Consider the following 114106-nt stretch of genomic DNA (forward strand, 5'->3'; position numbering starts at 1 on the left):
CCCACCCCTTGTTTTTGTCATGTTCTGGTTTTCTGCTTAGTTTTTGCACTTGGGATTCCCTTTGGCAGACCCTATTTGTTACCAACTCAAAATTCACCCTTCCTTTTCTTTTTACCTAACAGAATCCTAGAAATTTGTTGGTCTCAGGGAAGGTGGGCCCTTGTCCTAGTCCAGAGGTGGGCACATAACCCAGTTCTGGCTAATGATTTGTAAGAGGAAGTTGGTATAGGATATCTGGAAAGATTTTCCCTTCTTGATAAGAGAAAGGTATGCAAGCAAAAACTCTCAGCCTCTTGTCCCCCTAGCTTTCTTTTCCAGAGATTGGCTAAGGACATGGACATGTGGTAGAGCAGTGGGAGGCCCCTCCTGGAACCCAGACTTCCTACACCCTCTGCACCAATGCTAGAAACACCCCCAGACGTTTTACTATAGAAAAATAACTCCCTCCTTATTTATGCCACTGTTGGCTGAGCATTACTTGAAGCTAAAAGTGTTTATGTTGGAAATACTTACAGTTACCTGACTAAATCCTGCTCATTAAAGAGCTCTGTCTGCTGACCTTGTGCACCTAGAGCTTCTTTAATTATAGCATAATGGCTAAAAGCACCAGCTCTGAGGCCAGACTGCCCAGGTCCATCACCCAACTCAACTGCCTACTAGTTGGTAACCTTAGACAAGTTATTTATCCTCTCTGTCTATTAAATGGGAGTAAGAAATTATTAACTTTATCTAATGTTCATAGGGGGTAAATTAGTTAATGTATATTAATGCCCTTTGTAGTTCACTCCCGATAATCATTCCATTAATGTTTGCTGTTTTTAATACAAGCTTTATCATACTCCGTCACAATAGCCTTATAATCCTCTTCCCTGATAGGTTGTAAAGTTAATGAAGTCAGGGGTACATCTGTCTAGTTTATTATATTCTCAGGGATACTTTGCCTAGAGAAACTGCCCAATAATTATTTACTGAATAAATAAACATAGTTCATACAGTGTGAACAGTGTACAGAAAGTAAACCAAGTCAAACATCAACCCAATTGGGAAGTCTTTTTCACATGAAGTCAGTGAAAGGAGTTATAAATTGGCAGCTTTGTGAGATCTAGAGGGCTACTGCGGGAAAAATTCCCATCATTGCTTCAAAAGACAATACACCCATGTGCTTATAAGACCCCCAATGAACAAACGTGATTCCATTAAGAAAAACCACAAGATCAGCCAAAAGATATTCAACAGCCCGTGTTGGGCCAGGTGTCCGTAAGCAATTGTGTTGACCTTGTCCACATTTGGCTTTCTAAAGATGGAGGCTGTAATCAAAGACAGGATGTAGGAACTAACAGTAGTTTAAAGGACATCAACTCCAGATAACTGTTCCTCCAGTATCTTTCTTGATTTATTTTGTTTTATCCTGCTTTTCCTTGCCACTCACACCAGTAGCAGAGGAACACCCACTGTCTGGGCTTTCAACTCATCCTTATCCCCCACTTTAGTTGGATTGTCCTGACAAAGTTATCCTTTACAGTGTGTGTGTGTGCGTGTGTGTGTGTGTGTGTGTAAATAGAGGAGAAAGATCTAGCACAGGAATGGTTGCAATACAAGTATTTTCTGGCTAGTATGCAATTTTTCTTAAAATTTTTTAATATTTTATTTATTTTTGAGAGAGAGACAGAGTATGAGCCGGGGAGGGGCAGAGAGCGAGGAAGACACAGAATCTGAAACAGGCTCCAGGCTCTGAGCTGTCAGCACAGAGCCTGATGTGGGGCTTGAAACATGTGAACCATGAGATCATGACCTGAGCCAAAATTGGACCTTTAACAGACTGAGCCACCCAGGCACCCTATTAGTATGCAGTTTTATTCCCTCATGTCTCTTGACAGGCAAGACAGGGGAAAATACTTCCTGGGCCTTCAGAAAGCTACTACCGTCTATCCTCATGATAATTTACTTTCTTACCTCTTTCTTTTCCCTTCACCTTGGGCAATTATGGCATCTTTCTTTTCAAAAGCTCAGTAATTGGAACACTGGTTTATGAATCTGGTAACCCTTTCTTCCCTAAAGGTTATCCCCCACCCCCATCACACAGAGAGCTACGGGAAAGAGAAAAGAAAGGGAGGTGTATGTATTTTGTGAGATCTAGAAGGATGAAAATTGAATTTACTTAACGATCCCACTTGTTGCTTTTTAGGAAGAACTTGGAAAGGGGCACAAGAATTTGTTTGGGTAACAAAAGGGCTGAAGATGCATGAGACATTTTCTTCGGAAAAACATGTATACTTTTGGGCTGCCTGCGTGGCTCAGTTTGTTAAGCATCCAACTCTTGTTTTCGGCTCAGGTCATGATCTCACGGTTCATGAATAAGTGCCCTGCATCAGGCTCTGTGCTGACAGCGTGGAGCCTGCTTGGGATTCTCTCTCTCTCTCTCTCTCTCTCTCTGCCCCTCCCCTAATCTCTCCCCCCACCCCATCAAAATAAATAAATAAACTTTAAAAAATTAAAAAGATATGTATACTTTTTGTTTTTTAAGTAAGCTCTAGGTCCAATCTGGGGCTTGAACTCATGACCCCGAGATCAAGAGCTGCATGCTTTACTAACTGAGGCAGCCAGGCATCCCCTTTTAAAAATATTTTTAAAAGTTTGGTAGTCTCTGAATTGATCAGATTTTAAACCACCATCACCAGACGGTATCAGCTCTAGAGATCACTCCATAACAAAGAGAAATAACAAAAATAATAATATTAGCAACAGCTCATATATATCAAGGACTATGCTAAGCAGTTTTTATATATTACTTCACTCATTCCCAAATACATGGCATAGGTCCTATTGTTATCTCATTTCCCAAAAAGGGAACTAGAGCATAGAGAAGTTAAAAATTACTTGCCTGAAGTCATAGCTAGTAGTAGAGGAGCTAAGACCCCAAACTAGGTCTGACTCGAAAGCCCACACTCTCAACCAATATAGGAACTTCTATAACATGCATGACCTGTATAGGACAGTCATCTGAACCCGCTGTCAAAACTGCATCCAGTTTTCCCAGGGCTTCTTCCTTCTGAGTGTTCATGCTTTGAGAAGTCTGGTTTCATCAACGAGGTAACCACAAAGAGTGGAGACAGGAGGTGCGAAGTACAGCTGGCATGTGTGCTTTTTTGCTCTAGAAGTATTTTTAAAGACAATATTATTAGGAAGGTATTTTTCATTTGCAGCAACAGTCTCCATACCTTTCTGGGACCCTCCATAAACCCAGAGAACATCTGTGGAGGGAGTCCCTGCAGTCAGCCTGGGGGAACATCACCCTCATCAGCCTCTCACTGGCTATATGATCTTGTGCAGGTTCTTTACCACTTAGTGCCTTTTTCTTATCTGTAAAGTGAGCATATCAATAGCATGTGCCTCAAGTCATGGGCCCAGATGCAGAACCTCCAGCCATAGAGGATTGTTCCCAGGCCTTGACACCTGATGGAATTTTCACTGATGGGTTTAGAAATTTTGAAAGGTTGACCTCTTTCTTCTTTCCATCTTCTCCCTTTTGGAATGGGAATGTCTATAACCGCCTGCCCCACTGTTGTATTTTGGAAGTAGATAACTTGTTTTCTAATTTTATTGGTTCCAGGATGGAAAGGAAGTTTGTCCTAGGATGGATCATACAGTTTCATGGAGATGATTTATCAATGATGAGATTTGGGACTTCTTCTGACTTGATATTTAGATGAGATTTTGGGTTTGAGCTGATGCCTTAATGGGTTGAAATTTTGGGGAATTTGGGGGGGGGGTGACTTTATTGTGCCTGCCATCTATGGCAAAAAAATCCCCCCAAAACAAAAAACCTCTTTGCAGATGTGATGAGGTTAAGAACTTTGAGATGTTAAGATTATCCTGGGTTATCCAGAGGTGTCCAAAATGCAATCACACGTATCCTTATAAAAGGGTGACAATTTTCACACACAGAGAAGGTGATGTGGAGACAGACACAGAGATTGGAGAGATGTGGCCCCAAGCTAAAGAATGCTAGCAGTCTCTAGAAGCTGGAAGAGGCAGGAATAGATTCTCCCCAGAGCATGCGGAGGGAGCACAGCCCTACGAACACCTTTGCTCTAGCCCAGGGATATTGATTGCAGACTTCTGGCATACAGAACTTTGAGAAGATGAATATCTGGTTTTAAACCACCAAGTTTATTGAATATTTATTAGAGAAGCATCCCACTTCCAAGTACCAAAATCTGTATTAGCTTCTTGTGGCTGCTGCTGTTACTGGAAACATTAAATGATTACATACATGTAAAGCCCTTAGAACAGTGTTTTAAAACAGTTCTTTGTTTTTATTAGGATTGTCATTATTATGGACATTGGAATGTTTTCAGGAAACAGAACTTTGCAGTGGTCCTTCAACAGGGGTCCATGGATGAATCCCCAGAATTTGTGTGCAAAACTCATGGTGTATGTGCATATGTGTAGTTTTATATCATTTTGCCGGGACCACAGATTGGGTGGCTTAAACAACAGAAAGTCGTGGTCTCCAGCTCTGGAGGCTAAAAACTTGAGATCAAGGTATCAATCAGTAGGGTTGATTTCTTTGAGGGCCGTGAGGGAGAAATCTATTCTAAGCCTCCTTTGATGGCCATCTTCTCTATGTCCCTTCACAAGATCTTCTATGTTTGTCTGTTTCCGTGTCCAAATTTTCTCTTTCCATAAGGATACTGGTCTTATTGGATTAGGACCTACCCTGATGACTTCATTTTCACTTGATTACCTCTGTAAAGACTTTCCTCCCAACAAGGCCACATTCTGAGTTACTGTGACTTTGGACTGCAAAATATTTTGGGGGGAGGACACAATTCAACCCATAACGGTGTGAATGTTTCCATAGCTTTCATCAGATCTCAAAAGTACCCAGTACACATGCTCATAGGTGCATAGTCACACTTGCTCACAGACATTAAAAATCCTCTCACAGTATAAAAGCCTAGAATGGTTTTGGGGAGGGACTAGTGAATGGTTTGGGGGAAGGACTTCCAAGCCCTAGGATTCTCATCTCAATAGGTAGATGCCAGCTTTACTTAAGCAACCTCAAACCATACTTGGAAGTAGGCGTTTTATTTGAAGGCAGTCCATGTAGTAGAAGAAGCACAGGCTGTAGACTGAACCAATCCACCTTGACACCTAGGCTCTGTATTGCATCACTCAACCTCTGAGACTGTTTCTTGGTCTGAAAAATACCACCTGCCTTAAGGCTATGATATGAAGTACCAAACTCAGTGTCTGGATCCTAGCAGGCACACAAATACCTATTCTCATGAGTGGGGTACAGCTAACTAATGGGAGCCAGCTCAACAGCACACAGAATGACGGAGTATTCTTTGACACATGCTCTGCCCTTAATCTGATATAGACACTGCTTGCCTCTTGTAGGTGACCTTGGCAGGGTAGGCTGACAGAAAATGGCTTTTAAGAAAAATGGCCCATTGGTTTTCCAATCAACCAGAATGGCAGGTAATCCTGTAGTCGGTTGCATGGACACTGCCTCAACTTGACAGAAGACTCAAGCTCCCACCTAGGGCAAGCTCAGTTGCACATTGTATGGAACATGCAGCGTGTTAGTTAGGGTAAAGTGTAAGTTGCTATAACAAAGAAACCTGAAAGGACACCCGTTTAACTAGATACATTTATTTGTCTTTCCTGTCCTAGCTAAGAGATGGTAGGCTGCCTGGCCATTCTTAATATGTAGCTTTTACTTGTGGGTCTAGAGGTAGTTGCAGCTCTCATCATCTCTCAGCCAACAGGAAGGGGGAGCATACGCTCAAGGTTTTTAAGGCAAGATCCTGAAGGTGCACATCGTTTGCTCACACCTCGTTGGCAGAATTTAGTGACAAGGGCTCATTGAGCTCTAAGGAAGATAAGGATATGTCATCTTTAACTGGATTGCTATGTGCCCAGCTAAACCCAATTACTATGGAAGAAAAAGAGTACAAATAGTGGAGGATACAGCTAGCAGATGGCCACATCTGGCTCATGGGATCATTTTCTTGTTCTAGGTCCATCAGTGGCCCTATCCTTAGGATAAGTGACTTTCTCAATCATGCTCCTCTTCAAGAAACACCCTTGTCTTGCAACACACATACATACATGGACACCTGTGTGACTCAGAAAGGATCTATGGGCCTCAGATCCATGAACAGTGGAGTAGCAGATTCAAGTTCTTATGACTGCATGGTATTTCACAATTGACTAGCTCTCTCCATTCTATTATCTTATTTGATCTTCACCTCAGTTTTGAGAGTTGGGCAAGATTTATTATCTCCATTTTACAACTGTAGAAACTTTTTCCAGCACTATGGAAACCTGCCCAGCTCAAGTGCAGAGTACCCACAAGAACTGGGGATTAACAGCCTCAGGAACAGTCTTCAGCCAGGAAGCGATGAGAGTCTGTGACAAATTGCCTCCTACCTTCCTTGTCCCTTGGTGGGAGATTTCTGCCATTGTTCCACATGGTGCCTCAGAGGGTCCCCAGTGGGCCTAAACTACAATTTCCCACAGTGGTAACTCACTCACTCATTAGTGCTCTCCTTACTGACTCTTTTCCCACCCCTGTCTTACTTTCCTTGCTCCCTCATCTAGGACACCCTCCCAAATTATCCACCTACATCAAAGGCCTTGTCTCAGGGTCTGGCCTTTTACAGTCTTTTCCCAAAACTTCCCAAACTGAAGTAGAGATATAGCTTTCTCTTTCCCTGTAGACGATAGTCTATGAAAATGGGAACTTAGAACTCTGGATGGCATGACTTCTATGACATGACAATCTGAAAACATGTGGCAGATGGACCAATGGGGTCCAAGACTCAGAGCGAGGATCCTGATACTGTGGGCAGCTTGGGATCCAGCCCACCTTGAAGTCCATTCCATTTGTACCTTGACCTCGCCATTACTTGGTACCTTGCGCTTCAGGTAATTTTGAGTTTGTTTCTGTCCCTTACAAACAAAAGAGTCCCGGTGAGATGATGTTTATTTTCTTCCTTATGCTTATATTTTTCTATAGTGTAAAACAAAAAACCCATTTTAATGCCCAAAATGACAGAATGAAGTTCCAAAGGAGAAAACAATTTTTGGAAATGTCTTTGACAATGTCACCTTGAATAACCCATGTGGGGGCACAATCCACATTTTTCTCTTAGTATCAGTGAAACCAGGCCTTCATGAAACAATGGAATCACTGAACCATGAGTTGTCATAGGCAATCACACTCTCCAAATGCTCCCACAGTGCTGAGTGACAGAGGGCCTTTCCTTTGTCAGCTCCACCAATCACCCAGACTCTTAGAATGGTTTGGATGTAGCTTCTCATTCGGCCCCAGAGCTGTGCCCAAGTTAATGACTTGGAAAAACATGCCATCATCCATATAATCTGTAAAAAACAGAGAGAGCCCTGAATCAGGCATTTCCACTGCAGAGGAAGCATTCACAAATCCTGCACATTTCAATGATGTTTGCATTATTTCTCACAACTGTTTAATTAAATCCTGTGTAAACAGATGGGCTTCTCTGTTTGGTCCTAATAGTTGTAAAATTTGGATATTGTGTGATACTGACAATTACAAATATTTGTATTTACCAAGTAATATCCTTTCCATTAAAGAAAACTCCTTTATGCTAAAGAGAAACTGATTTAGTCTTTATGGAAACATACTATAGCTTTTTGTTCCCATGGCCTTTTTATAGCCAGAGGGATTCACAGATTGCTGGGCATCTCTGGGAAGAGAAATGGAAACAAACCACAGAGCACTGTCACCCTCTGCTCAGAGCTCAAGTACGTCTTCATAGGCAGCTCCATGTCCGTGTCTTGGGGTCAGACATAAAAAAAAATCTGGTCCCGATAAGATAGGTCCAATTTTCAAAAATATGCAAGTCCTTTAAATAGTAATTTATATATAACTTATATTAAATATTGGAAACAATGCAAATGTGAAGTAATTATTTTTTGGTTAAATTGCGTACAATGAAATCTGTGTACAATTAAAAATGGTTACAAATGATAATGTACATTTTATGGCAATAGGGCAGAGATGTATCACCTCTATATTATAAGTGGAAAAAAAAAGACAGGTCACAAAAGACTGTGAATAGCACTATCTAAGTTTTGTAAGAACAAAAGCCATCTTTCTACACATGAAAGTCTAGAAAATCTTATAGCAAAATGTTAATAGGATGTATTTTTGGGTGGTGGAATATATATTTTTATGTTCTTTGAGCTTTTCCAAATTTTCTGTAATAAACGTATTATATTTGTAATGAGAAAAACAAAAATGAAAACTAATAAAAACACAAAATAATAGGTTTTAGAGAAGGCAGTAAGGTGACATATAAGAAATTAGGAGGCTTGGGGCACCTGGGTGGCTTAGTCGGTTAAGTGTCCAGCTTCAGCTCAGGTTGTGATCTCACAGCTTGTGAGTTCCAGCCCCACATCAGGCTCTGCGCTGACAGCTTGGAGCCTGGAGCCTGCTTCAGAGTCTGTGTCTCCCTCTCTCTCTGCCCCTCCCCACTCAGGCTCTGTCTCTCTCTCAAAAATAAAATAAAACATTAAAAAAATAAAAAAAAAAAGAAATTAGGAGGCTATTCTAGGATTTTTAAGGCACTCATTCAAACGCACTAAGTGCCTACTGTGTGTCAGTCCAAGTAGAAATACATAGGCTTTTAAAAAATCAAGCTCTGGGGCGCCTGGGTGGCTTGGTCGGTTAAGCGTCCGACTTCAGCTCAGGTCATGATCTCATGGTCCGTGAGTTCGAGCCCCGCATCGGGCTCTGTGCTGACAGCTCAGAGCCTGAAGCCTGTTTCAGATTCTGTGTCTCCCTCTCTCTGACCCTCCCCCGTTCATGCTCTGTCTCTCTCTGTCTCAAAAATAAATAAACGTTAAAAAAAAAATTAAAAAAAAAAATCAAGCTCTTCTGCCTTTGAAGTGTTCACAGTTTAGAATAGCACCATCTAATAGAATTTTCTGCAGTGATGGAAATGTTGTCTGCACTGTCCAGTGCAAGTTGCTTTTGGGTACTAAGAATGTAGTTAGTGTGACTGAAGAATGGAACTTACACTTAATTTAAACCTAAGTATCCACAAGTGGCTAGTGGCTTCTGTAGAAGAAAAGACATACACAGAAATAATTAGTATTCACTAAGTGCTAGAGAAGCACATGGGATGGAGATATTAACTCTGTTCATTAAAAGCCTCTGAGAGGAGATACATTTTTGGCGATGAGTCTAAAGGTGTAGTTAGAAATTCACCCTGGAGGGAAGAGCATTTTGGGTAAAGGATACTGCAGATGCAGAGGGAGAGACATGACTGGGCCTGACACTTGTAAGAAAGAAAAAAAAAACAAAAAAAAACAAAACAAAAAGGCACTAGGCAAAGTTCATGTCCCATCAAGAAAGATAGGGAGAATAAAACCTAGACAACAATCCAGTAATATTAAGATCTACAGAAATGAGTCATTTTCTTATTTGTCCAGGGGAATAGTGTCACAATTCAGGTAGTAACTTTCAAGTCCACTAAAACTGGATTATCCCAAGGGAGGAGGAGCTCTTTGAGCCAAATACTATTGCAGACGCTTTCATATACTTTATCTCATTTAATCACTACAAAAACCCCATTTTACTGAAAAGGGAAGCAAGGCTCACAGGATAAGTAACCGCCCAAGAACACACAGCTAGTAAGTGGCTGGACTTAGGTCTAATATTAAATTACCATAAAAAGATCAACATATATAAACATATCATATTAATCCCACCCAGGAAGACATTGAGATTGAAAATAGAAACACTCTATTTTTAATAGAATGTAGAATGTAGACCCTGAGAGATTATGTTAAAAGATTTCATGGATCATTTCTAAGCTCTAATGGTGATATCCCAGGAGACAACTACCATCATGATAAATTAACTCTGGGCTGTCTGTCAAAGATCGTAGACTGAGCTGGCCAGTGTTTTATATAGCCTCATCTTGTATCGAATGCTGCAGATTGCTAGAACCAACATTACCAAATTTGATGCCAATGTCCATGGCCCCTCTAAGCCCAATTTACAAGGGTACCACCAAGTGACAAAATTATAAGGTCCTGAAACTTATCTGTGTTGCCTACTGGTGTATAAAGAGTCTTGAGTTTTCAAAGTCCCACATCCTGGACCATTCTCTTCACCATTTTGCCTTCCTGAACCTTGTTCAGATTCGACTCAATAGCCTTGGTTAACTCCATCAACTGCTTTTATGGTGATGCTTCCCAACATCTGTTCCGCTCTACTTGTGGGAATTCCTGCTAGGTTTGCATGACATGTTGAACTCAATTTTTTTTTAATCTCACTAACTAGGACAGCAACAGAAGGCTAGGGGAAAAAGGAACATTCAAGAGAAAAAAGAATCTTCTTTACTAACACTGTAAACATAAAATAGCAATTTTCTTGTACTTCATGTATTAGAAATTTCTTATTTCCAGTAATGTGAGAGTTGACCTCGGCTACAAGGCTGATATCTCCCATTTCGGGGTTTGAGAAATTTGAGCAGATGAATAAACATAGAAGACTTGAACCTGGAAGGAGAATACTAATTAGTAAGCGTATACAACTAGTAAAGCAGTTGTATAAAGGACTAGCCAAAGAATGACCAGAAAAAGGGACAGAGGAAAGAAATAAAGATGTTGTTTACCAGAAAAGCATCTATGTTGTCATTATGGAAGGATTAGAAATCAAATTTTCTGATTTAGTTTAGTGTAATTTTAGTTTATTTCATAGTTTAATGTACTCTACAAGGATGGGGGTGGGAGACTGAAGATCATCTTCGTATTCCCCAAGACCATGTTCTTTAAAGGTTCTACCCAACAGAGCTAGGAGATAGAAATGCCAGGACTTTAGGAGGAAGACTAGCCAAATATTAGTGGCTCGGGTCCTTAATTAACTGAATTCCTTTTTCTGAGCTCTGCTCCTCAGAGGAAGACAGTAAAATAGATGGAGGCTGAGTACTTCCTAATAAAAGTAGCCTGTTTGGTGAATATCCTCATTAATTAAACTAGTAGTTTCTAGCACTGAATTAAAAAAATTGTTTATACATTTTTTACATAAATGTATAAATATGACAATTACAACACTGATCGCCAGTCTGTGTGCCTTTCTCTCTCTCTCTCTCTCTCTCTCTCTCTCTCTCTCTCTCTCTCTCACACACACACACACACACACACACACACACACACACACACACACACAATGGGATCATATTATACACACTTTAATGCATCTGGCTTTTCTCACACAGTGAAAATTTCTCACACCTCATAAAAATCTGAGCCAACTGTGTGGCTCTAAATCACTCTTTTTAACAGCTGGAAATCATTCCATATTTTAGCTATACTATTGATCTAATGTGGATATTTCTCCCCTAGTCCTTTGTTTATCAACCATGCTATAATAAACATTCTTGCACCATGCTGTTGTTTCTTTTGGGTGAGTTGCCAAGAGCGAGATTGCTGGATCAAAGGGTAGCATAGGTTTTTTTTTCTTTTTCTCTCCCTTTTAAAGAATAGATGCTACTATTTGTTTCTAATTTGCAAGTAACCTTGAGCACTCACTTTTCCTCCCTTGACCTCTGTTTTCTCACTGCAAAAGGAGATGTGTGGGACTATAGATGACCTTGAATGTCCTTTGCAGCTTGTTCTAAACTTGTCTGCTTCTGCGCCTGCGCCCACTGCCCTGTGTTTTGCTGCAGTGTAGTGAGAATCATCACTACTGCTGACTCAGGAACAAACGCCCTGCCTGTCTGAGTCTCAGGATTTGAGACCTACATTTTGCACACAGACTAGTCACTTCACTGAGCCCTTGATTTCCAAGTTCAGACTCTGCTGAAATGCCTTGGTGAGGGAAGCTGCCTTTGATTAGTTGGGTTCTCCCTGACACCCAAGGTCCAAATGAGAGCTGGACAGCAAAGCCGATTACACAGCTCTAAGCTTCTGTCATTTTTGTTGAGATTTACCTTGATCTAAACAAAAGGTGTCTCAGGACACATCCATAGCAGCCTCTGTGTTTGAGCACTTTTTCAGAATGCTCCCAATTTTCCTTTAATGAAGATAAATACTGGATTATTGTGTGACCAAACTACTGAATGAGAAGGGGAAATGTTGCAAAATGACGATCTACTCTGTAAGGCTTTCTGCTCCGTGCATGTCTATCCATTTTAAACCATCCGGACCAGGGAGAAACAACGATTTTACTTGCTAAATCTGAGGGACTTCACGCAGATCATTTTTCCAGACTGAATAATAATAATTGCTTATTGATAGCAAACCAGGCAGCTGACCTCACTCTAGGCACTTCACATGCCTACTCTCAATCCTCAAACAACCCCTGAGGTAGGTTAATATTCTTATTATCCTCATTCTACAGATCGAGGATCCCCCCCCTCCCCCTGCAAGGTCACAGAGGCTAGGAGGTGGTGTAGTCTGTCTGTAGAATCCATATTCTTAGCACAAAACAACACTGCAGGGGAACTCAGCAGTAGTGGGCAAGTGGGACAAAATTACTGCACGGGGCTTCTTAACTATCTTGTTAATGTCACCTGAAACCCACACTGAGAGCCCTCACATCCACCATCTATAGAAGTTTAATGTGTTCACGGCTCAAAATCAGCTGGACACCGACACAGGCGCTCGCTATAATTATATCCCGAGTGGTGGGGTGGACCAGAGGCAACACAGGTTTGGGCTCAAGTCCTGGCTCTGCCCGCTGGCCTTGGGCAAGTTTCTTCCTCTCTCAAATTAGTCCCTCAGCTCTTTCTCACCTGCTGCCCTGGGGAGGCGAGGAGGCTGTAGGGTACCGCCAGCCAGGCTAACCCCAGAGCAGTCGCGTGTAAAGGGCCGGCTCCTCTCCCTCCAGCCCCGCTCCCCAGTGCTGTGGAGCGCAGCACCTGGAATGCGCAGGGCCACCTCCAGGCCCTCTCCCTCTTGGGTTCCAGTTTGCCCCCCAAATGTCGTGGCACAAACACTGGGTCAGGACTGCCACGGGATGGCCTCTTCTTCAGTAGACTCCCCACCCTCATCCAGCAAATGCCGGAGAGACATGGGTTTTCAAAAACAGCTATTTATTTGCTTATCTGCAAGGAGCGGGGGCAAAGTGATCGAGGGCGAAATCAATTACTATTTTTCATCTTTGACAAAGTAATTAAGGCCACAGTGACTGGTTAATTCCGACCGAATGGCTGCGCGGTGATGGATGCGGATTTACGGCCTCTTCGGCGGCCGCGCGCGGGCCGGATTATCACTCCAAACAGGCGGCCGCGGAGGGCGGGGGCGGAGACCCAAGTCCGGAAGACTTGCGCTTTTTATTCTAATTCTTTTTTAATGCTGCGGCTCCATCCCGGCGCTTCCAAGCGTTGACACACAGCTGTACGCACGACGAGCTGCCCCGGGCCACCAGCCTCTGAAGGCTGGCTCTCTCCCGCCCTGCCACCCCCACTCTGCTGCTCGACGGTGCCCGACCCCCCGCCGGTTTAGGAGCTACCCCTCTTGGCCTCCCCGCCCAGACCCCCGCCTCCACTCGGAACGTAGCCCCTCCTTTCTAGAATCTTGCGTCTAGAAGTGGGGTGAGGTGGGGAGCTCAAGCAGCGTCTCCACCACCATTACGCCCCCACCCCGCAGCTTTCCCTGAGCGTCAACCGCCTCTGAACTGCCTGACGCGTGACGGGCGCCACGCTGGAACTCAAGTGCGCACTAGGCCAGGGAGGGCCCGCAGGCGACACGTCAGGCCTGGGGACCGATCGGGGGCGGGAGCGTCACTTATGCTCAGGGCTGCAGTTCACCTGGCTCCCCCCCCCCCCAGCCTGGAACGTCAGTGCGCCCCGGAATGTTGGGGGTGCAGGTGGACGCTCCACCCGCTTCCGCATTTGGCGGGGGAGGCTCAGACGCACGAAGAAAGGCCAGAGCCTTTCCAAGTCGTGACTGTCCACGGTGGAAGTCTGCCCAGGGCCTGCAGAGGGGGGGGCTAATCCGACCCAGGGGCGCATCTCTTGGCGCGGAAGTGGGGGCTGTCAGGCCTGCCCTTACCCTTCTTCTCCTATCCTCGTTTGGCTCGTTGGAAACGGGTCTGTTTCGGAAGAAGCGCCCAGCAGGCTCCCTCGGCTTTCCGGGTGGTTCCCAGAGTCTAGGATGTTTCCCAGCGCCCACCAAGACACGCGCCCCTGCGGGCTTCTCGGCCCCGCCTGTTGTGCTGACCCTTTTCCAGCCAGAGCCCAGCCCGATCCCACACCAGTCTCCCTTACTCCTCCTCCCCGACCCCGCCTGACTTCCCTCGGAGCGGGCCTCCGGAGACAGTGCAACTGGGCCCCCGCGACGTCCCAATGGGCAGGGTGGGGAAAATTTCCCGGGTTTGAAAGCGACTTTCTAGACCCCAGTTTCCCGGGCTTTAGAACTAGGAATTTCTCAACGGTTGTTACCAAAGCTAAATGGGATAATTCATGGAAAGCTCTTGCACAATGGTTCAATATTGAGAGCTTAATAAATGTTAACTCGAAACTACAATAAAAAGCGGCCTGAACCCCGCAAGGCGGCTCGCCAGGAAGGCTTTATCAAGAAAACCTACGCATCGTTCCATCCTAGTGCAGATCGCGGGTCCCCAGCTGGCTGCCCTCGGAAGGGCCAGACTGGCGAGCCGGTGAGCGGCGGCACCCGAGCTCTCTCGAGCAGTTCGGAAGGAGGCGGGAGGGGGCCCCCGCAGTGCCCCGGGCGCTCACCGCAATCTGCCGCCGCAGCCTCCGCCTGCGGCCTCCGCGGCTTTGTCCTCCTGCCGCGTGGGGACGGCCCAGCCAAGTGCAACGGAGCCGACCCCGAGGCTGTGGGCCGGGCTGCGAGCGTCAGGGAAGGGACAAAGTGCCCTCCTTGGCTCCCCACCTCCGGGGCGAGGCGTTCCCCGAATGAGGCTGGCCAGAAAGGAGACATTGGTTTTGTTACCAATCCCCTTGGAGTCTCCAAACCAACCCTTCTTTGCAAAGGTGTTTTCCCTTTCTTCTGATGGTAGCCATTGCTTTATACCAAGAAAATCCATTTTTTTTAATCTTTAGGGCCACCCCTCACTTGCCCCGCAGTACAGTAGAACGTCCTCTTGTGGCTTCCTGGTTGGCCATCCTGCCGCCTGGCTCTTGAAGATCGCTCTCTGGAGGATCTCTCAGACCTTGCGCTTCCACATCTGGCCTGGCTGTGGTGGGTTTTTATTGAGAGGGCTATGAAAAAAGAATGGGTTTCCGTTTGACTTTGAAAGTGACCTAAGAACGAGATCACTGTTGGAAATAATGTCCTCTTTATTTGTCGAAAGTATTTTCAGAGGTGTCTAAAAAATACAATGAGAACAGTGATAATTTTACTCAGAATTTCTTTTGTGTTAATAGAGATACAATAGGAATGCAAATACTAGACCTCAACGTATAAGCGAAACTCCTAGTTTTCTGGAAGGGCTGTCTAACAGCCCTCTAACAGTGGTTGTCTGCGAGTAGAGCTGTGAGGATCTGAAGCCCACATACACTCAGGCAGGTACACCATTATAAATGTTATAAATGCAGGACCCGTGAGCACTGGCCATCGCAGAGCTGTGCCGTTACATGCAGACCCTCGATCTCAGGGTAATATTGTGGAACCCACTGCCTGCAGATTCAGAGAGACAGCCAAGGGAACCAGAGGAAGAGAAAGGCAGAAATATGACAGTAATTTAATTCCTTCCCCCTCGCCCACCTCGTAGCCCAATCCGCTCTGTTGGCGGCTGCGCCTCGCCTTGGGTGCAGTGGGACGTGTCCCTCCCATGTTTCCCTTAATTAGGAGGAGGCAAACTTCTGTCATCCCCTCCCGCCAGCTTCGGTTTAGTAATCAGACCCATATGAGTCACGCCGAACACGCAGCCCCCTCCTGCCCGAGGGACAACTGGCCAGCGTACTCTCTGCTGTTGTCCCTTTAAAACTCGAATCCAAGGGGGTAATGATTTATCAAACTTGTATTATCAAGAAAATGTCAAACGAAGGGCACCTTGCTTTGCACTGACGCAAACCTGGCCTTTCCCAAGGAGATATAGAAAGCGCCTCTCTTGTTGGAGTCAAACCCAGTCTTCTCAATAGCTGGTTTCACTCTCTGCCGGTTCAATCTGTTGCCCGTGTCAGACATGGTGAGTGTTTGCTTTTGTTCTTTTTAGAGGAAAGGGAGCTGCGGGTGGAGGAAGGGCAGATTCGTTTAGAGTACTTCTTTTTGAAGTGTTCTATGCATTTTGGAAGAGGAAGGGAGGGCAATCTTCACAGCCGTAGGTATTTGTTCTTGTGAGCATCACCTGAGGTCGGAAAGAGGTTTCTGAAGCTCTGTAGAACCGAGATCCCTATCTTCTAACTGTGATCCCAGGCACTGTCCTCGGTGCTGAAAAGCCAGGTGTCGGTACTGAGGCTAGTCGCTGAGTCCTAGAGGCTTTTGAGATAACAATGCTTGCTGGAGACAAGGTGTTTAGATTTGGTGCAAATTAATGAGTTCCGACCTGTGCATTTATGAAAGACGGTTAGACGAGATGCACGAGGTTGAGGTGAAGGTAGTATGGTCATTCTTACAGTGTAATAGTAAATATTGGTGCTAATATTCAGGAAGCCCTGAAAGATTACACGAGTGGAGAAACCAGATGGAAAAACCATCACTTGCAGATCTTTTAATTTGAAACTCAGTTGAGAAAAAGCAAATGAAAATTAGTCCTGAGTTTTGGTCCCCAAGCATGAAGGGCATTGGACACTCTTGTAACTAGTTACTGGAGGGAGAAAGAGAACCAAAAAACTTTGCATGTTCTTTTACGTATCTGGAAATCTGGGAGTGAATGTAGGTTGTGTAAGATAACAAACCTGGTTACTGTCTTGTGTTTTACATCTGGTTTGTTATGGTTATTGTGTGGTGGTTGTTGTTCTTGTTTTGCTCGGGATCATTATTCCTGCCTTTGCTACCTGGAGGGCGAAGATGGGGTTGGAAATGCTGGGATTCGTTCAACCCATTTGGCCTGAAACACTCGTAGGTGCCAGGGCATCAGCTTTGTGGCCGCAGCTTGCCTATAGCTTATTTAAAAAAAAAAAAAAAAAAAAAAGGCAATGTGCATTATTGAATGACAAAGGAAATGGGGCGGAAAATTAAAGAATCTTTCTACTATGGTGATGGGGAGGTGGGCACCCTACAGCCGTGATGTGAAATCCAAAGAGGGCGGGGAGCTCATGGCTGTAGGGTTATTTCTACCCTCCTTTGCTACCCCCTACAAAAACACATTTCTGCCTATTTTCTTAGTTATCCCACCATCAGGGAGGAGAATATTAACTGCTTTATGCCATCTGGTTATTGACAAGACAGGCAAATTGAGAAATACAGTTTTTCTTGGAGAAGGAAAAAAAAAATCCAGATGCCAGTTTATTCCCGAGATATTGGGACCTGAGTGGTGAACGGACCCGAGTGGTGTCTGGACCTGAGTGGTGAACGTCTTTACATGTAGATACAGGTATTTTTAGAGCTACCGTGACTTTCTGTGCGTGTGTGTATGTTTGTGTGTGCACGAACTTCACGTTGTATTTGCAGGATTGCGGTGCTCCCAAGGAAATGAATAAACAACCAGCCAACAGCCTGGGGGCGGCGATGGCGCTGGGCCACCATGCTGGCCCGTGCGCGCCCAGGACGAGCCCGGAGCAGGAGCTTCCCCCCGCCGCCGCCGCCGACGCCGCCGTGGCGCCGACGCCGCGTGTGCCCAGGTCCGCTTCCACCGGCGCCCAAACTTTCCAGTCCCCTGACGCGCGAGCCTGTGAGGCGGAGCGGCAGGGAGTGGGGGCTTGCAAACTCAGTAGCCCGCGGGCGCCTGCGGCCTCGGCAGCTCTGAGGGACTTGAGCGAGGCGCGCGGCGCGCAGGCCGCAGCTCCTTCTGGGGCCGCCGGGCCCGGCAACGCTCTGCATTGTAAGATTCCGGCCCTGCGCGGCCCCGAGGGGGATGCTAACGTGAGTGTGGGCAAGGGCACCCTGGAGCGGAACAATACCCCGGCCGTGGGCTGGGTGAATATGAGCCAGAGCACCGTGGTGCTGGGCACGGATGGAATCACGTCCGTGCTCCCGGGCAGCGTGGCCACCGCTGCCGCCCAGGTAAGCAGGTCGTGCTCGGCCCGCGCCGCCTCCCGCCCCCTAGGTGTGCGAGGCGAGCCGGGCCGTGGTGGGTGCACGTGTGCTGATGGGGAGACCGGTTGGCAGTGCCAGGTAATGGACGCGGGAGGCAGCTTTGGGGCTTTGGAAGCTCGCGCTGCGCTGGGGTCCCCAGTTCAGGGCTCAAGGGCTGCTGTGACCCTGCCAGAGGAATCACGATCTCAGGAGCCGCCACGACCTGTCTCTTACCAACCTCAGTAGTCGCGCAAATTCATGCAGGCTCATGAAGCGGTTGAGACAGATAGATTATGAAAACAAGACTCCCCCTTTTGTCCATGAGTGAGTCTTTTCTTTAAAATATTTTTCCTTAATTAGAAAAATTAAGAAATACAGAGGAACCCTCTTCCCCTCCCCCTGCAGGGAATAACAGTTTAAGTGCAGTAGTACCTTTCGCTTAGAGTGAAATTATCACACGAGAACTCATTGAGGAGAGGTGGGTGTACATGAAGCTACTACTGAAGCTTAAGCTTCAGGGCTCTTCCAAAACCCAGTACCTAGTTTTTCATCATAACTTTGTATATGTTGTTGTTGTTGTTTTCTTAAAGAGAATCTATCTCTTTAGCTCCATGCCTGGACCTGCCTCTACATTTGATCCTTTACACTCAATGAGAGGCATGAAAAACTCACAGAGCAAATCCCAATCCTGGGTTCAGGATAAGGCAACTACTACTGCTTATTATTACTCTCTCCCATACAGGCTCTTGTCTTCCATTTCCCTCCAGTCTCTCTGCTTCCTCTGATCTCTTTCTTTCTCTGTCCTGTCTCACCTACTTGAGCTCTTCCTTTTCCATCCCCTGCCTTTCTGCTGTCTCCTCTCCTTCCCCTGGCTGGGGGGCTAGGCATGTGTTGAGCACCTGAATCTAAACATCTGCCTATGTGAGATTTCTGGTTTATACAGCCCTTCTGTTCGGTGACACTCTAGTATTTACACACACACACACACACACACACAGGCCCACACCTCAAGAACCCAGCTGTTGGAATAATAACTAGAAATGAACATACACTTAGACCTTCCCACTTGCCCCTGTTTTTGGTGTCCACTTCTGGAGCGTTTGTCTGTATATATTAACTGCCTCTGACAGCATGTGCCCAACAGTGTGACCCCAGATGGAGGCAGAAGATTGTTTCAAATACCTTGCTTAACCTCCGCACTGCGGCAAAAGCGCAAAAGCGGCTGAAACTCCCACCCTTTTAGCCTGAGAAGAATTGGAGGGTGGGTGGGGTTGGAGGTGCTGTGCCTGGCAAAGGACTGTGGAGGGGGATGCTGAAGATGTTCAGAGTAGATTAAGCCCTGCATTTGCCTACTCTCAGCTCTGCCCATTTTTCTGTTCTTGCCTTCCTGACACCTACCTCAGCCCTCCTCCCTTCCAGAGACTTCCTCTTCTCCTGACAGCTCCTTTACTCTCCACAGCCTGTGGAACAGTGTGAGACATACCAGAGTGCTAGAATAGCAAATGGAGTGTGATGGAGGAAGTAGAGGCCGGGCAGTGGCTTGGGTCCTTGGAACCTTGGTGTGGTGTCCAGGCATCCTGAACATTTAGAATTTGTTGAGGTGGTTTCATCTTCTTCCTTTTCTGCTTAGTAGTGAGGCATTCCAGAAGGAGATACCGCCCCTAAGAGAGCATCTTAGTGTGAACTTGGAGAGGCAAGCCTCAAAGATCCATAGATGGTTGGAACTGGAAAGCGCCTCAAGGGATAGTTCTTCTCAGCCCCTCATTTTATAGATGGGAGCACAGAGGCTCAGAGAGCATGTGGTTTGCCTGGGATTATCCAGATGGTTAGTGGTAAAGTTTAGACCAGAACTCAATGCTTTAGATGTCTTGTCTCTTGCCATATCTACCTTCTCTGTTCTGCCTCTTGTTTCACACCCACACCTCTCTCCAGCCCATTTCCCTTGCCCTGGTGTTGAAAGGTGCCCCACCCCCCCACCTTACACTAGCAAATCAGGTAGGTTCTGCCTATAGGCTTTGGCAGAGAACATGAGGCAGGGGCTCTGGCTGGCTTCAGGCATTGCGGCTCTATTTCTGACCTAGCAGACTCCAGAGGGAGAAAGGGCTGAGGAAGGAGTGTGTTGAGGGTTTTGGGGAGAGAGGGGTTGGTTAGGGATCTGCTTGCTGGGGATTCTAGGCATGATATTGGGGAACTGCTTGCCAACTGAACTCTTGGTCAGGGGTTGGGGATGAAGGGACTTGCTTGCAATCAACCAACAGGTTCAAGGTTTGGGGAAAGCTGCTTGCTGGTGTGCCCTGACTGCAGGATTTGGGAAGGAGGGGTCTAGGGGTGTGTTGAAGATGAATCTTCATATCAGAATTGGGGGCCTGCTTGCTGAAAGACTTTCAGTGCAGGGGTGAGGGGTAAAGGCTCTGCTTGTAGATGCATCCTCTCTCTTCAAAATTGGGGTCCTGCTTGCCAATGCATCCTCAGTTGGAAAATGGGGGCCTGCTTGCTGGGAAAGACCCTCAGCAGGGGGGATGGGCAGAATGGGGCCTGCTTGCCGGTGGCCCCGGGGCTGTTATCCGACAATGTGCTTTTCCGCCCCCAGGAGGACGAGCAAGGGGATGAGAATAAGGCCCGAGGGAACTGGTCCAGCAAACTGGACTTCATCCTGTCCATGGTGGGGTACGCAGTGGGGCTGGGCAATGTCTGGAGGTTTCCCTACCTGGCCTTCCAGAACGGGGGAGGTATGGCTTTTCCGGTCTTTCCGCCTGCGGAGGGGCGGGGCGGGCACTTGCGGGTTGGGGAGGCACCAGGAGCCTCGGAAAGGGCAGGGAGGGGAGGCTGGGAGCAGCCTCCTCGCTCCGGCTCCATCCCCCATAGGCATCGGTGCTAAGCCAGAGGGCAGGAGCCACCGTAAGGGTTTGGCACTAGATCCAGGAGGCTTTTGTCTGAAGATGGAGCTCAGGAGAGAGGGGGGCCTCCATGATCCCCCACTGGTCCAGCTTGGGGGACTGGTTCCCAAGCCAAGTGGGCATGGCCGCATTCAGAATTCAAACTCTGATTTAGCCAAGAAATATTCTTGTAGCAGCGCACTCTGTGCACTTAAATGGCAGTAGCTGCGTGGTCCTGGACACCAAATTAAGGACCGTTTAAGATTATAACCTGGAAATCTGAGCCTACATAGGAGACCTTGCAAATGGGTGTTTGAGTTGTGCAGAATGCAGGGTGCTGGGGAGTGCAGAGGGGCCGGGGTCTGTACTCTCCAGAACCTCTCAGAAGTACCCACACACATACATCCCCTTGGGCACAAGCAGGACATATTTTGACTTTAGCCAAGTTGTTTGGCAAAAAATAGTTTTCGTTTTGTCTTCACTGGGTGGAAGAAGCTGCTTTTGAAGGAAAACCATTTCTGAAATGGTGAGGATGCCAGTTGGGTACATACCAGCTGCCAGGCCCCTTGGATCCAGTGTACCTCTTATGTACACACTGAGGAGGAGAGAGCCCGCTCATTCAAGGTCCTCTGCTGGCGCTCTCCACCTTGAGGCACCTTGGCCAGGGCCTCGCCCCCACATTGCCTAAACTGACAAGTCCCCCTCTAGGAATAGGAATTTGCAACTAGGACCTCCTCCTAGGACCAAAGAGACCCCCTCCCCACCAAGTTAGGGTTTTTTTGTTTTTTGTTTTCTCTTGGGGGAGCTCCAGACAGCAGACAGGTGCTGCACCACCAGATGATTAAAATGGAAAAATATGCCTTCTCCCCTCCAATTCCAAATTAGGACACATTGACAAGTACTTATGAGGATGGCCGATCATTTGCAAACGGAGGTGCCCTGGAAACAGAAGAACATGTGCTGGCCACACAAAAATAGGAACCCTAGCTGGGTTTCCGCTTGGTTTTCTGTAAGAATCCCAGTTCAGGGTGCAAGAAGTGGGCCGGAGATGCTATAATAAGGCTTCCAGTGACATGTAGTGGTGGGAGGTGGGGGAGGAGCTAGGGAGGGCCTTTCAGCCAGGGCAGTTTGGCATGCCAGAAGTACCCAAGTTTTGCTCCCCTGGGGATCCGCAAAGGGTGGGTCTGCGTCTGGCCCAGTGGCCAGGTTCCTGCTCCTGGTTCCAGGAGCTCCTCACGTAGCCAAGCACGGGGAGGGGGAGGCAGACTTTTCTACACTGCGGCTCCCAGCTCCGCAGCCCACAGCACTGGGTGGAGAGCTGGCCTCCTCCTCGGGAGCAGGGGGAAGGATTGCATAATCCACCTTTCTCCAAAACCCCATCTGGAGAGGCCAGAGCAGGACCCCCCCCCCCCCCCCCCCCCCCGTTTTACTCCCCAAGAGCTTGAGGGCCCTGCTGGGCTTTCCTCACCTGGAGGGGCCCAGGCAGGAAAGGCCTTTCAGCCCAGACAGGAAGTTGGAAGAAGGGTGACCAAAAAGAGTAGACCAGAGAAAAATCAGCTTTCCTTTCCTGGAGCACAGCATTCTGGGTTCTGGCATCCCTAGTGCCTGAATTGGCTCTGACCCATGCAACAGTGCTTACTGGTCCAAGTCATTTCAAAGATCATGGCTGTTCCCTAAGGCCCTCCCAAACGATCTTAATTCTTGAAGGGAATGAACCCCAGAGAACCCCCATCAGTTGAGGCAGCCTCCCTACTACTATTGTCCTGTTTGCAGGGAGCGGGGGCGGGGGGGGGGCATTCCAGGGAATAAAGAGATGAAGGGCTGACAACCTCTGGGGGCTCCAGTCTAGGTAAGACACTATGTAAATATTGGGAGGTGCTCAGTGCCTAGGGAAGTATTGTGGGAGGACAGAGAAGGGAGGCTTCTTGAAGGAGGAAGCATTTGAGTTGACCTTGAAGGATGGAAGGGATTTTCATGTGGAGAAGAAAGTTGAGAAGTGTGTGGTGGCTGGGGTGGTGGAGAGAGGGATTTTCTAGCCACTTGTCTGGCAGAGCAGACCCAGCACTGAGTGGCAGGAGGTGTGCAGGTAACTCAGGGTATTGCACAGGAGGGCTCCTGGAGTCTACCTTAGTAGATATCGGGTCCTTGGAGGGTGGAGATGCTGAGACGATTTCACCAAATATGACTCTAGTAGTGAGTCACGGGTGTGGATTTATTGAATGCTGGAAGAGCTTAATTTGGAGGACGTTGAAATGCTGTAATAAGAAAAGGAAAAGAAGAGAAAAGAATAAAACCCCACCATGACACAACCCCTAGCAACCCATCCAGGAGGGAACTGGGAAAAGTAGTGTGTTTGTTGGGTACTCTGGACTGAACTTGGTACAGGAAGGCTGTTAAATGTCCCGGGGTCCCTGTGGTTGAGCTGGAATGTCAAAAGTTTCTTGGAAAATGAGGGGGAGCCAGCTCCCACCTCAGAGGGTGAATATGGGCCAAGGTGGCCTTGGCCTCCGAGGGCTTCTCACTTCTCACTCTGTCTTTCCAAGGTGCTTTCCTCATCCCCTACCTGATGATGCTGGCTCTGGCTGGGTTACCCATCTTCTTCCTAGAAGTGTCACTGGGCCAGTTTGCCAGCCAGGGGCCAGTGTCTGTGTGGAAGGCCATCCCGGCCCTACAAGGTGAGTCCGCCCTGCCTCCCAGCCTCCTCAGCCCTCTTCTGCTCTCTCTGGCACCATGCAGCCCCCAGGAGGGAGACCCGCTTTTGTGAACAGGATAACTCACATTTTCCTTTATTTGATCTATTCTACCTCTGGGACCCTCTGAAGAATGGCCCAAGATTGCCTCTGGCATTGGTCCGTTCCTCGCAGAATGCCTCAATCTCCCTGATGGACACAGAATCCACTCCACTATTTGTGTATCCATCTGTGAAAGAGAGCCAAGACCTAGGTCCCCTCCCTGTGCCCAACTGTAAGAATTCCCTAGGACTTGGACTGGAATGAGTCCCTGGAAATCTTGCTTCCACAGGCTGTGGCATCGCAATGCTGATCATCTCCGTCTTAATAGCCATATACTACAATGTGATTATTTGCTACACACTTTTCTACCTGTTTGCCTCCTTTGTGTCTGTGCTGCCCTGGGGCTCCTGCAACAACCCTTGGAACACGCCAGAATGCAAAGATAAAACCAAACTTTTATTAGGTAAGTTTGGATATCCCTACGTTAAGTGGTGGGCAGAGATGAAAACAACCAAATATACTTAATTCTAACATTTAAGGAGCTCATGGCTCAGAGGAGGGGTGATGACATTTTTGTTTGCCCATGACTAACTGGAGTGTTTGTTAAAAATGCAGACTTAGGGGCCCACTGGGTTGTCTGATATATTAGATTTGGATGGGGTTGGGAAATTTGCATTTTAGCAAGGTCTTCAGGTGACTCATATGTACTGTACAATTTGAAAGCAATGGGGTCCTAGAGTCTAGGAGAGTGATGCCTGTGATCCTGGATCACACTTCACAAAATACTGCTCAGTGCATGAGGTAAGTAGGAGAACAGATACTTGAGTGGCAGACCTCTGATAGAGATTAGAAACGTGCATAATGTAGTACCTAGAAATGGAGAAGTCTGCCTGGGGAGTCAGGGAGAGTTCCTGGCGGTTCAAACCTGAAATCCCCTAGGATGTGAGGGCTTGTGGGGAGCTGTCAGATTGCTGGGTCAAAGGCAGGTGGGTGGAAGTGAGGAGGAGCAGGGCAGACTTGTCAGCAAGGCTGTCTGGCCTAAATGACATCTTTGCCCTTGACGGTACATGGGTCTTGGGCAGGTAACCTTTCTCTCTGGATCTGCATTTTTGTCACTTGTAAAGTAGGAATAATAGTGTTCTTTATCCTACCTACCTCACGGGATTGCTGTAAGGAAGCCAGAAACAAAGGATATGGGAGCAGCTGGAAAAGTATAGCCTTCTACAAATAGAAGGTGCCTCGGTCACCTTTGTCACCTTTGAAACCTCTCTGTCATTTCAGTGGGCACAAATAAGCAAGTAGTTTCTTCTTTTTCCAGCAGATTTGTTATTCCCCTTAAGCTCAATCTGTGCTGAGGTCAGAATCTGTGATCTCTACATGATTGGCTCTTAGTGTAGGCCCCCAAATCAGCTCCTTTGCCCTTACAGCCAGCACATTGCAGAATGAGGGCATTATTTAACCCTTTGAGTGTGTTATGAGAGAAAGATGAATTCTTCCCTGCCATATCCTTGGAGACATGCACATACCTAAAGGCAGTAATTCACACTGGAGTATTTTTACGCACATTGTGCATATACATACATGCCATGACCAACCTCTACCTAGATTGGCTTTGACTAAGACTGAAGAAGAGCTAAAACTAAAGACATGTGCCCATGAAAGTCAAACCCTGTGTACCTGGAAGTATTCAGGAATGGGGGATGGGGTGTGTCGAGGTTCCCAGGTGGGTGGCTCGACGAGAAGCGTCCGTTAGACTCTCTTTGCCTCAGTGTTCTCACAGTCTCAGTGTTGGTGGATTCTTGGGTTAGGGCAGCAGTTGTCAGCCCAAGCTGCTATACATCAAATCACCTGGGGAACTGACAAATCAAGACATCCCTTAGGGTCCACATAAGACTAATTAAGTCAGACAATTTAGGGATAGAGTCAAGGATCCATAGTTTTAAAGTGCCCCAGGAACCAAAGAACCACTAGGTTGGAGTTTGATCACACCTCTTATTAATTTAGATGCCCTTAACCATTTTTGGAATGGAATGCCCCCTCTCCTTGCCTGCATTTCTGCCATCCCAGTGGTCACCTCTACAAAGCTGTTCTCTGGGAGAATTCCACTCAAAAGCTGTTCATGGAGTCACAACTAACAATTAGCTGCTGGAGTGCCCTCCTGGAACATTTTCTAGGATGTAGATTCTAGAATGCAGAAATACCTCAAGGTCATTCCCCAGACTTGCCTGTCCTTCCCAGATTGTGCCCAGGAGGGAGGTCACTTTTCAAGGGAGAACCTGCTGGAGGAGGACTGCTGGCTTGAATCAGGCTCCATGGGAAGTTTGCCTGGGGACTTCCATCAGGAACCATAGATGTCATGGTGATCAGTGTCCCACAGCTGTCCTCCGGGAGGGGCAGTAGTTCAGAAACAACATTCTCTTCAACAAACATATCCACTAATATTTGTGTGGCACCTTCACACTTAAATAACAGCTAGCACCACTTTCGACATGCCAAGCACTATGGGAACCCTTTTACTTGTATTACCAACACACAACAAGTCAACCCATGGCTTCTATTATTATTCCCATTTTACAGATGAAAAAGCTGGAGCTCAAGGTCATAGAGCTAACTCTATGGTAGACCTGGGATTTGAACCTAAGTTTGCCTGCCTCCCAAGGCCACGGTTCTAAAGCATCATGCCAAATGCTCCCCAGTCTACAAAGCAGCTTCATAAAAGATGTCCCTGCTGTTCCTAATAAGAGCCCTAAGAGTTCCAAGGGGCAGGTGACATGATTACCATTTTGCAGTTGAGAAAGTGAACTTGAAGAGAGTGGAAGGGTCAGGCTGTAAATCGAAAGGTAGAACCAGCACTGAGATTTAGATGTCATGATTCCTGATTGCCTGCTCATCCAGGATTCCCGAAGGCTCCTTGGTCCAGCAGGTTCTGCCCCATCAGTCCTGGCAGAGTGACATCAGTCCATGTGTTCCCTAACTGTCTGTTAGGGACTGAGATTCCCTGGGCTAAAAAGAAAGCTTGTCCGAACAGTCGTTTGACTTAGTAGATCCACTTCTGGGGATCAATCTTAAGGGGGGAAATCAAAGACCCAGATAAGACTTATACATGATTATTCATTGTAGCCACATTTACAGTCTTGGAAAACACTAGAAACACTTAAATGTGTGACCAAAATGCAAGTAATTCTTGAATAATCCCATAGTTCAAATAAACTGTAGTGCATCCATAGAATGAAGTATTCTGTAGTCATTAAACATGAATATTCATAAAACTCGGGGAAATCCTCCCCCAAATACACAAAATGTTTACTGACAGATTTGGGACCATATTTTCTTTTCTACCTTTTCTATCATGGACACATTTATTTTATAGCCAGAGTGTGTGTCTGTGTGTATATATACACACTTATATTCGTGTGTGTGCATTTTTTTTTTTTTTTTTTTTTGAAGCAAGCTGAGCATGTTGTCTAGACCAGGAATGTGGGAGAGGGTGCTCCTGGATTTGTGAAGTTTCCAGTCTGGTGGATGATAACCCAGGAAACATTAAAGGCAAAGTAATGGCATTTTACAGCTAAGCTCCTAGTTGACTGGTACAAACCATAAAAACTATGCAAGCTCTGAGCAGAGAGAGATCATGGACATTTTTCACTCTGATTATTCCCTGGGAGCATATGAACAGGCTGGACAGATTTTTATCTTATTCTTAGCAAGTGCTTTAAATTCCACTCCCATTGAAAACAATTTTTTTTAATGTTTATTTTTGAGAGATAGAAACAGAGCACGAGTGGTGGAGGAACAGAGAGAGAGGGAGACACAGAATCTGAAGCAGGCTCCAGGCTCTGAGTTGTCAGTGTAGAGCCTGACGTGGGGCTTGAACTCATGGACCACTAAATCATGACCTGATCTGAAGTCGGACACTTAACTGACTGAGCCACCCAGGCGCCCCAATCCCCCACTTTTTTAAAGCAAGTTTCCAATCTTCACTCTTTCTCTGTGTAGTCCCTCCATCTGTTCGCTGTGCTGTCTGCACATGACTGTGTTCCATTACTGAGGCCAGGCTCTCCCTTGTGGAAGTATTGGTCCTTTGGGGTCCTGGGGTGACTTTGAAAGGGCGGTGGTGGACTGACTTGCAGCAGTCAGGCTGCTCTTGAACTTTCTGCTCTTGAGTTCTCTTGAACTCACAAGTCATGAGTTCAGATGGTGGATATCCCAGACCCTTTCCCAAATGGCCATTCTGAGAAATGTTTAGAAAATGGAAAAATCCCTTCCCCTAGCGCAGTGTTCCACAAATAACCTCCAGGCTCAGCCTCTGTCCTATAACTGCCCTACCATGTGATAGCGGGCCACTGGTCTCAGAGGAGGGATTGGATAGCTCACAGTTATGACTTTCAGTCATAGCGAGGAAGTGTTTATCCCATGGCCGGCTCAAGCATTGCTAGGGTCATATCGCTCCAGGAGCCTGACTCACCACCGGGATGCCAGGGCCCTGTACCCCAGCCCCCCAGCCCTGGCTCTGTCCATTGTTAGAGGCTGGGCTTGCAGCATGTTTCTAAGGTGTAGGTTGTAAGACTGTCTTCCTTAGGAGGACTCAACCTTTCAGATGTCTAATGGAGAATAGCTAATCCATGCCCTGCCAACTGAGACCAGCGACTGTTCTGTGAAATTAGGAGCCGACTGGGTCATTTAAAATGGGAACAACAAAAATACCATTTCTATTCCTGGAATGGCTTAATTTTCATTAGAACTTTAATTAAATGATCCCTTTTCTCCCTGGTCTTTCGTGTGCTTTCATTTATTAATAATTGCCCGAGTAAAGAGAATCCCATTCGAACAGCTTCCAATTTAGCACGATCGTTATCGCTGTTCTTTGTTCAGGGTTGCTGGGCCGCGGAGGTCTGATGACACGGCCCATCCTTCCTCCACTGGCCCACCTGAAGGCGCTGCGCGCTGGGAAGCACGCTTCTGCCGCCCAATGGTGGGAAGGGACATTGCAGGAGACTGGAGGCCGCAAGGAGCCCGCTGCAGTGACGCAGGAACAGCGTGACTTTGCACTGCCGCTGAGAGTAGGGATCCAGAGACGTCCAGGGAAGCTCTCTAGGGAAGCTGCCCGCATGATTCACAATGGCAATTCTGGAAGCAAGCGATTTGGCATTTGCCCGCGTGTTAGCGGTTTCTTCGGTCTTAGGGGATGGACGTACTTTTTGGCAGGAGGACAGGAGATAGCTTCTGCGCTTACTTACAGAAAAGGGCTGTGGATGGTCCTTTGTTGTCTTCATTCAGATTGCTGCTGGGGGAAACAAATGCTCCCTTTGTAAATATTTGATAATTAGGTCAGAACCCCTCCGGAACTCTGTTATTTGATTAGACTAAAGATAATATTGAATTAGAAGGTATTTTGAGGACTCTAAAATCAGCGGTTCTCAACTCCGGGAGATTTTTCAGGAGACATTTGATAATGTTTATAGATATTTTGGGTTATCACAACGAGGGTGGTGGGGTGGTGGTGGAGGGGCGGAGATGCTCCTGCCATCTAGTGGGCAGAGGTCAGCGATGCTGTTTATCCTGCAATGCACAGGAGAGCTCCCGGCAACAGAGAATTAATTATCTGGTCCAAAAAGTCAGTAGTACCGCTGTTGAAAACCCTGGTTTAAAGAACTAATCAGAGGGAATAGGGGCGCCTGGGTGGCTCAGTCAGTTAAGTGTCTGACTTCTGCTCAAGTCATGATCTCATAGTCCGTGAGTTCGAGGCCTGCATCGGACTCTGTGCTGGCAGCTTAGAGCCTGGAGCCTGCTTCTGACTCTGTGTCTCCCTCTCTCTCTGCCCTTCCTCCGCTCATGCTCTCTCTCTCTCTCTCTCTGTCTCTCTCTCTCTCTCTCTCTCACACACACAAATAAATAAACGTTAAAGAAAAAATAACTAATCAGAGGGAAGAGAGTCTTATAATTGTTATTTAAAAGTTTTTATATGATATAATGAGATATTCTGGAGGAACGAGCGGGAGGTGGTAGGTGATTTATGGCTGGCCAGTGAGATTGTAGGAGATGTCACTGAGGGCTAGAGATGCCCACCCCATAAAAGTGTATGACAATGATGACTGAGTTATGGCTAAAATTTATTGAGTCCGGCAGCGCTCAAGGCATTGTGAGATTTTTTTTTTTTCATTCCTGATATCACTTGCTTCGGTTATTGCAACAATCTTGTAAGCTAGATATAACAATTATCAGACAACAGAGGCTTGGACAGATAAAGGGACTCCTCTAACTCCTCTAAACTCTCAGGGCAGAGGAGCCTCTGAACCCATAGTCTTATCCACTTTACTGTTCCACAGGTAGTATGCATTAGGAGTCCATGCACCAGATTCAGGTGGCCCTGTGCTCTTTTTTTGTTGTAGTTTGGTCCACGACATTTAAAAATAATTTGACCTTATTTCCAACATTTTAAAATGGAGAGATTTCAGGGCACCTGGGTGGTTCAGTCAGCTGAGCGTCTGACTCTTGGTTTCCACTCAGGTCATGATCTCACAGTTCATGAGTTCAAGCCCTACATCAGGCACTGTCAGTGCCGAGCCTGCTTAGGATTCTCTCTCTCACTCTGCACCATCCCCCCCCCCCCCGCCCACTCTCTCTCTCTCTCAAAATAAATAAATAAACGTAAAAAAATAAAATAAAGTGGAGAGATTTCATGTAAATATCCAAATTTTCTGCATCTTTTGCCAGAACACAAGGAAAAGGCATGGCCCCTTTTGTCTGGAGTATCGTCTGGTTTGCCAGAGTCCCCACCTCTCCTTATCACCCTCTATTTTATGCCTTCATCATTTGTGTCACCAGCCTGGTTTATGAAGGTGTTCGAATCTATGATCCCTGCTCTCTGCTTCACAGTACAGTGGTTAAGAGCATGGCCCCCAAAGAAAGAATGCTTGTTTGCCTCCTGGTTTTGCTGTATGACTTTGGCAAGCACCTGCTCTTCTCTGTGCCCGTTTCTTTATCTGCAGCATAGACAATGACAATACCTACCTCATGGGGTGATGTGAGGCTTGAATCAGTCCGTGCATATAAAGCACTTACAAAGGTACATGGTATGTGCCCTGTGTTAGCCATTGTTATCATTACTTTTCACTCCTTTGTAAAATAGTATTTTTAGGGATAAAACAGTATCCTGGCAGACTCTATTTAAACTGCCAAGTGATGGGTATTTATAAGGCTGTCAGAGAGGCATTGTAATATAGTCAGAAAGACTTCAGCTTCTTCCTATTTGAAATGAGCATACTAATATACACCTCCCAAGGTTGATGAGGATTTCATGGGATAGTCCTTGTTAAAGTGTCCAGGGGAGTGCCTGACCTACTATGATCCACGTAGTGAGTCCCCCCTCCCCATCCCACCCCAGGTCAGGCCTTCTCAGCCTCGAAACCCTGGACATTTTGACTGGATAATTCTCTGTTGTGGGGGGCTGGCCTGTACATTGTAAGATATTTAGCAGTATTAGTAGCCTGTACCCGCTAGATGCCCATAGCATCCTATTCCCTAGATATGGCAACTAAAAACGTCTCCAGACATTGCCAAGTGCCCCGTGGGGGACAAATTCATCCCCAGTTGAGAAGCACCGTGTTAGGCCTTGTCGCAGGCTTACAAGCACATGGCATGGTCTCTGCCTCCTCAAACCCACGTGTGTGTGTGGAAGGCAGACGCAGCATGTATCTTAAGGCACTTACCGTCTGTCAGCCATGTGCCAGGTGGCGGGTTCAAGGTGAACTCATTAGTAAGCCTCCTGTGGTAGTCCTTCAGAAGGTTTGCTTATGTCTGATTCAATTTCAGATTGCAGATTTGAATTTTCAAATTTCAGTTACAGATTCGTTTCTGCAAGCCATTTGTTTCTTATGGAGTCCTAGGATCTGGGTTTGAATCCCAATGCTCTTCCTTATTGGCTGTGTGATTTGAGTAGAGTTACTTAACTCCTCTGAGCCTTTTTCCTCACTTTAAAAATGGAGGTAATAGGGGTGCCTGGGTGGCTCAGTCGGTTAAGCCTCTGACTTTGGCTCAGGTCATGATCTCATGGTTCGTGAGTTTGAGCCCGGTGTCAGGCTCTGTGCTGACAGCTCAGAGCCTGGAGTTTACTTCAGATTCTGTGTCTCCTGCTCTCTCTGCCATCCCCAACTCATGCTGTGTGTGTGTGTGTGTGTGTGTGTGTGTGTGTGTGTGTGTGAGAGAGAGAGAGAGAGAGAGTTTGTGTGTGTCTCGAAAATAAAAATAAACATTAGGAAAAAATGGACGTAATAGCACTTACCTGTAGGCTGTTGTGAACATTAATGAGATAACCATGCAAAATGTGTATCATGGCTCCTGCCACGTAGGGAGTTCTCCGTAAATGACAAGCTTTGTTAGCACAGGGCACTGCTGTGGGTCCTGGAGGCTCTGGGATGACTAAAACATAATCCTGGGGTTCATCTGCACCTGACAGATGCACGTTTGTTCAGGTAACACTTTCCAGGTTAGTCTCTAGCATTTGGCAAATACTTTTGGCTCTTATTCTTCAGTTGCTAGAGAGAGGAGAGAGATGTGTGTAATTTCTGTACAGATTTCACTGTGTCTGTCCCATCTTCTTCTAAATAGATTCTTGTGTCATCAGCGACCATCCCAAAGTACAGATCAAGAACTCCACTTTCTGCATGACTGCCTATCCCAACTTGACAATGGTTAACTTCACCAGCCAGGCCAATAAGACGTTTGTCAGTGGAAGTGAAGAGTACTTCAAGTAAGACTTTTTTTTAAAATAAACTTGCTAAGGGAAACCCAGTGAATTAATGAATTTTCAAGTTGTGGTCCAAGGTGTGGGTGGTCCAAGGGATGAGCTGCCTCCATCTGCGCCCTCCGTACCTACTCGAGTGATCTGGGAGGAAGTCTTCTTCCCTGGTTGGACTTCTGAGAGCAAGTTGTTGTGTTTCTTGGCTTTGGAGAGGGGACGTGATTGCATGCTCTTGGGAACAGAACTGGTATTGCTGTCACTCCTGGTGTTGGTGACAGAACACTGCAAAACCTTCAGCCAACGTGACTGAAGCAGACCTTCACTGAACTAGGTTTTGTTTATTTTACTTTGTTATTTTATTATTTATTATTTTTATTTATTTTTAAATATAATCTATTGCCAAGTTGGCTAACATACAGTGTATACAGTGTGCTCGTGGTTTTGGGGGGTAGATTCCTGTGATTCATCGCTTACATACAACACCCAGTGCTCATCCCAACAAGTGCCCTCCTCAATGCCCACCACCCATTTTCCCCTCTCCCCTGTACCCCATCAACCCTCAGTTTGTTTTCTGTATTTAAGACTCTCTTATTGTTTGCCTCCCTTGTTTATTTGTTTTTTTTTTCCTTCCATCTAAACTTGGGAAGGGAGGCAAAAAGTAAGAAAACAGTCATAATTTAGTTTAAAGAAGAACACTCTCTCTCTTTTTATTTTTTTTTATTTTTATTTTTTAAAATTTTTAACGTTTATTTATTTTTGAGACAGAGAGAGACAGAGCATGAACAGGGGAGGGGCAGAGAGAGAGGGAGACACAGAATCGGAAGCAGGCTCCAGGCTCTGAGCCATCAGCCCAGAGCCCGACGCGGGGCTCAAACTCACGGACCGCGAGATCGTGACCTGAGCTGAAGTCGGACGCTTAACTGACTGAGCCACCCAGGCTCCCCTCTCTCTCTCTTTTTAAAAACAGTTTTGCCTTACTTTTGTACTTTTTACATTCTTTTTTTTTTTCAGTCTTTGAGGATTGAAGTTAAGGAATAGTAGGAAATCCTTAGCCACCATAGGAGGATTTAATAAAATTTATGGAATCATTTATTAAGGGAGATAAATGTAGACAGGGTTCAGTGGAGGGTAAGTAAGGAATGTTCTCCAGTTAAAGCTTTATGTCGGGGTTGTAAACTCGGATGTGCCCGGGGGCTTGGCAGGGAGGTTTTAAAATACAAACTGATGATGGAGAATGGTGGGGACAGTGGCAAACTGGAGAGCCCGTCTGCCACATGAGAGGGAGGCTGCTCCGCTCCAAGTGTCATTTGGAAAGGCAGGCCGGTGCTGCTAGAGCTTGCATTCTGTAAGACAAGTCGGAAATAAAATCTGAATTTCTTACGTGTGTCTCCCATTTTAGAGGTTAGCAAATTCATTCAAATAAAACACTGGGGCCAAATGAAATCCCCATATCAGTGGGCCCCTGGTTTGTGGCCTTTATTTAGATAGTGAGAAGTGGTCTCCACTACCTCTCCCAATAGCCATTAGTTCTGATTCCAGGTTCTCTCTCCTGTGTGCACTCAGAGGGGTCATGGTTGTTTCCTGCAGAACAGAAGTGAGAGTTAGACTGAATGATAACCTAATCCCTTTTGAAGATAATGTAGGAGCAGAGAGAGTGGGTCACCCCGATCACTGGGAAACTGGGTCTTGACTTGGTGGTTAGGTGAAATCTGATCACATAATCCATGTGGTTAGGTATATGGTACAATGATTTGTGAATATGTTTTTGGTGGTCTTTACTATTCTCTGGGACTAGTCTTTATTTCCAAGAGGATTTGTTATCAGGAGCCATTTGGGAGGTCCCTCGTTAAAGCATGGGCTAGTTGACATGGCCAAGATGCTGTGGAACGGTTGCCTCGATGGTTTACCCATCTGGGGAGTGGGGACATGGGGGAGGACTTTTTATTGCTTGGGAGACATGGTCCCTAAGTTTGGGGAGCCTAGGCCAGTTCCACACTTGGCCACTTTTACCAAGCTCTTGAGCTCAGGTTGCCCCAGGGGTTGAGACCGAAAGAGGCTGGGGCTGTGCCACTGTGGAGTATGGCCATCTCTGTTCCCAAAAGCAGGGCTATGCACTGCCAAATAGCCTCCCAAGTGCATACCCTCTAGCTGCCAGAGGGCACCGCTGCCAGCTAGGCCAGGAGTGGAGCCACCACCTTCACGTCCCTGTGCAGGTCAGGACACCCTGGGCCGACATTTCTGCAGTCCTGTCCAGTCTGGATTCTGGCTGGCCCTTTGTTCAGGTCACAGAAAGCTACAAGCGCAGCAGCTTCATCCAGGGTGCAGGACTTGATCGTTGCAGAGCTGAAGGGATTGTCTGAGTCATGACTCAGTGTCCCTACAGCTACCTCGTGTCACCAGGAGGGGGGAGGGGACTGCTTGTGCCAGAACCCCCAATGCCCTTGGACTTGCACTTGTACTGGGGCAGCTCCCGATGGCAGTAGAGCTGACTTAGCCTTGCTCAGAGGCTGCCAGGGCCATAATGGGCTTCCCACAACATAATTAGAAACCCAGTAAATCCAACTGGCCTCTGTGCTAATGTATGGGCTTGAACCCAGATCGGCACATCCCTCACCCTGATCTCATCAGGTCTCTAACCAGGACGGTATGAGTGCTGGGGTTTATTCAAGGCTCCTGGCTCTGCTGGGAGATAAAAGCCTGCAGACTCTCACCTCCCTCCCTCCTCCTTCCCCTCCCTGATCTCTCTTTCTACCTCTTAGGTACTTTGTGCTGAAGATTTCTGCTGGAATTGAATATCCTGGGGAGATCAGGTGGCCACTAGCCTTCTGCCTCTTCCTGGCTTGGGTGATTGTGTATGCGTCCCTGGCAAAAGGAATCAAGACTTCAGGAAAAGTAAGAACTTGTATTTATCTTAAAAAGTCTGGGACTCCCAGGGGTGGTTGTGTTATGGAGCCGCAAAAGAGCCAGGAGACGTGGGGACAAATTCTGACTTTGGCCCTGAGTGGCTCTGGGACCTTGGGCAAGTGACTTCACCCTTGCCTTTAAAATGGGATAAATAGCATGTTTCTTTCAGGGCTGTTTTAAGGATCAAATGAGACAAATACACACAGAGCTCCTGAGTGATGGTGTGGTTGCTGATTAGTTTCCTTCCTCTCCTGTCGGGGGCTGCCACTTTGTTCACCAGATGGGATCTACCTCGCATGATTGAGTCACTCTCCCTAAACTCCAGAATTAGTGCCGCTGGCTTTTTGCTTCTTGGTCTGGCTGCCTGGTCAGTTATTGCTTCTGCTGAGAAGCTGGAAAAAGATCAAAAGTGTGAAGTGGATTCCCTCTCCTCACTCCCACCAGCACATTTTGGACTTTTCACACCCTTTTTGCGACCCTCAGCCCAACACTCTTCCACTCCGCGTGCCCAGAGCACTAAATGGGGACAGTCCTGACGGTGAGATTTTGGTTGAGCGAATCCTTGGCCGCTCTTGCTGATTAGTGGCTTGGCCAGCCCTTTGGAGACATTGGAATTCCCACCCCGAGCTCAGTTCCAAGGCACAGAAGGCAAGGAGTCCAGGAAACCTCAGGACACACTGGACGTTCTTGTAAGGGTCACGTTATTTTCCCTCATTTTCCTGCCGCTTTGGGAAGAACCCCATTAAACAGTTAACCAGTCACTCAATGATAACCAATGATACTTAATCATCCTCAGAGTCCATTTGTGTGGCTTGGGATGAAACCCGATGTGCCTTTAAGGCCCAAGGAATGAGAATGTGGTGGTGGGCTCAGACCATAGGTTGTGGAGTTGATTTGGTCTGGGTGTCCCAGCCAGGGCTTACGGTGGTGATATCCAAACAACCCACTTTGGAAGGATCAGGCCTCAAGGGCACATGAGTCTTTGTCACCTCCCACCTCCCAGGCAGGCCTCACACCCCCCACCAGGCACCCAAACTTGGCACCCATCAGTACAGAGGGGAGTCTGTCTTCTTCCTGGGTGCATGGTCGTGCTCATAGGTACCTTTTGATAACAACTCTTTCTGCTGCCCTCCCTGTAATCTGGGACCACAGGGACTTGAACTGTAGACCCCCACAGGATTGTCAGGATTATAGGAGGTAATTGGTACACCTAAAATCACATAAGGTTGAGGTAGAAGCAGACTGGGGGTGAAGAGACCTGGGTTCTAGTCCTTTGGAACTTCTCATGGTGTTTGCTGTATAGGAACATCTCTGCTTGGGCTCTGGCTGAGGTTCTGATTTGCTCTTAGCTTTTATTTGTTTTTCTGCTAAAGTGAAAAGCAGAAACCTAACTATTGCAGAAGTCCTCAGTTTCCCCATTTTTAGAGTAAAGGCAATCAGGCTGGGTGATGTCTAAGACATCTGTCTGAACACTTGCTAGGTGAGCTGACCTCAGTTTTCCCCTCTGACCTCAGTGTTCCCTTCTGTAAAATGAGAGTTAGGATCAGATGACTCCCAAGGAGCCTGCTGGGTTAGACTAGATTGTTCTTCTAGGGCAGCAGGAAGATGGGGGAAATGTTGACATGACCCTCACAACAATGGCCGGCGTGTCCTGAGGTTCCCGAACTCCTTGCCTTCTGTGGCTTGGAACCAAGCCAAGTGACTGCTTAGCAAGAGAGGCCAAGTGTTCTTCAAACAAAATCTCACTGGCAGGATTGTCACTTACAACTCGAGACAGGACAACCTCAGCTTGGTTGAAGTGGCCAGACAGGTCTCTAGCAGACAGTCTCTAGCAGGATAAGCTAGAAGGGGTGACTGCAGGAGAAGAGGTGATGGGTGAGGAGGGAGAACAGTGGCCCTGTTGGTGACCTGGGGAAGGATGGCCTGCTGGCTCTAGAGTCAGATCAGTCTGAGTTCAAATCCTGCCCCTATCGCTTTCTCATTGTGTAATTCTGGACCAACTATTTGGCCCATGGAACCTCAGTTTCTGCATCTGTAAATTGGGAAAAACAGTACTTACCGCATAGGACTGTTACAAGGATTAAATGAGATCATATATGTATATGTATAATACCTGGTATCTGGTCAGCTCTTCACTAGCATTAGCTTTTCTCATCTTTGTTGTTATGAATGACTGATGTCTTGAGGGGCCACTGCAGCACTCTGACATCCTGGTAGCTGTGGTGGGGAAATGGGAAGAGAAAGGGAGCTTTGTGGAACACTGTGTGCCAGGCACTACGCTAACTGCTACACACGCATTAGTTCATTCGATCTGCACAACAGCAGATTGAATAAATAAGGACATTTATTCCCATTTTATGTATAGAGAAGGTGAGGCACATCAAGGTAGAGGAAATTGCCTGAGGTCACACAGCTTTTAAGTGGCAGTGGTGGGATTTGAACCTACCTCTGTTTCCCTTTAAAGCCTGGACTCTTTCCACCACACAACATCATTTCCCCAGGAGGGGCAATGTTAGGAAGATATGGGAATACAGAATTGTGGAGCCATCTGTTTGCACAGAGGGGATAAAAGTCCCCCTGCTGGGAGCCAGGACCCTTGTACTCCCACCCCATCTCTGCCACCATCAGCTGTCATTGCCAGGAGGGCAAGTCACAGAGGCATCCAGGCCTCAGTTTCCACATCTACAAACTCAAGGGTCAGATTGAATATTCTCCAAGACCCTGTTAGCTTTGTTAGTCCATGATTTTTTAGGACAGTGTTATAGCTAGAATTTAGTCCTTGGTGCTAGATTTTACAGGTTTTCTGGAATGGGAATTTTTGAGGAGCCCTGAGCAGGTAAGCTTTTCTTTTAGATCTGCTAACTTATCATTCTGCTTCATGGAGAACAGGTGCCAACTAAGGATCACTGATCATTTTTTTTAAATGAGGAATGCCACCAGAAATAATGAATCACAATTTATTACCCTGCTCTGGGGTGTGCAGACATTGGTCATGGAGCATCGTTTGGAAGCCAAGGTGAATGCTGACGCTCCTCATTATGACAGGCTCCTTTGTGATTGAAATTCCACGAAGACTGTCATTTCTAAGCAACAGAGATGTCCACCTTCTCCTGCAGCAAGAGGAGCTCAGTTCCTCTTGTTCAGGGCCGTCAGAGACAAGAATGGTCTGCTGCTTCCTAGGAGATCTCCTAGGAATGGGTCTCCCATTGAGGAGCTAGAATTCCAGGGGCAGGGGTGACAGCAGGCAGCCAGAAGGTCAAATGCATCCCATATGACCTTGGGCCGCTCTGCGTGAGAGTTATGGCAACAACACAAAGTAGCCTAATTAGCTAGCTGGTGGGACCTTACCTGACCACCTGGTTGGGGCTCCTGCTGCGAGGCGGATGCTGCCAGGTGTCTGGGCGGCAGGCTCAGATCAACTAGTCATTGCCACTCCTGCCAAATATAACTCGTTACCGTTGGAGCTTAATTCCTCTGACAATACATCCTGAAAACAAGTGTGTTCTGAGCCCCCTTCCCCCAACACAAGCTGTGCATAAAGCCTCCATGTACACCTGACTCACACTGGAGTCGAAATCCCCAGGATGTATAAACCAAACTGTGGGCCCTTTCAGTTCACCCAGATCACCGGCTCCGCAGTGACGTCATCCTCCCACAAACCAGGGCCTGGAGCTGGGTGAGGCCAGCAAGTGCCTAGGGTGGCAAAATTTGAGGTGACACTCACTGTCAGGCTCCTGCGTGTGTGGGATTGGCCCCTGGGAGTGAGTGCCTCCTTAAATATTACACCCTTAGTGCTTTCTCTTGCCTCACCTTAGTCCCGGCTCTGCCCCACCCACTTGTGATCTTGTGGCCTTTGAGGGAAGAACAAAGACTTTGGAATTAGAAAGCTTTAGCTGTGGATCTTGGCTCCAGCTGGGAGACCTTAAGTGAGATATTTAACCCCTTGTGAAATACTTACTCTGAGTCTCAGTTTCATCTTCTGCAAAATGGGACTACTAACAGCTGATTTGTAGAGGGAACTCCAGAAACAGTCGCGTCTATGCAGTCTCCCGTAGTCAGATGAGAGCAGGTGTCTCAGCTGGGTAGACTGCTGCCAGTCTGGCGGTTTTCTTCTGCTGGCCCCTGCTGTCCAAATCACCTCTTCTCCCCTGCCTCCTTCCATCCTCACTTCCCACTAGCCCCCGTGGTCAGGAGGTGAAACGGATATTCCTTAGTTGTGGACTGCCCTACTGTCTTGGTGGGGTGGGGAGTTCAGACTGGCCAGGATCATCCCTGCACCCAGCCCCATCCCATAGCCTGGAGGACAGTCCAGCCCTCCTGAGGCAGGCGATTTTCTCCTGAGATGTCAGATACCTTTGGGTTTCACAATGGTCTGTGTGTGGAAGGATTTCGCTTCATGGGAAAGAGAGAGGTGCGTTTGGTGGGGTTGGGAGGAGGTGGGCTGCCCTCCCCCATAGCCCCCTAGTAATCATGTTGTCCAGGCAAGGGCAGCGGGGAGGCCGCAGAGGCCCCCTGGTCAGTGGAGGCAGCAGTGCAGAAAAAGGACACCCGTCTCTGGTCTGTAGCCAGAAGGAAAGAGTTGACCTTGATGGTAGGTTGGGTTTAGAGGAAGCAGTCGCTTCTGCTGTTTCCTTAACCTACAGCTTTTGGACAGTGGCAGCTCTACCCTTTCAGCTCCTGAGGCCAGAAACATTGGGCTCATCCCTGACTCCTCTCTCTCTTCTCGTTCCACACTGAATCAGCAGGAAATTCTGTAGCTCTTCCAGCAAAATAAAATCTGGTGTCTGAGCATTTCTCCCAGCGGCACTGAAACACCCTGGGTGGAGTCATCACGGTCCCCGGGACAAGGAGTACAGCCCAGCCTCCTAGCTCCTGGCCAGGCATCTACTCTTGCGCCCTGCTGTATACTCGAAGTGTAGCAACTGGATGCTGCTGGAAATGTTAGATCTGTTACCCCTCCATCCAAATCTCTGCAGTAGCTCCCCATTTCCCACAGTAAAGGCCCCACGAAGCTCTACATGATCTGTCCCCACTCCCTGCCCCCACCTCTCTGACTTCCTCTCCTACTTGTGCTCCTGCCAGCCACACTGGCCTCCTTGCTGTTACTAGAAGTCAGGAACACTCCTTACTGCAGCCGTTCCCTCTGTCTAGAATGCTCTCCCACATATCCAGTTGGGTCACTCTCACTTCCTTCAAGTCCTGGCCAACCTCTCAATGAGGCCTTCCCTGCCCATTTCAATATGGCCTTCTTCCCAACCGTCCTCCCCAGCACACCCCACCCTCCTTCTACCCTGCTCTACTTTCTCTTTTCTCCAGTACACTCACTACCTTGTAACCTGCCACAGATAATATGATTATGACCACTATTGGCTAGGGAGATCCTAGCTAGAATGTCAGCTATTTGAGGCCAGGGGCCTTTGCTGGATTTACTGATCTACCCAAATGCTTAATGAAATGACCCTGAGATAGATTGGTGTGTGTGTGTGTGTGTGTGTGTGTGTGTGTGTGTGTATATATATATATATATATATATATATATATATATATATATATATATATTTAAGTTTATTTATCTTGAGAGAGAGAGAGAAAGCATGAGCAGAGGAGAGACAGAGAGAGAGGGAGAAAGAGAATCCCAGGGAGCCTCTGCACTGTCAGTATAAGAACTCACAAACCGTGAGATCATGACCTGAGCGGAAATTGGCTGCTTAAGAGACTGAGCCACTCAGGCGCCCCAACCCCAAGAGTTATATCTTAATCTCAATCCTAACCTTCCCTTGGGGCGCGTGGGTGGCTCAGTCGGTTAAGTGTCCAACTTCAGCTCAGGTCACGATCTCACGGTTAGCGGGTTCGAGCCCCACGTCGGGCTCTGTGCTGACAGCTCAGAGCCTGGAACCTGCTTCGGATTCTGTGTCTCCCTCTCTCTCTGCCCCTCCCCCACTCACACTCTGTCTCTGTCTCTTGAAAATAAATAAATGTTAAAAAAAAAAATCCTAACCTTCCCTCAACCCACCTCTGCAAGTCCCTTAATCAGTCCTCATCCCCTGAAAACCCAGTGCCTGCTGGTCCTGCCATTCTGGAGCCCCCCGCCAGGTCCTGGAGTCTGTGCAGCCAGTGCGTGGTGGTGTCTCTGTTTCTCTCCCAGGGCACAGGGGTCCCAGGTACCCTGCGGGGAGGGCTACAGGTGGGAATGTGGGAATGGGGAGGCTCTGGACCAACAGTGCTTGCCTAGCTGGCTGTATGCACCCACCTCAAGGATCAGAGAGGGTTTGGGGGGAGTCTCATCCTTGTAAGATCTTTTGATGCATTCTGGGGACTCAACTGGCTTGTGAGCAGAGGGTTGTCAGTGTTATTAAATTTAGGATTGGCATAATTCCCGAGTAAGACAGAAGTGGTGCTTCTGTTTCCACTATAACTTTGTGTGAATCATCCCATTGTACTCCTCCAAGAGTCCCATGAGGAATATGCTGGCTTTATCACCACTTCACAAGTGTGGGCACTGAGACTCAAAGGGGTTAAGTCATTTTCCAGCTGGCTCAGCTCATAAGTGATGGGGCTGGATTTGAACTCAGGTTCGTAGGATGGGATCCTGATCCCAAGCTCTTCCTTTACCCAGATGTTTGATTGACAGATAAGCCCCATCCAAAACCACAGTCCCCATGTTCTGCTGATGTTACTTCTAAATGTTTCTTCACTCTGTCCCTCCCTCTCATCCAGAATGCGGGAGTGTCCTTCGACTGACATTCAAGGCCTCCCATGGTGTGGTCTCCTCCCAGCGCCCCTGTCACTCTTAGCCCCCACTCTGTGCTGTCCTAATAGTAAGTCATTGGACCTTTGCCCTCACACGACTGCCTTCCCACTTTCCCCCTCCACCTTCCACCTCATCTCACCTCCTTAAGTTGTATTTGGCCTCTAGATCTGACTCAGGTGTCCTCTCTGTGAATCTTTTAGTAAACTCCCAGGTTGAGTACAACGCTTCCCCTGGAATTCATAGTGTCCCAGGTGAAATGGTGTGGCCCCCTGTGCAGACATTGTCTCTGGGTCTTGCAGGCCCTCAGTCCCTTCATCTTTATGCATCTAACACCTGGCACAGTGCCTGGTTCATAGCAGGCCGTCAATAAATACTAGTTGAGCTTCACTGCACTGAATGGCCATCCATTCTCAATCAGGCTATGCTAATGGCTATGCTAGTTAATCCACAAAGTAATTTTTTTAAAGAAAGGTGTTATTGTGTCCAGTTTATAGTTGCAGAAACAGATTCAGAGAGCTTATGAGCTTGTTGAAGGCTACTCAGTGCCAGACGTGTGATTTCATTTGAACCTAAGTGTTTCTAAGATCATGCTCTTTTCACCTGGCCAGGCTGCCTCACCTAGGGTGTCTGTATAAACAAGGATGGAAAGCTGAAGCTAAAAGACTCATCTCTAACGGTGGATTTAGTTAGGGTCCTCAAGTAGAGGGTGGGGTTGGAATTAGGGAGGAGGGAGGCTCCTAGCCTTCCTCCCTCGGTAGTTCCTCAGAGAGGTGTCCCCTCAGCAGCTGGGCGGGGTAAGGTCGCCCCAACCTTCCACACTGCAGCCGACTCACCCATAGCCTTCACTGTCCCCTCACAGACCTTATTTCTGGTCCTCTCTGATCTTGGGTCCCGGTGCCTTCCCTGTGTCCCCAGCCCTGGCAGAGTTTGGGGACAACTACCGTGACGCCCTCACCGTCAGGTGCTTGTGTCCAGATGACAGATCACCCTCCACTTCTCTTGATGCCTCTTTGGCACGGACACGTCTTGCAGGCATGCTCATTCTGGTCACTCTTTCGCGTGGTTCTTCCAGGTGGTGTACTTCACGGCCACGTTCCCGTACGTCGTGCTTGTGATCCTCCTCATCCGAGGAGTCACCCTGCCCGGAGCTGGCGCTGGGATTTGGTACTTCATCACACCTAAGTGGGAGAAACTCACGGATGCCACGGTGGGCTTATGCTTTCATTCACACCCCAGGGATGAGTCTCGCTCTGGGACAGTTTGACAAAAGGGGTCAGACTTCCTCCCCCAGGGTATCTCGCTGTCCGCGTTTACAAGGTCCTGATAACCAAGGACCATTACGCACTCAGGAAATCTTTAACGAGAAGTGGGCAGCTGGGGTTTTTTTCTGATCCCTGGAGTGGTTGTCCTACATAGCTGTCCTGTATCCGGGGTTGAGGTGCAGGCGAAAATGAAGAATGCAATGCCCGTAATAGCACTGGGCCACCTCACACGACTCATTGGGTACTAATTATAGTGTGTTGGGAATGGAGTTTTGCTGGGTGGAAAATAACAGCACTTAGGCAAACCACAGCAATTATAACTTAAAGGGCTCAGGCACATTTGCAGACTTCTGGCACACCCACACGGAGCCAGCACACATTTGGACTTCCTCTTTGCGTGTTCTGTACAGGCATATCCTATTCTCACATTCCCAACCCAAAAACCTCCAAATGAGGGGGTGATTGGCTGGTAAGTGAATTTCCTCACCTTGAAGAAAAATCGGCTTATACACAGCATATTAAGAACCTATAGCTTGGATTGGGTTTGGCTGCATGTAACAGAAAACCCCAGGTAATGACAGTGTGAACAAGACAATTTTCTTTCCCTTTGATGCACGGAAGTGGCCCAATGTACATAGTTAAGCACTGGTTGGGTGGCTTCGTAGAGTCCCAGGCTCCTCTGTCTCTGTCCTCACGTGACTCACTTCTGTGTAGTCGCCAGAACCCCTGCCATCGTATCCAGCATTCCAGGTAGCACAAAGAGAGTGCAGAAAGAGGTGGAAATAGGTACCCTCCCTCTCTTAAAATAAAGGAGAAAACCCCAGAAGTTCCACATGATACTTGTTTTTCACATCATTGGTCAGAAACTAAATCATAGGATAATCTTCTCGTAGCTGCACTTCCCCTTGATGCAGGGAGGGGTTCCTTTCACTCGATGAATGGCTGTCTTTACATGAGACCACAGCTTTGTTACTCAGGAGTGTGGGACAGTGGATGGTGGGGTAGGTGCACACTTGCCAGCACAGGCTTGAACTTTCTCTTTGCACATTATAAGCACAATTTAAACACTGGGTTTAATTTATAAAAATGATGGGAGGTCTATTGTACAAATCACATAAACCTCTAGCTCTGACTCCTGAGTGGCCATCTGGAGTTTTATGGGGACAATTAAGAGAGATCACCAAGAGAACCAAGAGGCGTTGTCAGCCAAGTTCGAGGAGGATGTGGCACCATGCAATCCACTGTGCTGAGGCCCAGATGGTTTTACTAAGGCGAGGAGCTGTAGAACTCTAGAGTTTTAATACCAGCTGTAATCTGTAAGGACGTCAGTTTAAGAAGGTATTTCTTTTGTACCCATGACTACGTTTGCTGTTCCGGTTATTTATCGAGCACGTATGCAGCTAGAGAGAGGGCTGTCCCTTTCTGTTCACTTCTACGTGGCAGGACGTACAAGCATGGCCTGTATGTGTAGTCTGGTTTCCTTTCCTTCAATTAGAATGGAGGTTTAATCTCCCAGGGAATTTACTGCCCCTTTTTGGCTGCCAGCACAAATGATGTATGTTTCCCATTGGTGTTGGTGTGCCTTTCCCCCTGGGGAGATGATGTGGCCCTGACTTTGGGAGACTCCCCTCCCCTCCTCCAGTGACCTTGGATCTTCTCTCCCTTTGCCTCCCAGGTATGGAAGGATGCTGCCACTCAGATTTTCTTCTCTTTGTCTGCTGCATGGGGAGGACTGATCACTCTCTCTTCTTACAACAAATTCCACAACAACTGCTACAGGTACGTGGAGGCACTTGATAACCCAGAGGTGGCTGCTGCGTGGGAATAAGGTCTGGGAACAAATCAATGGACTGACTCATCAGACACCTAAGGCCACACCATACCCTCACACTTAACGTGAGGTAGAGCCAGAGGGTTGCTTCTGGCATAGATGGAACCACCTGCTAAGTCCTAGCTGCCGGCTTCTGGTGGCCTGGACCCCAACCTTCAGGGCCGACTCTGACACATGAGCTCAGTGGCTCTTTATGTGATGGGGTTGAGCCTCCCCAGAGGTTGCTGTGCAGCTGGCTGTGTCCCGGGATAGTCATTTGTGAGCTATCTAGTCTATGGATACAGTTGTATGCTGGTCCCTGATGCAGTGTGGTCACTGTCCCTTGGCAAATACATTGCCAGAGATCCCAATAAGAAAGGCAGCAAGGTACAGGGGAAAGAGAACTCTGTTGATGAGCATGTTAATTCACGGAAATGTTAGTAGATGTGGTGGGCATCTTTTCACAATGTATATATGCATCAAATCATCAGGTTGTATACTTTAAATATATTATAGATTGTATTTTTCAGTTATACCTCAGTAAAGCTGAAAAAACAATGCAAGATTTGAGTCCCTTTCTAGATCTATTAATCAGAATATTTGGAAGTGGGGTGTGCCCAGGAATCTATATATCCAGAGAGGATCCTCAGGAGATTCTGATACATAGTGACATTGAGAATATTTGGATGGTGTGATGTTAGGGAAGCCCAAAGACCTCCACCCAGGAGAGCCTGGACAGCTCCTGGAGGAGATGACGTCTGAAAGTTAAATACATCTACAACAAACAATAAGAAAATACAGTCTATTCTATTGTTGAGCTGATCTAAAATAGAAAAGAAGGAAGAGAGGAAGGGAGAGAGGAAGGAAGGAAGAAGGGAGGGAGGGAAGGAAGAGAGGAAGGGAGGAAGGAAGCAAGCCAGCCAGCGCTAGAGTCAGTTGGAATTGGATTTGAGTTATGACTTCATTTACTAACACGTGAGACGTGGGCAAAATATCTCATGTCTCTGAGCCTCTTTTCTCTCATCTATAAAATGCAGATTATATATATTATATTATATTATATTATATTATATTATATTATATTATATTATATTATATATAAATGGAGAGGTAAGAGATGATGTATGCAAAGTTTGTAGAACAATATTTCACACATAGTAGGTACTGAATCAATGGAAGCTGCCATTATTATTATTTTCTAATAATGTATGAGGTATTTTGTGAATGAAGAGGAAAAGATTATAGTTAAGCTGTGAGCTGAGGTGGTTGGGATGGCTTCATGGAGGTGAGATCTCTACTGGGCCAAATTTCAGCAGGTGCAGGGGAGGTGGGAGTTTATTTCAGGTGGCAGGAACAGCTAGAGGTGGGAATGAGACTGAATGTGATGGAGATGTGAGGTGGGAGCGGGTCTGTGGGACTGGAACAGAAGGTGTGTATGCAGGAGGCTAGAAGGAAATGGGCCTGAGCTGGGCGGAGGCCAGGTTGGAGACAGCTTTTGTACTAGCTTGCTAGGGCTTCCATAACAAATACCGCAGAGTGCGTGGCCTGAACAACAGAGATTAATTGTCTCACAGTGCTGGAGACTAGAAGTTCAAGATCGAGGTGTCGGCAGGGTTGATTTCTTCTGAGGCCTCTCTTTGGCCTGTAGATGGCCTTCTACTCCCTGGGTCTTCACGAGGCCCTCCCTCTGGGTGTGCATCTGTGTCTTTTTTTTTTTAAATTTTTTTTTTTAACGTTTATTTATTTTTGAGACAGAGCATGAACGGGGGAGGGTCAGAGAGAGAGGGAGACTCAGAATCTGAAACAGGCTCAAGGCTCTGAGCGGTCAGCACAGAGCCCAATGCGGGGCTCGAACTCACAGACCGCGAGATCATGACCTGAGCCGAAGTCGGACACTTAACCGACTAAGCCACCCAGGCGCCCCTTGCATCTGTGTCTTAATCTCTTCCTGTTAGGGCACCAGTCATTTTGATCAGGTCTCACCCTAATGACCTCCTTTTAACTGAGTTACCTGCGTGAAGACCCTATCTCCAAATATAGTCACATTCTGAGCAGCTGGGGTATTAGAACTTCAACATATGAATTTGGGGGCACACAATTCAGCCCATAATGGCCGGAATGCCAGCTAAGGTATGTGAACTTCTCTGGTCACGGCTGCTCGTGAACTTATGACCCGAGAATCAGTCTGAACACTGTCCAAGGGGACGCATGGCTCTGTGCTTTGGTAGAAAGGAGGCTCTGTGATATGGCAGAAAGAACATGGGCTGAGGCAGTAGGTCTGGGTTCAAATCCTGACCCACAATTAATTAGCCCTTTTCTTTCCCTGTGCCTCAGTTTCCTTATCAGTAAACTAAGGGGCCAGATAAGGTGGGTTGTTTACTGAACACTTGCTCCGTGCCAGGCTCTGCACTGTGCAGAACATCACATGGTTCTCTCCTCACAACCACCTATGAGAAAGGTGGGGTCATTGCCACCACTTAAAATCACTGTGGAAGGAAATAATTTGCTCAAGGTCACGTGACCAACAGGTGGGAGAATCAGGATTTGAATTCTCTCTGAGGTTCCATCTAGCTTGACCTCTCTTTTGAGTCTGGCCAGGTTGGCTGGACAGGCAGGCTGGGAAACTGCAATCATATTGCCAGTAGAGGGCGCCGGGGTGAAGGCAGAGGGCTGGTCTCCTAGCCTGCCTCAACCCCTGGGCTTTTGTGTGCCCCACCCCAAGGTGTCCTCAAACCCTGGTGGCATTTCATGGTCCCACCGCCTTCTCTTCTCTCATATATGATTCCTGTCCTGGAGTCCTTGAAAGGCTCCATCCCGTCCGCTTCTGCTCTGATGGACAGTCTTGCCTCTGCTACTTTGATGAGGGCAGCCCTGGTTCGAGAGCACGTAGAACTAGAGTCTTGACCCAGGGGCCCTGGAGTAGGGCAGTTAGGAGAAATCTTTGGTCAAGACTGGTTGTTCCTTTCCGGCCCACAGTGAAAACATGTTTAGAAATGGGCACGTACACACATACACATGTGCATTCAAACACAGGGGCACACATTTGTGTGTCCTTCTCCTTGTCCCTTCCTGCTCACAGAGCACACCTAATGGCAAACTCTTGTCTCTTCCCCAGGGACACTCTCATTGTAACCTGTACCAACAGTGCCACGAGCATCTTTGCCGGGTTTGTCATCTTCTCGGTTATTGGCTTCATGGCCAACGAACGCAAGGTCAACATTGAGAACGTGGCGGACCAAGGTACCGTGCGTTTGTCACCCCGCTGGTGCAGGACAGGCTCCAGGCTCGCCTCACGAGCTCCTGACCTATGCTCCCCTGGGAAACTGGCCTTCTGGAATAGGAGATGGTGGGACAGCCCAGCACCGCCTTGTGGAGAGACTCAGACAAGCTTGAGTAGGAAGCTCATGCAGGGTCAGAGCTGGCCAGTTCCCAACCAGAGGGGCTGGTATAGAAGCCCCGTTCCTGCTTCCTCTCCTCTCTTTGGTTTTCCCTTTCCTCTCTTAATGCAGCTCCAGCCTGAATAAGTAAGATCTATGCCTGTTATGCCTGTCAGGGGCAAGTGGAGGATTCTTTGGGCAGCGCCCAAAGAGGATTCTCCAGCACCCTGGAGCTCATGTGGACACAGCCCGCTGCACGATGGCATCCCTCGCAGAGGGTCTGTGGAGACCGAGTGCTGATGCCTACTACCCGGAGCACCGACTTCAAAGCAGCTTTTCCTGACAAAGCATTTTCTGTTTGTTAGGTCAGGTGTGCTCTCAGGGCCTTCTGCTTAGTTAGCAATGCAGACCTGCAATTTTTTTTTTCCCCCAGTGAGTGGAAAGGTTGGATGGTGGTGGTGGGAAGGATGTAGAAAAAAATGTTTACTCTCCATCCAAGTGATCCCCATATTAATGGGTACTCGTGAGTTTATAGAGAGCTTTCATTTTCATCTCAATCTGTTATTTCCAGCACAGCGTTTTTGTAGATAGTGTTTAATATTTTTATTTAACTCTTTGTTTCCTCCCAGCCTTACTCCACAAAGGATCCCGTGATTAAGGGATTTCATTGTGGCTACTGTCTGTCATTTCAGTCATTCTCTAACCAGATGTTCGTGGGATGCCTTGGTGTTGGAACTGCGCCGGGACTGTGGGGACAGGACAGGGCTTCCTCCAGGGAGCTCACTGCCATTCCCAGATCATGCTCCAATGCGAGCACTTGAGGGAACTAAGCCCTAGAAATGTCACCTTCTCCTCGGGCTGCTGCTGGGCTCTCAGCTGGCTCCCCAAGGATAATTAATTAGGGCTTCAGTGATGCTGCTGGTGCACAGTGGGCCTCAAAGAGTTAAAGAGCTGGCATACTCCAGGGGGGTAATTACCTCTGCCAGGAGAGAATGTTAACCCCCCAGGGTGTTTGGTTCTTCAGCACTGCATTAAATTAGAGTTGCTGAGTGAATGCTACCCCCCTGCCCTCCTTGAAACCTCTCAAGTCCCTGGGGAGCAGGGAGGGGAGGGAGGGGAGAAAAGGCCTTGTCCTGGGGTGGGGGGTGCCTGTGCACCCCAGCTGTCCTCATTTCCTCTAAGCAGAGTAGCTGGAGCAGGGAGGTTCTGGCCCACTTTTTAGCAGATCTGAAGTGTCTGTGAGTTTTGTGACATTCCTGAGCTCATCGTGAACCAGTGGCCATGTTGCAGGGTTATGATTCCTGAGATGTGTGGCCACCTTAGCTAACTCTTCTGAGCTCTTTCCTGCCCCAGGAAAAGGATTTGGAGGCACCTGTCGCTAAAACCCAAACAGAATTTTGTTTTTCCTTTATAAAGAAAGACTAAGACAATTGCCCATGTTTCTTTCTGAAAACTTCCCCTTTCCAGATTTTTTTCACTTCCTCTGATTTAAATGGGGAGAAGAGCACTTCTTACAGGTTCTAATGTGTTAAATCTCTGGTTGTCACTGGCACAGGGACAGAGTGCCTCATTCGCATGAGGGAGTGGGCACTGGCTCATAAGGCCTCCTCTCAGACCCCCTGGGGCAGCTATCCCTTCATCTGAGTTTACACACATTCTTAAATGTGATTGGCAGGATGTCTGATTTTCTCAGGTATGATGGATGCTATGCAGAATCCAGGAGAGACATCTGGGGTCGGGGCCACAGTCAATGTCAGCCCCACCCCCTCCTAGCTGGGCCATGTTGGCATGCAGACATTGGGTACATTTTTGCTGACCCAACACTAGTAACTGTGTTTTGGTCTTTACTCCAAAACAAGTTCTCTTTAGTGACCTAACAATATTCTATTTTGTTTACCACTCCCTTCTTAGGGAGCATTTTTGTCAAAGTCATTGCTGTACATCTCAGCCATATCGGTTTGGGGGGAGCTGAGGATGGGATGAGTGATGACACCAGCTGTCCTCTGCTTTTACGATGAGCATAGGGAAGGGGGCATGTTCTCAGTCATCTACCCCAGAAAAGCACCTTCCTGGGAAGTCAACCTTTAGGGTCACCTGCCAACCACCTTCTTTGCTGCCTATGGAGCTGAAACTCATGGTCAGAATCCAACCAGAAGCTCTATCAGCAGCAGAAATGCTCATCTACCCTCAGATAGACTGGGTTAGACCAGAGTAGATGAACACAGATGTGCATATTGGATTTAGAGTTCCCAGATCTAGGTCCCTAATCATTCAGACACACTGCTGATCAAAATGAATACTCTCAAACAGGACTGACCATCCATCCAACTGTCTGTCTATCACCTGGATGCCAGTCCTTCCTTCCAAAGGCACAGTTCAGGCAGTGTATCCTCTGAGAACTTTTCCATTCGTAATAGGCTTCCCAGCAGAGTGGCCATATCCGGTGTGTTGTGATCGGTGTATTGCATTGACCAGAGCCCTGGTTGTGTTTTTAGAGACTCTCTAGGATAAAGCAAGACAGAGACCTCCTGTCCAAGTTGCTGACATGCAGAACCTCTTTGATCCCCTCTCATAGGAAGAGTATTGACGATCTTTGCGTACTGAGTTCTCACTATGTCCACGCATCGTTCTGAGCCCAGTGTGGGTACTATTATCCACATTGGTAAGGAAAGTGACATCTGTCCAGAGAGAACAAGCCTCATCTAAAGTCCCACAGCTGGCAAGAGGAAGAGCCAGTTTTTCAGTCCACAAGGGAAATGGAGTATGCCCTCCAGCCACTGGGCTATACTGCCTCCCAGTGGGAGAGGAGAGGAACAGGACTCGGACTCTATGGGACATAAGGGCCTCTTTGGGGAAAACTCTGCTGGGGCTCAGTCAATCCATTTTTCCAGTGGGGGAGAAAAAAAACCCTGAACTCTACAAAGTAATATAAAAATGTATTTAAAAAAAATCCACTTCCCAGCCACCTTAGATACACTGAGTTTGCTGAAAGTGATGCCTTCGCCTGTGTACTTCAGGGAGGCAGATGTAATAGAAGCAGGCCGAATATTTTGAAATCATTTCCTGCCCCCTGAAAAAGCAGTAAAGCCCAAAGAGCCAAATCCTGTTAAAGCAATCCACCAGGTCCTCGTGTCGTGGCCGTTTCAAGACCTTCTTGTCCGCTTTATGGGCCCGGCTGTCGCCAGAGCACTAAACTGGATTCCTTGGTGTTCTGCATTTGAGACCTATTTTGAACTGTAGTTTAATACAGACTTTTATGGTTCACATAGGAAGCCTTCAGAGGCTGGCTGTGCCGTCTGTTCAATAAATGCATAAAGCGGGGGTATCTTAAGCATTCAGGCTTTATATTTTAAATACCCCAAGGCCCTCGGCAACATTAGGAACTAACAACCTGATAAATTCCAGTTTAAAAAAGTGCTGTTATGCTTGAGTTATAAAAACTCCAGGTGCTGCAATATCTGATTTCCAAACGTGCGGTGGCTGTGGATTAACCTGGCATTCGCTTGTCTCTGCCACTATCATTTAGTTTTCTGTTTACGAGGAAATCTGTAACTGCTGGGTCTTTAGCGATCGTGGGTCACAGTAATCTTCCCAGTGAGGCTGCGAGGCAGGTAGGAATGTCTGGCAGGCTTTGTGAGAGCAGAGAAATGGCAGCTCAGACCTCTTCTGCCAAGGCCACGTGTTGTATTTGCTGAAAACCCTGAATCAGAACCGCTAGTTTCCAAGTTCCTTATCCACTCATAATCACAGTGAATAATCTGTGGGTTCTGATGATGTGTGAGGCATTGGTCTCAGTGCTGTGCCTGTGCTGTCTCATTTGTTCCTCGTAAACACCCTGTGAGGTATTTTTGTTATTCCCATTTGACAGATGGGCAAAATTAAGGCTTATAGAAATGAAATGGCTTGTCTTGAGTTGCATAGCTGGAGTCCTAGAGTCTGAATTTGGACCTGGATCTGTCTGACCATTAGAGTCCAATTTCCTTTAACCTTTACACTGTGTCTCACAGCTCCCTTTCCCCAACTAATTACCTGTGGATTCATGTAGCCCTGTCTTTACCAAGCCTTTGAAGGCAAGATAATAAAAGCAGTAGATGGATTCATGATTTATGCAAAAGGTTTCTCCTGGAGGAGTGACTAGGAAGACTGTGAAAGGCAGGAAATGATGTCATTCTTGGTGTGGTCTAACCTAGTGCTGGGTTTCTCAACCTCAGCGTTATTGACATTTGGGTTGCATAATTCTTTGTCATTGGGACTGGCCTGTGCATTGAGGGATATTTAGCAGCATCCCTGGCCTCTGCCCTCGAGATGTCAATAATCATCCCCCACCCCAGTAGTGAGAGTCAAAATTGTCTCCAGATATTGCCAAACGTCCCCTGGGTCAGGGGTGGGGGCCTAAACGCACCCTTGGTTGAGAATCACTGTTCTACAGGGTAATTATTATATATGCTCCCCCAACTCATCAACACAGAGATGGGGGGCTTTGTGGCGTATGTGTGGGATACAGCCTGGCCTTGGAGTCTGAGTTTCTGCTGTGGCACTATTTTTAGCCTCACCTCTGAGTTCACTGAAGGGTGGGCCTGATTCCCTTAGTCCTTCCCTTCAAGGAGTTTGAGGTCTTACTGGGGAAATGAAAGGAGATGAAGAAAAACAACCAGTGGAAGCAGCATATAATATGTCTGTGGAGAGGCCCCTGTGGGCTTCCTTCCAGGACGAGGGGGTCTGGAGCTGGGCCTGTGTGCAGTCATCTGTCTTGTTCCTTTTCAGGACCAGGCATCGCATTTGTGGTTTACCCAGAAGCCTTAACCAGGCTGCCCCTCTCTCCGTTCTGGGCCATCATCTTTTTCCTGATGCTCCTCACTCTTGGACTTGACACTATGGTGAGCCGCGTCCCCTTATCAAAGGAAGAGCCTTTCCCGAGGCCCTTCCCGAAGACCCTCTCGCCTGCTTCCTCTGTGCAGCCTGTGGCCAGGCTGGCCTTGGTGGTCTCTGAATGTTTCCCCAAGCAATGTAGGATGGTGAGGTACCTGTCCAGGGCTCAGGACAACTTTGTATTCATGGGTGACTCGTGGGGTCGTGCAAAGAAGCCGTTCCCTCTCCTTCCCTCCACTCTCCATGCAAGTTTTAGCCTGTGGACTTCCATCTTTTTTTTTTTTTTTTTTTTTTTTTTTTTTTCAACGTTTATTTATTTTTGGGACAGAGAGAGACAGAGCATGAACGGGGGAGGGACAGAGAGAGAGGGAGACACAGAATCAGAAACAGGCTCCAGGCTCTGAGCCATCAGCCCAGAGCCTGACGCGGGGCTCGAACTCACGGACCATGAGATCGTGACCTGGCTGAAGTCGGACGCTTAACCGACTGCGCCACCCAGGCGCCCCAGGACTTCCATCTTTGGTGTCACTTTGCCAATGCAAATTCTGTGGGGCTGGATAAGAGGGAATAATATGAAGTCGATTTTAGGGAGATTGCCGTGGGGCTGAGACTGCCACGAATCTTGCTGGCAGGGGCTCAGACTTTAGTGGTTGGCTCAAAGAGGGGTTTTCCTCAAGTTGAAGATCAAATTCGAGGTAAACTGGAGGAAAGGAATTTACATCTCATGAATACCAAGTGAAGCTTCACATGTCCTGACGGATGAGTGTGTGCAGTCTCCGGGGGCTGGATACGCAGTTTCTAGAGCTCACATCCTTTTGGATCCCCCTTGCTGGCCTTGTGGGTTGGACCCCAACAAAGCCTTTTAGACCCATCAGGGGAATGCAGTCCTAAGAACCAAACCTCATGCAAATACCTCTTTCCCCGGTGGGAAACACAAAGGACCTTGGGAACCTTTTGGGTTGGGTGGTTTGTCTCAGATGCCCCTCTCCTGGCACCGTTCCAGTTTGCCACCATCGAGACGATCGTGACCTCCATCTCAGATGAGTTCCCCAAGTACCTGCGCACACACAAGCCGGTCTTCACTCTGGGCTGCTGCATTTGTTTCTTCATCATGGGCTTCCCTATGATCACTCAGGTGAGCTGCCTGCTGGCCACAGGCTTGGGGTGGGGCACGTGGGGGCCCGATGGCTATCTGCTCGAGACTCTTAGTAGTAGTCGAGTCACTGCCATTCCAGTGTGGACAGCACCCAGTCATGAGGGATTCTGGCCACAGATAAAAACCCGTCACCTTGGCTACTAGTGTTACTTGTAGCATCTTCATAATTGAGATGTCGCTTCCCTGAGCCAACAAGACAGGTGTGTCCTACTTTTAAGAAAATAGAATACATGAAAATCCAAATTTACTGACCAGAGAAATTCCCAGTTGGTTACTCATTACACATGGGAGTCAAACAGCTATTGGATTCCTTCTAGTCCTGCACGTTAGCTTGCTCAGTATATGTATTGCTTTTGCTCTCTCTCTCTCTCTCTCTGTGACCTTGAGCAAGTCACTCCTTTGGGCCTTAGTTTCTTCATCTGTAAAATGATGAATTGGCATAAGATAGTCTCTAAGCCTCATCTGTCATGGAGAGGCATAAAGAGCAAGGTAAAGGTGCAGGGGGATGTGTGAGGAGTGCCCAATGACACCTAAAGGTCATATGAAGGTCAGGGGAGTGCAGATTTAGGGGTAGAGCTGTCTATTGCTTAAGGCAAAAATGAAACCATCTGCCTGCTTTCACATATACGTCTTCAGATGTTGACCTTTGCCTTTTAAGAGTGAGATGTTAGATCACTTTTCTGTGCTTGTTTTATTGATTGGCTCAGAGTCTCTCTCGAGGAATTGCTTTGCTAACATGGCAAGGCCCCCAGCCTGCATACTAGACTGGGATTAGGTTACCACTGTGGAGGGGAGGGGAGAGCCTTTGACTCCTGCTTGTATCTGACTCTCTTCCCCACAAGGCAAGGATTGGCTGTTCTAAGTGGGAAGAGCCAGGATCCAAGCCCACCGGTGTTGATCGTTTTCTTTTACCTACCAGGGCGGAATTTACATGTTTCAGCTTGTGGACACGTATGCCGCGTCCTACGCCCTCGTCATCATTGCCATTTTTGAGCTTGTGGGGATCTCCTACGTGTACGGTAAGGAGATTGCCATGCTGACTGCCAAGGGAGGACTTAGTGTCATAAGGCATCCGTGGCAAGTGGGTTTTCCATATTTAATAAGATAATGACAGGTTTAATTGCGGCTCCTTGGGAAACATAAGAGGGCTGCACCTTTATTTCCAAATTTGCCTCGGGACCACCGTGATCCGAATTTAACTGAGAAGCAAAAGGTGGCTGATGGTGAAACTCAGAAATCCCTCTTTGTTTCAGAAACTCCTAAGACCATGCCTTTGGGTATGGTCTGACACGTGATGACTTAGGATCTGTGGACGTGGCCAGATTAGGGAGGAGGAAAGCTGCTTTGCAGGTGTGAAATTATTTCCTGGTCTTGCAATCCTCATCGAGCTTGAGGCAAGAAGTAGCTTCAAGGCTGGGCCTCAGGTACCACAATGAGAAAAGAGACCACCAGGCTCACTGGTCTTAGGAAACTTTATTAACATAATGGAAGTCTGTGATGCAAGAACTCAATCCGAGCTTTTCCCAGGAATGAACTTCCAATTTCCTTACAGTTTAGTCTGTCCTATTATCACCATGGCAACCTGCATCCCGTAATTAATGGGGGCTATTATCAAGAACAATAGGAAGGTAGGGCAGCAAATGCCATTTTTGCCTTTTGTGTGGAGGTGCTTGTGCTTGGTGGGGGGGTGTCTCACCAGGGGATCTCCTGGCCCCCTTGTGTGCACTGCCAGTCACACAAGCAAGCCCTACTGGGTTCAAGGCACTAATGACTTCTCCGTACCTGGAAGTCTTAGAACCATCCACAGACTAAGGCCTCCCTAACATAGATAAGGTCACCAGAACCAGGAATGTGAACAATGCCAGTAGAGACTATTTGTATATTAAAACCAAAAAGACATAGCAGCATGCTCTAAACTAAAAAGAAATGCAGGGTATCACTTGGAACACACGATACACATAAAGGACAAATGTCTGGAGGAAGAGGGGTCAGGCCAGACAACTCTGCAGAACTCCCCCTTTTAATTAAAGCTGGGGGCCCAGAAAACTTCACTGTACGGCCAGGTATCTGTCGTTGGTAGGAGCATCTTGCTTTTAACGCAGTTGTTAACTTCCTGCCCAACAGGTGCTCAACAGCTTCTTGCTCTCCTGAAAACTTCATTAAAATGGAGGGGTGGTGGTGATGATCACGATGTGAAAAGGAAACGTCTTGGGTGCAAAACTTGGGTGCCCCAGAAACAGGAAGATACTACAGTCATTTGGGTGTTGGTAGAAGGGACATTGGTCTCAGTCTAGAAATCACATCCCCGTTGCCGGGAGAGTTTAGTTTCTGCTGGCCACAGACATGGGGCCAGCACTTTGGGCGGAAAAGATAGCCTGGAGTCGGCAGTGAAGGCTGATTGAGGACCTGCTGTTGAGTCAGGGTGAAGTGTCAGAGAGCCTTCTACCTGAGCAGACACTGGCAGGAACCCAGTCAATGTACCACTGTGAATCTTAGCTCTGTGCCCAGACACCAAAGGCTTTGCCATGGAGAGGCAAGAAGAGGCCCAGAGGCCCCCTTTTGGAGACTCAGCCCCTCGTGGTGGTCCGCTGGCAGAGTCAGGACGGAACTTCATTTGCACCCTTGGACCAAGTGCAGAGAGCTGTCTCGACCTCCTCTACTCTGTGTCCTTACTGCCGACTGCCACAAAAGGCACACTTGCACAATTCGATTCTATAAAACAGTGCTTCCCAGTGTGGATTACATACATCATTAAGATAGAGGCCTTTAAAATTTTCTGTTTTTAGAAGTGAAATTGCGCCCCCTCCCCATTATAAATCTGATAGATTTCTTGGTTCGGAAGGAAAAATAAACCCTGAGTGCCTTAGTCCCTGAGCTGTGCTAATTTTTCTGGGACCATCAAGAAAATTATCTGGACTCTAAGAGAGCTGGCGCTCAGCTGCCTCCAGAACCAGGCTGACTCTGTGTTGAGCTCAGGGTGAGCGCAGTAAGTCGGCATGAACCTCTGATTTGGACCTGGATAGAATTTTAAGATTTTTTTTAAGTTTATTTATTTATTTTGAGTCAGGGAGGGACAGAGGGAGAGGGAGACAGAGAATCCCAAGCAGGCTCTGCACTGTCAGCATGGAGCCTGATGCAGGGCTCGAACTCACGAAACTGTGAGATCATGAGATCATGACTAGAGCTGAAACCAAGAATCAGATACTTTACTGACTGGGCCACCCAGGTGCCCTAGATCTGGATAGAATATTAAGAAGTGAATCTTAGAAGAAAGGAAAAGCCTGAACATGTATATAATTTATACTCCAGAAAGTGGTATGTTCTTTACTCAGATGATGAGGCCAGACTAATGCAAAGTTAGTCTTAGGCCATTTAACATAGACCTGTGAAGAATGAAAGTGAACCTGACTGATGTGAGGCTCTCCCTTCCTGACTAAGCAAGTGAATGGCAGAGATTTGTGTTTTCTTTTTGGTTCTAATAGTCTCTAGACTCAAGATTCCAGAGGAGGAAGAGGTCATTTGAACACATAAAATATGGTGGGTGTACTTTGCAAGTTTTATCTTTGGATTTGAGTAGCTGATTCAGGTTCTGCAGTCAGGATTCCTCAAAGGCCAATATCTGGGTTTGAGGGATCCAGGTTGAAAAGTGGAACTCCCTATGTTCTGTGTAGGTGAGATCCCTTTAAGAGATTTTTAAATAAATAGAGTCACTTGGAAAAAATGATTTGTACCTTCCTGGAGCTCATCAGTTCAGGAGACTTCTGTCTGGGGGACCTTGTGCCTGAACTGCTATCACAAAGACCTCCTATCTGCTATCTGCTAGACTCTACATTGTGTGTTTCCTCTAAGATGCAACATGTTAAATTATCTTGCTTGTGTTTTCAACTTTGGTCAGTTACTTGTTTCATATCTCAGCCCCCAGACTGTCTTTCTCCACATCCTCATGAGGGATGTTAGATTCACACCAAACAGTGGCTTTTACGTGATGGAATATGTCCTTCTTCAATTCTTGTTACCCATCCTGCAGGCCGAACTCATCGAGGGCTTTGTAGTACAAAACAAAACAACCAAATCTCTCCAGAACTCTACGCATGCAAGCTTAACTTTGTTCCTCATGACTCCACCTTCTTTAAGAACATTGTTGACTGAAATGTCACTGTCTGCCTCTCATTCAGAGTGCAAATTCCCCCAGCAACATTTGCTGGGGCTCAGTAAACATTAGGAAAGACAGGCTGCAGTCCATTAATAACTCACGCAGGTAAATGTGTGAGTAAATGAACAGGTATTTATTAGGTGCTTACTGTATGTCCTGTGTGCTCCTAGGAAGGTGGGGAGGGATATTCAGGCAATTTGCCAGCTAGCTCCAGGAAGAGTAAGGCCACTTCACACTTAACATTGAGAGGAAGGTCAGGACTAAGCTGCACATCCCTGGTCAGGAGCTTTTGCTGCCCAAAGAAAAAGGAGGGCCAGAGTAGCCAGGAAAAATCTCAAGAAGGTACTGTCTGAGAGAGAAAAAGATATAAAAGAAAATAAAGACTGAGATTTAGTGAGTGTTGAGCTTATTGGTAACCAAGGTGGGAAAAATATGAGCTAACACATAGGGTTTTGGCTTTTAGAGATGGGGCCTTCGTTATAAAGGAGCAATTTGAGGTACACACAGTGCCAGAGGCCTAACTTGTGGGACCTAGTACAAAGTGAAAATGCGGAACCCCTCATTAAAAATGTACTAAGAATTTCAAGATGGCAACCAAAGACCATTAATCCAGGGGCAGCACCCTTCTGAGTGTGGGGCCCAGTACAAGTGCACAGCTCACATGCCTGGAGGCCAGCTGTGGCTGCACAGGAGGGAGAGCAGTCCCCTGAAGATCATGTTTAGACCAAGGGCAAGGGTATGGTTTATAAAGACAAAAGCCACAAAGCTGCATGGGTGAAAATGATTGGTTGGTTGAAACAAGTTTTTTATTTCTCAGTTTAGGGTTGGTTGGTTATAAGGAGCTTGTGGGAACCAATTTCTGAGCCCCAAATCTGTTTGTTGAGTCTAGAATAGTAGCCATGATTTACCACATTTTTCCTGCTGTTTTCCTGCTAACTCAGTAACAAGCAGTTGCTCAGATCCCTTTTGGAGCTTATCTTACCCCTCCAGACTCGAGATCATGCAGTAGGCAAGTCCCTATGCATATGCCCCAGGCTCCATGAACAATTCTTTTTGTCAAGAGTTAGGCCTTGGTGACTGGGTGGCTCAGTCGGGTAAGCATCCGATTCTTGGTTTCAGCTCAGGTCATGATCTCAGAGTATTGAGATAAAGCCCTGCATTGGGCTCTGCACTCACAGTGTGGAGTCTGCTTGGGATTCTCTCTCTTTCTTTCTCTGCCCCTCCCTTTCTCTCTCTCTCTCTCTCTCTCTCTAAAATAACAAATAAATTTTTAAAAAAGAAGAGTTAGGCCTTGAGGGTGAGGGGGATTTGGGTCAATGGAAAGAACAGAGCAGGAAGAGGAAGCCACATAAACAACGGCCTGAGAGGAAGGTAGCCATTGACACAGTAAGGGACCCAGGTGGGGACTTGGGTGAGTCGGCCATGGGATGGGTATCACTGGACTGGGTTTAGAGCCAGCAGAGGGTAGAAGGGTTGGAGAGCCTGATCAGGAATGAGTGGGAGGCAGGAGGACGAATGCCTGGTGGCTCTCAGCCCGTTCTCCTGTGCTATACCTGCAGGGCCAGACCACAAGTTGGCAGAAGGGGCAGAACCATCATGGGACCTGGAGCTAGTGGGAGGCCAAGGCCAGGTGTCCAGAGCCCTCATGTGAGTCCCAGAGAGGGATGTGACTTTCTGGACACTGAGCTGGCCCTGGAACCCAAGCCTCCTCCCTCACCATCCCAGCACCATGCTCTCTGCATCAAACTCTGCTTCTTGCTGAATCTGAGCAGCCCCCATCTGCCCCTTCCTACAGTTCTGCATCTAGCTCCTTCACCCCTCTGGGAAAGCTGGAGTGCTCTTTACCGCCATCCCTCTCCTCCTATAGGAGGCCATCTCTGTGTCTTCCTCGGGTCTAACGCTGCGCTCCATCAAATCAGTTTCCGAGTCAAGCTTTACATCATCATCTCTTGGGGATGGTCTATTGGAGAGGAATAATCTGGTAACAGAATTGAAAACAGTAGCAGAAACTTCTAGAATCTTTTTTTTAAACACTCAGGCTTCCTTCAGTGTCTTGTGTCTATTTTTCTGGGTCTTAGCTTTGATTTCTATTCCTTTGAGTTTCTCCCCTCACTGCTCGGAGAGGCCACTCATTTGAAGGCATTTGATAACACTAAAGAACATGCACAAATAACAAATCCAAAGAGGGTCAGGTCAGCTGCTCATGGCATGAAGTTCTTGCCTGTAAATATAAGGAACCAACCTGGAGCCTCTTTGTGTCATGGATTGATCTCTCCAGTCCCCCCAGCAAACCAACAAAGGCTCAGAAACAGAATACCTTTCCTGAGATCACACCATGAATTAGAGGCAGAACAGGGGTTCAATTCTTAGATCCTAACTCCCCATCCAGCACTCTTTCCCTTGTACCACATTGTGATTGACCCTGATCAGGGTTTAAGACAGAATAGGAAGCTCAGCTGCCACCTGAGAAACTTTAGAGTGAGTTGAGAACAGCTGTCTTTGGTGAACCTCCCACACCGTTCCCAGAGCAGGCTGCTCTATAGCTAACCTCAGGCTTGGCTGTCCTCCATCATGGCTGCTGTCAGCAGGGCCTGGTGATTCATGATCATGAGAGTTAGCTGACATTCTGGGTCTGGGCTTGGCATGGAGTAGAAGCAAATAACAGGAGCTGAGGACTATGGAAGGTCTCAGGATCCATTATTTTGAGGATGATGGCTAGAGTGGACTTTTGAGGGTAAACTTTAATATTGAAGTATAACATCGTGTATACAGGAAGGAACACATAACTGAGTGTACAGCTGAATGAATTTTTACCCCTAGGTAACCAGCATCCAGATCAAGATATAGAATATTATCAGGGTCATTTTTAAAAAAGGGGTTGAGATGAACTATTTTGTTCCCTGAAGGAATACCAGTGTCTGCTTTCTACCCCAGCAAGAGATTGCTTTTTCATATCACATTATTCTTTCCTGCTGCCATGCAGCACAGAGCAGGCATTGAGGGGACAAGGCTAGAGGATAACTCTGGGCTGAGGTGGGGACAGGGGCACAGGTCAGGTGAAGGCAGCTCGTACAGGTGCTACACAGGGAGTGGATGGCCAAGGGTAAGAGATAGCAAGTGAGGAGTGGAAGGGGAGTCCCCAGCGACTGAATTACGCTGCTCCTCATGGGGCTAAGGGCAGAGGACCCAGAAACCTAAGGGGGTTGGGAGAGCCCGGGAACTGGAGGAACAAGTGGCCAATGTCTCAAACAAAAAGGTCTCAAGATGTGCAAGGGATTATTCCTGAAAGGAGGAGGCATAGTGGAAATGGGGGCTTTCCCCGAGGAGTGCCTCTGCTCCTCTTGACCTGCAGGGTACCCACTTTTCACATAAATGACCAGAGGATGAAGGAATGGGGAGATTTAAGCTGAGGCTCCTGGGCCCCTGGTCAGAAATACTGACTCACTGAAGCTTGAATTCAGGGAGCTTTCCTGTCCCATCAGCATGGCGACCCACACTTGGGGGAAAGCCATGCTTCTGATGAGCTCAGGAAACAATGTGAGAAGCTGTCCCTTTCCAAAACCTTCCTCAGTGGCCCCTCCGTCCAAGGAGTAGCTTAAAGGTCTTGGTAAACTGTGAGTGTGTGGGGATTGTAGTTATGTGTGGCCATGAGAATAACCATCTCCTCTGCTTGATACTTCAGTGAAGTTGATCAGTGACCAGGACAGCAGTCCTTTGAGCTCCAACAGAGTGGGCAGTGGCCGTTGCCATCTTACACAGAGTGAAGATAAATTGGCTCATGGAAGAGTGTCCTTGGGAGGGTGGGGACAAAAACTAATATGTAGTGACTCTCACTCTAAATCCCAAGGCTTTCGTAATACACTGTGCTTATTGACCACGATCGTAATGGATTTTGCCGAAGTTGTTGCTAAGCACATAAGGCCATCTGTGAAAACAGCCGCACAGGTGACTATGCCTGGCTGTGGCAGTGCTGAGACGCCTGGGGTAGACTGCAATTGAGCTTTTTAGATGTTACCTTGGGATGACATTTTTGACCCTCACTGCAGAGCATATTTAATATCTATTTAAATGTTCAGTTTGCCCTAATCTTCCTGGCAGCGAATCATTTGTCTGATGGTTTCTTGCATAATAGGGGTCATGCTGACACCAGTCTGGGGCCATCCCTAGCCAATGGCACTTACTTGAGGGCCTCTAGACCCTGTCCTCTACCCTCCCTTCCCCCAACCCCCTGCCACTGCACCTCATGCTGTCTCCACTTGTCTATTTGCAGGCTTGCAAAGATTCTGTGAAGATATAGAAATGATGATTGGATTCCAGCCAAACATTTTCTGGAAAGTCTGCTGGGCGTTTGTAACTCCAACCATTTTAACGGTAAGGATTGCACGCTTTATCGTGTAGTTGGATCTCGCCTGTGTATGTGGTGCTTTACGTTTGAACAAGGTGTATTATTCTTGCCTTCCAGAAGAGGAAACTGAGGTTCAGAGAGATCTAGTGGCCCACCTGAAGGTGCTTAGCGGTGACTCATGCAGTTTGGAGCAACCTTACAGAACATTTCCTCATGTACTGTTAGCAGATTACAGTCACATTTCCCACGTGCTAACCACGGTCCGGGCTCTGTTCAGAGAACTTTATGTGTGCCACCACATCTCTCCCTCACGGCAGCCTTGTGGGGCTGGCGTTGCAGTCGCCTCCATTTCACAGATGAGGAAGCTGACACCCAGAGGCTATGTGACTTACCTAGCACTGCACACCTAATAATTAGCGACCACCGCCTGGGTTCGAGCCCAGGCAAAAGGCTCCAGGACTCTTGCTCTTAACCACTACTCAGTAGAGCTGCTCTACAACCAAGATAGCATAAATTAGACCTTTATGGTTCACTTTTATTGTTTTTTTGAGAACTATCTCATCATCCTCAAGTGTGACGATGACATTTTGAGATCATCTGACATTCATCTTCTTAAAGATCAGAGCCCTTCATGTGTCAGTAAATCTGCATAGGGACTTGCATGCACATCCCGTCCCTTCCTTTATTGTGATACAGGCTGAAGGCTTTGCCTTAATTCACCCTCCAAGCACAGTAATTGACTGCGACCTTGCCTTTCCTCCGCTTCCCTGGCTTGTGATGGGTGCTATCAAAGCAAGGCAGCGGGAAGCTGGCTGTAGTTCTGGTTGCAGCCGGCAGGTGGCACTGGAAACCAGATTAAGACCGTTGTTTAACTTCAGCACCAGGTTCTCTAAAGGAAAACAAGACAGGATGAAGTAAAATTGTAAAGAAAATACGTATTTCCTTTTTTTAAAAATTTTTTTAATTAAAAAAAATTTTTTTAACATTTATTTATTTTTGAGACAGAGAGAGACAGAGCATGAACGGGGGAGGGTCAGAGAGAGGGAGACACAGAATCCGAAACAGGCTCCAGGCTCTGAGCGGTCAGCACAGAGCCCGATGCGGGGCTTGAACTCACGGACCGGACCATGAGATCATGACCTGAGCTGAAGTTGGACGCTTAACCGACTGAGCCACCCAGGCGCCCCCCCTCTTTTTTTTTTTTTTAACTGTCACAGAGTGAATTTTAATCAAAACACCTCAACTGATTTCCGAAAAGACGTAAGTTTAGACAGAAAAACCATTCAGCATTTATCTCCCTCTGCACTGACATGAACACCATACTGAGAGGCCCACATCAATGCTCACATTTTAGAGGCGATAATTTGTCAGAAAAGTCCCACTAGATTTGGGGCACGAGGGGTGAAAAGAATCAAAATGGATTTTCCAGTTTCTTGAGTTTAGGACTGAAATGTATATGAAGAGCTCAGATTTACCTAATTGGTGGGGGGTGGGGGGGGACTTTGAAACTCTCCTGCCTGGGGGCATTCTCTGGCTCTCCTGAGCTTCACCATTTCCCCCAGTCACCACCACATATGATTTATTCTTGGGTGAAATCAAGACCTGACTTTCCTTCCTGTCTTGGAAGAGATTAAGCTTCAGAGAATTTTATTATATTTTGCAGAAACGTATCACATAAACGTAAGAACCGGCACCACCATTTGTGGAGGTCTGTTTGGAGGAAGGCACTTTGCCCCTAAAGCTTCCGACCACTCTGCTTAGTGGGTGATTCTTCCCCCCATTCTACAGTTATGTGAGCTGAGGCCCGGGGAGGCTAAGGAGCTTGACCAAGGCCACAAAGCTTTCAGGAGGCAGAGCTGAGACTTGAATCCAGGGCTTCTAAGCCTCAAGCCCACACTCTAATAAATTTCTAGAAACTCAGTGCTTTCATATCCAAGTGGAGTTTGGCCAGTTTGGAATTAAAATAATTCTAATCTCTGTGAGCAGAGAGTCAGGGAAAAGAAATTGCAGGGACTTGCTGTGTTTTTTGAGAAAGTTTCTCAACCATGCTGTGCTTTCTTGATTTCAATTATGCAACTCCCATCAGAAACCTGTAGAGATCCCAGAAAAGCTCCTGATCCAGATTCCCCTTCTGTGTTTGGGAGCTATGGACAAGTAGAAGCGGTCAAATCCATTGTCAACTGATGTACCTCTTTCCTTCCTTGGCTGCCATCAGCAAAATGTCAGGGTGGGCCTGACTCAGTGGTTAAATTATTATCTCTCATGGCCAGGCTTGTCTCAGGCAGGGTTTTATCAAAGTTGGCTTGGAAGAGGGAAATTTATGGCAAGAACAGGTGTGCACACATAAGTTTGATGTGGAATTTGTGCAACTGGAAATGGGTACCAAAGGACCAAGCCTAACACTTATTTTTTGCCACTTGCCCTTCTGTAAAGCGAGTATTTGTGGTATGCTGGAATGAACTGAGATTATGGGTTTAAATTACTTAGAAACTTCTGAAATGAAATTGATCATTTTTATATGTGCCTTCTTGGATTTATAGAGCTATAAATATTCCCCATGCAATTATTGTATACATAGTCAGATCACGTTACTGAATTATGTGCACACATAAGCAGATGTATTGCTATTTATATAGTAAATGAAATGGAGTAACTTACCATAATTACATTAGGCCATACTTCCAATAGACTGGTTAATAAAGTTTATAACTCTAGGGGCAAATGTTTAAAAAGGGGCCTAGAGTAAGGCATCTCTTTCCGTAGGAGCAACGTTTTCAACAGCCGTCTTCAGGCTCATGTTGCTTCAGATCAATACATTGAATTATTGTTGCATTGAAATAATCACTTGGCCCAGCAGCCTGGGCTTTGCAGCAATAATATAGATATGCCTTACATTTGTATACTGCTTCATGCTTTTCTAAAACACTTCCATATATCATCTTTGCTGACATAATTCCCTCCAATCATTTTTGGGCCATTATTTTACTGCTTAAGATAGAATGAGATGTGCGGGCGGCAGGGGCGGGGTGGGTGGAGAAGGCAGGACTTATGTCATCATTATTAGGTACATTATTCTCGGCTGCCACTATATTGCCTCTATGAACATGGGCAAGAACATAGTTTCTCAGGTCAGTGCTCCCCAAAGGTGTGGCAAGAACAGTTAGAACCCCTGTTCTGTCTTTTCCAGTGCCTCTCTTTGTGTTCCCTTGTTCCCATGGGTGTTCCCTTGTTCCTTCTCAGCTGCTCTAAACTTGCTTTCAGAGGGTGCTCATTGCTCCTGCCGAAGTGTGCAGTGATGCAGATAATGGGCAGAAAATGACTCATCACCTCTCTTCAAATTGAGAGGGGACTTTTGAGTAAATATCAGACCATTGTTCCCAGAAAGCCCTTGTGTGTTGTGTACGCAGTGTGAAATATATCCATTTTATAGCAGAGAAGTCTGAGACATGAGGGTCCCTCCTCTAGTTAGCGGTGGAACCGAGATCAGCCTGCTGGCCTCTTGGCTCTTGGCCCACTGTTGGGTGACACAGCCTGTTCATCCTGAGTCGGTTGAGAGTGCACCATGCACCCACTCTGTGCCCCATGGTTTATTATAGGACTCAGCTTCAGGCTCAGTCACTGCTTGCCAACCACTCCTGGCCTCACTCTGCCAGCTTTAAAGGCAGTGCCTGGATACGGGCCATTCCCCATTCAAGGAGAAGTCAAGGTAGATTCAACTCATTTATTTATTTATTTTTGTTTTATTCTTTAATGTTTATTCATTTTTGAGAGAGATTGAGAGAGAGAGAGAGCATGAGTGGGCTGTCAGCACAGAGCCTGATGAGGGCCTCTAACCCACAGACCATGAGATCATGACCTGAGCCGAAGTAGGACACTTAAACGACTGAGCCACCCAGGCACCCCATCAACTCATTTCTAAAAATATTAAAATCATACATTTAGGGGCGCCCAGGTGGCTCAGTTGGTTAAGCATCCAACTTCGGCTCAGGTCATGATCTCACGGTTCGTGGGTTCGAGCCCCGCGTCGGGCTCTGTGCTGACAGCTCAGAGCCTGGAGCCTACTTCAGATTCTCTGTCTCCCTCATTCTCTGTTCCTCCCCCACTCAGGTTCTGTTTCTCTGTCTCTCAAAACTAAATAAACATTAAAAAAAATTTTTTTTAAATACATACATTGAATGGATTCTTTCTCACAACAAAAGCTTGATTATCCACTATAGAAAGTACAGACAGCCCTTTAAATACACCCTGCTCCACGCATCAGTCCCCTTGATGTATGGCCCTTACGGTGTCTTCACAGCCTGTGTGTGTGTGTACCCATACACGTTGCTCAGTTCTGGGAGATGGCAAATGCAGCTGGCCAAGTGTGTGTCATCTTCCTCCTGAAATTCAGTTTCTTCATTTGGAAAATGGATTATTAATAATACCTCTTCCAGGGTTGGTCTGGATATAACATGGGATCATAGATAGGAAAGCAGCAAACTGATGGCAGGGGCTCAATACCTGGCTGTTAGGAATGAACACTTTGCATCACCAGCCTAACACATGTGTTTCTCTTTTCTTCCTAGTTTATCCTTTGCTTCAGCTTTTACCAGTGGGAGCCCATGACCTATGGCTCTTATCGCTACCCTAACTGGTCCATGGTGCTCGGATGGCTGATGCTCGCCTGTTCGGTTATCTGGATTCCAATTATGTTTGTGATAAAAATGCATCTGGCCCCTGGCAGATTTATTGAGGTAATTCCATCAGCTCCTTTTCCCTGCCATCCCCTCCCGAGGGAGAAGCTCTCAGAGCTCCGTGCATTAAAAAACAACAGATTCGGTAAACTTATTCTCCAGGGAGACTTGGTGATTAAGTGATCACAGTTGCCACCGTTTCTATTAAACCCGTTTTTATTATGTATTATTCCTCTAATGGAGAGACTTAGCCGATCTGCAGGCCAAGCTGTTATGCTCTTCCTCAGTGCCCTGGCAGCTCTGGGGAATAAGTGATCATGTCTCCTCTTTCCTGGAGTTCCCCTCCCCCCCTCCCCTTACCCACAGTTTACATCTGATATTTGGTTTTTAACCACACGTCAGATTCCCACTTTCCTGATGTGCATCTCTGTCCAAGTCTTCTCCCTCCAAACATCTATTCCCATTACGTTTTAAATCACTACCCCTTCCTGTTGGACTGGTATTAGAATGGCTGAGGGGTCCAAGCTCATGAACATGTCACCATCCCCATACAATGTAATGAGAGGTCCGGGGCATGGCTGGTGTGAGGTGAGACCTGTCCTTGTTAATCCCTTGATGGATACTTTCCTCATTTCTAAAGAAAAAAAAAATCCCCACCCTGACTCCAGGGTGTCTGGGAACGCATTGCCACTTGTTCAGCCACCAGTGAAGTGTGGTCAGGCTTTTGTTACTTATGAGAAGTCACTGGCTCAGGTGTGCTAGGGATAGATCAGCACTGCCTCTGTCTTGAAAATCCAGAGGTTGGACCTTTTGGACCAGACCGGTGCTCCTCAGGGTTTGGCCCCGGGACCAGCAGCATCAGCACCACCTGGGAGCTTGTTGGAAATGCAAATGAGCAGGCTCCAGCTGGCTCCACTGAACCAGAGGTGGGGAGCGGGAACCACCCCCCACCCCGACCCCCCCACCCCCAGTCTGTAGTTTAACCAGCCCACCAGGTGATTCTGATGCACACTCAAGTTTCAGAGGCCTTGGGATAGACCAAGGCAAAGAAACACCTGCCAATAGAGGGCAGCGAAGAACAGGTGTATGGGCTTGGCTCTTGGTCAGATTGAGAAGAGGAAGAGAGGTCTCGGGAACATCCCACACAGGGGGTGGCTTTTATTTTCAATGGACTGAAAATGGAGACAGAGTTGACAAAGGGAATGTAGGAGTCTCCTTACTGAAGCGGTATTCCAGTTTGCATCCTCAGGAAATTGTCTGCTGTCCCCTTGAGGTAAATTACTGTGGGCCCCTTTACCCCCAGGGCTGTCTCCCTCTTGCCCCAGATGAGCCTCCCACCAACTCACCCAGAAATCTCATTCCCTTTGAACAGAAGCTAGTGTAGCCTCTGCTACTTTTGTCTTAGGCCGAAATTCCCTAAACTGTTGAGTTGGTTCTATAAATTTATTATGGTTGATTTGGGACACAAAGGTTGCAAACTGATGATTAAGGGGAGATTAAACTAACAGCTATAAGAAATAGCTTCACTTTAATAGGTAATAAACATATAATTGTTCCCCCTTATGGAGTCTGAAATATGTTTTCTTAACTTTTTTCTAGAAAATTTTCCCATCACATTATGTTTTCTGTAAAAAGTTCAGTTGAAGGATCAGAGACAGTCCCATTATTTCTGGCTCGCCTACACTGCTGAACCGAGTCAGGAGCATATATTTTTTGTCAACAGATAATTAAAATCTTTGCTCACTCTTGGCAGTGTGTTTTTGGGGTTGTGTTTTTTTTTTTCCCGGCCATTTATATACTTAGGGGAAATATGCTAAACAAAATCCAATTATTTTGATGTAACAACCTACTGTTGGGACTATGGAACAAAAGTAACTGAGCGCATGTCTTTTATAGACTGCGTCTGGCAGTGGAGAGAGAAGCTTGCGAATTCTCTTCATTTGGAAGGAAAAAATGTATAATTAAAATCTGGGTCCTTTATCCTCTGTTAATCTTGTGCAAGGCAAACTCTGAGCAATTGTTATATTGCTTGCAGGGCGATGTAAATAACTTCAAGTGAACCAAACCACGTCTCCTCCTTAACGTCCCTTGACCTCGTTAATTAAGAGGGCTATCTTCCTAACCGCTTCTCTTGGCCGGGGACCTCTTGGCTTAAGGAAGGTTCTGGCAAAAGTGGTGTCAGGCAGTTTGGGGATAGATGGGTGCTGCCTAGGGGAGGGATGGCGTGTTACTTCTGTGACCCTGTGTGTCTTTGGCTTCTTTGCAGAGGCTGAAGTTGGTGTGCTCGCCACAGCCGGACTGGGGCCCGTTCTTAGCTCAGCACCGTGGGGAGCGTTACAAGAACATGATCGACCCTTTGGGAACCTCTTCCCTGGGACTCAAACTGCCAGTGAAGGATTTGGAACTGGGTACCCAGTGCTAGTCCAATGGCATGGGATGGCCCAGACTTGATCCTGTTTTTCCTCTCTGCCTCCCCTAAGGTTTTCCCCAGCTTTCTTCCCATCTTCTTCTCTCTCCTCACGTCTTGGTTCATGTCCATGCATGAGAATGGTTATATAGAAAAGTAGGACACGGTGTCGCATGCTGTAGTGAGGAGCTAGACAGACCACTTGAGGCGCTTTGCCTGTGTCCATGGTGTCAGTTTCCAGAGGGGTTGGAAGCTCAGGCTTTACCCGGCAGGAGTGGATCGACTAGGTGAGTGGGCATTTTCCGGTGAAGTCACGAGTAGGTACGCGAGACCCGGTCGGGCGGGAGTATCCACTGTGTGTTGTCCTTGGTGGTGCCACGGAGGCTTATATAAAATGGCAGAATTACAAGACTATTGTTTGGGCTCCATAGTGTTGCTGAGCTGAGCAATGTAGTGATTTCATTCAGATGCAGGAAGTTTAGGAGGGTATATTTAGATGGTCGGCAGGGGTCTGAAAATGGTTTAGGATAAGACAAACCAGTGGATGTGGACACCACTGGGGTGTCCAATTGTAGATTTCCATTTACAATTGGGGATCTGTTTTCCCTCATTTGGGCCAACTGTCTCAAGTGTGCCAAGAACTCAGAGACTTGTCTGTGCACACTGCGAATCTCAGTGGAGAGTTTTCTTCCTTCACTTGTCTTCTGCTTTTTCTTTTTTCTGAAGTAACTATATTTGTGAATTCTCTTCATCATTTCCTCCGCCTGTACACAAGGAGCCATCCTGTAATTTGCCTCTGTATGGGCATAGCAGAGCTCCATTCTAGTTTCTACATGACATTTAACGCCGTGGTTCAGTGTCACAATCCCATGTTTCTTCTCCTCAAAATGTCTTTCTATGAGCTGTAGATCCCTGGTCTTCCAACCTCTGGGAAAACAAGATTTACCCGTTTGTGTCTATATATTTTCTATATATAAGACATAACCTCCTACAAGACAGAACACTTCTCAATTTTTACTCTTTTTCATTCACAATAAATGCCAACTGTGGTCATAGAGAAATCAAAGAAATGGAGAGTTTAGTTGAAAGCAACCATGATAGTCCATGTGCTGGTAGTACATTTTAGGTCACTGTATTTACAGAAATTTCTGGTAAATACAGCTTAGGTAAGTAGCAAGTGAGCCAATTAAGACTATAGCTTTTAAGACTACATTTAGCCGATTCAATTTTAAGACTTCCCAATTCACAATACTCATAACTGTGCTCTAATGAGAGCGAGTCATATGTCTGCAGAGATTGGCGAAGCCGTGACCTTTATTATCTTCTTGTATCCTGAACATGCATATATGAGATTTTTAAATGTGATATGTGTTCATGTAGTCTGTATGCGTAGTGGTGTTTTCTGTCCTTATAAATATCTTAAGAATCACTGTAGAGATGGTGAGTTTAGAATAGTGTAGTCCGGATTTTTTTTTCCTTACAGTAATAATATCTGAACCTAAAATTGTTTTCTTTAGGGGATACCATCTCAATCACTTTCTTACTTGTTTGTCGTCACGTAACAGGGTCTCAGGCAAAGTTTTCAGTTTAAATCTTGTATATTGATGTGACCTTTTCATCCCGTTCAACAGCAGTGAACCCTAACAAAAGACCTTAATGTAACATATTTTTACTTTAAATGACTTCATTGGTTTAAAAAGAGGTCTCAACTCATTTTACCGAGCTCTTCTTTTTCTAGGGCAAATATCATTGTCATTTGCCAACACTGACGTACGTGATTTTCCCGTTTTTGAGAACTGCCTGTGGAAACTTTAGAAAAGGAAACAGAGTCTACGGCCATAGCACCCTGAATGCGCCCGATCTCATCTGATCTCGGAAGCTAAGCAGGGTCGGGCCTGGTTAGTACTTGGATGGGAGAAAAGGAAACAGAGATGGGTTTTGAACTGTAGGTTTTCATCTCTTTTGTCTGCAGTGCCTGTTTGTTCTTCCCCTCTTTGTTCTCCTTTTCTGCCTATTTCCCAAAGCTAGAACTTACTAGAATCTATCACAGAGACCAAACTGAGCTTCCCCTAGACACAGTGTTAGGAACCTGAGCTGCGGCCTCACATGCCCCCGTGTTTCCCATAGTGACTTGTCTGCCATGAACACTGGTCTCCCCAAGAAAGCCATATTGATGAGAAGCCCCCCTTACTGTAGCAGATTTCACATAGTGGTACCGAAAATTAGCGTCTCCAGGTGATAACTGGTGGAGCTGGAGAGGCAGGGAGGAAAAACTTAGGTTTGGAAATTATCTCTAGCTTTTCCAATTTGAAGCCTGAAGAAAAGAGCTGAAATCAATTAGCATTCTCTCATGGGACTGGTGTGTTTGTGTCAGGGCGAATGATTTTGGCTTCCCTCTCTCGCCTCTTGGCTAAAACTGGAGTCCGATGCTGGATGCCAACCCAATTTCTGCTAATTATTGCTGTCGTGATTAAAAGAAGGGGTGCGGTACCCGATGGCTGCTGCCAGGTTTGTCTCATATGAATTTGAACTGCAAGTTGACTTATGAGGGCAGGGGCCTCCTTGCTAGCTACATTCTGCTGTGAATGTTACAGTTGGAGGCAGCTACATTTGTGTTTGTCCAGGCTGAGACTCAGTAGCTGTTCCCTGAACAGCCAGAGTGTTTTTCCTTTTCCCTACAATTGCCAATTTTCATGTAAAATTTGCTGAAAGGTGAAAGGTTCCGAACTTATCTGGAAACGGTGACTTTGTAAACTCCGTTTTTACCCATTTCTCTAGCCGTGTTCAACTTTGAGGCTTTCCCTGGCAGACAGGTGTTCAGCATCCAAGCTGATTCGTCATCATGTATCAACCTTTGCCACATTTCCCCCCGCCCCCCAACACTTGGCTGGGATGCTAACCAGGTGGATGTTTCCATGCTATGTGTTTTCTTCCACAGTCAATTGGATGAGAAAAAAAATGAATGAGTAAGAAGAAAATGAAGGGCATTGTCAAAAACGGCTCCTTGAGCATTCCCCTTCAAACTGAGTTAAAAACCAAGTTGCTGAGGAAAAATTTTTGTTGGTTTTTACTGGGCAGAATGGTGAGGTATTTTCCACTTGTGAGATAATTTCCTAACACCGACAAATGCCAGAAATCCATTCAGAGAAAAACAAAAGCCATATGTTAAAAGCAGTAACCTTGTAATATCCTTAAAGGAGAAAAAAAAATGTATATTTCTTAACTGTTGGTGTTGTGGCTTCTTATGCAAATATTTGTCTTGCGTATTAGTAACTTTTAGTCTCTTTAGGGCTGTGTGTTTGTCATGTACAGATGTGTCCAGTCTGGTTTTATTTTGTTTGTTTCTTTTATATTCATTTGTTGCATGAAAGTCGTGGTCAGTGCAAAATCTCGACCTCAACGTCTTTGAAATTTCCCATGTGTTTTTAATGTGTAAGAAATGTAACTTGTACTTCAGTGAGCAGCACTTTAAAAATAATTTAATACAATGATCTTTAAATGGCTAAGACTTGGGTTGTCTTTACGCTAATATTGCATTAGAGTTGAGTTTTCCTTAACTGAGTCCTTATTTTGTTATCTACATGTGCCTCAGTGCTGCCTGACAACCTTCACCTGTCAGCATGGTCTTCCCATGCCTAAAATTTGAATTTTTCTTTCCTCTTTGTTCCCTTGGCCATCAGTCATCGTCCTCTTCCCAGAGACTTGCACAATAACGGTTGCTTAATGTGTGCTTGATGGCAACATCACACTGCTGCTGCCGTACCTGGATTTGGGTTTGTGACACTCGTCTTTGAGGCAGCTGACTCCAGTGGGAGCATGCTGTATGGCAGGTTGTCCTGCAGGCACTGAAGGCCAAGGCCAGCAAAGGAACATTTCCTCTGTTTCACACTGGGTGGGTGTCATGCACGAAACTTCCAGGCTGGGAGCAAAGGCTTGGGTGAGTTTAATCTCGATAGTAATTTCTCCACGAAGTGTCCCTGGGATTTCTAAAAGCAAAGCTCCCTATCATTCCCAGAGTTTGCTTCAACTGTACAGAAAGGCCAAGTAATTTTGAATTGTGGTCTTGGCTTGGATCACCTCTGAGCAGCCTGCAGCCAAAGAGAAAGTATTTTCAGATTGGGCATGAATCATCTCTGAGAGCAGAGGTTTGATTTGCCTGCCATGGATTAAATACATCTTCAGGTAACCATTTGCCTTATAGGTGTATTTTATTGTTAGGATGATACTTAGTAATTGACTAGGAACTGTTTTGTCTTTTTTTTTTTTTTTTTTTTTTTTTGCACTTTATTGTGGACCTATCATGGAATAGGTTTATTCTGAAATTGTGTACTTGGCTAATGTCCTAAATGCAGGCATCGTATGTGGTACTGTTGCCTATGAATAAAGATGTGTTCCCTAATCAGGTCCTTATATTTTTTCATTAACTGTACATGAAGAAAATATATTATGTTACAAATGATGCATCATATATATATCTTACAGAGTACATATTATATACTGTGCATTATTCATTTAAAAAGTCATTATTCTTGAGGCCCTACCTCAAATTTTGTATTTATGTCTACAAATGCAATTTATTGTATTATATATTTGCCTATTATATACTGATATAAATTAGAATTTATCTTAATAATGTATGAGTTCACAAACCCTAAATAAATGTCAGTGTTTAAAACATGATGATAATAGTATTGTGTTTATTTCAAATCCATTACCCACATTTTTTCTTTCTTAACAAATGGCCTTCAGGTATCCCCAGGATTGATCTGTTTTATTGGGAGAAAGCTGGAACAGAAATGGAAAACTGCCCTCCCGGGAAAATGAGATATTGCGCCGCTGCAGAAACAAATATCAATTAAATTGTTATATTCTTAATCATCAGAACACACTATTGTTTGCTGAATTATTAATTATCCCTCATAGGGAAGGAGAGGGAGGGAGCGAGAGACTCTGAGTGCATCTGAACACAGGGACTGGGCGAGTTAAATCCTTGGGTGTATTTGAATGACCACTTTGTCAGTCTTCAACTGTATTTCAACTCAGCAAACATTTACGTAGCTTCTGCATTGAGTTAGACCCCAGGCAAAACAGAATATGAAATAGAACAGCCCCAGATCTCAAGGAACTCAGAGCCCAGCGTAAAGACTATGAGCCCCCATGTTCCCTGCCCAGAGATGGGCCCTGAGTTCCTGGGTCATGTGCAGAGACTGGTGGCTGGGCATTCCTATCTGATCCTGCCACCCCAGAAGCTTGATCTATCCTTAGCTTCTGTGTTGGCAGGCTCCAGGGTAGGGGGGATGGGGGTGGGGGTGGGGGTGCTGGGCCACCTGTAGGGGGAAAAGAAATGGCCTTACAAGCTGACTCAAAACCTGCCAAGAGCATGCATGTCCGTCCTGTGTAATGAGATTGACCCACACACTCAGGCTTGTCCATAACCATGCACTTCAGCAGGCAGACCAGGTGGCAAGTCCCAAATTCAGTGTAAGACCTTGTCTTGAGAGATGAAGAAGAGTGCCTGGTGAGATCAGAGTCTGGTGCTGGCTTGTCATCTTAGGTTTCTTTCTCGAAACCCCATTGCTCAGTTGTGTTTTCCTTTGACTTTTTGTTTTGAAAATTCTCAAGCATATGCAAAAGTGGGGACTGTGGAATAATGAACTTCCATGTCCCTGTCATTCAGTTTCAGTAATTATCAACTCATGTTCAAGTTTATTTCACCTGTCCCTGTTACCACTCTGAACTGTGACCTTGTGGTATTTCTTTGGAACATTTCAAAAGATCCCTGAAACCCTAGAATTTTACTTGGAAATGCTCTGATGTGTCCGTATACCCCTTTTAAATAGTCTTTCCCTAAATGGGGACAATGACAAGATGTGGGAAGCACAGAGCTCATGCATCTATGGCAGGACAGATTGACTGTGGGCTGCAGAGTGTTGCAGGGCTCTGCCTGGAAGGAGCTAATATGGCATTTGCTCTTAGAACTCTTCTGTCTTCCTCCGACCAATCTATCTTATTGTTGCCATTTGTTTCACAGCTATTTGTCTCCTGGACTTTGCAACTCTTTTCTCACTGAGCTCGTTGCTTTGATACCCCTCTGCTTTTGCTGATGCTTCCTTCCTCCTTCTCTCTAGATGTCTCTCCTGGAACCAGAGATTTAGAATCCACAGTTGCAAGGAGTTCCAAGGCCATTCGTTGCAGTCTCTGTGATACACAAGTTCTACAAACGCCTGTTTGTGGGAACTGGATTTACAAAGAGATCCATGTGGGATGAGTAGTCACTGCCTAGAAGATTCACCTTGGGGGCTCTTTACAACAGGAAACTCCTCCAGTTTACTTCTAAGATACTTGAACTTTACAAAGATTGGATTTACTTCTCTGATTTACACATTCTACTGTGTGAAACAGAGACTATGTGTGGTTTGGGATAGTCATTTCTTGTGTTTTACTGTGATTTTATGAGAATTGTGATATTGTGAGTCATTTAGCTCAGCCCCATTCCTGTTTTCTGGGAAACTTCCCCAGACACTTGTAGGATTAGGAGAAAATAATGACTAGTATATAGTGTGGATCCACACTGAAACGGATTCACATTTTTGTTATTCATTGATCCATTCATTCATTCATTCATTTACTTTTACACTCTACCGAGGGTCTTGTTTATGTTTCCAGTACCTAAGAGTTTGTGACACATAGTAGATACTCAGTAATGCGGTTTTTTAACAGAATGAGCAAATATTGAGTATTGGCTCTGTACAAAGGAACAGAGCTCTGTGTAACAATGTGCAAGGAAAACATGAGTAAGACTAGATCCTTCCCTCCAGTTTACTCAGAGTGAGTGGGGCTTTAAAGATGGGTATACACGTTGCCATAATATATAGTGGAAAGTACCAAGTGCCATGAAAGGATTTAGGATAAGAACATATCAAGGGGGTATGGAGGAAGAAATTCCTTCTGGCTGAGAGGATCAGGCAAGATTTCATGAGATAGGGACCTGGAGAGGATGTTGTTCGTGAGGAGGGTATTAAGATGAGCTCTCTGGGTAGATGAAAGCACGTAAGTGATGGCGTGGGCCTAAGACAGACCATTTCAAGAGAGTGATGGATGAAACTGGGAGTATAGTGTATGTGTGTGGGAAGTGGGAACGAAGGCTGAAAATGCAGTGTATGCTTTGACAGTCAAGGTCCTTCAATGCCAACACAAAGAGTCCAGATGCTGTCTGACAGGCCCCTGGGAGCCATGGAAGGTTGTTGAATAGCGGAGAGAGATTTCCTGGCAGAGGCAGCTCTGATGCCAGGGACAAAGCATTGTCTTGGAATCGAGTGCCAGCTCCTTTTCCTTATTCACAATGTCTCAGTTCTCTCACTTGTAAAACTGCAACATTTATACTCATCTCACACAATTGCTCTGAGGAGTCCACCGAAGTTTGTATGTGAAAATTTAACACTGTAGATGAATGTTGGGTATTTACTGTTAGATTTGTGCATTTGGAATATTGATCTGGTCTCTGTGTCAAGGATGGATTAGAGTGGGGACAAACCTGAGGCAAGAGCACTGGTTTGATTTTGCAAGAAACCAGCCTTTTCAAAAACGTCAGACGTGAACTCCGAGACACCAACCAGGTCATAACTCCAGAAATATAAGGGGTCTTTAGCAGGTAACCTCCTTCCTGACTTACAGGACTGGGGCCACCAGAGGCTACATTTAAAAGAGCAGTCAGCATGGAAATGGCATGAACCAATAGGAACAGACATGGTGGTGGGGCTGGAGGATGGTCCTGGAGACTCTTGCCCTGCTGAGGGCTGCCATGTTGGTTGCTGGATCTTGGCGAAGTCTGGAGTCCAGGGCAGGTGGCTCAGGTGGCCCAGGACAGCCTGGATATTTATATCTCGCTACTTGTTTCCTCACGCCTTCTCCTCTCAGCTGGTGGAGGCTGAGGGATTCTGTGGTTACTTATGAGGGATACTCATTTGCATGACTTACCTGCCACGTCCATCCCACGCTGGTGTTGTGGACAGGTGCACAGAGAGAGCTATGGGCCCTACCTTCTGAGGTAGCATGAATTTGACCTTTGGCTGAGAGCTTTGACATAGACCATATCAAACAAAAAACTCACTCTGCTCAAAAGTGGAGAGCACCGCTAATCACAAGCCCACGATAGTCTTGACGTGCACTCCCTCCCTGCCCTTACCTTCTTGGGAGTGTTTCCCAACTCTATACACCCTGTGTCTTGAGGTGGGGGTAAGATGAACTTGCATTAAGCCGGCATTGGTGTTTTGCAAAGTTGGTAGAATTCGAGAGAGACTGGTGGAGACTGAATTTCTCTGGATTTCTAGCAACTTCTTCAACTTTAGGCTTGTCGCTCAGCCAAATGTGACATTTCCCGGTCCCCTTGTAGCCAGGTACAGTAGATTGGCTACTGGCTCTACTTCTCTACCCAACCCCGAATCACATCTGGGCTATGTCCTCATTGTAAGCAGATTGTCTTTCTTGCTCCTTGAATTACATAGCATGCAAACAGTAGTGACAGTGTGCCAGTTTTGAATGTAGGCCTTGGGAGACCTGGCCTATTGCCACTTGCACGTTTGTGACCCTTTGTGCCATGAGAAAAGCATGTCCTGGCTAGCCCACTGGTCCAAGGCAGTTGAAAGGCATGTGGGACAGAGCCACTCAACTGCCACACAGAACTACTGTGAGAATTCAATCAGCTCGGCCACTGTGGCCTGAAGCAAAAGTGCCTGGCTGAGACCAGCCCAGATGAGCTGATTCCTAGCCAGCCTGTAGATACGTGAGAGTAAATAGTGTTGTATGCCATTGCAACTTTGTGGTTGGTTGGTATGCAGTGAGAGCTAACAGGTATATGAAGAGTGGCCACATGACTAGGTTCTGCGCAAAGATAAGTAGAAGTGATATGTGGGACACTGAAGTATGCTCTTCATTCCACGTTTGCTATCTGGAGTATGGATGTAATGGGTGGAGTGACAGCAGCTATATTGAATCACAGGGCTAAGAACGACATCTAGGGATGGTGGAGCAGAGATCTGGAAGGAGCCTGACTCCCTGAAGACTTCATAGAACCGCCAGATGAAACCTGGATTGCCCAGCTCTAGAATTCTTTTACCTTAGAGAGCATCAAACATCTCTTATTGAGGGGCGCCTGGGTGGCGCAGTCGGTTAAGCATCCGACTTCAGCCAGGTCACGATCTCGCGGTCCGTGAGTTCGAGCCCCGCGTCAGGCTCTGGGCTGATGGCTCGGAGCCTGGAGCCTGTTTCAGATTCTGTGTCTCCCTCTCTCTCTGCCCCTCCCCCGTTCATGCTCTGTCTCTCTCTGTCCCAAAAATAAATAAAAAACGTTGAAAATATTAAAAAAAAAAAAAAAAAAAAAAAAAAAAAAAAAACATCTCTTATTGAAGTTATTACCGTTTGGGAGTTGTTCTGTCATACGAAGCCAGATGGAATCCTTACTGATACAGGTCATAAAATAAGCTAGGATGACTAGAAAGAGACCCAGGGGGCCACCGGGACATGTGGGAGAGTTTAATGCTACTTTGTTGGCAAGGAGCATTTTTGTGGCCTGTGACTCTGGCCAGCAGTCTAAAAAGCATCGGAGAGGACAATTTTCATTTCATGTTGCTGGCAGAGCCAGTGTCCTGAATTGATGTGCTAGGTTGTCGCCTAAAGTAGCCAGAGCAGGCTCTCCTGGTTCAAAAGTCTCTCTCTCACTCTGCCATCCCATGGCCTGAAATTCCTTCAGTGGATATTCATTGCTCTAGGTCATCAGGTCTGCTGGTGGCAGCCATAATTTAGTGAGGACTTCTCCATCTCTCCTAATTCTGTATGAGCATGTATCACAGGATGCCTTCCTCCTAACTTTCCTGCAGTGTTGAGCACATGGGACTTCTCCTCGGAATAAAGTATCATTTTAAGGCCTGGAGAAGAAGACTGGGTACATGATTTTGTGGGCAGCCCAGCGACACTGGATGGTAGAAGGAACCTTCATGGAGGCAAGTTTGAAAGTTGATCAAGGGGCGTCATCTCTTCCCCCCACTTTTCGTCTCCCTGGTGAGAAATGGTCCTCAAACCCTTTTTGCCTTTTATTCCACTCCCTGTTCTTCCTACTCCTTATAGAGGATGAGCAGGAGCCACTGGTCCTCATTTCTCAATGGGTTCTCTTCTACTCTCTCGCTTTATCCATAGCAGCGGGAGCAGATGGCCATGCCAAGGTCCAGCCTAGAGAGAGGGCAGATGGTCAGTCCATCTGGAGTTCCACGGTAGGCTATGCTCTTCCAGCATTGTCTCTGTAGTTATGAAAGTCAGGCTTTGCTTCCTGCTAACTCTTTTATTTTATCGACTGGTCAAAACTTATGCAGGGAACAGAGCTGCTATTGATTCATTTCCCACAGGCCTCAACAAGGAGACCAAATTCACGGGTTTCATCCCAGGAGACGAAGTGTAGGGTAACAGTTCAGGGCACAGATTCTGCAAGCATACTGCTTGGGTTTGAAGCATGGCTAAGCCACTTATGTGGCAAATGGCTCAGTTTCCACACCTGTGAAATGGGTATAATCATCCCACTTACCTAACTGGATTGTTTTGAGGAGTAAATCCAGGGAAAGCAATTAGAGCAGTGACCCACCCAGAGTTACATGTAATAAATGGAGCCATTTTCATACTGAGCAGGGTTCAGGCAAGGTCTGCCTCTAGCAGGAAACTATCCTGTTTGAGGGTAAAGTGTGTGCTTTTCCCTGGTCTATAGGAATGGACAACATGTGCTTGTACAACAGTTAACAAAACCTGGGGCTGTGCATACCTTGGTTCGTGTCATCAGACATTTGAAACGCATCCAAGATTATTGGTGTTATAGATTAGGAGGGTTTCATCTAGAGAATTATAAGGTGCCTTTATCTATCTGTCTCTCTCAAGATTTTTCTGTCTTCCTGCACATCTACATCTAGCTTTGTTCTAAAAAGTGTTTGTGGCTGCAAGGCTGAAGGACAATAGTTAACTTAGCAAAACGGAAGTCCCTCTAATTTGGATGTCAGTTAAGTCTGAATGTAGTCACTGGAAGTGACTGTAGAATTCATAGGTTTATATCAAAACAGAAGTATGTGCATGGATGTACTCATTCAACCCCTCTTTATGATTGCATGCGTCTTTCAGGAAATGAAAATGCCCACGAAAAGGTTAGGGTTGCATAGTGAGCACTGGGGCTGCTAGGTTTGTGAAGGAGACTGGGGGGTTTTGCATTTTCCTAGGCTCTGCCACCACATTGGCACTCGTACTACTCTCGTTTTAAAAAACATTTTTTTTAAACATTTATTCATTTTTGAAAGAGAGAGACAGAGTGCAAATGGGGAAGGGGCAGAGAGAGGGAGACACAGAATTCAAAGCAGGCTCCAGGCTCCAAGCTGTCAGCACGGAGCCCCATGCAGGGCTGGAACTCACAGACTGCAAGATCATGACCTGAGCCGAAGTCGGCCACCCAACTGAATGAGCCACCTGGGCGCCCCTCGTATTAGTTTCTAGGGCAGCCATGTCATAGCAATTCAAACTGAACACAGAACAAGCTCAACACAACAGAAACTTAGACTCTCATAGTTCTGGAGCTTTGAAGTCTGAAATCGAGGTGTTGGCATACCCCCCCCCCCCGCCCCCCACATACACACCAAAGCTTCTGGGAGAGGATCCTTCCTTGCCTCCCTGCCTTCTGCTGGCTACAGGCACTCCCTGGCTTCCAGCTCCAGCATTCTATTGTTTGCCTCCTTTGTCCCACAGTGTTTCAGAGTCCCTGTGTGTCTCTTCCTTCACATGGCATTTTCCACTTCTTATAAGGCCATAGCAAATTAAGGCCCGCACTGATGACCTCATCGTAACTTAATTACATCTGCAAAAACACAATTTCCAAACAAGGTCACATTCACAGGTAGGGGGGGTTAGGATTTCAAATACCCTTTTGGGGGATGTGATCTAATCTGTAACAGCACTATACCTCTGATTTTCTCCAGTTTTATAAGGAAGCTTGTTATGGGTCCATAAATGTGAAGGTAGTTGAAAAGCTGTTTGGACAAAGGAGAGGGGCTTGGGGGAGGGGACAAGGGCAGTAAATGAGATAGGAAGTTTCTCAGTCTTGGGTCTGCCTCTAGCTTATGGATTTACTTTGGATATTAAAAAGAGTCCTTCCTGCTTGCCCTCTGTGGAATCTGCTGCCCCCAAAAGAGTCAGCAATGGAGCAGCTCTGGGGGTCAGTGAGATGAGGTAGTCTGTTGCCTTGGTGATGGCCAATGAGAAATGTGTGTTCTCCATGCAGCTTCCTGAGAGGGCATCCACTGAGTCATTCAACAAACATTCATCGAGCTCCTAAAATGTGCTAGGTATTGGTCTAGGTGGAGAGATTTATTGGTGAACAAGAAAGGCAAAAATCCTACTCCTTTGGAGCTTGCTTTATATTGGGGAGACGCAAGAAATAAGTCAATGACTAAATCATTACTTTAGATAATAATGAGCACTACAAAAAAAAAAAAAAAAAAAAAGCAGGGTAAGGAGGCAGAGGGACCTGGGTGAAGTGAGAAGCTTCCTTAGGCGGGGCCTCCCAAGGATCTGACATTCAAGTGGAGATTGGAGTCATGTAAAAAGAGAGCCACACAAAGATTTATGGAAATGATGTTCCAGGTAGTGGGAGCAGTCCGTGAGGAGGGCGTGCACTTGGAATGTTTGAGGAATAGCAAGAAAGCTGATGCGGATTGAGCTAGGGGGAGATGGGGAGAGAGATAGCTGGGAGGGTGGGCAGAGACCTGGTAAGATGTTTGAATGTTTTCAAGATATTGTGGAAAAGTGCAGTGGGAATTTTTGCAAGGGAATGGGACCTGACACATGGTTTAAAAAGCAGACTATGGGGGTGCCGGGATGGCTTGGTCAGTTGAGTGTCTGACATGGGCTCTGGTCATGATCTCGTGGTTTGTGACTTCGAGCCCCACATTGGGCTCACTGTCGTCAGCTTAGAGCAGAGTCCACTTAGGATCCTCTGTCCCCCTCTCTCTGCCCCTCCCCCACTCACACTCTCCCCAAAATAAATAAATATTAAAAAAAAAAAGCAGACTATGACTGCTGGGGGGTGGGGGTTTGACCGAATTGTAAGGGGGAAGAGAAGAGGCAGAGGGAATGATGGGAAACTGATAGCACCAGGCCAGGGAAGGAACAATGATGTACTGGAACAAGGTGGGAGTAGTCAGGGGCAGTGAGAAGTGGTTGATTTGGGGTTTTTCTTTAAAGTATACTGACAAGGGCTTGATGGCTTGGATGTGGGAGTATAGGGAAAGCAAGTCAAAGATGACCCCAGGTTTTTTGGTGGGAGCACCTGGTGAATGAATGCTGGTACTCTCTCCTCAGAAGGTAGCAGGAAGCAAGTTTGGGAGGAGGGAAAATCCAAAGTCCTTATTTGGCCATATTATAATTTTTCCCCCATGGCCATTAAAGAAGTTTTTTAAAAACAGCTTTACTGGCATACAATTTACCTATTGTAGAATGAACCTATTTAGAGCATAGAGTTCAGTGGCTTTTAGTGTATTATGAATATCTGATTTTTTCACCCACCACTACAATCAACTTTAGAACATTTTCATTACCCCCCCCCCCCGCCCCAATAAATCTTGTGCTCTTTAGCTGTCACCTGCTAATCCTTCCTTCCCCTTCCCCTCAGCCCTAGGCAACCACTATGCTTTCTGTCCCTGGGGATTTGCTGACTCCAGACATTTCACATAAATGGAATAAGATGCGTGGTCCTTTGTTACCAGCTTCTTCCACTTAGTGTGTTTTCAAGATTCATCTGTGTTTTAGTGAGCATCACTATTTCATTTCTCTTTATTGCTAAATAATATTCCCCGGCATAGATATATATCATATTTTATGCATCCATTCATTGGTTGATGGACACTGGGTTGTTTCCACCTTTTGGCTATTGTGAATAATGCTCCTAAGAACATATGTGTATAACTTAGTGTGTCAACACATGTTTTCATTTCTCTTGTGTATGTACCTAGGAGTACAGTTGCTGGATCATATAGTAACTTTATCCGAAGAACCATTTTACATTCCCACCAGTAGTATACGAGGGTTCTAATTTCTCCTCTTCTTTGTCAACACTTATCATCCGTCTCTTTGATTTTAGCTGGCCTAGTGGCTGTGAAGTGGATAGCTCATTGTAGTTTTGATCTGCATTTCCCAGATGGCTAATGATGTTGAGCATCTTTTCATGTGTTTATTGGCTTTTTGTATATCTTCTTTGGAGGAGCATCTATTCAGATCCTTTGCCTAATTTCAGACTGGGTTATTTGTCTATTTGTAATAGTTTCTGCATAGTTCCAAGTCTCAATCAGATATATAACTTGCAACTTTCTCCCCTGTTTCTGGGGGTTGTCATTTCAATTCCTATGGTGTCCTCTGAAGCACAAATGTTTTTGATTTTGATGACGTGGTCATATTACATTGAAGACACCTTATGGTAGTTGGCTGTATAAGCCTGGGGTTCCAAGGAGAGACTGGGGCTAGGGATACACATTTGAGAATCATCCATGTACTGATAGTATTGAGCACAGTTCCCGTTGCCATATCCCAACAACAAGAACATACACAGCCATGTGGTCCCTTCGTTGCCACTATAGATATCTGCTGGGTGTATTCTGTGAAAGTTACCTTAGCCAGACAGGTCTATACGTTCAAAACCCCCACTCAAGAAATGCACTTTTAGGAGGAGATCGAAATACTTAGTTATCAAGGAAGATTTATGACCTTGTTGAGATGAACTCTTGTTACTGTTAATGGATGTGATGCTGCAAAGCTTTGACAGAACATATGTCTTGCTTTATTTTTTAATGGAACACGCTAAAAGCCCCATCCCACAGGACCAACTAATTACTGAGACTCCAAGATAGAGAGCTCTAAAGGTCTTACCCAGACCACCTTTTCCCTTTGCTGGGGTCACTGTGACTTCCAGGGATCCTGGGATTTCTGAGATCAGTAAAAAGGTCTTTGAAACAACCGTTCAAACCTACCAAAGGCTGTTCCTGTTGAGGTGTAAACAATCCAGAGGTGTCGGGGCCTGGCTCTCACAATACAACATGATTTATGGGTATTCTCATTCACAAAGCCCACCTAAACTTGAGGAATCCTATATTCTATAAGATGTGTGATTTTAATGCTAGTTTTAAATGCAACTTGCTCCAGGTTGAAGGAAAAAGTCCCGACTCTGTAATGAAAATACCAGGTCAAGGCAGACAGATCCCCTGTGGGCTTGAGTTGAATCCCAGAAGAGCTGGAGAATCAGTTTAGCTTTGACATCAGTTTACCTCTTAATCTTTCAGCTCCACTACTAGAGAGCACAATACACTTCTTTGTTGACTTCCCTTCTTCCTCCTCAGCCATCAGGGGTTCGAATTTACCTGTTTGTTCACTTTCTTTTTCATCTGCCCAGGGACCACACTGTAAAGGGCCAATTAGCTGGCATATAGAAATATCCAGAAAAATAGGGCAGAGATCGTAAGAACATGTAGATAGAAGCTTCTCTCTTCTAAGCAGGGCTGCCAATTGGATGACCTTCAGTGGGGGTCTCCTGGGGTCATACTTATGTAGGGGTTAGAAATATGGAAAGTGAAGGAGGTGCCAGAAGTGAGAAGGGCAGATCTTTATCAGTGAAGAGACTTTTGAAACGTTGGAACTGGTTTCCAGGAAATGAGGGAGGGCTGTGCAAAGAAGTTTCTTTCCTCCCCTGAGCCTGTAAATGTTCAAGGAGTGGGTGGGCTCACGGGAGCTCAGTGTGAGCGAGCCGAGGAGCTTTAAATCCTGCGGGGCGCATTTGGTCTAAATCAGAGGTTCTGTCATCTCTGATTTCACCACTCTGCATCCTAGTTATAAATAACATCCCGGGATAGAGAAGTGCGACAAAACCTGGGTGGGACATCTTTATAGGGAAGGCCCAGGGTCCGGAAGGGGGGGTCACATAGTGGGAGGTGGACTTCTTACCCACAACAAAGTCTAACTTTGCTCCCCAGGGAATAGCTTTGGGGTGGGGGGAGGGCCCCAGAGGAACTGCAGGACAGGCTAAAATAGAACTATGAAAGGAGAGTAGGGCTTTTGACAGAACCATCAAGAAAGTCACCAAGAAAAAAAATGGTTAGGAATTTCCCCTATGTGGCAGCATTTGCCCTGTAGAACCGGAAGGTTTGCAAACAGACTCCCCAAGCCCCCACTGTAGCTCACTCCAGCGCGGGGACCCTTCTGCACCCCCTGCCTCAGCGCCCTCCCCTCGCACCCCTAAAGCGTGTACCCAGTGTCCGAGGCCACCGGAGAGAGCGGACAAGGCACAGGTGTGAGCGCAGACTCCGCCGCCAGCCCCCTCAGTCCACTCGCCCCTCCCCACCCCCACCCAGTTGCCGAAGCAAATCCCGAGTAATTGTTTTCCGGGGAGGGGCTGGGCGCGCTCCGTGGCGCAGCGGGGGTCAGGGTTCCCGCCGGGAAAAAAATCCACCCGCGAGGGTTAGGCTGCTCTTCGTCTCCGCCGGGATGCACTGTGGCAACTTCGGCAGCCCCCACAGCGGCGGCGAAGCAGAGACGGCTACAGCAGCAAGGCCAGCGCTGCTGGGCTGGAGCGCGTGAAGCCGAGGGGGCGCCTTGCGTCTTCAGCGTCTCCCTTTCTGCCGCGCGTCCCGGGACTCCAGTCCCGGTGCTCCTGGTAGTAGCGGCTTCCGCGCCGGCAGCCCGGGGCCTCGCAGCTCCGCGGAAGAAGCCGGAGAACCCGATCCCCGCGCGGAGCGCAACCTGCCGGAGTGGCGGAGCCCCGCTCTCCCGCCCGAGCTCGGAGGCGGGCGCAGCCGCAGCGGGGGCCGGGGCCCGAGCCCGGTGTTGCCACCGCCCGCGGTGGGGGGCGGGCTGGAGGCGGGGCGGCCGGGGCCGCCTTCCCGGGCGCGATCCCCTAGCGCAGCACCCGGCGCTGCCGAACCACCTCCCCAGCTGCCCGCTAGCAAGTTTGGCGGCTTCGTGCCCGGCGCGCCTCGGGATCGAGGCGCATTTGTTTCCTCCTGGATTCCGCGCGCCCCGTTTGGCGGGGACCCTCGGGAGCTATGCCGAGGGATGTGATTTTAGTTGTGTGGTTCTGCGTGTGCACCGCCAGGACAGGTAAGCACGGCTGGGCGGTCGGAGGCATCCCGGGGAAGGGGGGGAGCCGCGCCGCTGTGCCCAGAGCCGGCACCGGCGTCGGGAGACCTGGAGACGAGGTCCGCGCTGGTCCGGGAAGGGGGCGAGGCGTGGATGGGTCCCTCGGATCTCTCTGCCCTGCAGCAGATAAAAGGGTGAGAAGTGGGACTCACGGGCTGGAAGATGTCCCCATGAGTGCCCCCTTTCTTGGAGACTCGGCCTCGCGGACGCTGGAGTGAGGGGCGCGGCCGAACCGGCGCACCCTCCTGCTGCTAGTAACCGGCTTCCGGGTCGAAACCCACAGCAAGTCCGGCCCGCAAACCCTACACCCCCGAACTTGAAAGGTGCGGTGAAAACCTCTCTCCCAGTGCCGGGCTGGGTTGAGAAGGGACAGCCGTGAAGGGACAGCCGTGGGAGTCGCGCCCGCAGAGAGAGCGCTTCCGGCCCTCGGGCGGGCGCGGCCGCGGCCGGGGAGGGCAGGGTGCGGGGTGAGGGCTGCGGGCGAACCCCGGGATTCCGCGGTCTCGCCTCGTTCCCTCCTGACTCTCCCCAGGGGAACTCCAGGAACATTGTCTTCCCCTCCACCCTGCCCTCAAGGGCTGGACGAATAATAATTCGGGTGAATTGGAACCGTGGAGACAATCCAGGGAGATTTTCTCAAGCTCCAAACCAGTTTTTCCTTGCTGTAATTGCGGTTTTGGATTGTGGAGGGAGGACTAGGATAACTGGCATAATTTCCGAAGTCCCCACTTGGTTCTGCCTCCAGAGACGCAGTTGTGAGGACTCCAAGCGCATCTCCTTCCATCCGCTCCCACTTGCCCCAGCCCTTATATCTCAAGGGGTTTGGAGACCCGTTCTCAGTCGTCTTCTCCACGGGTCTCATGGTAGAGGTGGGAAGATGGGGGTGGGGTGGGGTGGAGTAGGCACTTTATGGGCAAAAATACGGCTCTCAGATGCGGGGGGTGGGGGCGGGAGCGTGGCGAATTTTTATTCCCGGGCTAGCCAGCGTTGAGTACGCGCTGTCGACTTTGCACCCAGAACCGGCGTGTAGTCACTACTCCCTTTATCTTTTCTTCTTTTGCCGCTCGCATTTCCCTTCTCTAGAGCCATAAGCCTCCTTCCCAGGCCAGGTGGCAAGTTTATTGGAAAAGGGCTGGGGAGGGGAGCTCGGCTTTGGTTGGCCCAAAAGTTCCCTCCGCTTGCGCCCCAGGCGCCCCTCTTTGGCAGTTAGCCCGCCTGAGGATACAAAGTTGGGCGTCTAGGAGCTTCCTGCCGACCTTTTCCATTTCCCCAGCGGGGTAGCAGCTTTCCCTTTGCTTAATGGAAGAGCGAGGGGTGTGGACTCTCCAGGGACAAAAGGAATCCCCATCCCTTTCGTATCTTCACCTGAGCTTCCCGAGGCTGCAGAGACGCCAAGGCTCAGTCCAGCCGAGAACAGTTGCTTCTTGGGTATGGGTACATCGGGATGAACTAGTCTTTTAAAACCAAGAGCACATTGGAAGAAATGCGCCCCCGGAAGATCAGGACGGGCGAGGCTAGTGCAGAACATGGGCTACCAGTCCTGTGCGCATCTGGTGCTGGTGGGCATCTTACCGAGGAACAGAGAGAGAGAGAGAGAGAGAGAGAGAGAGAGAGAGAAACTAGATGGGGGAGGGGCAGCTAATTGGTCATTTCACATCCTCAAGTGCACATCATTATCGTATGCCTAGATCCTTTGTTCTCATTACTCTTGTGAAAAGTCGGCAGAAAGTGCTTCCATCCCAGAATGAGTGACTGTGTCTCTGGGGTGCATTGTTAGTGGATACCTTTAAGAACACAGCCTTTTCCCCTTCCCCACACACCAACCTCTTTTAAGTCTTGTAATAATTCTGTTCTAGGAAGATTCATTCATTCATTCATTCGTTCATTCAAATAGTGGAGCGCCTTGCTGGGTGCCAGGATTCCTTGTGTATGCAAAGAGGAAACAACTTGGCCCTTGACTTCCAGGAACTTCAAGCTTAGCTGAGAATCTAGGTAGAAACTGGAAAACATTTTTATTCTACAGATTGATGGGGGTTAGGAGAGGGAGAAGTATAAGAAGTTTCAATGAAATAAATACAGAGGAGGAATGGTAGGCTTGAATTTTGAGGAGGGGTGGTTGGTGGTCTGGGAAGGCTTTAATCAGGAGGTGACATTTGAGAGTTGTGTCTTGGAAGGCTTTAGGGAGTTTTCCAGGAGGGCAGACTGGGGAAAGCATACCAGGCAGAGGACATAGCCTGTACCCAGGCAGGGAAGGGAAGCATGGTAGGATCTGCCCTATTGGTTGTGGCAGTTGCTTAGGGAGCTTGGGTTTTCTGTGCCACTTGGCACTTAAACCCCAGAGGCCACATAGTTCTTCTGCAAAAATTATCAGAAGAATCAGGATTTGGGGGGGTGGGGTGGAATTATATCTCAAGTGTTTCACTTACAATTTCTTGTGTCTTGAAGGGGCATGATCAGCAGTTTTCTGGGGGCAGCCTCTTTGATTTGCCCAGGAACCATCATCCCTGCAGCAAGCATCCATCCTTTATGGCAGCAGAGCCTGGCTCGTGATTAGTTTATCAGGATCTGAACAGCCGCTTGGAAAGTTTATTTGTCAAGTGGGGCAATTGTTGTCTGGGCTGTTAACAGTCCCAGATGAAATAAACATGTGGTTCACTTAGTGAGCTTCTCAGATATCACCGCCTTTTAATGGAAATGAATAGATGATATCAGGCACATTTTAATTAAAGCAGCACTGCCTTGCAGTAGCAGTTACATATGAAAAGATCTAATGATAGGTGTCACAGGAAGCTGCTTAAATTGCTCATTGTTCAGGGTACTTGTTTTAGAGAGTTAAATGGAGTCAAGATAGGAGGTGCTGTTTTCCAGTTCTTGTTATTTCTAGCTGAAAATAATTCTGGGATTTTCAGGTACATCGTTGATAATTGATAATGAACATTTAGAAGACTGCAGTAATAAGGGTGATAAGATATTATGTCCGTGGCTTTTCTCCAGTGGCTTGGATGTGTGAATAATACAAAACTCTCTTTTGTAGTTTGTTTTGGTCACCAGGGCCCTGGTGGAGGGGATGGGCAGGGAGCCCCTGGGGCCCCTTTTGCTGCCTTTTGCTGCCACCTGCTGGAAAGGAGAGCTTTTCTTTTTGAAGCACCTCCCTGGCTATTCATTAACTCTGAAATCATAAAACTGTGAACAGAGCCCCCAACCTGCCATAATTATGTGCAGTATTTGCCTGACTTAGAACAGGCATAGAGCATATTCTTCAAAGATATTGCTTTTGGGGTATTAAGCATCTTTGTAGGAGTCCAGGGGTCCAAATCCGATCAACTGGTTGTGAAATCTTGCAGTTAAACGAGGTCTTGGAGCATCTCAACACAGCGTCTATTTCCACTGTGTTGATGAGGAGAAAGCACCTGTCATCATGGGCAATGAGCTGGATTAGATTGAAGTGAGCCAGGTCCAGGAGGATTTGCTTGGGAGCTTAGGCCCAGGGTGCTGATGGTGTGCTGAGTGGGTTTGGGGCCTGAGTATTCCCTGGGCAAGGCTAAGGCCAGCCATAGCAGGTGTCCTGGGAGATTAGGGTGGAGGTTCTGAATCATAGAGCCAGGCCTCAAGTGCCTCTGTGATGGTGACACACTGCCTTCCAGGTTTTAAAAAATGTTTCTTCCCTAGAAGCTTTTTATCTTGCTTAATTCCAATTCCCAGCTTCAGACATTTATAGAGCAGTTACGGCCAAAGTAGAAAACTTTAATAGAGTTTCCTTGGAAAGGGCAGGAGCTCCATGCGTGGACAAGAAGCAGAAACATTAAAATAAAAAAAATTATTTTTTATGGAACTGACACTCTCCTACTACAGAAGGTTCAGGAGAGGCCACGTAAATGCTACCTTATTAATAGATTTTCTGATTCCCTCGGCAGTGTGTAAAGCGCTATCATTTGAGCATCCTGCTATGGGCACGAGGCATTTTCATTCTGAAGGAGACCAATTAAAGGGAGAGAAGAAAACTGTATCTGGAAGCCTAATTGATTTCTCTTGTTCTGTTTTTATGGGATGTTCTCATAACAAGAGCAATACCGTTACCTTAAAGCCGGGGAATCCCTTCACTTGTGGGCTCAAGGAGGAGGAATGAGAGTAGACTTAATATTGAGATTTCCCAAAGCACAGCCAGAGTGAGAAGCCCTTCTAGGTCAGTTGGGCATGTGGAGGGATTGGGAGGAAGGGGGCCACCTGTATATTTTGTACAATTCTATAGAGTTGAAGACCAGGGAGCTGTCTTATGAGAGACAGATGTGGCAAAGCCCAGCTGGGCACCAGGTGTGTCCTAGGAGTGTTCCCACAGTTTATGTGGGAAAAAGAACCTTATGAGGGAATCTTAATGAGGCTGGGAGGCAGGTATGATCATCCCCATTTTACAGACGAGGGAACTGAGTCTTGGAGAAGTGAAGTGATTTTTCCAAGTTTTGGTAGGGGGCAGAGACAGGACTGAAGTTGACTCTTCCTTTAGTGTTGTTTCCGCAATGCTTTCTAGTTTGAGTGTGCCGTATTCTCACTTGGGGACAAGGAGCCAAGGGCACCGATGGGGAGTGCTGCTAGTTCTACAGAATCTGTTTGGGTGCCTTGTAGGCTTGTCTAGTTGCAGGGCTCCTAGTCTGGGAGTATTTTAAGAACGACCATTATAGTGGGTCTTTAGTCCCTGCTTAGGTCAACTGCTGCCACAATAATATTGCATAACAAACCATCCAGAACTCGGTGGCTTAAAACATTTATTCTGGTTCATGTGTCTGTAGGCTCTTCTGGTCGTCTTGACTCATTTAGGTCAGATTTGGCTGGTCATGGTGCCAGACTCAAGTGGGGTGTCTCCATGTGTCTCAGTTTCCTTGGACCAGTGGACCAGTAGAGTCATGTTCTTTTCATCCTGGTGCAGAATCACAGGAGAACAAGCCCTACCGCACAAGCACATTCAAGCCCCTGCTTGTGTAATGCTGCTAACATCCCAAGCATCCCAATGACCCAAATAGGTTGCATGGCCAGGCTCAAAGTCCAAGGACGTAGAGTTTACTTTTACTCTAGTAGAAGGAACTGCAAAGCCACACGCCAAAGGGTATGGGTCTGGAAGGGGTAAACATTTGACTCCAATAATTCAGTCACCCACAGTTTTTAAAGAACGTCTCCTTGGCCTGAATACCATCCTGTCCTCTGGTGGTGTCCCCAGATATGCATATTGCTCTGAGGTCATTGTCACCTAAAGCAGTGACACAGCATCCACTCGTCAGTTAATTAATTAGGTTCTAAATTCAGGGCGTACCAGTTGACAGGCCCTGTGTGAGGTACTGGGGCTACAGGGACGTTTCCTTCTTCTTGCCCGGCTAAGGGCACATTCCCCAGATCACTTTCTAAATTCCTAGCCAGAGAAAGGCCAGCTTGGAGGTTCTCTGGAGATAACTCTTGATTTAATTTCTGCCATATAGGTGTACAACACTATAGATCAAACTGAAATATTAGTTCTTTTCCTGCCTTTTCAAGGTGATCACAGAACCGCTGATATCTGAGCTCACTTTGAGAAAAACATCACCAGTCTCACAAGAGGCTCATGGTGCTATGACTTGAGCCAATAGACGCCCATCAGCTCAGTGCTTCTTTGCACAGAGTTGGTATTCTGGGATCAGTTTTTGCGAACTGAGTCTGTGTGAGGGATGAGCAAGTAGGATGGGAACTTAAGTGAGATCATGATGTAAAGTTGGAGCGTATCCTCTTCCTCCTCCTCTTAAACACACACCTCAAGGGGCACTTGGGTGACTCAGTAGGTTGAGCCTCTGAGTTCGGCTCAGGTCATGATCTCGTAATTCGTGAGTTCGAGCCCTGCGTCAGGCTCTGTGCTGACAGCTCAGAGCCTGGAGCCTGCTTCAGATTCTGTGTCTCCCTCTCTCTCTGCCCCTCCCCAACTCACACCCTGTCTCAGTCTCTCAAAAATAAATAAATGTTAAAAAAAAATTCACCCCCCCCCCCCAAGCCCTCCAATGATTTCCTATTGCAATTAGAATAATATCCATCTCCTTGTTGTGGCTCAAAAGGAAGGGTCTAATCTTTGGCTTCATTTTCTACCACTTTCCCCCTGCCCACTCTGCTCTAACTGTACCAACTGTTCCCTGAACATTGTTTGCAGTGTGCTGTTCTCCACACCTGGAAAGCTTTCTCCCCAGATCTTGCCATTACCAGCCCCTGCAGGCGTTCACATTTCAGCTCAAAGGAACCTTCCCTGACTGTGCTTTCTAAAGCCCCACCCAAGGTGCTTTGTATTCCATCACTTTGTTTTATTTTCTGCATAGCATTTATTGCCAACTCAGATTATCTATTTTTTTTTTTTTTTGGTCCTCTTTTCACGCCTTACCCTAGGAATGCATGCTCCAGGAAGACGGCTCCAGTGCCCAGCCATGCATATTATTAGATAGTAAAAACTCAGTAATACCTGTTGAAAAGGTATTAAATGAACGCGTGAATGCAGAGTGAGTAGAAGAAAGATTTGTCTTTGAGTAAACTGGTCTCATAAGTGGCTGCATTTGGAAGGGGCAAATTTGAACCTTTAGCTTAGAGGACAAGGAGAAACCTGGCAGAAACGGAGAAGGCAGTTTACATTCTGTGCCTTCAGTTTAACCCTTTGTCCGCCTTGGCAATGACAGGCTACAGCCAGACCAGCCTTCTGTTGCTACAGCAGCTCCTGTTTTTCCTCATAGGAAAAGAGTAAGGAGAGGGTAGATTTCCTTCCTCAAATCTGTGGAGGAAGGGGTGAAGGTGAGAGAGCTGATGAGGTTGTAATAGCTCACGATGTCCTGATGAGCCTTCACTCAGCCTCTCTGGGACAAATCGGTGTGAGCTTTCCAAATCCTGCCTCAGCAACTGCATTACCAGCAGACGAAAGTTGACAGCTGTTGCTGATTAAAACATTTCTGACTGTGCGATCAGAATTGCACTACTGAGATGCTAAGTGTAGATAGATGCTGCCTTTATGGCTTAAACACAGTCCGTTACAGTGGTCTCTAGCCTTATGAATCCATGTAATCGGAAGTCACTTTGCAATCACAAGCGTGCCATTGCACAGAAGGCCCCATGGGTGAGAGAAAGCCTCAGGCATTTGCCTTTCTTAGGTAAGGCTCAGGGCCATGTTTCCCTGCACTAAGGTTCTCCAACATTGTTGTCAGGGTATTTAACTTTCAGGAATCCCCTTGGCGGGAATTCTCTGTTGTTTCTCTTTTTTGACCACTCCCTCCAACCCCCATCTCCAACAAGGGCAGGATTCCTGTTCTTTTTTTTTTTTTTTCCTTTTTTTTCTTAAAAAAAATTTTTTTTTTAATGTTTATTTATTTTTGGGACAGAGAGAGACAGAGCATGAACGGGGGAGGGGCAGAGAGAGAGTGAGACACAGAATCAGAAGCAGGCTCCAGGCTCTGAGCCGTCAGCCCAGAGCCCGACGCGGGGCTCAAACTCACGAACCGCGAGATCGTGACCTGAGCTGGTCAGATGCTTAACCGACTGAGCCACCCAGGCGCCCCTGGGATCCCTCTTCTTTGTCCTCTTCTGAATCATGATGAATAGGGAACAATCTCCAGAGTGATGGTGGTGTCAGGGTTTGCTACTGCGTCAGTTTCTGAAGCAGGTAGATCAGGGCTACTATCCAGTATCCTCGGTCCCCAGATCTGAAAAAGCTTGATAGCACAAAGTTCCTTCAAAATTCCTATGACGGCAGAAGCTACTACCCCTGAGCTGAACTCATTTGGTGGTGAAACTTGACCTCAACTGATAGGAGGCTAGGTATGGTCTTTGTTTAGCCAACTAGAGGACAACTTCATAGTTTTTGCTCCAGAAAGACTGTGTTTTGATTGTGGGGTACTGATTCAGACTTTGCTTAGGGTGTTCCATCAAATGTATATAGGCCACAGTATCTGATATGATAATACATTCTGATATGATAATACATTCTGAATCTGAAATGTAGTTGGCCCTGAGGGTTTTGGATAAGAGATCATCAATCCTTAATGCATGGGGAATGAGGGTGGGGGTGGGGACAAGGAAACTACAATATCACTGGGCCCTTGGAGGAAAGAATTGCCCTCCTTTCCCTCTGGAAGGTAGCATATGCTCGCACTCATCACTGGCTTCCTGGTATACCGTACCACTCTTGGCCTCTATAATTTCTGTTCCATATTGCTGCCAGCAGTCTATATTTGAAGCCAAGACAGCTCTTTGTGTTCTTGTTTTTTTTTTTTTTTTTCAGTGGTGGGATTCGGGATGGACCCTGACCTGCAGGTGGATATTATCGCTGAGCTCGACCTCGTGAACACCACCGCTGGAGTCACTCAGGTGTCCGGACTGCACAATGCCAGCAAAGCGTATTTATTTCAAGGTAAAGACACCTCTTCCTTTGCACGGGGGCAGAGCTTGGGGAAGGAGGATCTGTCTGGTGAGTGTTCATATGGTGTGTGTTTGTCGGAAGATCATCTCTGCTATTTCTCTTGTGTTATTGTCATAAGGAATGTTCGGAAATGCCAAAGGTGTTCAGATAGTCAAGGGGGTGTGTTCTGTGGGTGAGAGGAGGGGCACTAGAGGCATGGTTGTGAAATATTTGGTTTGGTGGTGAAATTTTTCCTTGGGTATTTTTTTGGGGGGGATCTAAAGTCGATTGAAGTTGCAAAGCCCTTGAAAGCCATTGGCCAGCCATATTATTTTTTTACATGATATTTCTTTAACTGTTATCTTTATCTTTACCTGTACCTATACTATACCTACACCTATCCTTATTCATAGATCTCTCTCTCTCCCTCTCCCTCATTTAATGGGCACGTGAGCACGGAAGATGTTTTATGGATGAATTAACATTCATCCATAACAGAGGATGTTTTATGGGTGAATTTAGGGGTGCAACTTACTTGGTTCTCAGTAACCCAGGGAGTATAGTATGTTTCTTAAAAGCCCACTGCCTGAGATCAAATTCTAACTTTGCCACTTATTGGCTTTGAGACTTTGGGCAGTCCCTTAGCCTAACTGTGCTGATGTCCTCGTCTAAAATACTGGTACCTACCTCCTGGGGCTCTTACAAGGATTAGAGGAGCCAGTCCATCGGAGTGGTTACGACAGCGTCTAACACATACCGTGGATCCTTAATAAGTACTAGCTGTTAGTCTGGAGCTCCTGCTTTGGACCAGGCAACATGCTAATAATAGGGTTACCAGGTACCAGTAAGAGTAAATAAGAAAGGTGCAGCCCCTGTTCTAAAATGTAATGAGAGAAACAGTCATTACCCAAGGAATCATTGAATGACAATTGCTGTACTTACTGTGAAGGGGATGTATAGCCTGCCAAAGAGTAGTACGGGGAGAAATGGTGGTGGTCAGGTAAAGGTTACCCTGAAAATTGATGTGTCAGCGGAGACTTGAAAAATGAATAGAAAGCCCGGTGTAGGAAGGGGTGGGGGTTCAGAGCATTCTGGTCAGGGAAAAATAGTATGTATGAAGGTCTTAAGGCAGAAACCAATAGAAGGGTGGCTAGTATTGGAAAGAGTGGTCAGTGGCTGGAGAGGCAGGCAGGGGCTGGGTTATGCTGGACCCCGTGGGCAGATCTGATATCCAGGGGTTTAGGTACGCTGATGATTTATGGCCAGTATCCATTCTGATAGGTGGAAGGCCGTGTATACTTGTTAGCTATTGTAATTATTACCCCTGTTTGGAGTGCTGGGTTCGTGGTCTCTTACTTTACTCTCAGTGCTGTGGGGGCCTTTGCGGAGCTTGCTGTAGGGGAGTGACCTGATTAGATGTGATAGGCAGCTTCGGTATTCCTCTGTGAAAATTCCTGGCAGGGTTCTTTTAACTCGGCCTTTTGTGAAGATAGCAAAAGGATCGTTTTAGAATGACTGGACCAGTATTAAGGGATGAGATTTACATATTTACTGCAGAGATAACTTAAGCCTTGTTAATGACATGTAATAAACCTACAGACATTATATGATGATATATAACAAGCCTATGGACATGTTAGTTTCCATTTACTCTTACTAAAGAATTGGTGAAGTCCCTAAAGTGGGTATCGTTAAGAGTATACAAGATGGAATGACTTTTCTTTTTGCATTGTACAAGGTCGGTCTGCTCAATTACTGTTGAGAGGCCATGCTTCATGAAGGCAGAAGTCGTGTCTGTTTAGGTACCCCTACATCTCTAGAACCAAGTACCATGCATGGCGTGTAGTAGGTGACAGATACACATTTTTAATTGAATTAAAATATCCTCTGTCCAATATGCTCTGTAAAAGCCTTATTGCCTACTTTCACTGTTCATTTACTTAATTATTCCACAAGTACGGTCTTCCTAGGCAAGAAATCTGTTAATATGTGTACTCTTTGCTTTGGCCAACTACCTCTGGGACATCTAGCAGACTCCAGCCATGGGGAGGGGTTTTCACTTCTGGGGGAAGAGTAACTTCATTATGGGAGGTTGACTGAAGAGGACTTTCCCTTAAGAACCCTTGTGGTTATATTGGGCCTACCTGGGTATTCCAGAGTAATCTCTTTACCTCAAGATCCATCATTGAATCACATGCTAAAATCCCTTTTGCCACGTAAGGTAACATGTTTGTGGGTTCTGGCAGTTAGGACACGGACATCTTTGGTGGGCCATTATTTTGCTTATCACACAGTCTGCCCTCTAGCCTCCAAAGGTTAATTTCTGTCCCACATGAAAAATACATTCACCTCATCCCAGTATCTCCCAAAGTCATAACCTATTATGGCATCTGCTCAAAGTCTAGAATCTTATCCAGTCTTGTCAGCTGATGATCTAAATAATCTACATCAGGTATGACTGTGCCTCTGAGTATCATACATTTGGGGACAAAACTCTTCTCCATATGTGGATCTCTGAAAAGTAGGAAACAGGTAATTTGTTTCCCAAATACAGTGGTTGTGTAGGTGTAGGGTGCCCGTTATAGACAGTCCTGTCCAAAGGAAAGAAATAGAAAGGAGAGGGGCCACGAGTCCCAAGAGATTTTGAAATCTAGCAGGGCCAGGGAATAATCCCATGTGGTCCTTGGCTCTGCCTTCTGGGCTCGTGACTCATTCCTTTGAGTTATTCTTCCTTTTTCAGGCAGAGTAGCATGGGTGTGTGGCTGAGTAGTTTTAGCAGCCTGTTTCCTGCCTGTAGTATTTTGGAAGTCTGTCAGCCTTTTCTCGTTTCATCCTGTCCGTTTTCTTCAGTCCAAGTTGGCAGTGTTTCTGCTGGTATAACATTCTCAGGAACATTTAGGGCCTCTGGTGCATCGGACAAGAGGCGCCCCCACAGATCTATCTTAGATACCCCCATCTCTGTTCTTGGCCTATGCCAAGATGACTGAGGGGAGCCATGAGTCACATACCCGATCTCTTCAAAGAGCCGTCCTGTGATTGTATCTTCTGAACTTTTGATCATCAGAGGCATTAGCAGAAAGTTGTTCAGCTATGCCTGTGGCTTTTCTCCCAGAGCAGAATTTCCTGACAGGGAATCTCCTAATTTTATCATCTTTTGCAGTCCAAATAGGCTGAGAATTCTCCTACTCCTCGGGCCCTAGTTTCTTCTGCTTGTCAGCTCATCCCTCCGTCTCCCTTTCCTGTTGTCTTTTACTATAAGCAGCAAGGAGAAACCAGTCTATACCTGCAATACTTTGCTTGGAAATCTCATCTGAATGTCCAGGTTCATCTTTTGGAAGTTTTGCTTTCCGCATTACTACAGGACACAATTCAACTAAGCTTTCTGCTACTATGTAACAAGGATCCTGTGTCTTCCGGTTTCCATTTCCTTTTTCGCCCTTACCAGCAGTATTTAAAAAAAAGTTTATTTATTTTGAGAGAAAGAGAGAGCGCGTGAGCAGGGGAGAGGTGGAGAGAGAGGGAGATAGAGAATCTCAAGGAGGCTTCATGCTGTTAGCACAGAGCCTGACACAGGGCTGGATCCCATGATCCGTGAGATCATGACCTGAGCCAAAATCAAGAGTGGGGCACTTAACTGACGCAGCCACCCAGGAACCCCACCAGCAGTATTTTTAACGTCCGTGTTTCTACTAATGGTCTGTTCACCATGATTTAAGTGTTGCCTAAGATGATACAGGTTTTCTGTACCATGTTCTTTACCTCATTCTGAGTCCTCACCCGTGGGGTCTTTAACATCCATATTTCTGCTAACAGTCTGTTAGCGGTCTAGGCTTTTTCTCTCATGCTTCTCAAAATTCTTTGAGCCTCTGCTCCTTATTCAATGCCAGAGGCACCTCTATGTTTTTAGTTATCTGTTACAGTAGCATCCCACTTTCAGGCGGCACAGTCTGTATTAGTTTCTCATTGTTGCTGTAACAGATGGCCACAGATTTAGTGGCTTAAAGAGATTTATTATCTTATAGTTCTGGAGGTCTATGGGCTTCAGGAGGGCTAAAATCAAGGTGTTGGGAGAGCTGTGTTCCTTCTGGGGTCTTTGATTTATTGTCTTTTCTAGCTTCCAGAGGCTGCCACATTCCTTGCATCATGGCAGTGTCATTGCAAATTCTGCTCTGTTGTCCCATTTCCCTCTTTCTCTCTTTCTGTTGCCGTATTGTCTTCTCTGATGTTAACTCTTCTGCCTCTTTTTCCCCCCTTATAGAGACCCTTATAATTATATTGGGCTCACTCAGACAATCCAGGGTAATCTTTTTATCTCAAGATTCATAATGTAATCACACCCACAAAGTCTCTTTTGCTATGTAAGGTAACATATTTACAATTTCACAGGATTAGGAGGTGGACGTCTTTGCTGGGGGAGGGGGGCGCCTCATTTTGTCAACCACAGGATGGTTAACACTGTTGGGCAGCCCTGTCTAATAGCAACGCAAGATGAGGCCTATTTGTAATTTTAATTTTTGTGGTAGTCATGTTGAGTAAAAAGAAATGACTAATATTAATTTTAACTCTACATTTTATTTAACCTAGCATACTAAAAATATTATTTCAACCTATGGCCAATACAAAAATTTATTAAGATATTTTGTAAGTTTTTACAAAGTCTCCAAAAATCTGTTTTGTATTTCATACTTATAATATACCTTGATTTAGATGCTAAATTTTCATCTGAAATAATTGGTCTATATTTAGATTTAATAAAATTTAAAATTGAAAAGTAGATTTGCCAAGCTATTCCATACATACTCATGTAAGTGTCAGATATTAAAAATTAAACAGCTTTACTGAAGTACACTTGACATATTCTGTAATAATAAAGTGTACATATTCAAAGTGTACAATTTGGTAGTTTTGACATATGAATATACCCATGGAACCATCACCGCAGTCAAGACAATGAGCATACCTATCACCCCAAAAGCTTCCTCTTTTTCCCTTTTGTAATCCCTCCTTCCTGCACTTCTCTGCCCTCATCCCCAGGCAACTCCTGATATTTCTGTCACTATAGAATAGCTGGCGTTTTTTAGGAATTTACATATATAGAATCATACAATATGATCTTGGGTCTGGATTCTTTCACTGATCATAGTTATTTTGAGATTTAAATGTGGTGTGGCATGTTCAGTGCTTTTTTAATAGGCAGTGTAGTTGGGTCTTTGCTTTATTTTTTCCTTTTTCCTTTGTAACCAGTAAAACAATATCTATATTTTTATCAAGGTATGTAGACTATTCATAGACTGTTCATGTCATTGTTGACAGATTTAAATATATATGTGTGTGTGTGTAAAAATTTTTTTAACATTTATTTATTTTTGTGAGAGAGAAAGAGAGAGAGAGAGAGGGAGAGAACACAAGTGGGGGAGGGGCAGAGAGAGAGGGAGACACAGAATCCGAAATAGGCTCCAGGCTCTGAGCTGTCAGCACAGAGCCCAAAGTGGGGCTTCATCCCATGAACAGTAAGATCATGACCTGAGTCGAAGTTGGATGCCCAAACGACGGAGCCACCAGACGCCCCAACATGTTTATATTTAAATACATCTTTTTTCTATTTGTTTTCTACTTGTTCCCTCTATTCTTTGTTCCATTTTTTCCATTTTTTTGGCTTCCTTTGGATTAACTGAAGTTTTTTGTTTAATGGTACCATTTAATTTCTGTTGTTGGCTTATTAACTATAACTCTTTTTTATTTTAGTTTTGCTTTAGAGTTTATAGTATACAACATTAGGTTATTACAGTCTACCTTCAAGTGAGAGTATGCAACCTTATGTATAAGAACATTTCAATCATTTGCTCTTTTCTTCCTGACCATTGTTTTGTCACACATTTTACTTCCTCATATGACATTATTTTATTATTATTATTATTATTTTAAGTTTTTTAATGTTTATTTATTTTTGACAGAGAGAGAGATAGAGCACGAGTGGGGAAGGGGCAGAGAGAGGGAGACACAGAATCTGAAGCAGGCTCCAGGCTCTGAAATGTCAGCACAGAGCGTGATGTGGGGCTTGAACCCACGGACCACGAGATCATGACCTGAGCCAAAGTCGGATGCTCAACTGACTGAGCCACCCAGGAGCCCCATCATTATTATTATTTTTATTTAATCAGTCAATTATCTTTTAAAAAAATATTTATTTATTTATTTCTTAGAGACAGAGAGAGAGAGTGGGGAAAGGGCAGAGAGAGAATCCCAAGTTTGATGCGGGGCTTGAACTCGGGAACTGTGAGATCACGACCTGAGCTAAGATCAAGAGTTGGATCCTTAACTGACTCAGCCACCCAAGTGCCTGAACAGATTTAGATGATAAGAAAATCAATCACATATTTACCCATGTAGTTACTCTTTCCTGTGTTTTTCTTTTCCATCTGGTATCATTTTCATCCTGTCTGAAGGCTTTCCTTTAACACTTCCTATTGTGCCAGTCTGCTGGTGATGAATTCTTTTGGATTTTGCATGTCTGAAGAAGTGTTTTGTTTTTATTTTTTGATAAATATTTTTGCTGGGTGTAGAATACTGTGTTGACAGTTTTTTTTCTTTCAGTACTTTAAAGATGTTGATTCACTGTCTTACCACTTGCACTGTTTCCAACAAGAAATATGTATCATTCTATCTTTGTTCCTCTGTAGGTAATTTTCTTTCTCATGATTTTAAGACTTTCTCTTTATCATGGATTTTGAGCAGTTTGACTATGATGTATCTTGGTGTGATGTTCTTCATCTTTTTTTCTGTGTGAGATCTCTTGCACTTCATCAAAAAATTTGGAAAAAATTTGGCCATTATATCTTCAAGTATTTTTTCTGTCCCTGTTTCTCTTCTTTAGGGACTCCAAGTTACATGTATGTTGGGCTGCTTAGTGGTGCCAGTTTACTGATATTCTGTTCATTTCAAAAAATCATAATTCTCTTTTCTCTCTATTATTTTCAATAGTTTCTATTGCTGCACTTTCAAGGTCACTGAGCTTTTATTCTGTAGTTTCTTTTATTATTATAATTTAGTGCTTTTTAAAATCTCATATACTATAGTTTCATCTCTGTAAGTTCAGTTTTGACTCTTTAAAAAATATTCCATGCCTCTCTTTAACTCTGTGAATAGATGGAACACAGTTACAATAACTGCTTTATATTTCTGTGACAGCTAATTCTAATATTTATATCAGTGCTGGGTTAATTTTGATTGGTTAATTCTTCTTCTCATTACTACTTCCTTACATGGCTGGTAATTTTTGATTGAATGCCAGACATTGTTATTTACCTTGTTGGTGCTGGCTATTTTTGTATTCTTATAAATATTCATGGTATTTTTCTAGGACACAGTTAAGTTACTGGGAAACAATTTGATCTTTTTGGATCCTACATTTAAGGATCCTACATTTTGGATCCTACATTTAGATGGCCAAGAGCAGTGCTAGTGCTAATAGGTAGAGTAGAGCTAATTATTTCCCATCACTGAAGCACGTCCTTTTGTGTACTCTACTCAATTCCCTATAAATCGTGAGATTTTTTGGCTCAAGTGGTGGGAATAGGCATTGTTCTCAGTCCTGTGTGTATGTTGAGCACTGTTACCTTTTGGGCTCTGGTTCTGTGTTTTTTGGTAGTTTTATCACATGTATGCAATCCACTGAGTACTGATCTTAAGAGAGATCCATATTTTTTCTGTCTGCTGTCATCTCCTCTCATGTATATTGTCCTGTGAAATCTAAGTGCCTTGGTCTCCCCAAACTCTCAACTTCCTCACCTCAACTCAGGGAAGTTGCTGGGCTCTGCCTGAGTTCCTCCTCCCTCCGACACAGCGCGGGGACTCTCTTGGAGCAATAAGCTTGGGTAATGGTAGCACTCGTCGGTATTGTTTTCCATTTCTCAAGGATCACTGCCCTTCACTGACTGACAACCAATGTCTGGAAAGCTGCTATTTCATTGAATATTCATTTTAAATTTAAATTCAGATTAATTCAAATTCAAAATCAAAATGTATTTCCTCAACCGCACTAGCCATATTTCAAGTGCTCAATTGCTGGATGTGGCTGGGGTTTACGATATTGGACTGTGAAGGTCTAGACAGGCTCTGAGCTTTTACTGTTTCACCACACCACATTTAAATTTTTTTTTCTTAACGTTTATTTATTTTTGAGACAGAGAGAGACAGAGCATGAACGGGGAGGGGCAGAGAGAGAGGGAGACACAGAACCGGAAGCAGGCTCCAGGCTCTGAGCCATCAGCCCAGAGCCTGATGCGGGGCTCGAACCCACAGACCGCAAGATTGTGACCTGAGCTGAAGTCAGCGCTTAACCGACTGAGCCACCCAGGCGCCCTGTCACCACACCACATTTAATATGGGCATGTTACAAAATCCTGTCTTTCTTTTTTTTAATTCATATATATATACATTTAATGTTTATTTATTTTTGAGACAGAGAGAGACAGAGCCTGAGCGGGGGAGGTACAGAGATAGAGGGAGACATAGGATCTGAAACAGGGTCCAGGCTCTGAGCTGTCAGCACAGAGCCTGACACGGGGCTTGAACCCACGAACCATGAGATCATGACCTGAGCTGAAGTTGCATGCTTAACCGACTGAGCCACCCAGGCGCCCCTAATTCTTATATTTTAAAAAAACGTTTATTTTAAGAGAGAAAGAGAGTGAGAGCGAGAGTGCAGCACAAGCGGAGGAGGGGCAGAGAGAGAGAGGGAGAGAGAGAGAATTCCACGTTGGGCTCTGCACTGTCACTGCAGAGCCTGACTCAGGGTTTCATCCCACGGATCATGAGCATGACCTGAGCCAAAATCAAGAGCTGGATGCTTAACCGACTGAGCCACTCAGGTGCCCTCAAAATTCTGTCTTTCAATATGAATACATGATAGTAACTGGCAAGCTACTTAAGCTCACTGCCTTAGAGTACTTCCATTTACTCGTTGATGAAATGGAATCATATATATATACATTGTATTTATATGTATATTATATATATGTAATATATAGATATTATATGTATGTAATATGTATTTTTATATTGTATATATATGGTATATATGGTTGTAGTGAGGATGAAATAAATTAATACATATAAAGAGCCACACCTGTAGTTGGTACATGGTGAGCTGTCATTTGATGTGAGTTCATACATTTTTAAATAATAGAATATGACTGTGGCTGCCTTCTCCTATGTATATCATCTGTCTTGTGCGTTGTTAGCGTCAGATTTTAACGTGCAGAGGTATATTGGGATAGTGGGAAAAGCAGAGGATTGGGGAAGGGGCAGAAGATTAGGGCTCAGAACTTTATATGTAATAGTTTATATCATCCTCACTGCAACCACATAAGGTAAGTACTTTTATTGCCCCATTTTGTCAATGAGTAAATGAAAGTACCTTGAAGGAGTACTTAGGGGTACTAGTGGATATGTCACTTAATGTTCTCAAGGGTCAGATTCCTCATCCGGAAATGGGAAGAGTGTGAGAATTAAATGACAAACTATAAGAAGGTACTTTGAAATGTGTAAAGTGTAAAAAACAAACTCATCATTCTTTCCTGCATTTATTTTTATTCCTCCTCCTATTTCACCATTCTAAGTCTAGCTCTGAGTTGATGTGTATTAAGGGAGTGAAAACCTTCATTTCATTGGCTAGCCTGATAATAATATTGATGAATTTAAGTAGGAAGCTTGCTTAACTGGAAACGCTTCTATCATACCGGCTCCAAAGCCTGATAGGATTATTTGGGGGCTAGCTAGCCTTTTACGGTTGTCTTTGTCACTGCCTTCTTTGTGTAGTGCAGACAATTGAATAAGTACGATTTTTATCCACTTCTTACTTGAAACCAATTATATTAGGAATTGGGGTTGGGGGCAGAGAGAATGAATGGCTATGTGTAAGACTGGCATGGATCTTTTCTAAGCTGAAAAACACCCTAAATACCAGCTTTAGAGTGTCAAAGTCATTTTAGACTTGTCAAAGTGTCAAAGTCATTTTGGAATACCTCTGCTTTGCCTTGAATGGGACTCAGAGAAGGCCTGAGGGTTTGGAACTCTACTTCTCCCTGACTTGACTGTACCTTGGTGTTACCTGGTGGGGAGGATGTGTCTGTCCATTGGTGTCTCATTTATAAAAGTGAATTAGAATATGCATGGGTGAAGATTCTTTAATGTGTTGGTTTTTTTTCTTCTGCCAGTAAAATGCTACCTTATAGGAGTTCTATCTTAGAAGAGTTTCTAAAGAAAAAAGTATCTTTCTTTTTTTTTTTTTAATTTTTTTTTAACGTTTATTTATTTTTGAGACAGAGAGAGACAGAGCATGAATGAGGGAGGGTCAGAGAGAGGGAGACACAGAATCCGAAACAGGCTCCGGGCTCTGAGCTGTCAGCACAGGGGCCCGATGCGGGGCTCGAACTCACGGAGTGCGAGATCGTGACCTGAGCCGAAGTCGGCGCTCAACCGACTGAGCCACCCAGGCACCCCGAAAAAAGTATCTTTCAAGTAGCATGTTTTCTGTGACGAGATAGAACAGAGGCTAATGTGGGATACTTCCAGAAGATGGAGGCATTCTAGGATTTGTGCTAGATGTTGTGGGAGACACAGACACAAAGGCAAAGATCTTGACCCCAATGAGGTTATAGCCGAGAAGGGCAAACACAGAATGCCCTTGGACACTCGAATGGAGAGGAGAAGAGAGCTGGATTGTCGTGGGTTATAGAAAAAGTCCCAAGTACGTTGAAGAGAAACTTCTCACTGGATGACCTGGGGAATGCTTCCTGGAGGAGGTGGCATCTCAAGCAGACCTTGAAAAATGGACAGGAATTAAATATATGCAGTTTGTGTTCATAGGCGCACTGCTCATGGGCACTCATTTTCACAAAAAGGTACTTGAAGCTTGAGTTATAGCTCTTAATGCTCGGAAACTCTGAGGAAGATGGAGTTACCCAAAGGGTTTGTTTAATGCTGATCGTCCGCCTTTCCTGCCACCCACTATTGCCCAAGTCTGAATTGTTTTTTCTGTTGATTGGATGCGCCTAGTCACTAATTACCTCTGGGAGCATTTACAAGGCAACCTCACTTGGAGTGGAGTGATTTAGTATAACTCTGCATTTAATCAATTAGTGGAGTGATTCAGTTCACATACCAGCATTTCTCAAATATAGGTATTTTTGCTCTTGCCAAAATAAAACTCAAGCAAGCTGTGGGAATGGAGAGGGTTTTTCAGGTTCCTCTCTAGGCAAATTAACACCTGCACTGGCATATTTGGGAAAATCATTCAGTGGCTGTGTGACTAAATGTATATCAGAGAGAAAATAAATAATTTCCTAAATCTTCACACTTGTAACATCTGCACTTAAATCTGTTTTCTCAGTCATGTTCCTTCTCCCATCAAATAGTACATTAAGGAGAGTGGAGATGGAGAGAGACAGCAGAGAATGTAAAAAGATAGTAATGCTTTTAGAAACTGCTATGTATATGGACCACTTCCAAACTAACATATTGACCTTGGGCAAATTACTTTACCTCTTGGGATGTGTTTTCTCTCTGGACATTGGGTAATAATGGTAATGTCTATGATACAAAATATTTTAAGGGTAAATTTAGATAACATAAATTCATTGTTAGCAATAACAAATTTAAATGTTAATCCATATTATTATTAAGAGTTCAGCAAGTATACACTTTGTCATTAAGTATTTAGCAGATACCTACTATGTGCTAGGCACTCTTTCAAGTATAAGGAATATAACGGTAAGCAAATTAGACAAAGTCCGGCTCTTGAGGGGAAACAGACAATAAGCAAGTAAGTATAGAGTAATTTCAGATAACTTCATTTATTTACGTTCAGATAACTTTAAACAATTTATGTTTTTAAATGCAGGAAAATATTTCTGTGTTATTTTCTCCCAAAGAGTATTTGCAATTATCTATTTACTTTGTAACGAGGATGGATCAGTTGTCTGAACTGGATTTTTTTTTATTATCTCAACCCCTAAAGTTTATTTGTCCTTTAATCCTTCCATCAACCCTATTACTTTTGTACTATTTTCATATCCTTCGAACAGATGAAGAAATAAGACCTAGAGAGTTCTAGTAACTCACATTATCTGTAGGGACAGACAGGGGATTTGAATTCAGGAGTCTATACCTGCAGAGTCTATGTCTCAGCCCCACTCCACCTCCAGGTTTTCTTTCCCTAATATATCAGAGTAGGAGTGGATAAATAAATGTAATGTGATAAAGATACAGCTTCTCTTAAGAGAAAGCGAAGGGGGCACCTGGGTGGCTCAGTCGGTTAAGCGTCCGACTTTGGCTCAGGTCACGATCTCGCGGTTCGCGGGTTCGAGCCCCGCGTCGGGCTCTGGGCTGATGGCTCAGAGCCTGGAGCCTGCTTCCGATTCTGTGTCTCCCTCTCTCTCTGCCCCTCCCCCGTTCATGCTGTGTCTCTCTCTGTCTGAAAAATAAATAAACGTTAAAAAAAAAAAAAAAAAAAAAAAGAGAAAGCGAAGGACATCTGCCAAAATCTCTTTGGCAGGTGTTTTAAATCCACTAGGACAGATGGTGGTCTTGTCAGTTGGTGAATTCCATTTAATAGAATTTTATGATTCTTTCACTGGGAGGGGCCTGCTGAATACCTGCAGATGAATACCTGGTGATCCGTTTGGCAGCCCAAAGAGAACTTGCAAAAGTCAGAAGTAACCAATGGGGCTACACTTAAATGTGTATCCATTTAAAATGTAGTCTCTGTGGTCTTTTGACCAGGTTTTCTTTAAAAAAAATTTTTTTTAATGTTTATTTATTTTTGAGAGACAGAGTGTGAGCATGGGAGGCATAGAGAGAGAGAGAGAGAGAGAGAGAGAAAGACACAGAATCTGAAGAGGCTCGAGGCTCTGAGCTGTCAGCACAGAGCCTGACGCAGGGCTTGAACCCACAAGCCGCAAGATCATGACCTGTGCCGAAGTCAGACGCTTAACCGACTGAGGCACCCATGCGCCCCTTGACCAGGGTTTTCTTGAGAGACCCTTGTGGGAGAATTAGATCAGCATTGACAGCAATGCTGTCTGATGCATGCTGTGATTCTTAATTGGGATTTGTTTTAACATATTGGGACTAAATTCCTTTCTGTGGGAACACATCTCTAAAATTAGAATGTAAATCGGTGGAAAAATATGATTTGATATGCAAATATTTTATTTAAATACAACTTTTCGTGGATGTAGCCGGTGCATGAAGTGGAGCCAAGATGTGCTGATGAGCTAGGCTGGCTCAGCCCTCATGCTTACATCCTGGTAAAAAAATATGGCACATGAGCTGCCTGACAGCACAGGGTTGCACAGTAGGCATAGGACCCCGTGCCTGGGGATGCAGCTTCTAGCATGGTTCCCTCACTTGACTGCTGGTATATTACGTAACTACTCTGGGCCTTGGGTCTTTAAGGTCATAACAATGTTTTAACTTGACTAGGAGTTACTCTGCCAAACAAAAGAAAAACACGTACAAGCACAAGGGATAAAAGAAGCAACGATGCTATCACTGTCCCCCAGAATCAGATGTTAACATTTTGTCTGTTTGCTTAGAACCTTAAAAAATCTCAGAATAATTTGAAATCTGTGTTCCCCTCTCAGTGCCTTTCTTCTTTCAACCTTTCTACCAGCTGTCACTAACATGGTTGGTGAGTACTCAGTCCGTGTGTGTGTGTGTGTGACCACATTTATATGTGTTCACATATGAGAAATATAAGGAGGGCATATGTATAGTGGCTAAATGTATAGTCTTAGGAGCCAGACTGCTCAGATTGAAATCCTAGCTCTCACTGTTACTAGCTATATAATGCTGGGCAAGTTCTTTAACTTCTTTTTGCCTCATTTTTTTTCCCATGTGTGATATGGGGACAATAAAGCATCTGTCTCCTGGATTGTTCTCTGGATTAAGTAAGTGGATTCATTATTGGACATACAGTAAACATTCAGTGAATGGTTTGTGTGGCTTAAAAATTATATAAATGGCATCATTCAGTATGGATCTTTCTGGAACTTATTTCACTCACAATTATTCTTTTGAGGACATATAGATCTTGTTCATTAGTTTGAACTGATCCAGAACACCTCAATGCACTCATCTGTTTGTCTATCGATGGAGACTTGGCTTGGTTCAGATTTTTCAGTGTGTGTTTTTGTGCATGCCTCCTTGCCCATGGTTTTTAAATTCTTAGTATATTTACCTTTCCATAGAGAACATTCTTTAAGGGAATCCTTAATTGTCCAACAAACCTTTAGTCCAGTCCTGTGGTTGGTCACCTCCAGTGATAGAGATAACATTGTATCATGAGTCAGCTCATATTGTTTTTAGGCTACTTTCTCAGAAATAATTTAAAGGAACACAAATTTTGGGTTAATGCAATTCCCTTCTATTGCTCCCACCTAAATCACTCCAGTCACATTGGCCACCTTTTGGTTCCATGAGCACACCAAGATTTTCCCTGACCCACACCATTCCTCCTTGCAAGAGGCCTAGAAGACCTCCTTGTCCCTGCACTTTCTGTACCTGGCTCTCATTCTTAAATGTCGCTTCCTTAATGAGGCCTTCTCCTACTCTCTTCCCTATAAGGTCCCCTGTTTTATTATCAACCACTACTTCCTGGTGTTTAGTCCTTCAGAGTTACCAGTAATTGAAATGATATATTTCTCTTTGTTTCATTTAACTTTGTCTGTCTGCTAGTCTATCATAGATCAGTCAGTGTCTCTGCTTGTGTTGTTTTCTGTTATAAATCATTACCCAGCATGATGTCATTGCCTGGCACTTATAGTTGGCACTCAGGAAAGATTCGTGCAGGTAGAGGCACTTGTGACCACAGAGTAAGTGTAAATCCTCTTCCCATGAAATAGCCTCTCAGGTATTTGCAGGCAGCTTTCAAGGTGTTCCATCCTTACTTTCTTCAGGCTAAACATCTCTGATTACTTCAGTAGTTCCTTATTATGGGCCAAACAGAGGTTTGTTTGTTCTCACTTACTATGGCTCTTCTCTCAGTTCTCGGTTCTAGATCTTATGCAGTTGGTTTTTTGGATTCATGTTTATATCCTTGTGTTCCTTACCATTAGATTTTATTACTATGTAAAAGGGAGAGGCTGGGTTAAATCACCAAGGTCACTTGCAGTTCTTAAAAATGGAATTGGCGGGGTGCCTGGGTGGCTCAGTTGGTTAAACCTCTAACTTTGGCCTAGGTCATGATCTCGCCGTTCCCAAGTTCGAGCCCTGGGTTGGGCTCCGTGCTGACAGCTCAGACTGTGGAGCCTTTTTCAGATTTTGTGTCTCCCTGTCTCTCTGCTCCTCCCCCACTCACACTCTGTCTCTGTCTCTCTCTCTCTTTCTCTCAAAAATAAAGAGACATTAAAAAAATTGGAATTGACTATTCCAGAACAGCATTGTCCGATAGAACTTTATATGATGATGGAAATGTTCTAGATCTGCACTGTCCAAGACAGTAGCCACAAGCCGCATGTGGCTACTGAGCACTTGAATTGTGGCTGCTATAACTGAGGAACTGAATTTTAAATTTTATTTAATTTGAAGCATTTTAAATTTAAGTACCATACCATATATGGTTAGTGGCTACTGTATTAGACAGCACAGTTCTGGAGAAAAGCTTACAGAATTTTAAAAGATGAGATGGTGTGTATAACGTATTTAGAAAAACCAACATGGGGATAGACTGGCCTGGTCAGGGTCAGGATTCATTTACTCAGTGGACTTTTACTTAGTTAATAGATTTTTTTCTTTCTTTTTTTCTTTTCTCATTGAGCATCAGCAACGTCCTAGGCACAATACTCGGTGCTGGAGATTTAGCTGTGAAAAAGACGATCTTCACCCTTGCTCTCATTGGACTTTCTATCTGGTGCAGTGGTCCTCAGCCCCGGTGTCGTATTAGAACCATTTGGGGAACTTGAAAACATTCTTATGCTGAGGACCAACCTTTAAGAGATTTTGATCCCCTTATAAAATAAATAAGTCATGGGGATGAAAAGTACAGCATAGGGAATATAGTCAATAATATGTAATAACTTGGTATGGTGACAGATTGTAGTTCCACTTATTATGGTGAACATTTCATAACATAGAGAATTGTCTAACACTAAGTTGTATACCTGAAACCAATATAAATAAAACATTGTGTCAACTAAAATGAAAAAAAAAAGATTATTATTTATTTGATCTAATGGGGGGCCCACATTAGACTTGGATAGTCTTGTAAAAACTCCACTGGTGAACCTATTTGGTAGTAAGGTTCAGAATCTCTGGTCTAGGGGAAAGTAAGTATCCTTCTTGATAAATAGGGGAGAGAGTCATGCTTAAGTTTCCACTTTGATGGGGAGGTTTGCTGCATATTTTAAATCTCCCAATTGATGCCCACTTGACACAACCCAACCCTCCATCCCCACCAAAAGAAGGCCTTTAGTGGCCTGAAACATCGTGCTCCATGAGGTCAATTACATGGGCTTATTTGTTGTGTAATGGTGTCAAGTCTGCAAACTATTCTCAGTCTGTAAACTTGGTCTCCTTTCAAAATGTTATTAGTCTTCAAACTGGATTTCTCTGTCTGGAGCTTTTTTTTCCTTTAATATGTATATAATATATATAATATATAATATATATAATATAATGTTTATAATATATAATAAAATATTATAATATTATATATATTATATATTTTTTTAATTTTAATTTTTATTTATTTTTTATTTTTATTTATTTATTTTTTTTGTAGATGCTCGAACTTTTTATTTCAATATTGGATACAATATTGAATACTTTTTTTTTTTTTTTTAATTTTTTTTTTTTTCAACATTTTTTATTTATTTTTGGGACAGAGAGAGACAGAGCATGAACGGGGGAGGGGCAGAGAGAGAGGGAGACACAGAATCGGAAACAGGCTCCAGGCTCCGAGCCATCAGCCCAGAGCCTGACGCGGGGCTCGAACTCACGGACCGCGAGATCGTGACCTGGCTGAAGTCGGACGCTTAACCGACTGCGCCACCCAGGCGCCCCGAATACTTTTTAATTCTATATTGAATTTATTTCAATATTGTTCAATATTTGAACAGGAAAAAAACATTTATGCAAGTCACAAGCAGTAAAGGTGATTATAAAGTTTTTTTTTTTTATGCTGGTGTAAACAATTTTTTTTTCAATATATGAAATTTATTGTCAAATTGGTTTCCATACAACACCCAGTGCTCATCCCAAAAGGTGCCCTCCTCAATACCCATCACCCACCCTCCCCTCCCTCCCACCCCCCATCAACCCTCAGTTTGTTCTCAGTTTTTAAGAGTCTCTTATGCTCTGGCTCGTTCCCTCTCTAACCTCTTTTTTTTTTTTTTTTTTTCCTTCCCCTCCCCCATGGGTTTCTGTTAAGTTTCTCAGGATCCACATAAGAGTGAAACCATATGGTATCTGCCTTTCTCTGTATGGCATCACACTCTCCAGTTCCATGCACATTGCTACAAAAGGCCATATTTCATTCTTTCTCATTGCCATGTAGTATTCCATTGTGTATATAAACCACAATTTCTTTTTTTTTTTTAATGTTTATTTATTTATTTTGAGAGACAGAGACAGAGCATGAGCAGGGGAGGAGCAGAGAGAGAGACACAGAATCCGAAACAGGCTCCAGGCTCCGAGCTGTCAGCACAGAGCCCGACGCGGGGCTCGAACTCACAAACCGTGAGATCATGACCTGAGCCGACGCCGGACACTCAACCGACTGAGCCACCCAGGCACCCCATAAACCACAATTTCTTTATCCATTCATCAGTTGATGGACATTTAGGCTCTTTCATAATTTGGCTATTGTTGAGAGTGCTGCTCTAAACATTGGGGTACAAGTGCCCCTATGCATCAGTACTCCTGTATCCCTTGGGTAAATTCCTAGCAGTGCTATTGCTGGGTCATAGGGTAGGTCTATTTTTAATTTTCTGAGGAACCTCCACACTGCTTTCCAGAGCGGCTGCACCAATTTGCATTCCCACCAACAGTGCAAGAGGGTTCCCGTTTCTCCACATCCTCTTCAGCATCTATAGTCTCCTGATTTGTTCATTTTGGCCACTCTGACTGGCGTGAGGTGATATCTGAGTGTGGTTTTGATTTGTATTTCCCTGGTGAGGAGCGACATTGAGCATCTTTTCATGTGCCTGTTGGCCATCCGGATGTCGTCTTTAGAGAAGTGTCTATTCATGTTTTCTGCCCATTTCTTCACTGGGTTATTTGTTTTTCGGGTGTGGAGTTTGGTGAGCTCTTTATAGAT

At 45.9% G+C, this 114106-nt stretch overlaps 2 protein-coding genes across 5 annotated transcripts in view; both read left to right on the plus strand.

Moving 5' to 3' along the window:
* Window positions 1-6838: 6838 nt before the first annotated feature.
* Window positions 6839-72020, plus strand: SLC6A5 (solute carrier family 6 member 5). Of its 2 annotated transcripts, XM_042906486.1 has the most exons (16): window positions 6839-6939; window positions 17587-18138; window positions 20741-20879; window positions 23570-23701; window positions 24048-24221; window positions 32366-32507; window positions 35258-35390; window positions 43226-43360; window positions 45091-45194; window positions 48341-48465; window positions 53367-53479; window positions 54475-54606; window positions 55547-55646; window positions 63051-63151; window positions 67691-67858; window positions 70065-72020. In XM_042906486.1, the coding sequence occupies exons 2-16, from the start codon at window positions 17608-17610 to the stop codon at window positions 70218-70220; spliced, it is 2385 nt and encodes a 794-aa protein (XP_042762420.1). In that variant the 5' UTR covers window positions 6839-6939; window positions 17587-17607; the 3' UTR covers window positions 70221-72020. The 2 variants fall into 2 exon arrangements, with proteins under 2 accessions (XP_042762420.1, XP_042762421.1); XM_042906487.1 differs by lacking the exons at window positions 17587-18138; window positions 20741-20879 and having other exon boundaries at window positions 70065-72018.
* A 15171-nt stretch (window positions 72021-87191) lies between these two features.
* The window catches only part of NELL1 (neural EGFL like 1), an 876810-nt gene continuing 849895 nt past the window's right edge, over window positions 87192-114106 (plus strand). For all 3 annotated transcript variants that reach the window (XM_042906351.1, XM_042906353.1, XM_042906352.1), the window contains exons 1-2: window positions 87192-87365; window positions 95671-95799. In XM_042906351.1, the coding sequence (XP_042762285.1) occupies window positions 87311-87365; window positions 95671-95799 (184 nt within the window). In that variant the 5' untranslated portion in view covers window positions 87192-87310. The remainder of the gene's footprint in view (window positions 87366-95670; window positions 95800-114106) is intronic.

Source organism: Panthera leo, chromosome D1, assembly GCF_018350215.1.
Source record: "Panthera leo isolate Ple1 chromosome D1, P.leo_Ple1_pat1.1, whole genome shotgun sequence".
Lineage (NCBI taxonomy): Eukaryota > Metazoa > Chordata > Mammalia > Carnivora > Felidae > Panthera > Panthera leo.

Coding starts and splice junctions, on each gene's coding strand:
- SLC6A5 (XM_042906486.1), top strand. CDS start 17,608: ATGAATAAACAACCAGCCAACAGCCTGGGGGCGGCGATGGCGCTGGGC. Junction 32,508..35,257: donor GGAAGTGAAGAGTACTTCAA/GTAAGACTTTTT, acceptor TCTACCTCTTAG/GTACTTTGTGCTGAAGATTT. Junction 43,361..45,090: donor AGAAACTCACGGATGCCACG/GTGGGCTTATGC, acceptor TTTGCCTCCCAG/GTATGGAAGGATGCTGCCAC.